Raw genomic sequence first — 115,581 nt, 5'->3', positions numbered from 1 at the left:
ATATTGTCTAAGAGAAAACGAAATCATAAAATTCATCCTTAAAAATTGTGAGGCCTTAAAATTTTGGGGGGTCTAAAGCAAAAAATTTACTAACTTCACCCTTGAGTCAACCCTGTCCATATCCCCTTCCCCAAGACCCCTCTCCTAATTTTTCAAGAAAAAAGAAAGTGTGTATCAAATTTTGACATATAATTTCGTTCTTTCCATATAGGTCTTGGATTTTAATATAGTTGGTCTTTTAAAACATATTACTAGTTGTTCTATGTTGTCAACAAAACAAAAATAAAAATAAAAATCAAGTAACTAAGTAAAGGTCGACTATATTAATTTGTTAACATTAAAATCAACCTATCAAACACAACCTTTGAATTAGCTAAACAAAATTGTTACAACTACAATTAATAGAACCATGCAATAAACAACCAACTATATAAATTACTAGACAAGGATCAATATGGGTAGCTACTTCCATAATAGTAGATCATCATAGGGAACATGCAAAAATAATGGAGCAAAGCTAGACATACATGCTTAGTTATTATTGGAATAATAGACTAAAGTTAGTCTAACAATTTCAGTAGTTATTAAAACATTTTTAATAGTTTTAATAGCTGGAATAATCTAAACAACTACTAAAGTTGTTGGGATCAATTTAGTTGGTGTTCCGACAACTTTAAATCTTGCTCAGTTATTGTACAATTTCAATAGTTGTTAGAATAACTTTACTAGTTGTTCTAACAACTCTGTAGCTTTGTAACTCTAACAGTCTGCAAGACCACATTTTTCTTCTTGTGGAAGGTTATAGTGCGATCTTCCTTTTCTTCTTCTTCTTCTTGAATCATTTCTCAATTTGAGCGTGTCATCAATGCACAGGGACATGCTAATCTTCTCTATGTCGTTCCAATTTTATCGTTTCGGAGGGAACGGTTATGGGTGATCTAAAATCTCCCAAAATCACCTTCAATAATTTCAGAATTTGGTATTTAGCTTTCCTAATGTGTTTCTAATGATTTTGAACAATGTCTGCCTAATAACAAGAAGTAAGTTTTTATATTACAAATAATCAACTCTAATACAACTAACAATGACGTTTCAAATATCTTCCATCAATTTCATTTCAAATACTAGCATTTAGCAACTGATTAAATACTAATGAGTAAAACTTACTCAATTTTACAAAAAATCACCAACAAATTAAACTTTGGTTGCATTCACAAATTTGGAACCAAGAACTTCTGAACTCAACAATGGAAGAAAATGGACATTGGAGGGTGAGTTTTTTCTTTTTAAGGTAAAGTTTTAAATTTTTATGTAAGTGCGAAAATATAAGCCAAAAAAAGCTTGGGATTGCCAGAAAATATCTCTTACCTAAGATCTTAAAACTTGAATCATTCCAAAATCATCTGTCCTTTTCTCATTTACATAGAGAAATGAAATTCACCAGTTTTGTTTGTTTTCCATGGAAATGAGATCCGTCAGAGGTCTCGAGTTCGAGCGCTAGATACAAAAAAAAATTCTTGGTAGGAAGCGTTTTTAAAAAATGGGCCCTATCCCATAAAAATCTAGATATAATCGGGTTCCAAATACGGATATCGAACACCGAACGAAAAAAACAAAAAGGACCTCAATTCTACACCACGAAGAGTTTCCCTAAAAATCAACTTACCGCTTCACTTTAAACAATATACATTCTCCCTCTTTTTTCCTAATTGACTTTTCTAAATGTATTTATTTTACTCTTAATGGCAACCAAAATTTGTTTATTTACATCGACAATAAAGAATATGAGAAAAATACTACTTTCTTTGTACCAATTTATATGATACACTTTTCTTTTTAGTCTGTCTAACAAATAATAATACATTTCTATAGTTAAAAATAATCTAATTTAAAACTTTCTCTTTTACCCTTTATGAAATGATCTACTGCCATATAAAATTTTAAAAGATTCATTTCTTTTTAAACTTTATACCTAATCAAATTATATGACATAAATTGAACCGAATAAAGTACTAATGAATTACCGTAATACTTTTTAAAATTTCCTAAATCCACCCTTAAATTTGAAAAAAGGACATTTTTGAAAACAGATTGGATATTACGTAACAAAATAAAGGTAAAGATATTCCTTCACTTTCTATTTGAGTAAATATTTTCTGTCTTTCAGACAAAATCCTCTGTCCTTTATTCTCATTTCCATGGAGAAATAAAATCTCAACACTACTCTCCAAAACCCTAAAACTACACTAAATTTTCCCCAACTTTTCTTCTTTACATGAACTAACAAAAAAAAAAAAAAAAAAAAAAACTCTAGTTTTCTTTGTTTTTTTTTTCTTCTATGGAAATGGGTTCAGTTATTCCATTTGAAGACCTAAATTTACCTACACCGACAAAGATTATTTACCCCAAAATTGAACCGAAACCCGAACCGGTTGATGAATTTCCAAACCCTAATTCGAATTTCAATTTCAGTAATGCGAATGCTACTAGTTCTCAAGCCTTACTAAGTACAAATATGTTGGAAAATGGCGTTGTACATTCGGAATATAATAGAATATCTAAGTTATTTACAACTGCTTTTGCTCAATCAAATGGAAATGTTGTTCAACCTTTTCATGACCCGGATTGTCGTGCAATTGTACCCGTTAGTAATGATTCTCAGGTAAGGTTTTTCAAATTTTAGCCCGTTATAATTGTGTGTAATCAATTAGGCCACATTTTAAATTGGGTCATTTTGTTAAAGAAATAGAAATTTTGGTTTGTGTTTTTAGTTGAAATTGATCTAATGCGTTTATTGCCCTAAGCAATGTTTTGGGTCGGGCCGGGTCGACCCGTTTTGAGCTGCTTTTGCTCAAAGAAATGTAGATGTTGTTGAAGCTTTTGATGACCCGGATTGTCGAGAAATTGTACCCGTTTAGCAATGATACACAGGTAGGGTTTTCAAATTTAGCCCATTATAATGTGTGTAATCAATTAGGCCACATTTTATAATTTGGGTCATTTTGTTAAAGAAATAGAAGGGAATTTCTGAGTTAGTTTGGTTTGTGTTGATTTGGGGTTATGGGTTTATTGCCCAAATCAATGTTTCGGGTCGGGTTGACCCGTTTGAGCTTTCAAATGTAGCCCATTATATGTGTAATCAATTAGGGCACATTCTAAGTTTGGGTCATTTTGTTAAAGAAATAGAAGGGAATTTCTTTGTTAGTTTGGTTTGTGTTGATTTGGGGTTATGACAGTAATTGTTTAGTTAAAATTGGTCTAATGGGTTAATTGCCCGTATCAATGTTTTGGGTCGGGTTGGGTCGACCCGTTTGGCTTTTGATGACCCGAATTGTTGAGCAATTGTACCTGTTAGCAATGATTCACAGGTAGTGTTTTCAAATTTAGCCCATTATAATATGTGTAATCTATTAGGGAACATTTTGAGTTTGGGTCATTTTGTTAAAGAAATTTTTTGTTAGTTTGGTTTGTGTTGATTTGGGGTTATGATAATTGTTTAGTTAAGATTAATCTAATGTATATATTGCTTGAATCAATGTTTTGGGTCGGTCGGGTCGGGTCGGATCGACCGGTTTAATTTGTCAACTTTGATTCGACCCACCGCCCATTTGACATGTTTACTCTCAGGTAGGGTTGTACAATTTAGCCCATATAAGTGTAATTAATTAGGGCACATTCTTGATTAACTCATTGATAAGTTCGGGTGGGTCGGTTCGGGTCGACCCGTTTAAGTTGTCAACTTCGATTCGACCCACTGCCCATTTGACATGCTTATTCTTAGTGGAATGTTTTTATACATTCAAAGTTTTGCGCAAAATTACTGGTTGCTGTGAACCTGTGAGTTTAACTTTGGATTCACCACTGCAGTTGACATGCTTATTCTCAGGTTTCTGATATCGTCGCTGCAAGAAGGAAGTATGAGAAGCGGTCATCGGAGTTGGTCCGAGTGACAGATCTTAAACCGGAGGATGATCAATTTTATCGGGACCAGTTTCGAAAAACACGGATGCTTTATGATTCTCTACGAGTTCTTGCATTTTTAGAAGATGAAAACAACCAACAACATTTGGGTGGTCCAAGCAGACAGACGAGAGCAAGAGGGGACTTAAAGGCAGCACAAATGATGAGGGAACATGGACTATGGCTGCATCGTGATAAGCGCACTGTTGGTGCAATCCCCGGAGTGATTGTTGGTGACTTGTTCATATATCGAATGGAGCTTTGTGTGGTAGGATTACATGGGACCCCTCAAGCTGGGATCGATTATCTTCCTGCTAATCAGAGCTCAAATGGGGAGCCAATTGCCACAAGTGTAATTGCTTCGGGAGGTTACGAGGATGATGAAGATGCAGGGGATGTGATTATATATACAGGGCAAGGTGGACAGGATAAGAACTCACGGCAAGTCATGCATCAAAAATTGGAAGGTGGGAATTTGGCATTGGAGAGGAGCATGCACTATGGAATTGAGGTGAGGGTAATCCGTGGCTTTAAATATGCAGGTAGTTCTAGTGGTAAAGTGTACGTGTATGACGGACTCTATAGAATTACGGAATCTTGGTTTGATGTGGGTAAGTCTGGGTTTGGAGTGTACAAGTATAAGCTTGTTAGGATTGAGAATCAGCCAGATATGGGAAGTGCTGTTCTTAGATTTGCAGAGAGTCTTAGGACCAGACCGCTAGAGGTAAGGCCTATGGGATATATTAGTCTTGATATATCAAGGAGAAAGGAAAATTTGCCTGTATTTTTGTTCAATGATATTGATAATGATCGTGATCCTGCTTGTTTTGACTATCTGTTGAAGACTGTATTTCCTCCACACGTCTATCAGCATGCGAATGGTTCAGGTTGTGAGTGCACTGATGGGTGTGGGAATAATTGCTTTTGCGCAATGAAAAATGGTGGACACTTAGCATATGATATGAATGGGATCTTGTTGAGAGGAAAGCCAGTTATATTTGAATGTGGACCCCATTGTTCATGTCCTTCAACTTGTCGGAATCGAGTTAGCCAGAAAGGCGTGAGGAACAGGTTTGAAGTGTTTCGGTCTAGGGAGACTGGCTGGGGGGTTAGGTCGTTGGACCTCGTAGTAGCAGGGTCTTTTATTTGTGAATATACTGGTGTTGTGCTCACGCAAGAGCAAGCTCAAATATTTACAATGAATGGTGATAGTTTAATCTATCCAAGTAATTTTGCTGAGAGATGGGTGGAATGGGGAGATTTGTCTCAAATAGATTCTAATTACGTCCGACCGGCATACCCTTCCATTCCTCCTTTGGATTTTGCGATGGATGTATCTAGAATGAGGAATTTAGCTTGTTACATGAGTCACAGTTCAAGCCCCAATGTTCTAGTACAACCTGTGCTGTATGATCATAATAATGTATCTTTCCCTCACCTCATGCTCTTTGCAATGGAGAATATCCCTCCCCTAAGGGAGCTCAGCATTGATTATGGAATGCCTGATGATTCAACAGCGAAGCTTGCCATCTGCAATTGACTACATCATAGGAATTCATGTAGTTTTGAATGTCATACGCAGCATAGCCATTTTTGCCACATCAGGTAAGCAATCATCAGTTAATCCTGTAAATTATCACAGTCGTCATAACGTTTTCTCGAATTGCTCTTTTTGCGATTAGATTCTGTAAATTCTTACTGTAGCTGCATTTGGTCTTTCTTCTTTGCATCCCTCTTCATATGCTGATTGAAGTCCTTTGCACTTTGACTACCTCTTGGGCATATTAGAGTCCTTGCTTTGCAATTGTAGAATCCATGCAAACTATTGAGTCTGCATACAATAGATTAGTAATAAAGGCATTTGACTGTGCTTCTGTCTGAATGATTTTGAATCGGATGTCCTTTAATGATTCAGAACCAGATTACAGTTCTGTTGGCTCTAATTTTTTATAGTATTACATTTTACTCTTTGCTTTCTATGTCTAAAAAAGCTTCCAATTTTGCCGTGAAGAATTATATACAGTAAAAAAGTTGAACTTTTGAAATATTGACATGCACCAAACTGGACAGAAGAAGAGTGTGGCTATACCATATTGCATTAGTTTCTTTGTGCTTTAGTATCAAATAGCATTATCTGCTATGTATTTAGGAGTACTTGCATACTATGAATACTATTAATGTTCTCATTTTAGGAGTGTTTCAGTTGAAGTACCTTAAACAGATTGAAACTCGTCTCCGCCAGTACCTTTTCTGATACGTAACAGTAATGTACTCACCTTGCTTATGTATGCTTTCTTGATGATTGTGGATCTTGTTTAGTGCTACTTTTCCTATACATTGTTCTGTTCTTCCTCGTGGATCTATTCACTTGCATGTATGATGGAGGACCTATGAAAATTATAATTTATTTGAGTGAAGTGAACTTCATAGAGGATAGACCGAAGAAAACAATAAATTCTTAGAATATTTTTTAACCTCTGTTTACATGTTCTATATCCTGGTTTTGGATACCAGTGTACTCGATGCTGGTACCTTTTTTATGTTGGAGAAATTTAGTAAGCTACTGACTCGTGGTGGTCACTAACAGCAATTTTAACTTAACTTTCATCCGATGTTGGATTATTTCTCGTGCAGATGGAGGGCGGTTGTTGCCAAATCTTTTCCCTGTTTCCTTTGTTCGATAATACTCACAATGTTGATGATAGAATCTAGTCCACATATCGAAGATAGAAGATATCAAGGTGTAGTTAATGACTAACTGAGAAGATAGAAGAAAGCTTCGTGAAGCAAGATCCTGCAGTATGAACCTCTTTCACCAACGTATCTCATTAGTAAAACTAACCTCGGAGTAATAATCTTCGCCATAGTAAGAACTTTTGTGTTGTAGTATTAGCTACTTCTTGTTTGTGTCTTACAGTGCTAAAAAAGGAAAAATGTATTAGCTTGTAAATATGAAGACCGATCTTCGTATGATTGTGTACAGAAATTTGTATCAATCCTCTGTCACAGATTGTTGTAATCCAGATCATATGCTTTTTTTGTTGTTCGTCAAGTTAACGGAGGAGGTAGAGCTAGATGGTGTCAAATTTGGAGTGCATGGATTTACAAGGATTGAAGAGGTAGACTAAATTTTGATGATTCTATATTCAATTTTCCCCTTCTGAATATGGTAAATGCAAGCTATCACAAAGGATGAGTACTTGATACTGAAGTTCTATTCATTGTTTACCTGAACAAACTTACTGTCAAGATGCTGTCAACTTTCTAATTTTTGTTATACAAGAAATATTATTGTTATCTGATGCATTGGATATCATATTATATTTATAGTTACCAGGGGAAGCACAAGTTGATAATTGGAATGGTGTTTACTCTTTTATTTCTGTAAATTTGTTTCTATTGGATAACTTGTCTTAGGTACAAGATTAACAATCACCAAAAGGGAAAATTTTGTTTTAGAATTAGTGGTGTTTGGATTTGGTTTGTTCAAAAATCAGTCTTGTTGAAGAAATATCACTAAACGCTTAAAAGAAGTTTTAATATGATTAGAACTGCGAGGAAATTTCACTGAACATTATTATTTCCTAATTAGTCGGAGAAAGTGACACTTTTTTTTTTTTTTTTCATCTAGCAATAAGACCAAATAAAGGGGAAAGATGCCTAAACGTAACTATATAATTCCTAATTCTAATTGTCACAATTAGGAAAGTTATAAGGTAGCATTTGGATTGAGATTATTTAGAAAATCAAAACTTGTTTTTATTTTGTTTGAAATCGAATTTGTTTTGTTCAAATAATCCAAAAAGTAATCCGACAGAAACGCAATAAAAGAACACGTTAAATTGTTCGGCAAAACCGACTACTTGTCCGAAAACAATCTAATATGTAATAATTATTTAATTTTCGTGTTCAACAAGTTCTTTTAACCAAGCTTTAAATTAAAGGGAACTGTCAACTCGCTAAATAAACTCATAAAATTATGTTAATATGCTTAGATGTAGTATCAAATATAAATCATGTGCTAAATTTTTTGGAAAATAATTAACCAAAAACTTTTGAATAAGAAAAAATGTACTACTCTTAAAACTTCCGCAATAGAATCGGTAAACTTTTAAGTCAAAATACCAAGTGATCAATTCTACTCAAAGAAAAAGAGTGATAAAAACAAAATTTTGAAACAACAGTGATGTTGTGCTACCCATTAACAGAGAAATGATCTGTGAAATTAAACCATGGTGTGAAAAGTTGGCCAATACAGATAAATGTCCCTTTTAAGGTCTTAGTTTAAATTTTATCCTTATTTCTAAAACTTGTGCAAATATAACCCATAGGAAATTATCCTTCCGAACAACGTTAGACTCATGTCTAGTGTTTGATCATATATTTCTCATGAACTTAACAACCAAACTGTCTTCTAACATTTGCAATAACTTACATAGTTTTAGATCATGACCTAATATTTTTCTCATAAGATTTTCAGTTTCCCCAAAAAAAAAAAAAAAAAGATATTTAGTCATGCCCGGCAAAAATTTCTGGTGAAAAAATTATGCATGGCAAAAAGACGTGGTCGGCAGGATTCGAACCTGCGCGGGCAGAGCCCACATGATTTCTAGTCATGCCCGATAACCACTCCGGCACGACCACTTGATGTTACGTAAGTTACTTAAACAACTCATACCCCTAATTGTGGATATACTCATTTCCTAATTAAGGTAGACTTAATGTTACAAACTTCATGCACTTTAAACTTCAATGAACTCTTGAAAATATACTTTAAAGTTGTTAAATTCTCAAAATATGTATTTACTGATTTGTCGTCCCAATTTTTCATTGTTTGAGTGCAGTAACTCATTCGATGAAGTTATCACGAATGTTAATTATAAGTTCTATCAAGCTTTATACAATGTCAAAAGGTCCATATTAGAAATGGAATCTTGTTATATATCTTTTCGGCTTGATCTTCTACACTAACGGTATTTATTACTTAATGCATTTTTCTTTTTCCACTTACTGCATTTCCATATTTTCATTATGAGACAAAGGGGTCGAGCAAACATTTGTATCAACTATAACGGGTTATAAGAACTAACTTCAATGAGGCTTACATTAGACAGAAAAAATGATTGCGAAACAAAACTATTAAAAAGCACTCCCTAAATGTGTACTCTTTGCTTTCTCTACTTGTACTGTTTTCCGATATGGTCTTTCCAAGCTATGGTTTCATTTCATTTGCTAAGTGCACTAGATCGATTTTCTTTGTGTCTCTCCATGTTCTACATACCAAGTCCTTTGGCCTCAGCAGTCCTCATGATTCTTAGCCTTTTCACAGTGCTCAGAAACATCCTACAAGACAATAAAAACAATGTAAGCAGAGACGATAAAAAATTTGAAGTTTATGAGTTCCTCCACAAACGTCGATGATATATATATAATAATAAATGACTTTCCGGTTAAATATTTATAGATATTTAGTAGATTGTTAATATATATATACAGAGTTACGCGAAAGCCACTGAGTTCTAGATGAACCCGTACTTACAATATATCCTAGATCCACCACGGCATGTAAGAACCGATTAAGGAGACTGAAATTGCAAAAGTGCTTGTTTCACTTATGTGATGGAAGAGTTTATCTTTTGTCCTATTTCTTCTTTTCTTTTTTTCCCACATTTTTAACGGCTAGGCGCAACGCGGAAAAATGAAGTTTCATCTTAGGTTTTTTAAAAAGTAGAATGATAGAGCTTCATTTAATTAAGGTCAATCTAGACTAGAGACATAACTACGTTAAGATAATGCATTGTCGTTTTGCATAACAAATTTGATTGACCAAAAGAGTTCGAATTTCCATATACATTGATTATGCATAATTTCATTTGTATGACAAGATTTTAACTATAGAGCACTAAATTAAGAGAAATATTTCTTACCCCCATGGAACGTCTCCAACAAGCATCCAGTCTCCATCTTTATCCTCATATGTGAGAACAAACCCTGATGATCCATCCAAGAGCTTACATGACTTTTTTACTTGTTCATTTTCTCCACCTATTTCAAACAATGACAAATGCAATTGAGCATTATACAATTACCAACAAGAATAATCACAATAACATATACTATCAACTTACTAGTCAATTCTTCCTTTTTACATCTAGCCAAGTTATTACACTGGAAACATAATCAGGGTCAGATCCAGAGTTTATGTTAGGTAGGTTCAGTCTATATGTTTTACTATTGAATGTACTGTACTTATGAAATTATGGGCTCGAAACTTATGTATTTATGTTTCGTGGCAAATTACTGTACTTATGAATGCACTGTACATATTTATGTTTCGTGGCAAATTACTGCCAACAAAGGAGGTTGCATTGTCTCTAAGCTATGTTATTCGGACTTCTCAAAAATGTTATCACAATCGTGTCGGATCGTGTTGGATCTTCCAAATATGCACTACTTTTGGAGGATTGAGGACATGCACCGATCATTATTTTTGAAGAGTTCGAACAACATAGTGTTTGAGTGCTAACATCATAAGACTTCAATCAAATTTAATAACTATATATGGTAGATATCTTAACTTACAATTAGTAGAATTTGTAGTTTTGTTCGATTTAAAGAACATCTCCTCCAGGGTTTTGCCTAAGGTTTCATAGCAAGTATGAGAACCCAAATCCACTTTTCTTCCAATTGGCAATCCATCCATATTCACCTTCACAAAATCTGCCTCGTTCTTGGTATTTCCATGATTAAATTTCTTCTTTGAATCCTCCATCTCTTTGTTCCCACTAGCTCCATTTTCTTCTTGATCAGCATTTGTAATCTTTGATTGATTAAAACTATTCATCCTGTAAGTCCTTATTGGTGGCCATCCCACAACCTGACTGCTTGAAAAAATGCAAATGAATCAATTATACTCTATCCATCAAGTCAAATATAAATACTTATATCAATGATTAATCTAACCCAACATGTCAAAAGTGAAAAAGAGAGTTCAAGATCAACCTATATAAGCTATTTAACCGAATTAATTTACATAGAAAAACATCTCACAATGTATTTAACCAAAAATTAAATTACGTTAATACGGTGGTAACTAGTGTATATCTGCTCGTTAATCATTTTATTTTGTTCTAAAAGACAATGGTATTTCTTTTTTAGTTTTGGATTTTCATTTTACTTCTTTAATTAAGGCGACAAGTTCTGTCGTCTATTCTTGGTAGGTGCCAAAATTTATCCTTCTTTTGTAAATTCCGAGTTCAATCACATTGCCAGATAGTAAATAATAAGATAAACAACACTAAAGTAAAGAACATAATCACTTTTCATGTACTCATAGTATATTCAAAATTCACTCGTCTGACTAATTTAAATTTTAGCCACATAAAGTCCATCAAATGGAAGTGATTCCTGTCACAAGTTTTTCTATTTCCAAATTTCGAACCAAAAGTCTTTTTTAAGAGTTGAGGAATCATATTCATGCCACTACACCTTTGACGGCGAGAAATACTAATCAATTCAGAAGCACAACTCAAGGAAAAAGTCCTAAAATAATCACCTAAATTCACCAAAGAACTCTATATAATTTGTATTAGCAGAATATATAAATTCTAACCTGGAACTTGTGGAAGCATTTCCAGTATTCTCAGTACTAGAATCAACACACATATTATTAACTGTCCCCGTAATAAATCCATTAGGAAAGTCTTTAGCAGTCAAGATTCTACCATACTCACACCATGTTCTTGATGATTTCTTAACCTTTGTTAGACTTGGGCCCAGGCCCAAACCCAACTCAAGCCCAGTTTCATCAGTGTAAGATGAATAATCATGCTCCATTTTTGATACACTTGAACTTGTGTCATCACCACCTAGTAAACCAAGTGTTGTTTCCATGAGAAGGGGTTCAAGTTTTTTTCTATATGAGAAAAAAATGAAGTTCAATAGACTGATGAGAATGAAGTGATGATATATATATTAGGAGATGTCAATTATAAATAAAAATATAGAAGTGATGGAATGATGTTATATATGGGACCCATATGTTCGCCATTGAGCCAAGCACATTAAAAAAAAAATGTATAGTAGATGAATTCTTCCTCTTCAAGTTTCATTTGCATTCATTTTATTTTTTCACTCATTTGCTTTTGCCATAATGTACTTGAATGTGTTATTTCCATGCCTCCATATAGCTTTTAAGAACTTTCTCCTTTCTAGTTCGTTTTTTGTCCAAATGTTGGGACTAAACTTGCAATGAATATAATATCCTTAGTACCAACGCCGAAATGATAAGTTTATATTACTTCATTCTCAATTAAAGATTTTGAGTTTGAGATTGTTTTTTTATAGAGAGCGTTTTACTCTTGAATTGAAAATTTTGATGTGAATGCGAATTAGCCGTGCTTCAAAACGAATATCAAACACCGAATGAGAAAAAGAAAAAAGAAGACCATTTGTTCAACTCTGGGAAAATTCGATAATTTATTGTTTTTATCCTTTGAAGACTAATAATTACAAAAATTAACTTCTCCTATGAATTATGATGGTTTTGGTTCACATATTAACTATACGTAAATTATAATGCAAAGATTGGTATGGAATAATTAACAATAATAAAATTATTATTCATGAACTACTTGTTTTAAAAGATATTTGTCTTTAAATAGTTTAATTTTCGCATTATTAATATAAATTAATACATAAATTCTTGCATAATTTAATGTGAATCTTATAATATTTTCTTATTTAGAAATTGTTTAATTCTACATTTTTTTTTTGTTTTGCTTTAATGATATAATTTATAGATACACCCACATAAATATCTATTGGTTATTTGTATTATATTTTGATTTTTTTTTAAAAATAAATTATATTATAAAGGAACGATCGAAGCTAGTGATGTTTGTGGACCCATATATGTCTGCCATTGAGAGCAAACTCTCTTTTCAAACAGATCAATTCTTCTTCTTCAAGTTTCATTTGCATTCATTTCAATTTCTCATTCATCATTTTCCATTTCCCTTTTTAGTCTCTGATTCATTTTGCCATGTTTTTGCCTTTATTACTTGCAAGTGTTTTTCCATGTCCCCTGCCTTTCTCTACTCAACTTGTGTCTGAAATTAAGCTACATACTAACATGTTTCCTATCTTTAGATGCATTATTTTATGTAGATATTGAGGTTTAGGCCCCGTTTGGACATGGTTCAAACCATGTTTGGACACACAATTTAAATATTTTAAGTTATATTTTCTTTTATAGACATAAAAATTCACAAATTGTGAAAACTATCAAAACATTCGCAATTCTTATACAATCTTACTAAATGAGCAAATTATAGTTTATAACAAAATTAGTACACTACTAGAAATTAGTTACTAAATGCGCCCCCTAAACTTGTTTCCTTTTTTTCATTTTGGCACCTCAACTAAGTGTTGTTCCTATTAGACCCCTGAACTTGGCCTCAAGTGTGTCTATCAAACACAATCCAACTTACATAATATATGGTGAGTTTCAATTTTATTAGTTTTGCGTGTGAATGTCAATCGGATCTTACGTGAAAAATTCAACCAATTAAATGTCCCACCCATTTTAATTATACACAAAAAGACTGCACATATATATGAGGAATTAGATATGCAAGATTTTAGCTTGCATATCTAATTTTAATCGGCAAAGATGTTCCTAATTATTCCAAGAAAACTTAGTACTCAGCTGATTGATCAGGTAAGCCATTCATGACCACTAAACTCAGTTTATATTAGGCTTCAGATATACACATTAGATGCGATTTTCCACATCAGATGTATAATTAAAATGAGTGGGATGTTTTAATTGGTTGAATTTTTCAGGTAGGATGCGATTGACATTCACGCACAAAACTAAAAAAATTGAAACTCACCATATGTATTATGTAAGTCGGATTGTGTTTGATAGACACACTTGAGGGCAAGTTCAAGGGTTCAATAGGAACAACACTTAGTTAAGGTACCAAAATAAAAAAAGGCAAATTTAGAGGGCCGCATTTGCATTAAGCCTTCTTTGATTGATTTTCAATGAACTAACACTTTTTAGACAAATTGAACAAAAGATTAGTTGGAATTAACTCTCTCTTTCATTCTTGTGGTTTGTCAGATGATTCGGTACGTGTTTGAGCTTCGACTATTTTAAATTCGCGCAATTAATGTATGTTTTATTAAAGGGAAAAACACAATTTTTCAAAATTTTTTATTTTTTGGGCACGTATTCGAGATCTCCGATTAAAGATAAAGAAATTTTATCCTTCTTACTGTAATTCTTGATAGTAACTTTCGCTTTTATGACTTTTATTTATATAAAAAATGTTGAAAGGAAAAGGGGAAAAAGATCAATAGTGTCTGATATAACTTTTGATTTTTCTACTCCCTTGTTTTCCTCATGAAAAAAGCAAAATTGATGTGAATCAAAAAATTGAAACATTGAGAGGAAAAATTCAAAAGAGGTTAGTACTGAAAGTAGAAAGCTCTCTAATCGCTGGCATTGTCTCTAGAAAACACGTTCATTTGATGGATTATTATATTACATAAAAGTTAATTTGGACAGAATGATAATATTTGGTCCGACAAAGATCATATGTAAGATACAGAACTTTAATGTGGTTAGTTATATAATTAGCTTAAGATAACAAAGAATCAATTTCGAGGCCTGCAGGATGTGGTAAGGATTTTTTACTGTCGCATAAAAAGTTATTGTTCCTTCCGTTTTCTTTTACTTATTCAACATATTAAAAATAATAATTTTTTTACTTTATCTATTTTATCAAAATCAAGAAAAAATAGTTATATTCTTCTATATTACTCTTATCGTTAATTTTTTTTAATATTTATAATACTAGTAATTGAGTTTAAATTTTCAAAGTTTAGTAAATATGAGATGAAACTTGTGTTTGTATGTGTGTGAGAGAAGTATGATGACCTAGATAATAAAAGACTAATGGAGAAAGCTCATTAAGAGCCCGTTTGGCCTTTTTTCTTTGTTTCAAAAATTTAAAATAGCTTTCATTATTATTAATGACTGACTTTTTAAATTTCTTTTGAAGATGAATTTCAAGTTTGAAAGCCTAGTTTTAATTAGTTTTTCAAGTGTTTATTTTCTTCCACTCACAAAACTTCTATCTTTTTAAAATTAACTTCAACTCCGAAATACTTTTTTTTGTTTCAAAAATCACATCTTTTATATCCAAACACCCGCTAAGACTTTTTAAATGCCTAGAAATCTTAATTAAGCATTTGTAATGACACAAAACAAACCAAAGGATTTAGAATATCTGAATTAATCAAGCTTAGGTATCTCAACTTTAGCATAAAGCATAAAAAGCATGGTTATATAATGTCTAAAGGTTGATTCTTTTCACAAGCCAAAAGCATATATATTCTACTATATTAATTTGTTTGGCTTCTCCATACTTTATTTGCTTTCTTTGTGTTGTCTGTCTATTATTTGGAAGACAACTATCACTCACACTTTTGCTTTCAAAAAGAGAGACCTAAAAAACATTTACCAATAGTCTCTGGGCCATGCACCAAGCCACCCAACTTGAATTAAATAAAACAATTTCTTTCTTTATTGTGTTAGTTTTTTTTCCTTTTTTGGAGTAATACTAAAATACTAATGTGACCCCAAAAAAGTCCAAGCAACATGTATGAAGTATTTAGTTGATTATTTGGGACTAGAGGTTAATCCAGTATTTAATTATATGTGTTCATGACTGGGGTTTCACCGTTGAACCCATCACATTGTCTAAGTTATGAGTTCATACTTCAATACTCTATTATAAATCCAAGTTTAGGTTTTATGGGTTCAAATGAATTCATAACAATATTATAGACCCACCCCTACTTAGGATAATCATTAAATAAAAAATGTATCTTTATCTAGGAGCCTCAAAGGAAAGAAAATTCTTTCTTTGCTTTGATTTTGATGAAATTTTTCCAGTTAAAATGGGTTGCTCGTACCTATTTGTTTGATAAATAGAACAAACAAAGTTTAGCATATAAAGGAATTTCACGAGTCAGGATAACGGGTAGGATAGGAGGTTTTTGATTAAAATAAGTTAGATTTAATATTTCTAATTTTTGGCTTAAGAGATAAGGTGTCACATTATTAAAAAGTACCACTGTATATCACTTTCCGCTTGAGTTACCTGAGTGAAATAAAAAAGATAAGTGATGTTTCTGTAATAATATATTCACCTATTTCCAATAATTTAATAGCGGTTTAAACAATGAACTTCATTATTTATGCTTAAGGTGAGAAGAAAAATTATTTCTGAAGGACAAATTTCACTTTTTTATCTAACTTCACTTTCAATTTATTTATTTATATTTTGGTTGAAATTACTACTCAAATATTATCCAAACAGGCAAACACCAACTATTCCAAGTAGAACTCAAAAAGGACGAAAAAAGAAAATATAAAATAGAATTCCAAATACAAACCGACAAAAGTCACGTGACTCGGAGAATGTTAGATGCCACGAAAGCAGACAGCTATCGCGGCTGACCACGTGGCTTTGGGACCCACATTACTCACCTGTCTTCAAGGATCTCTTATAGTTCCAGACAGCTAGGACTTGGTACCAATTTATACTTTTTTCTTTTTCGATATTAAAATATTTTGTTTCTTTTCTTTAATTGACCTGCAATAGGTAGATGGGGTGGGCTATGATGAATATAGTAAAAATCAATCCTTAGTCCGTACTCCCTCTCACTGACCTAAAATATATATAAATCATGTATTCTTCAAAGATTGCCGGGTATACGGGGACCATCAAAGAAGTGCCTCAACGCCCGCAACGGTTATTTTAACTCCTTTTATGCAATTATGAAATCTACGGAACTTTATTAATCCTAACACAACTTATCCTTTTTGGAGCTGACGTAACAAATTATGCGAGCCTCTCGACAAAGCTAACTCTCTAGAAAATTGAATCGAAATTATCAAAGCAAATAACGTTTTAAGAAACTAAATATTGACAATATCAAATCGAAATACTTAAAAGTCGTACCAAACGTGACCGACAAATACCCCTAATTTGAGCCATGTGCCATTTAAAAAAAAAAAGAATTTAGCAATGAACCATAAGAGAAATGAATTATAGATTGGTCAAGTTCTGCTTTAGAGCCCGTTTGGATTAGCTGGAAAAAAAGTAGCTTTTAAGCATAAGTGGTTAAAATACTTTTAAGTGCTGAAAGTTATTTTATAAATAAGCAGTTACGTATTTAGATAAAAGTGCTTAAATGATTTTTAGAAGTAAGGACAGTATTGGAATTAACAGAAAATGTAAAGAATAAAAGGGTAAAGTTGTTGGTCAAACCAAAATGACTTTTAAGCCAACAAAAAAAAAGTTGGGGTTGAACAACTTTTTGATTTTGGTTTATTTTAAGCACTTTTTAACTTAATTTTAGCTATTTTTTATTTTTGTCAAACACTCAAATAAATTAAAAATGACTTATAAGCTGGTTTGACCAACTTATTAGCCAATCCAAATGGGCTCTTAGAAACCAAAATGGAAAAAATAATAATACAAACATCTTATTAAATTAAAACAATAATACTGAATATTTTCTCTTTGTAAAGCGGCATCTTCAAGTATGGATGTTCTCTCCTTCAAAATACAATAGCAAAGAATGTGTTTTCCTTCATTTTCCTTTCCCTAATTACAGTTGGGCCTTCAAAGCTTATTTTAGGTTTGGGCTTGGGCTTTTTACACCCATGACCTGCTTGCAACTGATGGGCTTTGAAACTTTGGGTTCATACTTTTCCTTTTGGGCTTTCCACAAATACATTGGCATTCATAACCATAAAAGTTACCAAAGCAAGAAAACAAGCCACTCCCACCATCAGTGTGCCTTCTCGTGTGGCGTCCGGTCGAATGGTAGCTACTCGATGCCATCCCTCGATCGTATAGAGGCGGTAACTCGGTCCGCCACCTCTCAAGCTTTGACCGGAGCCCTTCGACGCTTTCGTCTAAACTCCAACCATCCAAAACTGAGCTCTTTTCTTCTTCTAATGGATATTTCTTTTCAGCCATAGCAGCAGCCACTTCTGAGGGTGAAGGCCCAACTTCTGAATCAGACCACATTGAATGGGCCTTAAATGGGCCTCCAAATACAAACTTCCCATTATGTCCTGGCCCAAGACCTTTTGGGCCTCCATAATCAAATCCACCATTTCTTGGCATGGGCTTTCCAATTACTGTTGTTTGTTTCTCTTTTGGCAAGTCCCCAGTAATTCCCAAGCTTTTGGGCTTTATTGTAACTGACTTTTCATCAACTGCTTTAGTGGTTGGTGAGTCAGTGCCATTAGTCTTCTTTTCATTTGTGGGCTTTTCTCTATCACCAAGTTCTAACTCTATAAGTTTGAGCTTGGGCTTTTCCTCTTTGGGCCTATTGTTATCTTTGGGCTTGGGCCTTTCATCTTTGGGCCTGTTTATAAGACTAGATGACTCTTTACTCACAATTGAATCACTTAGTACTGAACCAGACTTACCTTTTTTATCTTTTGTTTTTGGTTTTTCCCTTAGTTCTGCCCCACTTATCACAGAACTTGCTTTCCCTTTTTTCTTCATCATGTGTTTTGGTGGCTCAAATGAAATACTAAGTATTGAGCTCTCTTTTTCTACAGCCACAGCCTTCTTTTTTAGAGGAACTGCAACTAATGAACTATTAGCCATTGAAACACTATCGAACGTGACACGTTCGCTACGTTCACTCCTTGTCCGACGTAGTATAGGTTTTAACGCGGTGAAGTTGTTGTTGGTGGTGGTGTTATTATTATCACCCTTGTTGTTATTTTGAGTTTCTATATTTTTTTCGTTGTAGTTGGGAAGATCGGCATCTTCGTCCATCAAATCGCGATATCCAACCGCTGACATACTCAATTGTCTATATAATGGCATGCTTCTCATAGTTCCACCAAGTAACGTTACACCGATGTTTAATATCCCCTGAGGACGCCCTGATGGACGACGTATCTATATCCAAAAATAAAAAATGAAATCCGCTTTAGATACCAATTTCACACATATTTAATCGACAAAATATATTGAATCAGTGGTTAACAAGTCAGTTTTAACAAGTCAGTTTTTTCTTTCCCTCCTTTATATTTATATATAGATTGACATCAATATACCTAAATATAGAATGCAGCATCTACTGTTAAAGCAAATCTTTCATTTGTTTAAGAAAACAGGGAAGCAATTTTTACCTTTATACCTAACCCATTATCATCATCATATATGCAACTTTCCAAAACATTAAGCTATTTATACATACATTAAAGCATATGATAAAACTAATGAAATTTATTTCTTGTTACAAAATATGAAGTTTCAAAAAGGGTATATTGAAATAGTACTAAGAAAGGATCAACATCAAACAATGGAGATGTTCCACAATTTAATCTATAATTATATTCTGAATCATATAAAAGTTAGATAAAATAGAGGGATGATTTTAGAGTGGAAGATTAAATAGGTACATGCATGCATGCAACTTTCCGCATGCACGTAAACAAATATTCACAAGAAAACGAAATCAAAGGGATAAAATATAAGTAGAAGAAAATAGAAAGGACAAACCTGAAGTGCAACAAAACGCATGCCAATATGGTGTTGTTGTTGCAACCTAGTAGGAGGAGGGATGAGATTTCCGACAAGAACACGAACAGAGCCGACAAGCGAATCCCGGAACCAATGAACGGAAAAAATATCAATTTGAACGGCAGAAGTATCCTGCCTTAGAAATTCATCATCTACCCGAAAAACAAATTTATCATTCCACGTGGGGTTGTTGCCACCCTCGGCATCAACCCCAGTGGTGAGTTTTCGGGTAGGGTGGACCCACGCGGACGCGTAGGTTTTCATTTTCTTGGACACGGGTTCCAAATCTTGGGCGGAGATGATGTTTACCTCCAATAATTGGAACGGTTTCAAGACTCCCTTGGGAGGCATTTTGAAATGCTGATGGTGGTGGTTGATGATTGTGGAATGAAAAATTATATTTCCACTCGCCGCCCGTCGTTGATGGGACGACGAGGGAAAAATTTGGCATTAACGTGGAAGAAGACCCCGAGGGAAATTGGGGAAGGAGAGGAAGGCGATTTTTTGAGAGGACATTAAAGAAAAAAAGCGAATACAGAGGGAGTAGTAATTGAATTCAGAGTCTTTTTTTGACCATTAAGGTTATCAACACATTTGGATGATTTGTAATCCTTTAATTTAAATGTTGTCTAGTCAATAATCGTGGACCTTTAGTTTTACTTTAGACGAAAATCTTGTCATTATATGTGAAAATTTCACAAAAAAAAATCAGTTTGAGCAAAGGAGCACGAGTATTTTAGTTTTTTTTTTTTTTTTTTAAATGTTTAATTTGATGCCTAATTTTTTTTCTCTGCATCGGTCATCCTTCTTTTAACTCTTATTTTTATTGAGCTCAAAAAGATACTCCTAACATTATTGTATCACATATTATCCACTTTTGACCAAAATGTCCTCCAGCCCAATTTGTTTGACACATTTTTCTTTCGTGAGTCAAACTTTTTAAATTTAACTATGTGTTTGAACATATAATCTTTAAATTTTTTGAAATAAAATGTATATATTCGGAAACTTCGCAAAAATTACTATAAGTCACCAGAATTAACAGTTTAAAATATTTAAAAGACATGTGAAAAAATCAAGGTAAAAAAATAACTCGTTTGACTCGAAAAACGAAAAGTGTCAATTAAATTGGGACTGTTGGAGTTTGATTTTATAACTTATGATACCCACTCCTTCCCAATTTATATGAAGCTGTTTGATTGAGAACAAAGTTTACGGAAAAAAAAAGACTTTGGAAACTTGCAGTCTAAAATAAGTCATAAAAATTTTTGTGGCTATAAATTATTTCATTAAGAGTAATATTAAAAGTTTGAAGTTAAATTGTTATTAAATATGAAAAGATGTCATTCTTTATTGAATTGACTAAAAAGACTGAAAGAATGTCACATAAATTGACACGGTAAAAATATGTAATTTCTTTTTCTTCTAAATTTTCAATTTGTTACTTTATTCGCACGTGCAGTAATTTCTCCAGATCGAATATGTTTTAGCAGAGATTTTGGACTTTTAAGAGCTTAAACATAATAAAGTATGCAAGACCATTGTTCATGAATATATGCCTTTGAAAATCATGATGTGAACGTTGGAAACTATAGGCAGATGCGGGAATAATTGGTTGGTACTTGGTAGTGTTCAATTCAAAAAGGAACGAAAGAGTAAATTACATGGACTATTCAACATGCTTGTTATTTTTGCCAAAAGAAGAACCATCTTTTTGGACCAAAACTGTCCAAAAGTGATTAGAAATGTTTGAAAATCTACTACATTCTGTTTCCCCGGGTTGTTAAGTGAATATTTTTCACTCTGCCTAACAGGAAAATTCTTATTTTGATTTGAATTTTTTTATCTGTTTCTTCAAATTCTTAGGGTTTATCCGAAACAATCTCTCCACCTCATAAATGTATACCTACATCACTGAAATCAAACAACCCAGTAGTATAAAAAATCTTTATAATATAATCTCATGATGTATATATTATAAGTTAAAACACAACACAAATTACTCAAATTCAAATCCAAAATGCCAAAATTAAACTTGGAACTCTTGAAGAATTGATAAAACTATTAAACATATGCAGTAGGATTAGCAATGAGATATGCTTCAACAACCTTGACAAGTTCAACATCTTTCTCTTTGCCTTCTTTGATTTGTTCTTCCTTCACTATAAAATCACCATTTGTGTGGTATTCACTTATAGTCTTGCAAACGCATCCTCCATTTTCAGATCCTTCAAATCTAACATCATAGGAAATGTGTTCCAAATTTTCTCCAAGAACTTCTCCTTCGATTAATGAATATTTGATTATCATGTTCTTGTCGTCAATGACATGGATCTTGTGTTTCAAGTACTTTATCGGATATCCTGCCATCATCAAAATAACAAATAGCAAATTATTTTCTATCTAATTTTATTTATCGGCAGAGCCAAGATTTGAAGCTGATTAGTTCTGAATTTTACTCTTTTTAAGTTACTGGTTACGTTCTAAAGTAATAATCTGACATATTCAATGATTTTGTTAGATAGAATATCAGAGTTTAAACCAAAATTATTGGGTTCGGCCAATCCGTAAAAGACAATCTAGTTCTGCCCCTATTTCTTAGTCATTAATTTTATAAGATAATACTTTAATTTTACACTCCTACTACATTTTGTTTAATTTTAATTAATCTATTCTCTAAATGTTTGAGAAATTATATTATTGGACTTGCATTTTTCATGTTACCAATTTACTTTTGTGCCTCCTATCATATAAAATCTAGAGAATTACGAAGCTAAACGGAACATTTACGGTGGCTAAGTCACCATAGAAAGTGGAAAAGTCGTCCCATTTCTTTGAAGATAGTAGTGAGGGAATCAGAATTTTTATTAGAGAGGCCAAAGAAGTCAAGAATATTCATCATATAGTATATATACATCAAAAAGCCGTTTTACATGTTTACATAGTGTTATTTTCAGCAAAGTATATGATCAACTGACATCCTTTGGACAAGGATTGTTCCGAACTATGAGAATGGTTTGTTCAGTCACTGAAACTTGTGGAAACTAGATGGGCCATGAGTAATTAAAATCATCGTGGAAAACATTTGTCACTTTTTTTTCCATTGATCAAATGGTATTGGTATCCTAATGAGGAAATAGTGAAACTAGAACTACTTTAGCTATTTAAGCGGAAAAAAAAACTAGCAATTAACTTTCACGTTACATAATATTTCTCTTCATTTCTATCATCTTAATTTATATCAATCACCATGAAAATCAAGATTCTTGGTTTGAAACGACTTCGTAAAAAAGCTAATTAAATTAGAAGAAAATTAGTAACCTTCAACGAAGTTCATCTTCTTGATGCATCCATCACCATCATCACCTCCAACAGTCTCAATATTTTTTACAGCTTGTGACATCAACTTTGGTAAAAGGTTGTCTGCATCAAGAACCAAAGCATTGAAAATCCAAGCTGGATCAACTAGTGTTGCAATATCTTGTGTAAAAGTAGTAACACCCATGATTAATTTTTCCTTAAAATAAATAGAAGTTTTAAGATAAAAGATAAATAATTATGAAAGGAAGGTAACTAGAACTAAATTTGCTCAATTGAGAAAGTTTTGGGCTGTATGGATAATGAAATTTGAGAAGGTATTTATAGGATAATTTGGAGTGAGACTTTTATTTAGGTCAATCAGTCAACAAGTCAACTCTCTCAATTTCAACATTCAAAGCACTCCACTGTAGACTTTTGAACAAGTTTATAGGTAGGCAACTCTAGCTAAAAATCCTTACTTTGCGGAGATTGATTTTATGGCCCATTATAGAAATCTTGTAGTTTTATGACACTTTAATTTCACATAAGATTCATAAAAGACTTTTTTTTCTTTACGTGGATTGCCCATCAAAGGCGCTGGTCTTTGATTTTTGCCTTCCCTTAAAAAAGTGAATGAAAATATTTAAAGGTTTTGGGTACGAATTTCGCTTAGTTTAAAAAAAAAAAAAATCGTAAGGTAAGATTTTCTCGAAATCTCTGCCTTAAGGCCTAATATTTGCTCAAAATTAGGTTAATTTAGGAAAAAGTTAGACCTTAAACCCTCAATTTAGGCAAAAGTTTCCCTTAAGGCAAACCTCCGCCTTAAGGCTTAATTTTTACCCGAATATGTCTAATTTTGGGCAAAAGTTTGACTTAAGGCATAACTTTTGATCGAATAGGCCTAATTTTGCTATGAAACTTTACCTTGAGATTTTTTTATTTTACTGAGCTGCGGGTTTGAACCCAAAATCTCTGAGTATTAGGCGAAGGGCAAAAATTAAAGACAAGCAATTTGAGGGGAAAAAAAATTAAATACCACCCCCAAGAAGGGCAATCTTGCAAATTGCCCCATAAAAGATAACTTCTTTAGAGCATGGTCTATCGGAAACAACCTCTTTATTTTGTATGGGAAGGTTTGCACACATCTTACCCTGGGACATATCTAGCCTATTAAGTGGGGGTTCAATTGAACCCTTGATTTTCGAGGCGGAGTATAAATTTAGGGGTAAAAAATTAGTAAAATTTTAATACATAGTAGATATGAACCCCTAACTTTTAAAATATAATGGGTTCAATACTACAAATCGTAAGATTGAACCCACAGAGTTTAAATGCTGGATCCGCCTCTGATCTTACCTCCCCATACTCCACTTATGGGAACATAATAGGCATGTCGTTGTATTTATAAAAGATAATACATACAATCGATAAATAAAACTCAGATCTTCTTAAAATTATTCTCTTTTATTCGAATTTTAACTTGGCTCGCTACAAGAAAAAATATATTTGGCAACAATTTTTTTTTTTAGTTGCCATAGATTGATTATTGTTGTAAAAAGTACTTTTAGCAACAAAAAAAATATATTTTGTTGCATGAATTTTCCCAACGGCTGTTATTGCAATAACGCGCAACAACTTTTTTTTGTTGCCAAAAGTACTTTTTGCAGCAATAATCAATACTATGACAACAAAATTAAATTCTTTGGCAACAAAAAAATCAGTTGCCAACAATAAAACTAAGTTGTTGCCAAATATAAAACTTTTTGTTGCAATTTCTATACTTTCTTGTAGTGTCTTGAGATTGTTTCCTCGCTTCTAAATATAGTTTTTTTTTTTTTTTGAAGATTTAAGATAATCCAAAGAATAGTACAAGAAAAAGAACTAGAGGGAGAAGGAGTTAGTTGATGGCTTTCACCATTCACTCTTTTTTTAATCTCAACACTTTAAAAATAGGTAGTAGCACCCATTTTAGAATGCTACGAAACTCGCTTTTTGACTAGAAGTTAAAAAATATATTCTAATATAATTTTGACTACAAAATTAGACATGAATTAATAAAAATAGCAAATATCAAATTTTAAACGCTTTAAGTTTCCTATTCTTGATTTAATTCCTACAATCTTTTTATATATACGAATGCATGGCTGGCCAAGCACGGCAAAATTTGATGAGATCCTTACTCTCAAGTTTATTTAGAACAAAATGTTGTTGACAGTTCTGAAACTATAATTAAACTAACTAAAGACAAGAACCCTACAATTTTAGTGAACAGCTAATAATTTAATGCAACTATTGTTTCAACTATTAATATAATTTTACATGCGATGGTAAGTTAGTTATTATTTTTATTAAATTATTAGTTACTTTCTCCGTCCATTTTTATTTGTCATATATTGACTCGGCATGCTTATTAAGGAGTCAAAAATAAAATGATCATTTTACCATATTACCCCTAATTTTTGCTATGTAACCTAATGATTGAATTTAATAAAACATTAGTTTAAAAGAGCAGTCACTACGAATTTCTTGAACTTTTCAGCCCCATAATTAGTAATGAGGATAAGATAGGTATGAAATGGTAAGTTATCTCTTGACTTTCTAAACTGGATAAGTAAAAATGAACAACTATTTTTAATTACATAATAAGTAAAAATGGATGGAGGGAGTAATATATTAATAAAATTTAATTGCATTATCTTGTAAGTGACTTGATTGTTGGGTAAAACTTAAACTCATATTTTATTATACGCGGTATATTAAAGCCTAGTATATGTATATTTCTACTCTGAAGAAACGAGTTTATGGGTCGTTGTATACGTATGCCTTACGGCTTTTAAAAGTAAAGATTTTTTTTCCGGACTCTTTAGGACAAAGAATCCGTTGTTGTAATGATTAATGAAAACTTTGTAATTAAATTAGTGTGTATGTATAAATATTATCTTGTTAAGCACAAAAAAAAAAAAAAGGCACATGAACAATTTTAGCATTAAGAAAAGACCTAAGGCGGTCAAAAAACGATAAAAGAAAAGCAGAATAAAAGTAAAAAATCAATTATGCCAGTCACGATAAAAAGTCACAACTTTCCCACTAAGTAAAAAACCAATTATGCCAGTCACGATAAAATGTTACAACTTTTGAAATTCCAACCGAAAAATGTTTAGGGGTTATTCTCATTGAAAGTTGGTGAAAATATTTAAATAACAGTATTTTCACAAAAAATTTAGAAAGTTTGCTAGCATTTCAGTGAAAACTTGTTTCTCACTGTGCTTTTGCCAGTAATGATCTGATTCGATAACAATGAGAGAAAAAAAAATCATATTTTATATAAAATTTTCACCTACTGTCGGTGGGAAAAACTGTTTTTCCAGCTGTGAGTGTTGTTTGAATCATGTATTAGTACTTAATTAAGTTTTTTCCAAAAAAAAAAAATAAAGAACAAAAAAAATTGACCATGACCCCAGTGACCAATTTTTCAATTTATGAGTCAAAAAAACAAGAATATAACTTTCTAAATTGGGTCCCCTTTTTCCATATATTTTCTTTTTTTCACTTTCATCTGTTTTCTCCTTCTCCACCAAAAAAAAAAAAAGTTAATTTCCTCTTCTTGTCAGCAAAATCACCCCCCCAAAAAAAAAAAAAAACTCAAATGCAACCTAAATAAAGAAACATTTTTAATCCTTGAAATGCCCATTTTTGTTCTTAATTTCAAAGTTTCTAAATTGGGTAAGAGTTAAAAAAAAAAAAAAAAGAGATATGAATGCAATAAAAGATACGGTTTCAGAGAAGCTTTCACGTCTTTTTTCTGATTCTCCTTCTAAATCTTCAGATCAACAACCTCAGGTTCCTTTTTTTTTTTTTTTTTAAAAGTCCCTGAATTTTGTATGTTATGTTGTTATGAGATTGAGATTATTATTTTTGATACGTTTTTGAGGTTGATGTTTTGGTTATTAAGCAATGTGATTGTGGTTTGATGATTAAAGTTTGAATTTTTATGATCATCCATAATGTCTCATGTTCAAATTCCAGCAAAGATAAAAATGTATGTGAACAGAGTTACCAGGTACATGTATTGGTGGGAGTTAGCAGGTACCTGTGGAATTTATCGAGGCTATGAAAAAAAGGTTTGAATTTCAGGTTTAAATTCCAGCAAAGACAAAATGTAGGTGACTTTTTTTTTCTATCTGTCCAAGCATTGGTGGACAGAGTTATCAGGTATATGTATTCGTGGGAGGTAGTATATATCCTGTGGAATTAATCGAGGTTATGAGTAAAGTTGGAATTTTGATGAGCATGCATGAGGTCTCAAGTTTAAATGTTAGCAGAGGTGAAAATAGTGGGTGATTTGTTCCCATTTGGCCAAGCTACGATGGATAGAGTTACCAGGTCTATGCTGGTGGGAGGCAGTAGGTACCCGTGGAATTAGTCAAGGTTATGCAAACACAAAATTTGGTGAGCATCCATGAGGTCTCAGGTTTAAATTCTAACGGAGGCAAAAATACTAGGTGATTTTTCCTGTTTGTCCAAGCCATATAGTTACGAGGTACCTGTGCTAGCGGAAGCTAGTGGGTAACCTGTGGAACTAGTCGAGGTGCAAGAAAGCTGGCTTAGATACCATGTTTATAAAGAAACGTTTCATAATGAGATGAGTAATTTGAAAATGCATTAAATTGGTTGACTTTGGAAAAGATATATAGAACTTTGTATTATGTGATGGACATTATCTTTCTTTCCTTATTACAAGGATTGATTGGTTGCTCATAAATTGTTTTTTCTCTTTAATAAATGCAAATATGAATACTTTCTTATTTTCTGAGAACAAAAGACAAGCTGGGCTAAGTACTAGTCATGTTGGTACACTTACATTAGGTGTTTGCGAGCACTCTTTGAAGTATGTTTAGAGATTTGTATGTTAGCACAAAATGTAGAGAACATCGAATGTCAAAGGACCTCCAAGTTATTGAGTATTGGAATGAAACATGACCAAATAGAGCAAAATGGATATTGAAGAGTTATATAACCAACACGAACAAGTTGTTCTTTTCTCTCTTTTCGTTCCGAGATCGAAAACAAATAGCAAAAACACCGAACACTTGAAATCAAATCCATTAGTAGCAAGTTTCCGCTAATTTCAGCAACATACTTTATTTTTCTTAGTTTAGTCGTTTTGAAATAGCGTTATGGTTTATTCAAGCAGAGGTTCAATCAACTTATTTAAATGGCATATGATTTGTGACACTGTGTTTCTCTGTGTTTAGGCCAGGCCGTGCACCAAAGAAGGAAGATCTTTATCATCTGTACTTTCGTTCTTTCTACCATCGACAGATTTCATTAAGTTAAAAGATCAAAATTATGTCAAGCCGTTTCAATCACATTCTTTTACGTGGAGAAGTAAAAGTTTCTCATGGCGTGATAGACCTTTGGAGAGATACGCAGAGTTTGATGATCATAATAATGATTACAAAGAAGAAGGTGAAAATGGCTTCATTAGGAGTAAAATCGGTGTGGTGAATGAATCATTTTATACACCTAGGTGTAATAATGGAGAACCTAATTCTGCAAGAAGCGTTGCCAGTGGTTTCGAAGCGTTTGAAGACAGTTTAGAACAGTCCATGCCTGATCTCATTGATGATTCTGTTTTCATTTCTCTGGATTTGTACGATTTTTTCCAGTCTTCCCTCCCTAATATAGTGAAAGGTTGTCAATGGACCTTGTTGTATAGGTAACTCCGACCTAGAACCTAGTCTCTATTTAAGATCTATTGCGACTTTCGGGCTTGAATATTCATATTTATTCTGTTTATTTTGAATGAAGGGCAGCACCGCAAAACATGGTATATCACTTCGTACACTAATTCGCAGGAGTGCTAATACTTCTGGTCCTTGCTTGCTGGTATTTTTGCCTCCACATTACTGCTTTCCCAAGATTTTATCATTTTTCATATTCTTTTTACTTATCATTAATGTGATTTTTCTTAATCATGCTTTATTTCAGATTACTGGCGATAAGAAGGTGCTGTATTTGGTGGATTACTTGATGCACCACTCAGGCCTACCTCAAAGCGGAAGTACCAAGTAACAGTTTTTTCTTCATTTAAGTGACAATAGCCCGTATTCACTTTCTTTAATCAATTCGATAATGGTAAACTAATATCCCAAGAACAAACGATCAGCTTTTTGTTTTCTAGTGTTACCCTTGGTAATTTTGCTAAGTCAAACACCCTTCGCTTAAAGAATTGTTGTATATCTTCATACAGAAATATTGTATATTCTTGTATATAAGACTGGCTGTCTGTGAATCGTATAATATTGTAGCTTATCTAATTTTGGTATATTGCTTGTATACAGGAGATTTTACCATTATTAATTAAATTATTTACCTTTTAAACAAAAAAAAAAAATTTAGTCACGTAAAAATCTTTGAAAAGCAGTAGATAATTTGTGCTTTTTCTGTTTCCATTGGTAAGGTGTTTTCATTCTATTATCATGACAGGGAACAATTCAATCATTTGTATTCACAACTGTATATGGTGAACCAAGGCTATTCAGACCTACGGGTAAGTATATCAGGTTGATAAATCCTTATTTGGTAGTGTATTTCTTGGATTGAAATTCTGTTTTGTTACATCTGAGACCATGCTACTTATCTTCAGTATAACCGAATTTACATATGACTGTCAAAGATTCGCTTCAAACTAAATTTAGGTGACAAACATCTTTATAAAGCCAACATTTTGTGATAATTATCAGCAAAGTTGCTGGCTCTTTATTCAAACCCTGCAACAGCCAATAAATGTGTCACTTGATGAGATTCTTAGTTAGTCTTTTCAAGTTGGTAGTGAAAAAAAGAAGTTTTTCAAGTAAAACAAAAAAAAATTCCTCACAAAATTCCATATTTTTTCAAGTGAAATGCATATCCAAACACTACTTCAACTTACCTTTTTAAACTTAAACTTCAAATACTTTTTTTTTTTTCTCAAATATCACTCAGTTCATCTCCTTGAAATTAATCTTTAATGTAGTTGAGGAATTCTAACATGCTATGTATTTCGTGTACATTCTCCATAATATGCTAAAGCCGAAAGAGAGATTATATTCGTCTAATATGTGTACAGATAAAAGATTTTCTTCAACCATCACATATACTGAATACTGATCGTATAACTGTAGGCTTTTGTATGATACTACTTGAGCTTGCTGTGTAACTTTCCGTATGGTTCTTAATATAAAGGTGAATCTTTTGTACCTATTTGATACATGTAATCCATAGTACCCAAAAAACAAATTTCAGGAGCGAATAATCCATGAGAGGGTGCAGACGTAAGCTAATTTTTATTTTCTTTTTTTGTGCTAGGTGCCAACAGGTATTTTTACTTATGCATGAATGAATTCCTGGCACTTGGAGGAGGCGGACATTTCGCTTTATGCTTGGATGGAGATCTGTAAGTTTCTCTGCCTAGCGTTCAATACTCAATTATTTATTCTCTTTTTTTTTTTCTTACAATTTTCTGAAGTGCCATTTTTGTGATAAAATAATGCTTGATGAAGGTTATCTGGCAATAGTGGACCTTGTGATACATTTGGGAACTCATGCTTGGCACATGATGAAGAGTTTGAGTTGAAAAATGTTGAGGTAATGTTTTCCTTAAACAAATTTAAATCCTAGATCCGCCTTTGATATCAAACTCACTAAAACGGGGACACTTTATATTAGCAGACTTGAGAAAAATTTTATTTGGACAATTTCCTCAACATAGTAGCACCAATCTTGTTCAAAAACCTATACTATTCCATTACCAATGTTTGACACTAACTTTTCCTTGATGCAGCTGTGGGGTTTTACACATGCATCTCGATACCTTACCTCGTAGCAAGCCCGAGATGTTATTCTTTTTTTTATTTGTCTGATAAAAATTAGAAATATGGTTATTTATTCTTTCATTTCCAAGAAGCAGTCGTCTCCATTTTAATCTTGGAGAGTTCTTGCTGTTCATGGACAAGTTGTATCAAGACATGAGATGGTAGTTAGTGTAGATTTATGCTTGTAGGTACTCATTCTTCTTGTTTATGACATACACAATTCAGGTCTTGGCACTCTATAGTGTTATTGTACGAACATTTAATCAAAACAGTTAGTGTTATAATATAAACCACAATAGTTAAATTTTCTGCACACAGTTTGTAGTTCAGCTATTTGTGTATTGCCTTTGCTTATTGAGTGTCCTGGCAATGACTTCTTTTATGAATGTCAATATATTTTTCTTAAATCTACCCACCACGGCTGGTAATCCTAAGTACGTGTGGATCATCAAAATAAGATTTGGATTAATCTATGAATCTGTACTTTATGTTTAAAAAATGTAAACAGACTCAGATGGGATGTGTGCTAACATTCATTCTAATAGTTTTTTTTTTTTTTTTAAATTGTGCCAAATCTTATTATCTTCCAAAAATTGAGACATCGCCACCCAATGGTTAGTACACTTCCTGTCTGATTAGTATGACCTATTCTATGGGTAAGCCCGCCCAAATTTATATTGATGAGATCATGCGCCTACACGAGATACCACTATTCATAGACAAAAAATTACGGTTCATTTCAGTTTTGTGGCAGAGCTTATAGAAGTCTTCCATCCTCAGATCGATAGCCAGTTTAAGAGAACCATCCAAACATTGAAGGCGACATGAAAGTAAAAGGATGGAAAAAAAAATAATTTTTCGCAACTAGATGAACATTTTAGGAAAAATATATTTTAAAATAAAATTCTTCATTCTTGAGAAGAGGAAAAAGCAGATAGGACAAAGGTCTTTTCTTTCCGTCCACTCTTTCCCCAAGTGAGCACGTAGGGATCCAAGTGAACTAGATACAGTGCCAATATCGTTAGGATGTTGGACAGTTAGCTGGCTCAGGTCCATTTTACTACCCTCACGGCCTCACCAATAAACTTACTGAAAGCAAGTTATTTTATTTTTATTTTTTATAACCGTGATATCTGGGCCAGCTTGTGTACACCTCGACTAATTCCATAGGTTACTGGCAACTCTACCGATCTAACGTTTGGACATATGAGAAGAAAACACCGAATGAAAGCAAGTTGTAATTGTTGAGCACATCCAGGTTTTTGATCTAAAGGATCAGTTCATCCCGACAGCTACTTTCCCAAATGAACAATGGATACGCATTTGAATATGTATGAATGATACATCACTAACCAAGAATTGTACTATACATTACTTCCACATTATCCCATGTTGGTGTACATATTTTTCCGTAATAGAAAGGAACTATATTGAACAGAAAACTACTGAAGTTACACTTGAAAGAACAACAAATCTCTATCAACCTCTCTCTTCAGCCTCCCAATATAATGCGCCGACCCTGCAGCAGGGTTTGTGCGACTAGTATTTTGCTTTAACACCCGCAAGTGAGCCTAACTCTCTGACTGATCCTCTCCAGGCAGCCCGAATATTCTTAAATTTCGATCCATCGATCCAACAGCTATGTACTTTGCATCTGGACCGAACTTCAGACATGTTGCTTTACCTACCAGAGACAAATAGCAGACTCGATAATGATCTAATTAAACATACACTGGAACATCAAAAGCACATATAGGCAAAAAGAGCAGAACAAAGACAAATTACCTGTGCCTGACAAGTCAGGTAGGATTTTGACGGAATGCCAATCGGACTTTACACTTGCAACTTGATAAACTCTGATTCAGCGCAAGATTATATTGGTGTTAATTCTAACGGACCAATAGAAAACTCTAAAACAGAATTCAGCATTTAAATACATAATGTGATAGAAAATAGTCGATAATCAAAGTAACAATGACAATGGCAACCACACTTTAATCCCATGCGAGTTGGGTCATAAACAAAGTACAATGACCAAAAATGCTCATTGATGTTTTTCATTTTGGAGGGGTTAAAGGTCCTCAGAAACCAGTAAGGGGCTAAGGTGATGCTAAAGACAAGTTAAAAAAAAATCAGGACACTTGAACGACATATGTTCTAATCTAAGACCCAGCATGGGAAGTTGTGTAGAAGTCTTACCTTATATCTGAGCCTCCTAATGCAAGATAACTTCCACTGTGGTCAAATTCCACTGCAAGTACAGGAGAAGCAGCAGGTAATTTTTAAAGGCATAAAAATTCCCATAGAAGATAAATTTACCTCAGGAAATGATTAAAACTGCAGTAATGAAAGAAAAATTTAAGATATAGTTGGTACAATAATTATTTTTAGAAGGAAGTTTGACAGGTAAACCATACATTTATGCAGCATCAGAAAGGATAAAGATTGAGGTCTACACAATGGGAAATGACCCATATATACATGCGGCTCCTAAAGATAGCATATTCATAAACATTATAGTTCAGCTACAACACAAGAAACTTGGCCTTGAAACTGCTCAATGATGACTACACAGTAAAATTTTGCTAAAACGCTTAACCCTTCTGACTAACACAAGTCTTCTAAGATGTCTTTTGTGTCAAGCTCCAGTCGAATGCAGTTAAGTCTTTTTTCTGAGAGTGAGAATGCAGTTAGTCTTATACCTGATTGAGTAGATGTATCTTCATCATAAGGAGAAAAGGTTCTGAAGTTTCTTAATTTCCGTAAATCCCAAAGTTTAACACCGTCTTGAGCTGCAGTCTGACCCAAAAAAAAAAACCAAAAAAAAAAGGGAAACCCACCAGTTAAAAATGTAATCATAAAACTCACTTAATGCTCGTAAAAGAATGGTTATCAAAGGTTCATTCAATAATAGAATACTCACTGCTAAGAAATAACCATTTTCTGAGAAGGAAATTGCAGTTACTGCTCCAACATGCCCATCAAATCTTGCAACATTTGCCTATATAGCAAGCACCAAAGGGGAAAAAAAAAGGACAAAGAACACTAAGAACACAAAGATAAAAGAAGCGCAATTACATCATTAACTAATGCAGCTCTTCAGGAACACACACCTGAGTTTTTACATCCCATATCTTGACCTGAGCCCCTGAAGTCCCTGCTCCAAGGATCAAACCATCAGGATGAAAAGCTGCAGATGTGTAGCCCTCAGATTCTGAAGCATCTGCTACCTGAATTAGAACTTTAGAGTTGATGACTCCAGAAATCTGAAAATTGTTTCTGGAAACGAGAGATAAAAGGAGGAAAATACCTGAGCAAGGCACAAGCCAGAAGCAAGATCATAAAAACACCATGTGCCATCAAGAGAAGCAGACACAAAGTACTTATTGGTTGCATGGACGGTGACAGCCTGCACCTGAATTTATTGGAGATGCATTACAGTTAAAATTCACTATAGTTAATAGAGATGAAATTTCAGACATGGTACTATTCTTATGAAGTACTTAAGTAGTATTCATGCCTCTGAATAACTCGTATAATAAAAGAAGGGAGGGAAAAAGGTATCACCAATTTCCATGGAAAATAAATCTTTTATTTTTCCTACAAGCATGTGGAATTGCGTTAAAGAGCTTTTCTTCCTTTTGACCCACCCAAGTTTGTCTTCTAGAGGTGGAAAATTGCAATTTGGCTACTTCCCCAGACCCCACTTGTGGGATCACACTGAGTATGATGTTGTTGTTGGCTACTTCTGGTAAAAAAATAATGGCATCTACAGCCAGATAAGGGCAACTGCCAAAACAAACAGAAATACCCTCTAAGTGATCATGAATCTTTTTTTCTATAAACTAATAGCAACTATTTTGATGTTATGATGAATTCAATGGTATACAATAACACTATGCCTCAATCCTAAGCAAGTTGGGGTTAGATACATGACTACTCACTGAACATGTTACTCCATTTAAGCTCATCAGAAAAATAAAATAAAAATTGAATGGGAAGCTTTCTATATTTCTACCAGGACTAAAAGACTCCTTGAAACAATATGACCTATATAATTTTTTTATTTCATTGTAGCTATTTTTCGCTAAGTCAGCATGAATTTCAAGAGATTGTAGGTCAGTCGAAACAATTTCCTCCCCTGTGATTTTCGGTCCATCTCGTGTGACCTCTACAAATTACACAAATATGTCTACACTATCGGGGACCTCGCTGGAGCAGCAAATATGTACCAATAACAACAAATAAGGCCTCAATTCTACCACTTCAAATGCTCTCATATTTCTCTATTTCCAATATATGCACTGGAGGGCCAAAGATATGTTGGTGGTCTGCCTTACTAAAGATATGTTGGTGGTCTGCCTTACTCCCACAAACCCCACACCACAACCCTGGTCGGTTGCTGACCACTTATCAAGCCAGAGGAACTCCCCTCCAATCCACCTCCCTCATTGCCGCCTTCAAACGGAAATGGGATCATAGACACTGAATTTCCCATCACTAAGACTTCCAATCCTGACTCACCATCCATATGCTTCAATGGCCCACAAAGTTATAACATCTTGATCCCATTTTTCTTCCAAGAACGCGCACCAGACAGTTTCCGCAGAACAAATTTTCCCTTATTTATGTTCCATCGACAACCTGAACCTGGGCTTGCATCCATCATCTACTTTATATAATCCACTATCCATTACCAACGCAGGCCAAGCAGCCATATCATTCTACGACTTCACATTTTTTCGCGCTGAGAAACAGTCCTCTATAGAAGAAGAAATTGTTGTCCACTAGACTCAAATATTACCAAAAGATCGGAAAAAAAATGGAATCAGAACGCTAATATCGCCTAGTCCCTTCAACCTTCAATGGTAACAGAGTGAAGGAAATGTCTTCAAACACAGAAAAATCCCGAACAACACTTGTACCCGACTGGACAGAGTCGGGCCAAGGAGTCCACTCCCCTTAGATTAGCTTCCTCATCAAAAGCTCGTTGCCATGTGAGGATCTACTTGTGGATAATACCACATTCTGACTTGCATGTTTGGGTGCGTCTTGACTCCAGCAGTGACTAGGCTCCTTGGGTTTTACTCGCTTGGATGTTCCAATTTCGAAGATGCAGTAGGCATTCAAAAAAGACCGTCTGAAGTAACTACCTTCTCTCTTTCTCTCACCTCTCTATCTAGCTATAGACATGCCCTGCTCAAATTTTTTTCATATTGCTTCCTCACAATTATTGATGGCAAATTATAGACAACCATTATGTCCAACTACAACTAAGCACCAGTCCATTCGAATGACTTCCATCCAAATCTTTCACGACTTAGGCATGGATTTCTTCCAAATGATGTTCCTCCCTAGGTAAGAAACATTCAAAGGGAAAACATGCGGCGGTCGAATATCAAAACTACCAACCGAAAGGTGCATTCTAAGTTTGAGAGACCAAAAAAAATGTCTTCCATTTTTTTAACGAAGGCAAAAAGAATGTTTTCCATTTTTTTGTAAAGGCAAAAGAATATTTTCCATAATCCACCTTAATTAGTACAAATCCACCAGGATAACTTGTAGCAATTTGTTCCTAAAGTATTTAAGAGGCCAAACAACATCAGAACTTTCAGTATTAATAAATGAGATATTAAGATGAAGTACCTCTGCACTGTGATCCTTCAAAGTAAGCCTACTGTCATAATTTCCATTTTCAGAGCTTTGCCACACACGAACTGTCTGCAATAGTCAACTGCAGAAGTTTAATAGAATATGGAAGGCAGGAACAACCTTTCCAGCTTTTGAACTTTTGAACAGCTGGAAAGGAATTGGAAAAAGAAGATCTAAGGGGAACTGGTGGGAGAATATACCAGCATGCATCTGGTGGACACTATGGAAAGAAAGGAATGCAAGATGTTTTCATGATAATGGCAGCAGCACTCAAAAGATCAAGATGAAGTGCCTTAGTTTACTTTATTTTTGGTGTAAACAGGATATGGTGGGGGAAGTAGAATCTTTAGTTGATTTTATAGGACATCTGTAAGCTCTAGTTTTTTTTGTTGTTTCAGGGTAGTTTCAGCCTACCAAGGGATGTAAGATTATACCTCATCACCATATGATGAGTTTTTTGTGTGAATACAAAGTAACCTTTTACTCAGAAAAAAAAAATATGGAAGGCAGGAATAAAATATTGACCAGTTATGCAATTGAAATTCAAGCTATCAGAGCCCTCTTTTTTGCAGTTTGTTTTACTTGGTTGGGCTTACAAACCCATCTGAATTGATAACTTACATCTGACACTAAGTTGTTCTCACGTTTCATATATACCACTTTCCAACCCTAACTCAACCAGATCTTAACCTCAAAATGAAGGGACAAAGGAATCATTAAGAGCCTGTTTAAAAAGCCATATGAGAATCATTAAGAGCCTATTTCGAAAGCTACCAGATCTTGGATACCATGTATTTCTATATCCTTTGCAAGCAAACCCACCTTTCATTAATTCCAAACAATTATTACCACTCCGTACCACCAAATTGTAGGAAGCATTGAAAGGAGTAAATGTTCTCCCAGACAAACAAGAAGGTGAAGTTGACTTTTCAATGAGAACAAGATCATGACAATTGAATCCAGAAAACAACACACAGGAAATATACAAGTCTAGTGCAACTTCTGATCAAAGAGAATCAATCAGGTTTACCTTATCTGAAGAGCCAGTAACTAGTAGTTCACCCTCAGCAGCAAATCTGACATTGGTAACCTGCAAAGAAAGAATATGAGCCACATTTTCTTTCTCAGGTAGGTTATGAATAAATAAGCATTTACCAGGATATGAGAAAAGGAGAATATCATGAATCAGAAATTCTTTCTAGGAAAAAAGATAATGAAGTATGTAAAGAGATAACAGACCCTCTTTGAGTGACCACTTAGTGTTGATACAATCTGTCCTGAAGGCCGATCAAAGACCACAGCATTTGAATCAACTCCACCAGTAGCAATGATGTCCTGATATAAAGTAAAAAAAAGAAATTTGAGCCACCAATATTAAGTTTGGTGATAAATCCTCTATATGAAAAGAAGACATAACCTCTAACCCAGATAACAAGGTCCACATTGAATGTCTGATAAAGTGACAGCATTTGACACCAATCAAGTGTCGGTGTATTTTTTGGCAAAGTACAATATGTATATTTATATTTGATCACGATAAATATTTAACGTGAAGATTCAACAACAGGAAACATCCTCGAAAAATATGCATAAGTTCTAGCACTAGACTTAACCCAGCCACTGAAAATGATATAGTACTGTTTACCAGTAAAATACTTTGCTCATTCAACACAATGGTTTTAGCTTGAGGGAATCCTAGGAGTAATCCTAAGATCTACATGTTTGGTCCTAATGAAAAGGTTAGTGACCTGTGATTAAGCAGGAATACAACAATAATATTGGCTTTCAAGATATCATTAGCTTTTCTACATCAGACTTACTACTTACATCCCTCTAAGAGGGATATACGGAGTCTATCAGATGGTGCACCTCTACAAAAAAGTAGCCATGGTTGAGAATGTATGGAAGAGTAATAGCTTTGCAAGTTGGACAATAAACGTAAGTATTTTCCTGTTTAGTACATTTCCACTTTTGTAGTTCAGAGATGCAATCATAATCAAATCAATCAGTAGCTTGGTCTCGTGTATGAACAAGGATGTTAAAGTAATCGCCATATGAACAAGAATGGAAAAGGAATTAAAAATAGTCCAGATAAAGATGGAGCCCATACCTTAGGATAATGGATATCCAGAGACAAAATGCCTGGTTTGTTGGTTTTGTGAAGAGGATAACTATTCAGTTGGGTATATCTCTGAATATCATCCACAGGAGCCAAAGTTGCAGGTATCTAGGTGGCAAATGCAAGTTGTATAATCATTATGCATTCAGACTGGGGTAAGGCTAAATAGCTCATGTAACAGCGACTTTGAAAATGTTCATATTTTATTTAAACTAGGAAAGCATACAAGCTAGAAGATGAAGTATGAACAAGAAAAGAATATCACAGAAACATCCTTCCTATTTATAGAATTTTTGTCATCGCAGATACCTGTCGCCTTTTCCTTTGTTGTGAAAGAGCAGCATTACAATCCTGAAGCTCTTTAATAACATCACCAGCTATTCCTGGGCGAATTTTCTTACCGCTAGGAACCATCTCCTCTTCTTCCGCAGCTATTGGTACAAGTTGATAACACATATCAGAAAGTATGGAAAGAAAAGATGGCGTATTACAGACCTAAAAGTTTAAAAAAACAAGGACCTCTTTTCCCATTGCTTAGAGCAGCACCATTAGGTTCTATTGTAGTTGCTGCCATGGGTACTTGTCTTTCAGCCTGTGCAAGCAATGCTCTTGCCTCATCCCTTTCCTTTTTCAGCCTAGCAATTACACGGCATGCAGCATCATGCTGCAAAGACAGGACAGATATCTCCAGCAAAGAATGCAAGACATTTTTTTTTATAAAGAGCCAAGAAAACAAGAGATAAGACATGCATGTCCAGCAGTGTTGTCAAAGGCGCGCTTAAGCCCTGAGGCGACGCTCAAAACATGTTGAGCGCTTCGCCTTGCTTTATTTGCGCTTCAGTGTCATCAACAAGGCTCTAAGACATACTTTTCCTTGACAATGAGCCTCTCTTGAAGAGGTGACACTATATAATTGATATTTCACTTTATCGTAATGTTTTTACAATTTCTTTGTCCATTTATTTGTTGTTCATGCTTATTATTATTAGTCTTGGACTAATATATATATATATATATATATATATTTGTATTTTTTCACCATTGCGCCTTTTTTCATTAAAGCCAACACTCTATTTGCGTTTTGCGCTTAAAGCCCCAGCTGATCTAAGAGCTTTTTTGCGCTTTTCGCTTTTAATAACAATGATGTCCAGATAAAAGGCAAACAAGTAGGCAACAGAGGAAAATGAAAGAAAGGGAAAGGAAAGCTTGGATCAATCATCCCCTATTACAATCATATAATACGAGAAAGAAAAAATTTGAACTAAAAAAATGAAAAATATGATTCAGCTTTTTTTTTTTTTTTTTTGTGCTAATAAAATATTCACCATTCTCAAAAAAAATCATTTAATTCATTCATGATGACAGTGTTCAAAGATATGCTATCCATGAATTCCAATCAAGCCCAATAACCTATCTAAGCAAACAGGACTTTATTTACAAAAATAATATATATGAAAAAAAGGAGTCCTATAAATTCCTTAAACTTATCTCGATGCTTTGAAAGATGCTCTATATTACCTGATATAGAGCATGACTCAGCTCTTGCCTTGCCGTATGTAATTGCTGTTCCAAAGCAAAATTGGATAGCATCAGACCATCCCACTCCTACAAGACAAATATAAACCTAAGACTTTAGACCCATCAATCTAAAATATAAAGAGTTTTATATAACTAATCTAGCAACTAAAAGGAATCTAAAATTACAGGTACACGTCAAAGTCTAACTTAACACCGGGTAATCTGAACAGAGAATTGTGTATAGAATACATGAAACCAAATGTGTAGGCTTTACAATTTTTATCTGATACTACATAGGTGCTAACAGAAGTCAAAATAATAAGAAGAAAAAGACATGAATCAAACTCTCTCTCTCTCTCTCTCTCTATAGGATCTCTTCCCAAGGCTGCTTAGTTTCTCCTCTAAACAATTGCAGATTCTAGAGATGAACATGGCTGGAACATCACCTTTAGAAGAAACATTAATGAACTGGAACTTGACAACTATCTTAAGCTTAGTGCAATAGATTAACTGCTGTCCTCCTCTCATATCAAACCCGGATACCTCGTCATATGGAAAAACTTCCAAGGGTATCTTTACAGTTAAAAACTATTATGAATTGTTTGCAAAACCAGCCACCATCCTTCAGCAGCTGTGGAAGAATAAGACCCATACATAGTGAAATGTCTCTCCAGGTTAGTAGCTATTGATGCTTGTCTTACCCTAAACAAGCTACACATAGGGAATCTCAATTGTGCAACAAATGCTGCCTTTGCAAGGACAAAGAGGAGGACATTAATCATTTGTTTCTTCACTGCAAGTACACAAGCAATTTTGGCATTTGCTTTCAATTTATATCATGGGTCTAAAGTGGTGCATGCCTGTTCCTACCTTTCAGTTTCTTCAAAGTTAACCTGGAAAGGATCTACATAATGCCTCGTATCCTTACAGGAGCACAGTTCCAGCTGCTACTCGGTGAGCTATTTGGAAGGAAAGGAACACCAGATTTAGATTTTCTGAGCTCATTAGACAATTAGTAATGGCACCACTATTTTGGTTAACATTCCCTTTTTGCTGGTATATCTCGCTTTGAGCCGGGGGTTTATCGGAAACAGCCTCCCCGCCCGTTATAAGGTAGGGGTGAGGTCTGCGTACACTCTACCCTCCCCAGACCCCACATGATGGAATGATACTGGGTATGTTGTTGTTGTTGTATTCCCTTTTTGCTGGTAGTTCCTATAAGTTACACATTACCTAGCAAAAATAGATTGATTACAGGGCCTCTCCTCAATGCTTTTTATTTACTTATGTTGCAAATAATGCATGGAAAATAAATGCAGCAAATCTAGGATCAGAAATACATACTATCTGAAACATTCCCAACATCCCAGGAATACTGGCAGCCTGCACAGGTCGGGGCTTCACTATCTGCAAAAGGTTCCAATTAAAGGAAGCTGTGAAAGTCCATCTGACATCATATGGAGAAGAACTTCAGAACTGATGTAAAATACTACAAGAAAATCATGCTCATAAATTTCAAAACGATTTGTACCTTGCCAGTTTTAACTGGAACAATGTCATCCATTGTCAGTGGCTCTCCAGTGACTGGACATTTACCATAATCCTATACAAACAAAAAAAACGATACAAGGAACAACACCACACAAACATGAGAAACTGCATAATATTTTCTCATAAATCAGATGTACTTATTAATGTTACCCCAAGTTGGCATTGTTATTCAAAATTACATCATACAAACACAACTTAAACCTCCCGACAATATAAAAAATCATCTAAACATATCAGAATTTCATGCATGCACCAAAAATAAAGTAGGCAAAAGAGAATTCTTAACATGCAACAATGAACTCTTGACCCCTTCAAAGGTTTTTAATTTCTTTCTACATAACCCCAGAAACAAAAACACGAAAGGGTGGAATTTTTTTTTTTTTTTTTTTTGGAAACTGGTAACTTAAAAGGGTGCAATATTTTTTTGATAAGGTAAATAATTTTAACAATTGGGGGAAACCCCGTATACAAGCCGTATACCAGAAGAAGAGAACTTACACCAAAATATGGTTCTCAACAAAAGAGACACAATTCTTTATACAAATTGGGACCTCGTGAGTACACCAAAAAGAGACTAGAGACAAAACACTACTCTGCATTTTTACGTAATCAAGCTCCAACCCTTCAAAAGCCCTCCTATTCCTCTCGTTCCAAATAACCCACATGATTGCTAAGGGATCAACGCTCCAAGCCCTCGGGCTTTTCTTCCCCCGTCTATGAGTCCAACTTTGCAGAGCCCCCCTTACTGTACCTGGCATGACCCAATACACCCCAAACAAATTGAGAACCGCCCTCCATAACCGGCTAGCCACCTTGCAATGCAAAAGAAGATGGTCTACACTTTCACCTGCACTTTTACACATGAAACACCAACTAACATAGGTGATTCTCTTCTTTCTCAGGTTCTCAGTTGTTAAAATCACACCCCTTGCCGCCAACCATACAAAGAAACAAACCCTTCTTGGTGCTCTAGGGATCCAAGTGAATCCATGGGGCAAAGAACATTCCTCTCTCACTAGCAACCTCTTATAATAAGAGCTAAAAGAGAATAGACCATCTCCGCTCTCTCGCCATCTCCAAACATTTGTTAGATTGTTTGGTGTGTCTATCCCATAAAATAACTCTTATCAAATTGTGAAACTCTCCCATCTCCCGATCATGCAATCTTAGATCCCAGTGAATAACACCTTCATGAGATCTACAAATTTGTTTGACTGTCATCTCTCTTTGACAAGAAATGCGGTATAAATTAGGAAAGGCTTCTTTCAACTCGATCTCCTTGCACCACTTATGTGCCCAAAAACTGATCGTACTTTCGTCCTCCACCTTAAAATATATATGTCCACAAAAATCTAGAAATCATAAGACGCCACATTAAATTCTTAACTAAAAAATTATGATATTCTTTACTACGAAAATTTCCAACGATCAAATTGAAAATTAAGCATGTAAAGACATTAAATTCTCTGTTCAGATTTTCCTGTGGAAAGAAGCTGACTTGACACAAATCAATGATAGGGAACATCACATCAAGCCAGCTATCAAGATATCCCCAGGTCAGTACTATTAGTTCAGGAGGAGGGAAAAGATGGATGTTCGAGGAGATAGAGACCACCAATTCCAAACTGTGCTGATGGATAGAAATGTAGAATCATCCAAGCTAATAACATTCTTTAACGTTACATAATCACAATGTTGGAGTCTAATATCTAATACAATCAATCAACCATATTAGACTTTAAGAAATGGGCAGCCTGGTGCACAAAGCATCCCGCGTTAGCAGGGCCCGTGGAAGGGTCACACCCCAAGGGGTGTGATGTAGACAGTCTATCCTAATGCAAGCAGTAGTGGCTGTTTCCACGGCTCGAACCCGTGACGTATAGGTCACACTGAGACAGCTTTACCATTGCTCCAAGGCTCCCCTTCAATCATATTAGACTTTATGGACCAATATTACACTCGTTGAGGTCGGCTATATGAGTCCTCTATTATCCATTCCTCACTACTCATGACCATTTCATTCGTATATTAAACCATTCTCCTTACCAAGCACTTATAAAACCATCCATTCATATGTATTCACAAAGTCAGAACCATTTTACTTCAAAATTTTACTTTAATGACTAAGATAATAAGCAAAATAAGCTTAGAGATGGAGAAAATGAATGGTGTGTTCTTAGTGCAAAAAAAAAAAGGGCCTTACATTACCTTGAATTGTGTAAAAGGTAAAACAATTACCATAAAAACAAGGGAAATTTTTAAAAATTATTACGCCACATAGCCCAATATACAATATTATACCTGGGGGGAAGCATTATACATAACGCATCAACCTTGTATAAAGTGTATAAAACTATACTTTTACACAAATATGAGCTAAACCGGGTAACAAACTCAAAGTATGGGCTACGTGACATAAATATTTTCAAAAATAGACATAGAGAATAATTTTCCAGGAAAATTACAATCCAACATAAAATATTACATCCATGTAGCCATATTTTTAATTTACATCCGCATAGCCAACTTTCTTTTTGCAATGGCATTTATACACACGTTATACAACATTTTACACTTACCGTAGACAATGTATCAACCTTGTATAAAAGTGTCTAATAATAATGTACAAAAAGGGCCATTTCGGGTAAATTAAAAAATACAGGCCATTTCGAGTAAATATTTTCAAAAAAATAAACATAGAGCGTAATTTTCCCTTTTTTAACAATATGTTCAATTGAAAAAAAAAAAAAAAAACTTGCACAGTAAAGGAGAGTATACAACAAACTAACTAACCGAAATGTGTCTTTCAATTAATCGCTTCTCAAATAGAAGTCCTGATTTCCTTGACACTACCGGCTCTTCCGGTACCTCACCTGAAACTGCAAACAATTGAAAAACAATATATCAGTTACAAACAACAAAATTATATATATATATATATATATGAAGATTATACATTAATGAAAATACATATAAACAAGATTGAAAGTATACTTGAACAGTTCATTGTTGAAACAGAGTGCTAGGGTTTAGAGCTAAATGTTACAATTACAACCCTCTATAATATATTCGTAACTAAATATATTAAAATATGATTATGAAAAGACAAACTAAAACTATAAAGAAGAAGTTTTTTCCAAGTTACTTTTATGAAAATTTAAAATGAATATTTTATTCATGCCTTTGATTAAAAAAATAATAAATATTTTGAAACATAAAAAAAAAAATACGAATTAAAAGGATTGAAAGTTTACTTGAACAGTTCATTATGAGTGAAACAAAGGAAGAGGAGGAAAAGAAAAATAAATTTTTGAGGGTTTTTGTATGATTCTATTGAAACCCGACCCGACATAAAACGAATGGATAATGACCCGCTTCCTCTTTTGGTTTTCCTTTTTTCTTTTTTTAATAACAAGAGAAATTACGTGGACGTGACAAATAATTAGACTGTATTTACGATACATAGTTATAGTTTCAAAACAATTATGAAACGTAGTTACATTTTAAATTTTGTAGCAAATATATAGTATGCGCCGGCACAGCTCTTTCGCGTGATTTTCAGTTGATACCCGGCTGATACAAGTCTGTAAAAATTTAGTTGGTACAATATGCGCTATACAACTGATACGTGCTATTTCAGCGCAACTGTAAGCGCCGATATAGCTCTAAATTATAGCTAATGTATGCGCAATTATAGCTACGTTTCATAAATATGCATAAACTGTAACTATGTTTCTTAATTATTGCTCTAAATTATTCGCCCCAGTTTGTTTTGAAATATAAGATGCTCATTGAAGGATAAAAAAAATTTGAGATAATTTCAGAAACCTTTGTCCAAATTTGTCTCTATAACACTAACCTTTCTTGTGGTTTGAAATATTAGATACACCTCCCCTGTTTACATTTTTTGGTAACAAAACTTGGTTTAAATGACAAAACTTTGTAAGATTCCTGTATTGTGCTTTTGTATTGCTATTTTTGATACGACCTTTTTAACACAAATACTTTTTCAAGTATTATCTACATTACATAATTAGTTGTAAGGATATTGATATCCCTACCACAATTTAGGCAAAATGAAAAAATTCCTCTTCTATATATTTGGATTTTGGATAAAAGAAAATGAAAATATCAGTTGGTTGTGATAAACTTGAAAGTGTTTTATATGTAATAGTATTACATTAGCTTCAGTTTAATCAATGAATACAGATATTTGTTTTCATGAAGTGCTAGCCTAACAATTGCACATACATGCTTATACTTACATTATAACCACAAAGATTCAAGAAAAATCTAAAACTTGATTCGTGCATAATAAAGAGAACAATGCATCAGAAAAGTAAATTAATATCCACATAACAGAAAAAGACGAAAAAAAAAGTAAAATATATCATCAGGAGAAAAAAATTTAATTAAAGAAATACATTAGCAAACATTCATTACACTTTAGAAGTGTCAATGAGAATTGTTTAGGGTAAATCAATATTATGAGAATTGTTCAAGGCAAATCAATATTTTTCTAATGATAAATATGGCATTACCCTTGATTTTTTAAAAATCCAAATATAAGAAATATATTTTTTTTCTTCAATTATTATCACTTGTAAAGATTGCTATAACGTTAGACTTATTCTATCTCGTAAGAGCAATTTTTATTTTATAAAACTTCAGATATACTAAGTAAAGCTTGAACAAGGTTACTTTTGGAAAATAAAACAAATTTAGCATTTAAACCAAGTTTTGTTACCAAAAAATGTAAATAGGAGAGGTATATGTAATATTTCAACCCACGAGGGAGGTCAGTATTATAGAGGCAAATCTAAAGGGAAGTCTCTGAAATTATGCTAAAAACGTTTTTTCACTTAGACAATTTTAGATATTCAAGGGTTGCACATCGCAATGCCTATTGTGTCGGCTTGGTCTTTCATAAGTGGAGACAGAATAAAGACGTTTATTGTCTGTTCTTAATTCAACACACTTTCACTGTACTGTCAGAGTAGATACTGTTACTTTTTTTGTTATTTATGAAATTTTCTCTTCTTCTTTTTTTTTTTTTTTTTTTTTTTTACAACTTTATTAAAGCTTGGGATTTAGCTTTATACTCCACGGTGTATGCTAAAGTTTGCAATTGGTGTATTCAAACAGATTATTTATGTTATTTTTTTAGGTTATCTATTGATATTTATTATATACTAAAGTTAGGTATATGTAATTAACTTTAAAGTGATTTAACTTTGCAGATATTTTTTATATTATATGATATTATCCATAACTATTAGGCAGTAATACGTAATAAGCATTTGAGCAATATGATTGTGCAAACATAGTTTACGTTGTCCACATTTGTAGCAAGCTTAGGTTGTTAGTAAATTAGAGTAGCCAACTATTGCAATTTTCAAGTAAGATGATCACATACTTCAACATTCACGTGAAATGTCATATTACAAATCTATAATAACTTACTCCATAAACAAGGATGATGCACGTTAGTCGAACCAAAAACTTCAATTTGCTACCGAATTTAGGGGTAATGGTACTCCTCCTTCTCTATAACTTGCAAGTTCAACGTAATTAGATTTGCACGTAGTGTTTCTCATTTCTCATGTCGTTATAGTGGTTTGTTCATTTTTTTTTTCATGTGATATCACTTGCAAAAAAAATTGCGTACACCCCTGTCCATAAATAATTTTTTTTCCTAACAGTTTAAACTTTTAGATGAGATGATCACACATTTCAATATATCAAAAAACATGAATGTGATCCATGATCCAAAATTTTGATTTTTCCGGCACAAAAATAGCTAATAAATGAAGAGAACTAAAAAAGAAAGAAAAAGAAAAAACTAAAGCATGCACCAAATAGAAGAAACATATACAACCAAAGTCCAACAAAAGCAACGAATGACAAGGCATTCTATATATTTAAAGTCAAAGTTGGCTTAATCTAGAATGAATCTGTAGTCATTTCATATTAGAATTTCAGTGTCTTGTTTGCTCAATGTAAGCTGATGCTGAATACTCATTGGAATATATTTTCCAAACTTTAAAACAGAACATATATATCTTCTACTATCCTTAAATTTGGAGTTCTTGCCAGAAAAAGTAGAAAGCTAGATGTACCTAGACAGAGGTGTACTTGCTAATTACAGTTTAATCATGAATTACACAAAGTGCATTTCACTACATTTGCTTAAACATTTTACCCAACATCAGCCAGCCAGAAGAATACTTTTTGAGCCATTTTTTGTTTATACAAGGTCATGAGTACTACTTCTTGGTTCTATCTTGTTTTACTTCTGATGATGTTTAATTGGAGAAGATGGGAAAAGGAGGGGTATGGTGTATAGTATTTGTTTTTTCCCCGTTTAGTTTAGGCATTGGTATTTTGAAATATGTACTAATATGACTAATTCAAATCGCGTCAGGTAGACTCATTAACGGGTAAAATGCATCTTATCAAGACACATTTTTCATTTTTTTTTTCTTTAGGCAACTGTTTTGAAAATACGGAAAAGGGCCAAATATATCCCTGAACTATGAGACAGGGGCCAAATATACCCCTCGTTATACGTTGGAGCCAAATATATCCCTGCCGTTATACTTTGCGGTCAAATATACTCTTCATTCGTTAAAATTGTCCAAGATGAACATCCAATCCTACGTGGTTGCCACACATTTGATGTCACGTGACATGCCACCTCAACACCCCCTAACCCATCTTATTCCTCCCCTCTATTTATTTTTACACCATTAAAAGTTCATTCTCGTCCATCACCATTGCCACCATCACCGCCACCACGATCAACTCTCTGTTTGTCGCTTTATCTATTCTCAACGAAAGACAATACCCAACAAAGTAACATTGAATTTCAAACTTTAAAAACTCAACGAAAATCAAAAACTACTTCAGAGCCAACCAGGCATGTCAATAAAAATTAAAAAAAGCATCAAATTTTAATCTTAAAATAGAAATCCAGATCAAAATGAATAAAGGAAGAAGGGATTGCCGGCTGATTTTAGCAATTGAATTACATCGGATAGATGCTCCGGGGGAGAACTAATTGTTTAATGGAAGGTCCAAGTTCAATTTTTTAATACCTAATAAGTTTTTTCCCATTGTCGACATCGTTTTCCCATGACATAAACAAAAGAGAGATATGGAATGGGAAATGTGTCTTTTTTTAGAAGAAGAGAAAACAAAAATGGACAAATATACCCGGATCATGTGCAAACCCCGATTAGATATAAAGATGGTCGTGGTGGCGGTGATGGCGGCAATGGTGGTAGAGAAGAAGAAAATCTTAGTGGTGGAAGAACAAATAGAGGGGAGGAGTAAGATAGGTTAGGAGGTGTTGAAGTGACGTATCACGTGACATTTATCTCATCAAATGTGTGGCAGCAACATAGGATCGGATGTCCACTTTAGATAACTTTAATAGATGAAGGATATATTTGGCCCCAAAGTATAATGACAGGGGTATATTTGACCCTAAAGTATAACGAGGGGTATATTTAGTTTTTTTCGTTGAAAATATATACTAATTGGACTAATTTAATTCGAATCGTGCCAGGTAGGCTCATTAAGAGGTAAAATGCTACTTATGAAAACACTTTTAATTTCAAAACTCAAATTTGAGACCTCTGATTTATAAAATTGATGAAGAGGTTTCGATCATATATCCCACTATACAACCAGAAATTTCACTCTTGTTGTTTATGGTTCACAAAGGTTGTTTTGATACAAGGTTACCTAGTTGCATAATATAACTTGTTGTAAATATAAGTAGTTGAATCTCGCTTCCGTAAGAGAAACTTCTAGTTTAATAGCTAAGGTGATGTTAGCTAACTGTATTCGAAAATATATTCTAGAAACAGAAATGGAGAAGAAGCAGAATTAACGATGAACAATCTGAGCCCACTAAATTCACAATGTATCTTAAGGAACTTAATCCCCCCAGGTAATCGTGGTTATGAATTATTTCCTCCTAGGATAGAACGGATTACTGTCACCGGTGTAGCGGTACCTCAAATGCCGATGTGCAGCGAACACAAAAGAACAGCCAAATCACACTTAGAAGTTTTATGTTTTGTGCAGAAAGTATTATGTCTAAAAATTAAAGGGAAAATTAAAATGAAGCTGACCCAAGCGACGACAGCACGAGGGGAGAATCTCTTCTCAACTCTTTATGAGCTAAAAGAAGTGATTCTACGTATAAGCACAATATTCTTACTTTCCCCTACCAATGAGGGACGAAGTTCCTTTGTAGAAAAGAAATTTTTCATTTTCCTCCGTTTTGAGCTTTTTCATTTCCCATTCACACCTTTATTCAAAAAAACCTAACAGCTGACTCAAATTATTTTAGGTCTGCATGTTCCAGTATAAAGTGTGTAATTTACATTTCTTCAAATCCTTTTATTAGAATTCCTAACTTTTGTACTAGAACCTGCTACCTAAATGTTTGATAATTGTTAATATAGGAAAGAGATACGTGTAATTTTCAAATAGGGATATTTGTTTGATACCAATAAGTAAAGGGGCCAAAAAATTTCAACGAATAAAGAAACTTATGCTACTCTTAAACGTATATTACCGAAAACGATTTTGATTAAAGTAAATGTCAAATATTTTACTTTCTACTTAATTGCTACCATTCGATGAGAAAATGACATTGATAATCCCTAATGTTTGCCACTGCAACTTAATCCTTGCCGGTACAAAATTAATTTAGATAGAACTCCTGTTGGTCCTAATTTACATGGAAGCATTTGAGGCACTAAGGACAAAATAGCTAACTGGAAACCCTTGTCCAAAGGAAATAGGACAATAATACAAAAAATTCACCAAAGGTACACCTAGAGATCGAGAGTTTAACTAACATTTGGGAAGAGTCATTCATCATTGGAAAGGACCAGGAATGTCCTTTCATCATAATTAGAGGTCTCTGATTCCAGTCATAGGAATGAAAAAAATCCTGATCGGGAGTGTTTTTTCTTTTAATGAATCTCACACGACGTGAATCCGAATGACTTAGGGCTCCAAAACAGATATGGGACATGAGATAAAATAGAAACTTTCTTTTAATAGTCATATAATGATTCAACTTCATGTTAAAACATGAATACTGATGTTGTTTTCTTAATCACAATATACGAAATTTACTAGTCCGAATAGTTTAAATTTGTGCTGGATGGGTCTATTAAGTGAGTAAAACAATCGCTATCGAAATTCTTTCTACCAAAACTTCTGCATTCTTGCGGCTCGAACATGAAGCCATTGATTAACCATTTCATTTTAACACTCAGTCACTGTAATATTGTTATGTTGATCCTAGAGAACCTTTTAAAAAAACCAAAGTAGGTCAACTTAAATTTGAGCAAAGTACAATTACTTGACATAAAAGTCATCAAATTACATGCTTCCACGTGTCACAGAACCATGAAATGCTCCACAAACTGACTGGCCCAGCGTCAACCTAGTTGTAACTCCATTGTACGGTCAGACATGTACCTATATAACTAACTTCTATTTCTAGTTATTTCCCACATATGACATACCCCACCCCCTCCAACACCCCACCCCCCCTCCCAATAAAAAAATTCTTCATATTATCCCCCTTCTCCTCAAACCAAATCTCTCTATTTTTCTAACTTCTCTCTCTTTCTTTCTCTCCTATTTTCTTGCATGGAATTCTCTCTTCCATTGGTTCACAACTTGCATTTTGTTAAGGTAAGATGAAAAATGGCAATCACAGTTTCATAAAAACAATGTTTTTCATTGTTCTTTGCCTAGTCCTTTGATCAGTTCATGGGGTTGATTTATAATCCAAAAAATACAACTTTTTCAAAACATAAAAATATAAAAATTGATTCTTTCCACAAGAACAAGAAGAACAATATTCCAGAACATGGTTAATCTTCAAGAACATCAGCTTTCCATTGTACATATCTTATTTTAATTAGCTCTAATATTTTTTGTTTATCGATGAGTTTATTTGAGATCTTAAATTAGATTATTAAATTCTTTTCTTGTTCCTTTTTCAATTTTTCATTAATTAATTCAACCTAACAATTGTTTATCTGAGATAAGATTCTATTTTTTCTTTTCTTTCAAGTTACTTAAAATTAGTATTATGATTTACCAATGTTAGTCCTCTTTCTAAATTGATTTCCATTTTGGATTACATAAGAATATTTAGCTTTTCAAGAATATTGCTTAAAATGATTCCTGAACTTTAATGCAGAGAGTAATGGATAGTAGTGCTACTAAAGTTCCCATTGCTTGTCTAAATTTGGAGTATCAAAATGCCATGACCTTCCATATTCTTTGCCTTTTTGCTATTCAATTCTTGTTTTCATTTGCATACTTTGTTTTTTTGGATTCGACAGGTCATAAGGAGCACAAATACATGTATTTTTTCATGTTTGATAATTTATGTCTTTTAGATCGACTTTAGAAGGGGAAGGTGTTAGGCATCTCTGGTGTTCTATTATATCGGAAATAGCACCACATTCATGCACTTTAGACGGGAAAAGACAATCGATTACTAGCTAAAATACGTAAGAGTTTGATTCTATTCTGTCATGAAAAAAAAGATAGAAGAGAGATGCTGCAAAAGTTCTTTTGTAGCTAAAGAAAATGAGATGTAAGATTGTGACAGAAGCTAAATTGTGTTTTTTTTTTTTTTTTTTTTGCAGGAAGAGATGTCAAGCCCCCTTAGTGATCAAATTCTAAATTTCTGTGAGTCTGAATTCTTTCCAAATGTACAGAATTCAGATGTTGCTTCTAGCTCAAATTGTTGCAGCTATGAGGAACAAAGTTCATATTCAAACAATCTTGAAATGAACAAGTTCAATAACACTATTGAGAAGAATGAAGAAACCAATAATATTAGCCCTTCAAGAACCAACAACAACAACAACGACGACAACAACAATATTAGCAACAACAACAATGATTTCTCGATAATATTTGATACTCAAGAAGATCAAATTAACAATGATATTTCTGCTTCAATAGAGTTCACACAAGATGCAAACTTCTCAATCCCACACCATTTACTTCAACCTCAACAGGACTTATTCGACATTAATTCTCTCAACAATCAACAAATAAAAATGAACGATATTTCGGATGGATCCTTGCAGCCTCATCATCAGTATCATCCTGATCAACCTCCTATAATTCCATTTATGGGGCCTCCATTAGGACATATCTACGACGAAGAACCTTTGTCATCTGTACCTTCTTACATGCGTGTTCCTACATCTTCTTCTCCTTCTTGTCCCCTTCTTGATCCTACACTTTCAAATTACTTACCTTTAAACTCAAATACCACCATGCCTAATGTTGAATCTTCAGCAATACTTGCTGCTGCTGCCAATGCTGGAGGTGGCTTGTTTTTCGGAACAGAGTTTCCACCAGTACAAGAATTGGATTTTCAAGGAGATAGTGGTAGATTATTCTGCCCTGATGCCTTGCCAAGAGTTTTTAACTGTTCCAACGAGCTTCAGGTAAGTTCAGTTACTTTAATGTGGCAAAAAATAGTTCTAATTCTTAAAGGCCGTAACGTCATTATGATCATGTTTTTGATTTAAAATTTCAATTGTGAAGGCACTGAGCAATGAGAGTCAACATTTGGTTAGTGCTACTGGATGTTCTAACCCTTTGGTATCAGACATAACAAGTTTGGAAGATACTACCTACAACAAACCTGTCAAGTGCACACCGGAGCAGAGGAGGGAGAAGATTCATAGATACATGAAGAAACGAAATGAAAGGAATTTCAGCAAGAAAATCAAGGTCCGTTGGTTAAAATTTCCTTCTTGGCGATAGCGCTACATTTAAGTTCTGTGCACTGATAATGCAAATCAGTTCTAATAGTGTAACGTGGAAAAAAGAGCGGGAACTTGCTATAATCTGTCAAATTTGACTGATAGTGTAGTGTATACATTATTTACACTGTCAGCATATGTGACGTGACTTTCAACCTTCTTGAAATGTTTTGGCGATCTGCAATTTCTATCTAGTCTGATTATGGGAGCCAAATTTTGCAGTATGCATGCAGGAAAACACTAGCAGACAGTAGGCCAAGGGTGAGGGGAAGATTTGCAAAGAATGATGAATTTGGAGAGGCTAGTACTAAGACAAATTCTTGTGGTACACATGAAGAGGTCACAAATGAAGATGTAAAACTCAATTTTACATATCATCAAGATCCTAATATGATTGCTTCTTCAGGACATGATAATAATGTTAATGTCACTCATAATGGTCGGATTTTCACTTCCAATTGCCACTCATCTAGCAGTCCCTATGATATTTGCCCGCCTCTGTACTGTACAGATGGCCAGTTGCACTAAAGAATTCCGCGGCTGAACAAGTACTTTTCAAGAACTTACTATAATCTGTTTTCTTTTTATTCAAAATTGCTTTATAAGCTTTTGCTAATAAGTTTTTTTTTTTTTTTTGGTTGAAGTTTGATCAGCACTGCATGTGGTGGTGAAAAAACAAGATGAACTGGTGAAGTTATATAGGGTATCTTTGCATATGCCTATTGGTGTAAATAACTTCAATAGCAACTGCTTCATCCACCAATCTTGGATTTCATCAGGCAGCTTTTTACACTTGCTTAGTTTTCCAGTAGCAAGATCCTGTTTCAAATTGAGTGTCCCAATAAAGGGAATAATGGGGTCATTTCAACATTGAAGTTTATTAATAATTCAATGGAACTTCACAGTGAGGACATGTATATATATTTTGTAAATCTGTACTAACACAAAGTTGGCAGTAATTATTCAATGAACTTCACAGTGAGGACATGTAAATTTTGTAAATCTGTACTAACATAAGTTGACACTTTGTCAAATCTCTTGCATTTTTATTATAGCTTTGATAAGTCTGTCAACTTGAAGAAAAGTTGTGTTTGTATCTGTTCTAGTCATGTTAATTATATATGAACTTCTTTTTACAACATTTGCGTTCTTGACTACAACAATAAACAAACTTTTTTAAAGGGAGACTCAAAAGAATTGCAGAACTCATCTCGTCTCGAACGTATCACTTGAATCAATTTTAAATCGCTCTATAATAAAAATAACCGCCCCATGATGGCTAGTAAAATTATTATTTATAGTGAGACGAATTAATTTAAGTTATTAAATTGTTAGCCATCTTTTTGCAATACATTATCTAAAAGAATGTTATAAAAAATTTAAAGTACTAATACAAAGACTTGAGCAATTTAATTAAAAGTTCTAATATATTTCTACCGTTAAAAGTGGATAATCTTCCATCTTCTTCATTTTTATAAAGATTTTGTACTTTTAACTTTCTACAATCTTCAATATGTCTAAGAAGAATATAAAATTATAAAATTCACTATAAGGAATTTTTTTTTTTTGGGTGGTTGGGGGCTCAACATTTAGAAATTTCCAACAAGCAAATTATTCTCTGTTGTTTAGAATTTTCTACAAAAAGGTTCAATTAGAACCCTTCTTTACACTGTAATTTCCAACTAATAGGTTTAGGTAGCGAACTATTCCAACTAAGAGGTTTAGGTAGCGAACTAAACAACATACTCAGTATACTCACTATAATCACGAGTGTAGAGTGCATGCAGACCTTACAAGGTAAATGAAAAAGGGCGAGGCGTTGGTTTTTCCAAATATATGCAGTGTACGTAGACCTACCCCACCCCAACCTTGGGAAGTAGGTAAAGATGCTGTTTCCTCCGATAAATTCTCAGCTCAAAATAAAACAAATAATTTATCAAACTGAACTATTAATGCTATCTGCCTCAAGAATAAAGGCAACACAACTCTCTGCTAGTTGCTATTTGGGATACATACCATAGATCACTTGTCATGGACCAAAAGACCAAATCTACCGTCAATAGGAACTGAGCCACATGCCATAACAAACTTCAGTAACCAAAGAAGTAAACACAATACTAATCAAGTACTTAAACTTGTGGATTCATTTTATAGATAAGCTTTACAAAGCTCAGACACTACACAAGCCTAATTTTTCTAGTACAAAGACTTAAAAAGACATGGCAAAACACAAGTTCAATTCCAGGCTATTGCCCTGCTTATTACAATGCTTTATATACTCTAAATAGTCTTGCCAATTTACTTTTCATATGTTGGACTTACTCTTCCTTCAACCATCCTTCAGCTTCCATTTGTATTTTGGCACAATACTCGAACAAACTTCCATCGAAACATCGCCTTATTGCTTCTTTAGATAGAAAACCATCCTGATCTCTTGCAAGAACATACAGAACTCCCCACTCCATTTTGCTCGCGATCCTGCAAAAATTACACACCAAACATAAGATTGAGAGAATTATACACACGACACCTTCAATTTATTAACACAAAATCAGTTAGAATGAGAGTATTGGAACTTCGATAGTTACCAGCCAAAGAGGTCGAATGCCTCTCTGTTGCCTTCAGTCATATCCCAGAGTTCACCGAGAGTGAGTTTATCAGGAAGCGTGCGGGCATACTTGCTAAAAGTGTTTTCGAAATGCACAGGTAAGAACCTATTGGAGGAAACCAGAGAAGGAAAAATCATCAACTCGACTTCCAGAGGCATTTGAAAATAATGTGACTTGAGAAGGATTATAGTATACCAACCTGCCCTCTCTGTCATATGTGTGAGTATCACTTCCATGCTTGCACTTGTGTATATTATGGATATATATTGGGAGAAAAGGTGAGGGAAACCACCCCTGCCAATTCGCATCGGATCACTTTAATGAAGAGAGAATATATATATATATACAATAAGAATTACCTCTGTCCCAAATTAGTTGGGGTTAGTGAAGAAAGAATATATAACCTCTGGAAATCCATGCATACAGATTTGAAAGAAAACATTTGAACAACATTAACATAGTGTAGGCCAAAAAAATAGAAAGATGCATTTTAAGGAAACAAAAGGATCAAAGTCCTATTTCAATGGATCTTTAAGTCGATATATAAGAGGATATTCTTCTGGTGATTGATCTTTTACGATAACGTGTCTCAGAAAAGATCAACTTACTGGCAGAGTAGGATAACTCAAAGCAGCATTGATGACAATGGCAATTATCAGAGATGCTATCATATTGAACCCAATTTGACGAAGTCCTGTTCAAAATGAGAAGGAAGGAGCAGGAAGGCCTCAGTTCAAATTTTCATCAGATACCACAAAATATACACATCTTGGATAGTTAATGAATGAAATAATCGCGGATATTTAATAAATGAACTGAATTCTTGAATTGAACATAATCCAATGTCTTAAAGACTGAATCCTATGGCACATTTCTCTCTAGAGATGTTCTGTTAAACACAATTTAACAGATAGTAATACCGCCCAACATTGCAAATAACCCTGAAATTTGACAACTGAGACAGGGTTTGAAAGACTAAACAGATCACCTAGTGAATAACAACAGAATGTTATCCAATGGGACATACAATGTGTGTACAACATTTCTATGAGTATCATTTAATTACCTATCCACGTTAAAGATAAATCTGCATTTAATACGAACTGCGAAATGAATATTATGATTACCAGAGTAAGTTTCCCATGGATAAATAATGCCATTCTCATCCTGGTCAAAGAAGGCAACGTGTTGTTGAAGAACGCTCAAGCCGTGGTGCCTGTGGCCAGGAGTTCCATGAGGGTGCTCCATATCAGGAGCCACCAATCCCCTTGCCAGATCTGAATATCCATAACACATATATTTAAGCATTATTATGTTATAATTGTATTAAGCAAGAATGCCATACCTACACAAACTACCAACAAATTAAAAAATAACAATGACTAAAATGTACATCTCCTATAAGGCTCAGCTGCTCAATTAAGATGAGAGATGTTAAGTAGATACAAATAACTATTCAAGTAAACTTCGATTGAAATCAATAATTCTGCTAATCAGAAGTTCTACTCTAATGAGGCAACATTTTGACACACAAGTACCTCAGTATGAAAGGCTACATTTTTGAAGCACTATCAATGCATAATAACAGTAAGAAGTATCAAACAATTGCTGCGTGGCCGGTCTACACGTCCATGTCCATGTTTCTAAATGGTCCGGGGCCTAATCAACGCAAGAATCGCTTTACAGGTTAATTACACCACCTATGGCCACTCTGTTTCGTCAAAATTTTGAAACTTCACTCACTTTCTATATTTAGTACTCCCTCCACAATTTCTATGGCACCTTTCGGATTATTTCTAGATTTTGAGGGTCGGTGGCACTTCCGAATTTTGAGAGTTTTCGGACCGCAAACTTTTCAAATGCCTTTTAAAATATTTAAAATTATCAATTAAAGATTTCATATCCGTGTTCACGGTCAAGGTCAATGGTGCCACATAAATAGAAACTAAATAAAACTAAATAAGTAACTCTCTAATTCTACTGCCTGACATGCTTAAAATCAAACAAATTCAAAGGGCATTTTGATATCATTATATATTGCTTTAATACCGTAAAATTCAATTTGTTTTCTTAGTGTTTCCGTCCCAAAAGATCGGGATTTTTTTTCTTTTTGAGGGTCAAATTTGACCGTACTTTTTTCATATGTTTTTATATATTTTAAATTATTAATTATGGTGACTTATCATACTTTTTACGTAATTTCCAAAAATGTTAATTTTATTTTAAAAAAGTTGAAGATGCTGTGTCCTAACAATGGACAAAATTAAAAAGTTTGACTCTCGAAAAGCGAAAAGTGTTAATCTGGATAGAGGGAGTATTATCTTTAATTCGGTGCCCGACTAAACTAAAGTACATCAAATACACAATGGAGGGTTGCTTAGATGGTAAGTACTTTGAGCCTCTAACTCAGAGATTGCGTGTTCGAGTCTCAAACACGAAGGGAGTAAAAGAGGGGAGCTCTGGCGAGGGGTAAAAAAAAAAAAGAAGTTACATCAAATAAACGGAAGGAGTAAGAAGAAGAAAAAAAGAACTTACAAGGCTTTGGAATAGAAGTTTCCAAATCAGTCCTAACTTTCCTTTCAATAGTCACCGGTGCAAGCGGAGCCTCCGGTGTTAACGCCGCATTCCGATCAATCCCTGCAACTGCCATCGTCGATATTAATTACTCTCCAGAATTATTCTCAAATTTCCCCTACTTTAACACTCACAAGAAAATACCAATAACGTGACAAAATAATAAACATAGAAGTATAAATGTGAGTAAATATTAATAAAAAGAGATAGAGCTCAAGAACTTCGTGGCAACATGCATGCGTTAGAGCATGTGTTAGTACAAGTGGAATTTGCATGCATGAATCTTTACACCTAGCAAGTGATGTACAGTTGTTTGCTTCTTTTTGACACGTACTTTCATACGTGTCATTGCTTTTCTGACTAACATCTTAAAATTAGAAAGAAGAGTGAAAATTTTGGATTAATTCTCATCTTCTTTTGAAGAACTTGTAACGTCTAGCCCGTGATGTAAGGATTCTTGGATTTACATGAAATAATAATGGTGAACTTTTGTACAAGCAAAAACAATTTTTTTTTTTTTGGTTGTTGTTGTTGTTACGATGTCGTAAGTGGTAACTAACTTTGGACTTAGGTGTCTTTTGACATTTGGAACTAACACAATTTTTAGTTGAGTTAATACCTCAAAAATCTTATTAAATTATCTATGTTTTGTCAGTTTAGAAATTTGGCCATAACTTTCGAGACATTTTTGTTATTTAAAAGTGATGAATTAAGAAAACATAAAAGACAAGCCATCCTTCACACTATTCTGCAAAAGTGTGGAATAAAGTAAGCAAATATGAAAAGCCTATACATCACACGAGTGGAATGTATTAATCAAGATGTGACTTAACAAACCACAAACCGAGCCTACTAAAATTAAATATCTAATAAACAAATTAAAATCTAAATCATACAAGAGGAAAGAGGAAAGATATTCGATACTTTGTATCTCGCTGCCTAAAATCTGGAGTAATTTGTGATTTGCTACTCGAAATTTTGAATACCTTGTGTCTTGATATTCAAGATGCAAGTATTAGAATAGGCTTGGGAGTTTCAACATTAGTTGTTGATTACTTGTTGGCTTGTAGCAGTTTCTATCATCTAGGCCCAAGATAAAAAATAAAATAAAATTAATGATTTATTATTTATTATTTATTATTTTTAACTTAATATATAACATACATTTTACACATAAATTTATTTGGTATGATTAATTACTTTTTAATTTTTTTTTATAAAATTAAAATTCTTCCCTAATTTCTCAATACGGCTATATATAGATTTATGTATAAACCTACAATGTTATTAGAAGAAAAGCCTCTGTTCGGCCAGTTCAATCGGCTTTTAAAGAATCTTTGACACCCTACTAATTACTATATATTTGTTATAAAATAAAACTATGAAGTAAATACATAGAAGAAATATGTAGAGAGAATATGTAGAGAGATATCAGACTATCTTACTTCTGCTCTTTCAACATTGCATCTGTGCATCCTATTTATAGGAGCAACAAGACATGGGATATTTTGGGATATTTATGGGATATTTATGGGATATTTCCAAATAATGGATATCCACTAAGATGGGATATTTACAACACTCCCCCTTGGATGTCCATTAATAGATGATGTACCTCGTTAAAACCTTATTAAAAAAAACCTTGTGGGAAAAAGTCCTAATGAAGGAAAAAGAGTGTACATATCTAGAAATACGCTTTGAGAGCTGTCTCATTAAAAACCTTACCAAGAAAACCCAATGGGACAAAACTTGGTTAAGGAAAAAAGAGTACAACGCGTATTTCACTCCCCCTGACGAAGATCAAGATTCAGATGTCGGAGTCTTCGCATTCCAATCTTGAATATCATCTTCTCAAGAGTTGAAGTTGGCAAAGATTTAGTGAACAAATCTGCAGGATTGTCACTTGAACGGATTTGTTGCACATCAATATCACCATTCTTCTGGAGATCATGTGTGAAAAATAACTTTGGTGAAATGTGCTTTGTTCTATCTCCTTTTATGAAACCTCCTTTTAATTGAGCTATGCATGCATCATTATCTTCATATAATACTGTGGGTATTTTTGTATCACACTTCAAGCCACATCTTTCTCTGATGAAATGTATCACTGATCTCAACCACACATATTCTCTACTTGCTTCATGAATAGTGATTATCTCAGCATGATTTGAAGAAGTAGCAACAATGGACTGCTTGGTCGATCGCCATGATATAGCAGTACCTCCGCATGTAAACAGATAGCCCGTTTGAGATCGAGCTTTATGTGGATCAGATAAATAACCTGCATCTGCATAACCAACAAGATCTGTACTACCTTTGTTAGTATAAAACAGACCCATATCGCTAGTTCCCTTCAGATATCGCAATATATGCTTAATCTCGTTCCTATGCCTCCGTGTAGGAGAAGAGCTATATCTTGCTAGCAAATTAACAGAAAATGCTATGTCAGGTTTTGTAGCGTTAGCAAGATACATAAGTGCACCTATTGCACTAAGATATGGTACTTCAGGACCAAGTAGCTCTTCGTTTTCTTCCTGAGGTCGGAACGGATCTTTGCTCACTTCACGTGAGCGAACAACCATAGGAGTACTTAAAGGATGCGCATTGTCCATGTAAAACCGATTTAAAACTTTCTCAATATAGGCAGATTGATGGATAAAGATCCCTTTTGCGAAATGTTCAATTTGCAGACCAAGACAGAGTTTTGTCTTTCCGAGATCTTTCATCTCAAATTCTTTCTTCAAATATTCAATCGCCTTTTGGAGCTCTTCTGGAGTTCCAATGAGGTTTATGTCATCGACATAAACAGCAAGTATTATGAACCCTGATTTTGTTTTCTTAATAAAAACACATGGACAAATGTCATCATTTATATATCCTTCATTTATCACGTACTCACTTAGGCGATTATACCACATGCGCCCCGATTGTTTTAAACCATATAATGATCTTTGTAATCTAATTGAATACATTTTTAAACCAAATGCTTCAGGCATTTTATATCCTTCAGGAATTTTCATATAAATTTCATCAAGTAAGCCACATAGGCCGTGACAGCATCCATCAGTATAAATAATGTGACATCTTCTGTTGTTTGGACTGCTGGCCCAATAAACATTACGTCTACCAAGATGCATCATTTTACTTGGTAATTATTCTACGTCAACATGCTTTAAGAGACGTAGAAATCAAATCCTCACAACCTTATACAATATTGCGCGCTATATTGTATATTGTCGAGAAGATATCATGTTGTATCAGTTCGCAATTCGACATAACTTACTGAGATCTCATCACTTCATTATTTTCAGGTACCTGAACCTCCAAATATAATAATCCATGCACGTTGTAGACTTTGTCCTTCAGGGACATTAAGAGCATATTTTGCAGATGAAATATGAAATAGTTGGGTCAGGAGGCATCCAATGCCAAACCAACTTAGATATAAACCAGCATTATCAAGATGATTGTCTTGATTACATATTCTGAAAGTTGTGCTTCCAACTCAATTATTTTGAGCAAGCAACTTTGTAAATGTCAAACTGCCAGTTGACAATAAACATACATGTGACCGTCTCATAGATGCATCTATTTAAGACATCACATTGCAGGTGAAGGGGCCCATACTCACCTTTTATATTTTTCAGAATTTTGGGGATTCAGTCCCAACATTAGCTGGTGTAATCAACTTATCATGAGAACAAGCAACACAAACAAATTCTTGAAGAATCTTCTAGTTCTTCAATATGTTTTTAATACTCAATTAGCACATCAGATTTAAATCAGGACGATCAAAATGGTCTTGTCAACTGATAAAATTATCTGTACCCGTAAACTTCAAGTTTACTATGACGAGTGCTATTTCTTTTAATAAACTTCTGGTTTACTATTGCATGAAATTTTATGTCAAAACTTCTAGTTTATTGTGACATGCGATCTCATCATGCTCGGGTAACGCTTTACACACGCGACCCTACCCGTAATAAGTTGGAGATATTCAATCGTCCAATCATCTGTAGTCTCAATATGATGACCATTTTTCTCGCTAGTAAACTTCAGGTTTACTATAATTTATTTTCCGATCGAAATAATTATGATCTGAGATGAATGATACTATCATATATAAGCTCTTCGAGAGACATTAATTTGTTCACCATAATCATATATTATTTGGACACTGCTAGTGTCATGATACTTGTAAATAAATAATTAGCTCTTCTGGAGCCTTTGATCATTAATTTCTATTACCAAAAATTGTATTAATATTTCTCCTTTTTCTACGCAAGTAAGAAAAGTATTTCTCATCTTTGAATATAGCATGCGTTGTTCCACTATCAATTACACAAATATCTTCATGATTGGTCATTGATCCAAATAATATTTGAGGATTTTCCATATATTCTTCAAAACGAAAGAATAGGCAAAGTAAACACTGAAGTAGATATTTTGATTAGACAAAGTATTACACACAGTTTATTACATATATATGGAAACATAACCACAATAGCTAATACAAACGACATGTATGAAATATCTAAGTTAATACAGATCCATCACCGATCAGAGGATCTATTTTTCCTTCAGGGAATTCAAAGAAATCTGCCACATCTAGATGCATAGGCTCAACATTATCTTCAGAAATAAAATTTGCTTCGGCATCCTTTTCTGCCCTTTTGAGGGAGGCTTGATATAGCTCAACAAGGTGCTTTGGCGTACGACAGGTACGTGGCCAGTGCCCTTTTCCTCCACATCGGAAGCAATTATTTTCTGAATTTTTCTTTTGCACAACTTCAGGTTTATCATCCTTCCTTTTACACTGCTGGTGGTGAAGGGTATTATATGGTGCAAAACGAGAATCATGATTAAAATTCCTTCCTCGACCACGACCATGACCACGACTGGGGCCACGACCTCTTCCACGCCTAGAATGGCGAAAATTTGCCTCATTCACTTCAGGGAATGGGGCAGTACCAGTGGGTCGGCTTTCATGATTTTCATCAGTAATTCATTATGTTGTTCAGCCACTAGAAGATGTGAGATTAGATCAGAATATTTTTTGAACTTCATCTCTCGGTATTGCTGCTGCAGGAGCATACTCGAGGCAGGAAAAGTGGAGAATGTTTTCTCCAGCATATCAAGATCAGTAATATTTTCACCACATAATTTCAATTGAGAAATAATTTTAAACATAGTAGAATTGTATGCCTTAACAGATTTAAAATCCTGGAACCTTAAATGGAGCCAATCAAAACGTGCTTGTGGAAGTATGACCATCTTCAGATGATCATATCTATCTTTCAGATCATTCCACAGCGTAAGAGGATCTTTAACCGTGAGATATTCCATTTTTAAATTCTCATCAAGATGGTGGCGGAGGAATATCATTGCCTTAGCACGGTTTTGGTTTGATGCCTCATTTTTATCTTTGATGGTGTCTTCCAGACCCATCGCATTAAGGTGAATCTCGGCATCAAGAATCCAAGACATATAGCTATTGCCGGATATATCTAAGGCTACAAATTCACGTCTAGAAAGATTTGCCATTAGTAATGGAAAACAAAGAAATCAATACCTTCGAGGCTTGTAAAGTATTTGCTCGAGATGACAGAGTCTCGTGCTGATAACGTGTTATAAAATAAAACTATGAAGTAAATACATAGAAGAAATATGTAGAGAGAATATGTAGAGAGATATCAGATTATCTTACTTCTGCTCTTTCAACATTGCATCTGTGCATCCTATTTATAGGAGCAACAAGACATGGGATATTTTGGGATATTTATGGGATATTTATGGGATATTTCCAAATAATGGATATCCACTAAGATGGGATATTTACAACATCCATGTTGTGAACTTGAAGTTCCCACATCGCTCGCACACGGAATTGTGTGCGTGCTTATAAGCTGGGCCTGAAGCCTTTACTTGTAGACGCGATTAAAACCGTGAGGAGCCTGAAGTCTCCAAAGCGGACAATGTCTACAAGTAGGCTATGGGTCTGGTGGCCCTCCCTTCATTGCTAGACGCGCATAAAACCGTGAGGAGCCTGAAGTCTCCAAAGCGGACAGTCTCTACAGGTTGGTTTCCCATGGGTGGCCCATGCTGGTCCCTACCTGCTAAACGCGTTTTAAAGCCGTGAGGTGCGCCAAAGCGGATAATATCTACAAGCAGTTTATAACACGTTATCAGCACGATGCTCGCGATGAGGGGGTGTGTTGTGAACTTGAAGTTCCCACATCGCTCGCACACGGAATTGTGTGCGTGCTTATAAGCTGGGCCTGAAGCCTTTACTTGTAGACGCGATTAAAACCGTGAGGAGCCTGAAGTCTCCAAAGCGGACAATGTCTACAAGTAGGCTATGGGTCTGGTGGCCCTCCCTTCATTGCTAGACGCGCATAAAACCGTGAGGAGCCTGAAGTCTCCAAAGCGGACAGTCTCTACAGGTTGGCTTCCCATGGGTGGCCCATGCTGGTCCCTACCTGCTAAACGCGTTTTAAAGCCGTGAGGTGCGCCAAAGCGGATAATATCTACAAGCAGTTTATAACAATATTTACTTTTTGGTCAATACTTACCCCCGGGCGTTTATGTCAAATCAACTTAACTTATCATCATTAAGTCATTTTAATAAAGTGCAATGATAAGTTAATGGCTGAGTGAGAGAAGATAATACACAAATACACAAATATATACATGTCGAGCATTTATTGGGTTGGTGTGAATATCAGTGTGTGTAAGTTTTTACGTGTCCATGTCACATATTTATACCAAACCAATTTAACTTAATTACTACTCCGTTTGTCCCAATTTATGACGCATTATTTGATTATGCACGAAGTTTACGAAAGAAAAAAAGGAAGATTTTTGAAATTTGTAATCCAAAAAAAGTATTTTTGATAATTGTGGCCGTAAATCATCTCATAAGTTAAATTATTTCTAAATATAGAAAGGTGACATTCTTTTTGCACAGATTAAAAAGAAAAGTGTGCTACATAAACTGAAACAAAGAAAGTATGATTAAATAATTTAATAAAGTAAAATATAAATTAATTAACGATGATTAAATGAGAGAACTCTATATACAAATACACGACAAGCGTTTATCAGGCCCTTGAGAAATAAAGGTTGTAAATAGTCTTCTCACTTACATGCAATTCATACTGATCTGTAATTGCTTGGACATACAAATAAGTTAAACAGTATAATTAGGTCTAATTCAATTACGAAATGACCTTTAAAATATCTAAGGGGTTGTTTGGAAAGTCATCTCGTAATTGCACTACAAGAAAAAGTATATCTGGCAACAATTTTTTTTTTGTTGCCATAAATTGATTATTGTTGAAAAAAGTACTTTTGACAACAAACAAAAAAAAATTGTTGCATAAACTTTTCCCAACGGCTGTTATTGCAACACCGTGCAACAACTTCTTTTTTTTGTTGTCAAAAGTACTTTTTGCAACAATAATCAATACTATGGCAACAAAAATAAATTCTTTGGCAACAAAAAAAAGCATTTGCCAACAATAAAATTAAGTTGTTGCCAAATGTAAAAAAATTTATTGCGATTTCTATACTTTCTTGTAGTGTTGAATTTGGTGTATTTACTAGGATAGTTATTACACAAAATAGTAATTGCACAATGGAATAATTACAAAGATTGTTTTTTGTTACAGCAGAGCTTTAAATTTTGAAATAAAAAATTAATTATAAAAAACTAAACATTATTGTTAGACAAATATGTGTCTATATAAGAAATAGTTTTGTAAAAAATATGATATTAAATAATTATAGATTTTTAACTAATATTATAAAAGATAATTGGAATATAGTTTTCAAATAAATTAATTTGTAAAATTCTAAATAAGCACACATATTGCAAGAACACCATGGACGGCATGTTTGACGAAAGATCAATATTTACAATGAGAAAATAGTCAGATGCCCCCTCAACGTTTGACCGGTTTAATTATGACACACCCAATCTTTACGGGCGACCTATCACCCCCTGGCCTTATTTTTTCTATATTTTGTACCCTTTTTCGACCATTTCTTACATGGGCGTGTCAACACGAAGCAGTAACGCGTGAGGGCATTTTTTAACATGGCCACGTCAGTGCCATGTCAGAATTTTTTTAAATTTTAGTCTTTTCCTTATTATTCATTTGATTTTTCGTTTATTAATTATTTTTACACTAATTAAACTCTAATTAACCATTAAAATCATCCAATAATTTTATCTTCTTCATCACTAAAAAATTCCACCACCACATCTCACCGGAAAGACCATATCTGCTACCACCTCCGTTATCTTCCTCAATTAACGGAAGATATTTTTTCAATTTTGTCTTCTTCCCTTTATCTTCCTCAATTAAAACTCATTTTCGTCCTCCAATAATACCCACATTCCATTTCATCATCAAACATACATATATTTTCAAGAAATCAACCTATTTGGGTTCATGAATCATGATTTTTTTTCTTTTTCTTTCCTTTATCTTCCTCAATTAAAACTCATTTTCTTCCTCCATTAACACACCATATTCAATTTCATCATCAATCATACATATATTTTCAAGAAATCAACCTATTTGGGTTCAAGAATCATGAAATTTTTAAAATTTTAAAGTGCAATTGAACAAAAATTAAGTGGGTGACTGGGTGGTGGTGTTGCAGTGGGGGCGTTGAAATTAAGTGACTAAATTTTTATTCTAACAGTTGAAATTTTATTTAGTAAGTGGTTCGATTTTCACTTTGGTTCAATTTCAACTAGGGTTTGGTGATGTAAAGAAGAAAAATTGAAGAGACAATAGATTTAAATCAGTTGGAAAGAAAGAATTGAGAAAACTAAAAAGAAAAAAATGACGAAGAAGAAGACATGGGCACGTGTATCTCACCTAACACTAAAAAAGAAGGGGTCGTGTAAAAGATGGCCGAAAAAGGGTACAAAAATATAGAAAAAATAAGGTCAGGGGGTAATAGGACGCCCGCAAAGGTTGAGCGCGTCATAAATAAACCGGTCAAACGTTGAGGGGGTATCTGCCTATTTTCTCTACTTACAATCATAAATTTATAACATTGTTCAAATATTTGATAAAAAGTAATTTATAAATTCTGACATCACTCGGTATAAATAGTTTGTCAATAAACTCATTAAACAAGAAAATTCAACTTTCATGACATCACCTATTATAAACCAAGTTTGAGAATGACACATTCTTCTATGATTAAGAGATATATTTTAAAAAAATTAGAATAATAACACAGCTAAGAGAAATGACGAAACAAAATGAAAAAAATGTCTTTTGATTTTTGAAAACCATGGCAATAATGAAGTAAAGGTTGAAAAAATATCTTTTGATTTTGAAAACCATGGCAATAACACATGAAGTAAAGTTTGGAAAATGAGACGTAAATAAACACAAGATAAACAATGTAAAAAGAATAATATATTTGATTCAATAAATTGTAAATTAATCGCAATAAAAATAAATTTAAAAGTATAGAATCTAAAATTAAAACAAAGGAAAGAAATGAAACATAACCTTGTAATTACACAGGGCCGTCCGTAAGGCTAGGCCACTAAGGCATATGCCTTCGGCCCCCAAATTTTGTGGAGCATAGATTATGTGTTAATTTCTTTTTTTAAGAAAATTGATTATTTATCATAAAAAGTATAATATATTTTTGTATAAATTTATATTATTTTATTCTCTTTAAGATTTTTTAAATAAAAAAATCAAGAAAATGTTGTTTTTGCTTCTTATGTACCGTCCACTAACACTTACATTATTTTATTCTCTTTAACTCCTTTTGTGCTCTTTCTTCAAATCTCGGATAAGTTAGGGTAATACTCGGTCGATAGTCAAAAGGTGTTGAACAAAAATGAATTGCAAATTCGTTTTGTTTCTTCTTGGGTTTCAAAGCATTGCAACAAGCATATTATACAAATTATCAACTTCTTGAATCAGATTCTATGATTCTAAATCATTTTTTTTTAACCTAAAATTTGTTAACTTATTGCTTATAGAGTTGTGTTAACAGATCCTGTAATGATTGCCTCCGTGGAAGGATGCTTTTCAAATTGAATTTGATAAAATCTTATCTAAAATTAACAATTCAAAATTAAAATTATTCGAAAAAATCGATTACAAAAAAATTATTAAGTAATAATTTTGCATCTAAAATAAGTTAGAAAAAATAGATTTCAAATACAATATATATGGAGTTTTAGGTGTTAGGCCCCTCTAATTACACCATGTAAGTACAGTCAGACCACTGTATAACGACACCCGCATAACAACACCTCTCTATAATAACCAACTTTTTTCGGAACTGATTTTTTATGTTATATTTTACTTCTCTATAATAGCATTTCACCTATAACAACAACAACCAAATTTATAACAATATGCTCTTAGTAAAATTACCCCCCATATAACAACTATCTTCTTTTTTTGGTAATATAATAATTAACCATCTTTAAAAAATAGAATATGTATGATTACCAATAATAAGTGTAGAGATTTTGACAAAATATTTGATCATTTAATACGATGTTAAAAAAAATTATATGAATATATATATATTTTCATCATTAAATGATTTTCCTTCGTTATACAAAGTGTGATTAAGCTTAGAATTTGGTAATTAAAAATTAAAATTAGATTTTATGCATCTTTTTTGCCTATAACAACGAAATATTATTTAAATGTCAATGCTATTATCGGTGTATAACAGTCCACTACAAGAAAATGCTCACTTTGTGACGGTTTATTTATGGGGGTCATAAAAAAACCCCAACTATACATTTAATTTGTGGCGTTTGTGCCAACCCCCACAAAATAGTTCGTTTTGTGGTGATTTTTTTGGGGAGGTTTTTGATAACCTCCACCAATACACCAAATTTCAGCTGTTTGAGAAATTGTCTAATTCGATTAATTGACGCGTACTTACTATTGAATCTAATTACATACTGTAGTTAGCTAATTAATGCAATTTACCTTAAATTCTATCACTTACAGTTTGTCTTTCTTTTTTCCTCACATTCTTCTGTTGCAAAAAGAAGATCCAAAGACAGAGGTCTTCCATAGCAATAGACAACTCAATTCTACAAATGTTCACTAAAATTTCGAATCAGTTGAGTCCAAGAGCATGGGATATGAGAAAAACAGTTGAGAAAGAGAGACAACATTGTATTGGTTGAAGCAATTTCAAGATGGATTTGTCATATAGCTTCGAGGAAATGATTTTACACTTTTACATTTACCCATAGTGTTTGTTCCCATTTTTATTTTAGATTTAGACCTCTAAATCATGGAATTGAATGTAGAAACCGGGAATTATGGGTCTAAGCCCTGAAAACACCAGATTAATGATTTAAGCATTGTAACAGAGTCGAATTAAACCTAATTATAGATTTGAATTCATAGCGTTATAGTAACCGGGATGTAATTTATTTTTAGTTTGGTCACGTGTCTAGGGTTGACTTTGATTTTTACTGAGACTTTAATTATGAAATTGAGTTCAATAGCTTTGTATAATATCTGTAAACCCTCGTCACTGCCCTTTTTGGGATCGTTGATAATACTTACTGACTAGTGAGTACTTGTTGGTGTACTTATACTGAACTTTTGCACCCAGGGTTCAGCTATGGATACGAGATGTTGTGGAGTTCGAGAGAGAGCTATAAGGATCGACCAACGTTTCGATGTTGAGTTGTCAGTAGGCGGGATAACGAGCCAAGCCAACTCGCATGTATTTAGCTAGGCTCGACTAAGCTAACAGTCTAAGTTTGACTTGGCCAATTTTATTGAAGCCTGGTTCGGTTAAGCTTGGTTAGCTCGCTTTAGTCATGTAATGACTACTTTATAAATAAAACTCATCCATTAAACTTAATTAAGTTAGCAATATTAAGTTTAAGATTTTCTATTTTAAAAAAAACTAATTCGATGTAGTTAAATTTGTTACACATCCTTATTTTAGATTATTTTATGGGTGATACAAAATGTAATTAAAATTTAAATTTAGGATTAAAAGTTTAATTAAATTTAATATTATAATTTTTTTACATTTTCTGTTGCTCTATTTTTTATTTCGTTTGCCTAAAAATTACTATTTTATGTTCAATATTAATTGAACCTCATTTGAATTTGATTTTCAATTTAAACTATTAATGTATATAATTCATTCATACTTGAACGCAATTACTGATAATAGCTTTTTGTTCATATATTTTATAAAAAAGCGTCTTATTTTTCGTTTGGAGGAAAATCCAAAATCTTTTTACCCCAAAAAAATAGAAATCCAAATATCAAATCTTCCCTCCAAAGTTTTAAAATCCCCAAATAACAATCCCACCATCCCACGACCTAAAACACCCCAATCCCATATTCCCTTCCCAATCTAGTTCCTTTCCTATTAATGACTTCATGGGTAGTTTGCTCGTTGGTCTCCCCTCTCCCTTTCTTATCTTACTCTCACATTTCATTTGGAATATCAGGAGTGTCATATGTCTATACTGATTTTTCGGGTTGACGTTTTCTTTTGTAGGCTTTAAGTGGATTCGGAATTCCAAGACAGATGCTATTGATTTAGATGCTTCTTGGTCGGTAAATTGAATTTGGTATTTTTTATCAATAAACATATCAGTATGTATTTATTTGACTAATCACATTTTTTCCCACTATTTCAGACTAGTTGTGCGGAAAGTGAGCTTAAGTGCTTCACCTTGAATTAAAGAAGATCATTGCGTGGCATCAACTCGAATCAATGAGCAAATGCTTAGCATTAGTACTTTTTTTTATTTGATGTGGGACTGTTTTAGATTCTTACGAATTTAAGGTTGTAATGTACAACTCATTATACATGAATTTGTACTCTACTATTTTAGTTTGACATGAGTTTAAATTTGCAATATTGTTATTGTGAATATGTTTATTGAATTTTTTTCACATCAAATGTTTTTTTAAGTAAAATTATTATATGTGCGATTATACTGGCCCAATGTAATTTGAATCCTATTTTTTTAAAAAAAGAAAAATTAACAATTTGTGGGGGTTCTAAGCCACCAAAATTTAATTCTCTATAAATATTGGCATAATGCTGTGACATTTATGAATCTCCACTAATTTAATATTTTAAAACATTGAGATTATATTGTAGAGGTTACAAACCATTGCTATTTGTCATTAAAAACCACCACAAATTAAAGTTTTATTTTGTGGCGGTCGTCGTGGAGGTTTGAAAAAATTGCCCCAAATAAGCTTGTGGCGAAGGTAACTGTGGCGTTTTTTGAAACCACCGCAATTCAATTTGTGGCAGTCGAAAAAGGCCACAAATTGACAAAATAACCCCCACAAATTAAGTCTTTTCTTGTAGTGGTCATTCTCTATAACAATTGAAAAATTTCTGACCCAACAATGCTGTTATAGAGAGCTTTGACTGTACCAACAATTCTCAACCCCCTCAAAATTGAAGTTACTCCACTTCATTACGCTCAATTACATCTTGACCAAATAATTAGTTGATCAGAGATATGTAATTACATCTAATTTCAATTGCAGAGTGGTTTTCCAAAGGGAAAAGGACATATATGGCCGGTTGGCCATAAATAATCCCACCATCTAATTCAATTTTTCCCAAACCCAAATTATACCCACTAAACTAATCTCATTCATTAGCCAAAACTTAAATAAGACAATTTTCAAACAAAAACCCAAACACAAAAATGTTTGAGGCGATATTTATATATAATATGTGTCATTTATGTATAAAATATGTATCAGTACCTATCTGTAATGTATAGAAACTGTATAAAATATGAATCACTAAGGTATGTATCATTTTTGTATATAATATGTATCATTTGTGTATATAATGTGTATCAGCACAGTGCAATTGCCCTGTATAGAATAGAAAATTGTATCATTTTTGTATATAATATGTATCATTTTGTGTATAGAAAGTGTATATATAATTCCAGCATGTGTATATAAACTGTATCAGTCTTGTATAGAAAGTGTATCATACGTATAAAAACTGTATAATAGAAACCGTATCATTGTGGTATGTAATACTTTGTATGTATGTATATGTAAAAAACATCATATTATTATTGCTTAATATGTTTATAATAAATGTATAATTAACGTATAACTTATGTAAAATAAATGTATGATTAATTCTAGCATATGTATATAAAATGTATAATTCTTGTATATAAAGTGTATATATAATCCAACATCTGTATATATGTTGTAGTAGCCTGGGCTGTTGGGCTGGCCAGCCTTAGCATTATTTTGGGCCAACCGGTCATTTTTTGAGATTATTTTGGACTGAGCGGACTCCTGGAGATATTAAACCTAAATATTAACTAAATATGACATTACTTTGGATCATTGGACACATAGTTTCCTTTTCCCTTTTCCAAATAGACCTAAGTATTAGAGTTCCGTTACTAGCGCACAGCTCACTTCCCTTTTCTTGGAAAAAACGCTAAATCCTTTGTAACCTCGAAGAACATAATAACCATTACTATATAATAAACCGTTCACTTGTTCCTATATATAGACATCTATATATGTTAAGTCTTTTGTCCAATTCTCCTCTTTGCCGCCTCCCCACAAAGAAATTCATGGCAGATCTTCCCAACGAAATTACATTGATTATTCTTTCAAAATTACAGTGAAATCTCTTTTACGATTCAAGTGTGTTTGTAAACCATGGCATTCTTGGATTTCAAATCCTAAATTCGAGCTCTCTAGTCGTCAACAAGCAGGAGCATTTGTGCTTCCACGGCGCAGCGCTTAATTGATTTCCACCTCATAAACCCGCAATTTATAAGTTCCGAAATAAAAAACCCTATTATACAACAAATACAACAACTACGTCTTGAGACACATCGAATGTATAACTATAGTGTGTTGGGTTCTTGTGATGGTCTTCTACTGCTAAATTTACAGGAGCATATTTTCTTGTGGAATCCTGCCAGCAGAATTTGTACCAAGGTGCTTGAGCTCAAAAAAACCTTGCGATTTCGTGATTGGCTTGCTGTTGGGGGACTTTTTTTCGACTCCTCTGAGAATGATTACAAGGTACTTCTGTTTATATTCAGCAATTCCCCCGGTTAAGGTCGTGAATATGCTATAATTACAAGTCTTAAAGGCAATGATTGGAAGGAGATCGAGTTCCCCTATGATATTCGTTCTCTCTCGTGTGACGATATGATCTCAATGCATGGACGACTTCACTCCAGGGTTGGGGCTAAAAAAAGTGAGAATTCTTGCTCAAATTGGGGATCATTTTATGGATCTTATGGCAAAGTAATTTATTTTGATGTTGTCTCTGAAAAGTTTCTCTGTTTCCGGTTCCTGAGTTTAAGAATGAAACAGAGAATGTTTTAACTGGATTAGGAGTTTTAGATGAATGTTTGTGTATGACTTACTTGGACGATGATAAGGATCTTGAGATATGGACAGGGTGTTCATGATTCGGTTTGGATCGGTTATTGATTAAAACTATAACCAAACCAATTTTGTCGATTTTTAAATGTCTAAAATCATAATCAAACCAAATAAAATAATAACCACCGGTTTGGCTATTGTCAGTTTGGTTGGATTTTTCGGTTTATGACTAACAACCATGAGACTTATCAATAAAATATTAAAAAGTTGAAAAAGACATGTTTTTTTTTTTGTTCAAACGATAACTTTTATTTATCGTTTAAGGTGGAACATACATCATAGAAACATTTTCACTATTAGTGATAGTGTCGTATTCAAGTTACCCAAAGTTGCTAAACTATTACATATAGAGTTAAAAACTAACTAAGTAGTGGCTTCACCATTTTTGTCATCTTAATACACATACCTGGAAATAAAGTAGAGCATAGGAGCTTTTAGTTGTTGTTATAAACATACATATTAATTAAACATAAAGACTACTTAAAATTAAAACGAAAATATATGAAATAAAAAAAATTTGTGTAATGATCTCAAACTTTAGGGCAGTACTTGCATTTTGCCCTTAATTCTCTCATTTTATTAAAAAAAATTGCCTTAATTCTCTCATTTTATTAAAAAAACTTTGTATAATAATCCAAAACTTCAGATGTTTTTCTATCATTATCCCAAAGGCTAGGGTCTCAACTACAAGGAGTTGTTCTTTTATGCTTTTTAGGAGGATTACCCACGGAAGAAGTATTAGGGCATTACCATGTGCTTGAGTTGCAGGAAATGCTGATGTTATTGAAGTATCTTTTATAGGAACCTCTAAATCTACAACCTCTGTCCTTTTCATATGAAAAATATTAGAAATTTAGGACTCATTCAGACAAAAAAAAGAAGGTATAAATTCGAAAAAAAGAAGAAGAAACAACCTAAAATCAAATGGCTGACAAAGAAAGGCTAAAAATTTAAGTTAAAGACATTAGACTCTAACGTGAGCTTCTGTTAGTAGGTTTACACTTAACACTTAAAAGAGGTAAAAGACTTTAAAGACATGGGCTTGGACATATTCTTAAAAACATGGGCCTTAAATAATTATGTGAAATACGTAGATCAAAAATAAAATTAATGATTAAAAGGTATAAAATATTTATAATTATTTATGAAAAACTAATATTATACATATAAATAATTATAAAATTTATGTATATTATTGGTTTGGCTCGGTTATTTATTCGGTTATTTTTTAATATAATCATAACCAAACCAAATATTATCGGTTTTTAAAATTTAAAACTAAATCAAATCAAACCAAACCAAATATCGATTTTTTTATTCGATTTGGTTAAATTTTCGGTTTGGTTTTGATTTTAACCAAAACCGTGAACAGTCCTAGATATGGATAATGAAAGAGTACGGAATAAAGGAATCATGGAGATCCTTATATGTCATAAAAAATTCCTTATTTGTCATGAGTAATTTTGAAATAAACACTCGTTACGAAACAGTAAAACCCCTTTTCGTGGCAGAGAATGCAGAATTAGTGTTCGTAATAGGTTGTTGTATAACAAGTAAAGTTATTGCATACAATCCTAGGAGCGATAGCATGCGGGACATTTTTGTTGAGTCAAAAAGGGAATATATGGATATTATTACGTATGTGGAAAGCTTAATGTCACCCAAAGGATACTACTAGAATGATGATCTCCACAAATAAGTTGTAGCCTCATGTCAGGCAAGTCCAAAATATAGGTTCGTCTAATTTGCTTTTTATTTTTATTTTTTTCCAACGATATGTATAATTAGGTTCACAATCATATAGTTGTAACTTGAGCTCCTTTTTTTAATAAATGGTTTTCGTTCTTATTTGCTCTAAGCATAAAAAAGGAAGTATGAGAAAATTTCTGTTCCAATTTGAATCAAAATGCCATTATTTCGTGTACATGTATATGCAAAGTCAATCATGCTCTTATAAGGTATTGGATGTCATTATTTTGTGTCCACAATGAATGTGCAAATTAAAAAACTGTGTTTTTCCGTACGTATTTATGTAGGAATATATTAAAATTGAAAAGATATTGAATGCCCATCCCTATAAAATTGATAGAGACGTCCATGTGTACCAGAGGCTATACATAATAGCACTAGTGTTTTGTAAAACTTAAGACACTAAGTGGTCGTTTGGTTTAAGGTATAACATGGATTATACCGGTACTAATTTTTATACCACGTTTGGTATAAGGTATAGATTTATCCCGGGATTATTTTATACCTTGTACCAAACGTGGTATAAAAATTAGTGCTGGAATAACTCAACTTATACCTTCTTAACCCACTTATACTGGTATTATTTTATACCATCTTTCAGATGGTATAAAATAATACCAACAGATGGTATAAATTAGTCCCGGGATTGTAATCCCGGGACTATTTTGACCTCAAACCAAACGACCACTATGGTCAAACGACCACTAATGGGATAAGACACTTATTATAAAACTTATTTGAGATAATTTGGTTATTTAAGTCATGATTACTATAAATTAAAACCCTGACTAGTTGACGGTTGCTTAATTGGTAAAGCACCTCCACTCAGGACTGATAGATTCAATATTCGAGCTCCACTGAAGGGAAAGTGCGGAAACACTATAAATCCCTCCAAAATAATTAATTTAAGTCATGATTACTATAAATTAAAACACTCTGAAATCATAGAATTATCATAGAGTATTACATGAGGGACCATGGTCCATTGGTGGCCATGAATGCTATTGAGCTTGAGGTACTATTTTAGAATCACCTCTAGCCCCTTACCTAGTATTTATTGGTTAGCATAAATAACATTTATTGGAGAAGTAAGAAAGAAAGAAAAAAAGGAATTAATTTGTTCTTCAGAGTAGCGTACCAGAATTTTTTGTAAGAAAAAAATTATTAATCATCACATTAAAAAGTATGAGATAGCTTTGAGCTATGATAGTTGAGTTTTAAGCTAGGAGAGCTCTGGTCTAGGTAAATACTTAACTGCAATTTTAAGCGATAGAGAGGTTATATTGCCAAATATATGTTTAAAAAATTTGAGGTTCAAACCTCCGATTTCTAAGAGAAAAATCAGGTACTTAATGCACCCAGAGACGCCTGTCATTAAGTGGCATCAATTCCTTTATTATACATTAATTTATGGATGGTATACATATATATGCTTAGTAAAAATTCCTTACTATGTGTCAGTGTGAGTGTGTGACACCGCTTCACTCAACATGGGTCCACCGCCTCAACTCTTCAACTTTATTTATGTGACATGAAACTACGAAAACAAAAAAGAAAAAAAGGTGAAGATATCTAAAAACACATGCACTAACATACATGACATCAAAACTAAAGCTATGGTTTATCTACTCCACACAATTATTTAACAATATTAATATTAATTATCATTAATCAGTAGCTACGCCACTCTTACACAATACAGTCAACCGGTGAAGCTCACATAGCGTACGCCTCACTTTTATTCATGCTACGTACTTTTACATGCACAACGTAAGTACGTAACCACTAGTTTATTCTTATTATAACTTACACCATATCACAAGTAAACGTAGGACACCACATCTAGCGTATCATACTACAAGCTTTTAATAATATGGTCGTAATCTGGCAGTGTTCGTCGATCAGTTAAAGTTACCATCCAAGTGTTCGCCATTATTGTTGAAGGTTTCATTGGCGAACATGGCGGTGGCACAACCTTTGTGACAGTTGCTCTGGCAGCCAGATCCACAATAGTCACAACTAGTGCCACACCATCCAAACTTGCTACAACACAACTTGTTGGGACACTTACGTTTATGGTTTTGTTTACCACATTGTTCAGCATAAGTTGTAGTTAGGACCAAGGCCAAAATCACAAAGACAAGAACTGAAGAAAATTTCATCCTTTTGGTTCTTACTTTTTTCTCTACGGAATATTGGGTAATTTCTTATAGATGATATTTGAATCTAAGCATATTTACTCTTATATATAGGGTGTGATCATGCTCACTAGTGAAAATTTTACTCGAGATTTTCTACCTAGATGATTAATCAGCTTGACTTTAAGTTCAGTATTAGTGCGGGTGGATGACTTGACTTAATGGATGAATTCTCGTACGTTTCGAATTAATTACTTAGGGGTTGTTTGGTAGCGGGTTAGCAGCTAAGTTATTTATGTATTGAGTCGTGCACAAGTATACCATGTTTGTAGCATTATTTTTTAATGTACAAATTCAACACTTTTAATACGATGTTTGGTGTCCAATTTAGAAACCCGTATAACTAATACATGTATAAGTTATGAGGAAATTTAATCTATGTGGAGTATTATTTTATGCAAGAGAGCAGATGGAATAATTAATACATAAATAACTAAATCTTTCATAAAATAATATATAAATTCCTTCAGAACTAAACTCTGTTTATTAATACCTGCATAACTCTAATCAGCTACCAAACAACCTCTAAATGATCATCCAAATTATGAAAATAACGCAACAAAGTCACTTTTGAATTTGTTGTGACAATAAAATTATTCAACTTTACACAAACTTCTAAGGAAGGCATTTTAGCTGGAAAATCAAATTTACGGTATCACTAATGCTTTCTCGATAAATAATTTTCCTACCAAATAAAAGGTACATTGATTTGCGGAACAAAGGGATGAAAAATGGTATAATACTTATTAAATATTTTTAATCACAAATTTATTACAAAAATATCAAGTTAATTAATCCATAATTAATTGATTTAGAGTAAAATTACGGATAACCTTTATAATATTCTATTTCAATCGATAATGGGAGTAGGTGTAAAACAGTATGGATTACCGGATAAGCTATTATATTCCAGTAGAGATAACTATAGTGGAGAGTTTTGACTAAATGCCTAGTTATCAACAAGAATTTAAGCACTAAGAAAAGATTAGGGGATGACTTCTTCATTTAATTAATAAGTCATGATAATTTTCCGTTCTTGGCAGGCGATATCTACCCAATTTCAAGATATATGTACTGTTAATGTAATTATTTCATTACACTATGAGTGTTGTTTCATCTGTAATATTCGACGCATTATTCTTATCGATTTAACAATTAATGCTTAATATGAGAATTATTTGCCTAAAATTATCTTATACTCCCTCCGGATCAAAAAGAGTGTTCACTTAGCCATTTGCACACGCCTTAAGAGCATACTAACTCCTATACAAAAAAAAGTAATTTGACTAAACTGCCGCTAATTAAATAGACGTCGGGATTTGATCACATAACACTAATAAGAGCAAATATGAAAAAATCAAATAAATTCTTTCTCAATTTGATAAGTAGATACTCTTTTTGACCCAACAAAAAAAAGGCTTAAAAAAAGGCTAAATGAACACTCTTTTTTATTTGGAGGAAGTAATTGATATGCTTGTACATGTGTGCATAAAATATATTACGTTGGTTCTTATATTAATTTAAAACTTGAGAAAAAGCCCAAACTAGTCCATCATCTTTAATTTTGGATTCAAAATCATTCATATTCTTTTTACTTGAAGCGTTAATAGCTCTAATATTTCCTAAAGTTGTGTGCTTTTTAGTCACTCTTAAAAGTTTAGATGTAGCTTCTTCATTACAAAAAATGGAAAAGGCCAAAAATATACCTTTACTAATTTTTATTGCTTAAATTTTCCCTCGTTATACTTTTTGGCCCAATTTAACTTGGCGGTTTGCCAAAGTTCTAAAATTATCCTTAATTTGACGGACGTGACACATGAAGCTTTCAGATGAAAGACCCAACTCAGAATTAAAAAATCCAGTCCCATTCGGATGGCTAATGACTCGTCGGATTACACAAAGCTCCGATCCACGTTATACAAAATTATTTGTATAACGTAGATCAGTCCACGTTATACTTTTAATTTTTTAATATTTTTTAATGATTCTCTGAATGAGTATATCATGACCTATCAACAAAGACAAACATTACAATCTTAATTTGGTGATAGGCATGATGGAACCTTATGCAGTGACTCCACTAAGGAGTTGAGATGGGGCTCATTCACGGACGAATTTCGTGCGTGAAACCTATTAATGTGTTTTTTTTTTCTAGTTTGGTTAAACTTTTTTTTTTGTGCTAGAAAAGTCGCGGATTCATTCCATATCGATTATTTAGTTAATGCATGTCGGAATTGAATGTTTGTCCTGTAAAGCTTTTCTCATTGTCATTTTTTTTGTTCTTGATTACATTGTGAGAGAAGCGGTGGGATATTTTTATCAAGTTGCATTTTTTGTCTGAGATGGTTGTGATTTATCTTTCTCCTTGAACTAACAACTTTGATATTTTTTCTTGAGGTTACCGTAGGGTAAGATAAGAAGTATAATGCCGAAAGACCTTTTGATGACAAATGTTAGTTTGTAAGTGATTTTATCATATTCATAATAGTGACCCACTTATACTTTTCAGTTATGAATATTTTTTACCAATCATATTCCTCAGAGTCGATCTTGCTTGGATGTTCAAGTTCATATAATAGCTATATGGCAAACATTTACAAGCATATCCTTTTTTGGTTGTCTCATAATCGTCTTGTCACAATATATAGCCGCAAGAATTCTTTTAGAAGAAATCAAGGTTGTCAGTTATATACTAGAAATTATTGGGGAAAAAATTGATCGTAAGTTTTACATATAAAATTGCCGGCATATGGGAGGTCCATGATTTTCTCTGATGTTTGTGTATCTCTTCCATCTAAATTTTTGCTTAGAGTTTATTAAAAGAAGTCGCACAATTTACCGAGAAAGTAGTGTTGCGCGGAGATTATTTTCTTCTTATGGTATCAACTATACTTGGGTAGTGCATAGCGGAATGTTTGTCCTATAAATTTCTTATTTAAGATCTTACAAAATAATTGTTATTGGTTATACTGCGAGAGGAACAAATTGAACATTTTGTTTGTCTCACATAGCGATGTGGACAAACATTTACAGATATATCCTTCTTTGTTTATCTCACAGTCGTTTAGTCACAATAGTTGTAGTTGCAAGAGTTTTTTTTGAAGAAATCAAGGTTGTTATTTATATACTTGAAATTGTTGGAAAAAGAATCAAGATTGTAAGTTCTATGATTAAAATTACAAGTATGTAGGCTCACCATGATTTACTCTGATGTTTGTGTGTATCCCTTTCATATAAATTCTTGCTTAGAGTTTATTAACAGGAGGCACACAATTTATCGAGGAAGTAAAGTTGCAGATTTTCTCCTTAAGGTTTCAAGTATACTTTGGGACACATTTGTCATGGATCAAATAAAGCAAAAAATGATCGTCACAGGTGAGTGTTTCTTACTTCCTGATACTTGATTGAGTTATATCATTGGTTAAATAATTTTTTTTATTTGTTATTCTTTTATAGGGAAAGGACCAACAATATTTGAAATTTGCAAGGAGAGAAAAATAAAATGATGATGGAAAGTTATATGTTATTTGGTAAATAGGTATGATCAATTACTTTAGCATAGCTTATGTGTAGAAATGCATAAATATTATTAACAAAATTAGTATAACTTATTTAAGCACGTGTTTACTTTTTTTTTTAAGAGCTTGAGAAATGTAAATTTTAATTTTCTATAGTTTTAGGTTAATTCCTCAAAAATATTTATATTCTTAACTTAAAAGATTGCAATATTTATTTTATTTAATGTGTAGGATATTACTACAAATTAACTTATAAAGAGGCTATGCAAAAAAGACAGTTTAAATATTGAAGAAATTTGATTTGATGTGAGAAATGAATACTAATATGCTATTGTTAGTTTCGTAAGATATGGAGCAATTTCTTTTTCAAATATATTAATATATAGAGTGGTGATTATCAGAAATATTATTTGTATAAGGAATTTACTTTATAAATTAGATTTCAAAGTATTTTTTAACATAAAAGCATGTTCTTTATTACACTACTAAATGATCTACAACAGGCCGGGGATAGAGATAATAATATAATCTCTATATTTAAATTAATTTAAAAACTAAAAAAAGTAACGAAGTAATACTCAAAAGTATTGTTGATAAATTTAGACAATTGAAAAATTGGAACAATAAAATATAAGTTTAAAAATACAAAAATGTCTATATATATATATATATATGTATCTATCAACTAAGTCATCCTGTACCTTGCCAGGGTACGAGACGTGAACATGGCATGAATGGATCCAAAGTCATCAATGGGGAAAATATGAAGGTATCATCCTAAACATGGGCGGAGCGATTCTTATCCTATGTTGGCATACATAGTTTCAGGTATAAAACCTTCTCGGTAATCTCTACAACTCCCAAATTACATGAACATGGATATTGGCTAAGTAGCCCATGAATTAAATAACTTGCTTGTAAACATGATTCTTGCTTGTATTGTAACATGAAGGTGATATATATAATATAACTTGTATGAAAACATTGAGACTCGTAGGGTTTTTATGAAAATAAACATAATATTTCATAACTTGAATGTAAGAACACATGGAATACAATGTATAGGTTTTCATGGATTACGGACAGATTCTCAATAACTAAAGGGGACTATTAAGAACACAATAACGAAGTAATCATACAAATATAGTATATCATGGTACATGTACTTAGGGTTATCATGAACATGGCTAAATTCCTAGTTTGATATAATCTCATGCTTTCATGGAAGAACGTGGTATGGGGAAGAACAAAGATGTTCCCACACATAGATAAAAACTCTACATACCTGGTAATGCTCCAATTTTGTAGTAAAGGTCTAAACTTGAAGAGGAACTCCTAAAGCCTTAGTCTTGAATCCCTTTAATTGGGTTTTCTTGATGAATTTCTACTTAATAATCATGAACGTATGTTGGAATTGACTTGGAATGCATGGAACAGGCTTACCTTAAAGTAACTTGAGGGTTGGGAGAGAATAGCTTCCTCCTTAGGGCTTGAGAGACTTTTTTAGGGTTCTTTTCCTTAGAAAAATTGGTTTAAAACAAAGTGGGAATAAATATAATGAAGTTAAGCTTTTAAAATGTCTTGTTCGGTACGCGGTCGCGCAGGTGGAGTCTTACTTCACAAAGATGATCGCATAGCGAATGCAGTAACACTGCCTTTGGTGCGTGATCGTGCACCTGAAGGGCACTTCGCTCAGACTTCATAGCGTCCAGTTGAACTGTCATAACTAATAGTACAGAGATCCCTTTGGGCTCCATAATATATGGTTGGAAAGGTATTTGAAAGAATTACCACTTTCATGTTTTGAGTCTTCTCAAATTCCTATCTCACATAACCGAAACCAGGACATAAGTACAGACTGTCTCAAACTTAGACGGATTTAGAAGGCCTTAAGAACTTCATTTTTTGTTTGACTTCAAAACGACTGTTTATCACCAGAATTCATCCCGAATGGATTCATATAGCTAAAATATCATCTTTATACTAGTTTTATACATTCATACCCAACTCGGATTTACGGGATGTTACACATCAATAATGGAGTTTCACCACAAATTAATGAATGCAGCAAATCTAAGTGCAGGGATACAGATAATAACATTTATACAGATATATTACAAGAAATTCACACGACCAGAGGGGGTAACATACAAGGACAACAACAAACATGGAAAAATCAACAGTAAAATCGGATTTTCACGCTCACAACAGTGGCAGGTAGCTAGAAGAAAATAGTGTACCTGAACATCTACAAGAAGATTCACTTCAAAGATGGTGTACATAAAGCTAGAAGCTCATAAAACTTCAGCATCGATCTAATACCTAAAATAAACAACATCTTTAGAAGATATGGTATGATTTGGACACAAAGGAGCTCAAAAAAGAGACGGAGTACTCACCGGAGGTTCAACAACAATCAAAAGATCTTCGTTTACCCATAGCGATGGTATAAATCAGAAGATTTCAAGCTCAACATCATCTTCGAACCATCGATGGAGGATAAGACTCGCGCAAACCGGCAACTACGCTGACATTTTAGGGTTAGAGACAACAAGATTCAAGATGTTTCCAAATTCAGACATATAGAAATAGTTTTTTGTATTTTTTTATTTTAATGAACCCGGTTTTGGGTCAATTTTTTCCATTTCTTTTCTTGGACTTATTTTTTGGATTACTTTCAAAATATGAATAAAGGGCCCACCCGGCCAATCATAATTTAATTAAAAAAACTCTCTCAATTCGGCCGATGTCATCCTATACGGAAAAATGGAAATAGGATGAGTACCCGGCTCTAGATCAATGCAGAAGTCAATATCACGATCGGGTGGCATACCCGGAATATTTGTAGGGAACACCTCCGCGAACTCGCTCACAACCAGCACAAACTCAAGTGAAAGGGTGTCAACACTGGTATCACGAATATGGGCCAAGTAGGCCAAACATCCTTTATCAACTAACTTCTTGGCTCGGAGGAAGGAAATATTCTTCTTCGGTGCTTGACTAGGAGTACCCCTCCACTCAAGTCTAGGAATACCCGGCATGGCGAGTGTAACTATCTTGGTGTAATAGTCCAAGATCGCATGATAATGAGACAACCAACTCATGCCCAATATGATGTCGAAATCTTCCATATCAAAATCACTAAGTAAACCCACGTATCATAGCCTATGAAGGTAACTAAACAGTATCGATAGACTATATCAACCACTATCGAATCTCCAACCTGGGTAGACATGTGAATTGGTACGTCAAGTCAGTAACAAACCAAATTCCAACCCCAGAAAATTAAGTAGACACATAAGAGAAAGTAGACCCTGGTTTATACGTTGTTCACTATGCTTACATATCGATGTTGATCATGTTTTACATACTCAGTACATTTGTCGTACTGACGTCCTTTTGTTTGTGGACGCTGCACCATGCCCGCAGGTGCACAAGGAGATAGACTTGATCCATAGCTGCTTATTCAGAGATTTCAGAGTAAAGCTCCATTTCCTTCGGAGCCATAGCTTTTGGGTACTTATTCTTTTGTGTATATAATTATGGGCATAGCGGGGTCCTGTCCCGCTCATGTGTTATATCATACTCTTCTTAGAGGCTCGTAGTCACGCGTATGTGGTTATATATGTCTGGCCTTGTCGGCCTATATTTTTGTATATCATTTTGTTGGCCTCGTCGGCCCATATACATTGTTATGGCATAGATGCCTATGATGATCAAAGATGTTGCTGTCCAATGGAACTAGTAACATTGATGCTTAGAAATGTATGATTGATGATTTGTCTCATCTAGATGCAAGTATGAGTGTAAGCTAAGGGGTGTCCGGGTGGGCTAGCACCGGGTGCTCGTCGCGGCCCCCTAGGCGGGTCGTGACAATAATGTTGGGTGTATTGTAAATAACCCAAAACTCTTTTCATTGCTATCCAATGAGTTTGGTCAGGATTACTTGTGTAACGACTCAGTTTACTTATTGCACAAGCTATATCTGGTCGTGTACAATTCATAATGCACATCAAACTTCCCAACACTCGAGCATAGTCTAACTGAGACTTGCTTTGACCTTGGTTCTTTGTAAGAGCAAGGTTCACGTCAATTGGAGTATTTGCAATGTTAAACTCCAGATACTTGAATTTTTCAAGTACCATCTTAACATAGTGAGTTTGTGACAATGCTAGACCTTGTAAAGTTCTATGGATCTTAATTCCTAGAATTAAATCAGCAACTCCTAAGTCTTTCATATCGAACTTGCTAGCAAGCATACGCTTAGTAGCATTGTCTTTACTCGTTATCAACATATCATCAACATATAAGCAAACAATAACTAAGTGATTTGGAACGTTCTTAACATAAATACATTTATCACATTCATTAATTTTAAATCTATTTGCCAACATTGTTTGGTCAAATTTTGCATATCATTATTTGAGTGGTTGCTTAAGTCCATAAAGTGACTTAACAAGTTGACACACCTTCTTCTCTTTTCCGGGAGTTATGAATCCTTCAGGTTGATCCATATAGATTTCTTCCTCTAACTCTCCATTCAAGAAGGTTGTTTTCACGTCCATTTGATGGATATGGAGTCCTTATACTGCAACCAACGCTATCAACACCCGAATGGATGTTATCCTTGTTATCGATGAATATATATCAAAATAATCAAGACCTTCTCATTGTTCGAATCCTTTGACAATGAGTCTTGCCTTATATTTATCAATAGTGCCATCATCTTTCATTTTCTTCTTGAAAATCCATTCGGAGCCTAAAGGTTTTTTCCCGGAGGAAGATCAACCAATTCCCAAGTATGATTGTTTAATATGGATTCTATTTTACTATTGATTGCCTCTTTCCAATATTGTGCTTTGGTGGAAGACATTTCTTATTTGAAAGTTTGAATCTCATTCTCTACTAAGAATGTCAAAAAGTCTGGACCAAAAGAAGTCGATGTTCTTTGACGTTTGCTACGTCTTGGATTCTCTTCGTTAGGCATATTTTCCTTTGTTTCTTCCTGAGGTTGTTTAAGTCTTTCACCAGACGACTCACATTCTATTTTATACGGATAAATATTCTCAAAAAAATTCAGCATTATCAGATTCCATTACCGTATTAACATGAATGTCGGGATTTTCTGACTTATGAACCAGAAAACGATATGCTTTACTATTGGTGGCGTATCCTATAAAAACACAATCAATGGTTTTTGGTCCAATTTTTACCCTTTTGGGTTTAGGGATTTGTACCTTGGCTAAACACCCCCACACTTTGTAATATTTTAAGCTAGGATTTCTACCTTTCCATTGTTCATATAGAATGGACTTTGTTTTGCTATGGGGCACTCGGTTGAGTATTCGGCTTGCTATAAGGATAGCTTCGCCCCACAAATTTTGCGGTAAACCAGAACTTATTAATAAGGCATTCATCATTTCCTTCAATGTTCGATTCTTTCTTTCCGCAATTCCATTGGATTGTGGGGTGTATAGGGCAGTAGTTTGATGAATAATTCCATATTCTAAGTGTCACACCCCATTTTAACCGGGTTCGATTTAGGGAGTATGACGTATTGGTGATTCCTATTTATTTTGTTTTAAGGAGTCGCCACCTAATTAATTTAATGGTGAATTAGGACACCTAAATATTAACTAAGGTAAAGTTAAAACTAAACCTCCGTTAATGGTCTGCTAACCAGTGTGATTCTAGGTAAGGGCTCTATATTATCCTAAAGGGAAGGGATTAGGCATCCTTTAGGATCCGTTAACTTACGGTTATCCGACCAAATTTAGGTTAATTAATTTAGATTTAAATATAATGCTTAAATCGTAAGAAAAACAGGTCGTTAATGTTATTAAGGTTTTAAAGAAAGAAAAGAAAACATAATGATGTTATTTAAACTAACTTGAAGAAATATATAGTAATCCACCAAAAATGAGACTCATAAATGTTTTGTTAAGCTTTAAATAATAATTTTTATTTTAAAGTGAAACTTGCAAAATATAATGATTTGTATATAAATAGACTTTTAAGAGAAAATCTAGCCAATTTAACTTAGAATAAAATGACAGTATATGAGTATAGTGATATAGAAAATCTAGACTTGTTATGAATGGAATGCAAAAAGATTTCAAAATAATGTAAATAAAGCTTTAAAATTCAATTGATTAGATATGCTTACTTAATCAAAACTATTTTATATATAGAATTGCAAAAGGTCATGGGTTTTCTCTCTCTCTTATGGACTTTATTTCACTATGTTCAGCTCAAGATATGCATAATCAAATTAATCTAAAATGTTTATAAAATATACTTGGATTAATATTTATATATCGACGACGTTTTGAAATGTTTAGGTAATAAGAATAAAATGATTCTCTTTACTTGATATACATACATACATATATACATATATATATATATATATATATATATATATATATATATATATATATATATATATATATATATATATATATATAACCATCCTATTTTGTAAATTGATTTTTTAAATATAATAAATATTAGACATTGTAAGGGATTTTACGTGAAAAGGAAGGAGTGGTACTTATGAAACTAATGTTAATACCTCACTTAAATTTAACTACCCGCGACTAAAACTAAACCTACTAATTAATCACGATTTATCCAAACTAATAAAAAAAAAAAGGGGAGTTAGTTACATGATATAAATTAAGTGCACAAGAAAAAATAGAAGAAGAGATAATTTAAATGGGGCTCAGCCCATTTTTAAGACAGGCTGTTGTGATCCGTTCACGCTATTGGGCTTTGGCCCAAAATTCATTTATTTCTTTTGAATATATGCTGCTGAATATTCTGTCCTTTGGGCCTTGGCCCATCATCGAATGCGGAAGAGGAACGAGTCCTCGGACTCGTACACGAGTTTCATGCATAAAAGAAAATGAAGGAAAAGGATTAGCATATGATCAATAAGGTTAAACATGTAGAAATATAAATTCAAACACCTCTATAGATCATATGTATATATTACATATACTCAAGTATAATCCATGCATACGCAAAATAGCCACTACATACATATAAACAAGCAATACTCAAACATGGGCAAAATCAAATGGTGTGGCATTCATTGTTCTTAGACGTTTATAGAATTTGGACATCTGCAAAGGGTGATATACACTTAATATTCAGAGTACACTTGATATACCTGAAAGGTATACACTAATGTACAACCCTTGTATACACTCGATGTATACTAAGGCTCACATACTATGTATACTTCGAGGTATATCATACCATAAACGAAACTAGATGAGGAACAGATGAAGATAAGTCAACGAGTGTCGGGAGCATCAATATAACCAATCAGACAACGGGCATGAAAGATTAAATTCCGCTAACTAAATGAGTAGCCATTTATCAGGAATGCATATGAGATTTTAAACCAATTTTCAGACAAAAGAGTTAAAAGCTGCAGACAAAACAAAACAGAAACCAAACGGGACTCAAAACACCCTTTCGCATAAGTTTTAAAGAATACAGCTATAGTAAGGAATTAACTGGAGACTACTCTTTCCCTTTTGACTTCTAACTTCTATATCAAATTCCAAAAAAACAGTTATCCTTGGTGAGAGTATAAGATTAACCCTCTGAAGTCCTATTCTCTGCCTAATCAGTTAATAAAGATAGTTTCTGATCTTAAGCTTTGCAATCATTCAGTTCTATTGATTGGATGTCATACTTTACTAATTACTGATACCACAAGCCAGATCTAGATTATAGGAAATGAGTTATAGGAATCATATATTTACACAGACCATATCAGCTTGCTCAGGTAACCCCCTTTTTTGACTAGTTTAATACTTAACCAAGTCATATTAATCATTTAGGATTTTACCAACGTTATGAACCATCAAGCATCCAGCCCTAAGGTTTTATATATCTTGTCTATCTTAGGAATTAAGCTCAACATCAAAATCACATAGCACAACTTTAGCTAAAACAGGCGACTTAATAAGCCAAATACAAGTCTAAAATCGAGTAAACTCAACTAATCACAAGCAAGACATCATACAATAATGTTGGACTAGAGGGTGACCTAATACAGAACAAACGACAATATATAGCAGTGTGGGATCAAGACCTAAGCTACTCCAATATTAACACAACTGTGTCAGAGGGAAATCAAAACGAGCAGAAAATACAAGATAGCATAAATTTAGACAGACTTTAAACAGATTGATTACAATGACACTAAACTAGACTATATAAGACATTAAAATAGACACACTTAATCTGAATATCAATAATGCCTTCAATTAAAAATTTACCAAGCAAAAGACTGCATAATTAAACAAACTATACTAAGCATACACAAACACCAAACATGAATATGAACTAAACTACACTAACACCAAACTACCAATATCAATCACATAACAGTGAAATAAAATACAGAAAACTAAAAGGAGGAAAGGATGAAAGATTACCTTCTTCGGGTGCAGCGAAGTGAGGCTCGAGCTTCCGATATACCTCGAAACACTTCAAAATTCGAACTCGCGTGTATTCAGATTTAAACGAACACCCAAAGTAAAACAGAACAAGATTTAATATTTTGTGATGATATCGAGAAAATTGAAAGCCGATGTTTTAAAAGAGAACTGGAGCAATTAAAGACTTGTATTTTCAAGGGAAATTTAGCGATTCAGGAACATTGATTCTTGGAGGGATTTCTGCGATTCCAAGGGTTTCAAACTTGGGGAATTTCATGAATTGAAAAAAAAGTCTCCTCTCGGTTCTTGGGGGGGTTTCACCGATCCAAAATCCCTCCTCTTCCAGCGATTCAACCTCCATTTTTATAGGTTTTTGGGGTTGAAGGAACTGATAAAGGGAACAGAGGGGAGTGGAGAGTAGCAGGGGTAACGTGGTGTAATGGGAATGTCATATCAGTGGAGGCGTGGTGGAGTTAGTGGAGGTGTCGGGCGTGATAGTGGGAGTGAGGGATGGTAGTCGTAGTGGGGTGTCAGTGTATGGGTGTGTCAGGTGGTGGAGTTGGCAGAGGTGGGGGTGTGCGGGTAACGTGGGAACAAAAGAGGATGGGGTGGCGGCTAGGGTTTAGGGGTAAAGGGGAGGAAGATGAGAGGATGGCGAAAAGGAGGTGGTGGAGAGGTGAGCGCGGCGGAGATGGAGGTGGAGAAGCGACGATGTGAAGAAGAGAGGAAATGGGGCGGAAGGTGAAAAATGAGAGGAAACCCTAAAGGGTTTCCCTTATTTTGTATGAAACGGGTCAGACCCGCTCCATTTATGGACTGGGTCAATTTTTAGATCGGGTATTAAAAGAATGGGCTAGCAAATAAAAACACGAACTGATCTAAAAATTAGGGTAAAAAATATAGGCTGGTCAAAAAATATTTATGAGTTGATTGGACTTTGATTTGGAATCCGATAACATCAAAAATACGGACTGAGTGCAAGAAATAGTTTGGCTTCTGAACTTGAATAAAAGACCCATTTTAGTTAATGATATACCAAGGGTGACAGAATATTGCTTAATACAAAAATGTGTGATTATTAGACTCGGGTAATAAAGTCATATGGTGTTATAATAGCCGTGTAATAATATTTCGAAAATCCACACTGAAATAAATACTATTATTTAATTATGCAAAGATAAATGCGATGTGGTAAATGCCGAAATGATAAGAATTGTGAATTACAATAATATTAATAAATAATAATAATTATAATTATAATTATAATAGAATAATAAAGTGTCGGTATTGATAAGAGGCTAATAATTATAGTAAACATAACGTATATTTTTTATTTTTTCCAAAAATATTAGAAGCTTAAAATAGGTATTTTGGCAGAGAGGCGGGACAAAATTGGGTGTCAACACTAAGCATATTTCTTCAAAGGGAGATTCATACTCTCCACCCCTATCACTTCTAATCATTTTTATTTTCTTGTTCAGTTGTGTTACGACTTCATTTTTGTATTGTTTAAATGCATTAATAGCTTCATCTTTGCTATTAAGTAAATACACATAGCAATATCGAGTGCTATCGTCAATGAAAGTTATAAAGTACTTTTTCCCACTGCGTGATGGTGTTGACTTCATATCACAAATGTCGGTATGAATTAAGTCTAAGGGATTGGAATTCCTTTCAATAGACTTATAAGGATGCTTAGCATACTTGGATTCAACACATACTTGACATTTTGACTTATTGCATTCAAACTTAGGAAGTATTTCCAAGTTAATCATTTTTCGCAATGTTTTATAATTAACATGTCCCAAACGTGCATGCCATAAACTATTTGACTCAAGTAAATAAGATGAAGGAGAAATTTTATTCATATCAACTGAGATTACATTGAGTTTGAAAAGGCTCTCTGTGAGGTAGCCCTTTCCAACATACATATCGTTTTTACTAAGAACAACCTTATCAGAAACAAAAACACATTTAAATCCATTCTTGACTAGCAGTGAAGTTGAGACTAAGTTCTTCCGCATTTCTGGAACATGAAGGACATTCTTGAGCGTCACAATCTTTCCAGATGCCATCTTCAAGGCAATGTTACCTATTCCCTCGATTTTGGCAGTAGCAGAATTGGCCATGAAGATCGTCTCATTAGAGCCAACTGCATCATAAGAAGAAAATAGTTCCTTGTTTGAACACATGTGGCGAGTAGCACCCGAGTCTATCCACCATTCTCGCGGGTTACCTACCAAGTTGCATTCGGACAACATGGCACATAGATTATCCACTTCATGATTCATTTCAGCCATATTGGCTTGACCTTTCTTATTCTCCTTATCCTTTTTCGGAGCACGACGGTCTGAATCCATGTGTCCAATTTTGCCGCAATTGTACAACTTCCTTTGAATTTCTTCTTGCTTAGAACATTCTTCCCTCCAGAAGCCCACTTCCTTTTCTTTGAACCTGTAGAGGCAGTTTCAATGATGTTTGCCCCCATTATCGCTTGTTTGCCATTGGCCTTCTTCTCAGCAGACCTGTTGTCTTCCTCAATTCTAAGACGGACGATTAGATCTTCTAATGTCATTTCCTTACGTTTGTGCTTTAAGTATTTTTTAAATCCTTCCACGAAGGCGGCAATTTCTCAATAAAGGCCGCAACCTGGAAAGCTCCATTGACTACTATTCCTTCCGCAAGCAGATCATGTGTAGTCACTTGAAGTTCCTGGACCTGCAACATGACAGATTTATGATTTACCATTTTAAAGTCCAAGAACTTTGCAACAACAAAATTTTTCAACCCAGTATCCTCGGTCTTATATTTCTTGTCCAAAGTACTCCATAATTCCTTAGACGTCTTACAACCGCTATAGACATTATATAGACCATCATCCAGCCCATTGAGAATATAGTTTTTATATAAAAAATCAGAATGATTCCATGCCTCCGTCACGATGAAACGTTCGTTGTCCGGAGTCGCTTCTGGTAGAACATGAACTTCCTCAGTAATAAATTTTTGTAGACCGAGGGTTGTAAAATAGAAGAACATTTTTTGTTGCCAGCGTTTAAACTCTAGCCCAGAAAACTTTCCGGGCTTCTCTGCCTCAGCTATCGCAGGGACAGTTGTGGTGCGACTGGAAGAGGCGACAATCTTTGCACCAGAAGCAGTAGCATTCTCGACATTGATATCCGCCATTTTTCTGTTTGACAACAAAATAGAAGCAGAATCAATAAATAGAACGCACAAAGTAATAGCGTCGATGAAGTTTTTATATTCTTCTAATCGAACACACAAAGTAATAATCTCGATGAAGTTTTTATATCTTCGAATCGAGTAGATTACTGGAGTAGAAAATCCGAGGATTTTAGCCCTCACAGTTGCCAAAGGTTTGGATTAATTCTTTCCAGGATAGAACGAAATTCTATTCTGCAATACCGGCAATGGAAATTGCAGGATTTCAGAGAACTCAACGAATGGTAGTAATCACACGACACTTACTGATTTTTGGTTTTGAAAAGAATGCAGTATGAGGGGAAAGGAATCCGTTGGAAAAATAAATCCGTTGGAAAAAATAATTTCGCGAATTTAATAAATTAAGTTAAATTTTGCGTGAATTAATTAATATCCGGATTGGAAATATTAAGTAACGAAAATGGAAATAAAATAAATTGGTCCAAAAAGATTATCAATCAATCAGATAACAAATCTGAAGCCGAGCCGAGCGACGACGACGGCGACGGCGCGAGGGGTGGTCCTCTTCTCAATCCTTTATGAGCTAGAGAATGTGTTGCTTAATATAAGCACATACGCAACATTTTCAACCACCAATGTGGGAGAAGTGTTCACTTGAAAGGTTGTTTTTTTCAAACTTTCATTTCCCTCCACTTTTGATTCCCTCCATTTCCCAATTCATACTTCACCTTTAAAGTCCCTCACTTAATGCATTTGTGGACTTTAAACTTAACACAACATTGTATACAAGTTTCATATAGTATTAATACAAATTTAATACAATATTGAATCTCGCTAATCTCAATTTTGAGAATTTCATATCCCTTCTCCTGGTGTTATTCCCAGTATGATCAGGACAGAGGCGGACCTACGTACTAATTTCCGGTGCTCGAGCACCCATTGACCCGGACAGGAACTATATATATTTACATAGAAACTTCTTGAAAAATTAATATATAAATTGAGCAGCACCCATAAACCAAAAATTGCAGTGGGTGCTTTGGTTGAGAGCTTGAATTGGAAGGGCACGATGGGTTCTGCAGTGGATTGATTCCCAAGTGAGTGAATATTTAAGAGTTTTTGGTCTTTTCTTTTTACTCGATTTTTCCTTCTTTTTCTCCCATCCAACTTGTCCTTTCTTTATTGGTTTTTAGTTTGCTGAGTTTTTCTTTTACTTTGTTTTAACTTAGAAATCCATAAGTTTCTTAGCAGTAACCCCTGACTTATCCTTTTTCTCCAATAGATCCTTCTTGTTTTACCCTTTTTTTTTTACTTTCTTTGTTCACTTTTCATCCATCTCTTTTTTAACGTTTTTCATTATTGTATTCAAATAATTCTATGTTTATACTTTACCATCGATAGCAACTTACACTTTACTTAAAAGGGAGGTCAGCACCCACGACCTTAAAATCCTGTGTTTGCCACTGGATCAGGAAGATGAAGAATGGTGATGGAGTGCCTTACTCTGAAAAATCATTTGGTACTCCTAAGTCCTAACATAAAGTGTCTCGTTTTCACACACAGAGAGATGGAGATAGATTGAGTAATATCATCAAGAAATCCTATTAGTCCTTATGAATATATATTCACAAACTACTTTTTCCGAATCTGATGGAAGTGTGGAGCAAATACCTGGATTGAATAGCTCACGGTAGGCACAAAGTTCCGGTGGGGTTTCCCCAGCAAGCATGAATGAAACAGGGCATCGGCGAGCGACTTATTTTTTTTCAGATCTGGGCAGATTGTGATAGAGAAGGGGAAGGGAAGGTCAGTTGTTTTTTTTTCCTTCCTAGATCTGTACAGATCGTGATAGAAAGGAAGAAGGAAAGGGTGGGTTTTAAATTTTTTCAGATCCGTTATGTTTTATAACTAAGTTGGCATGTTTTGTAAATAAAGAAAAATATACATATTTTTTGTAATATAAAGTCTTAAATAGTATTATTAGGTCATTTTCTCTTTAATATTTTGTCAGTGAGGTTGAGCAATATATGAGCATATATTAGACCCAAATCTAATGTTGTCTAAACATATTTGCACAAATTTAAAATGGAAACAAAATCTAAATGATGAAGTAAAAAGGGGATATTTGAGTAAATCAGTCGTAGTCATCTTGGGCATTCCCTTCCTCCATATTTCTATGAATCACCTTGCGAATTTCCCTTTTTACCCCTAGCCTTTCCTAATATTTTCACATCAAATTTTTTTATAAACAACTTATGTATTAAACAGGATCAAAATATAGCCTTGCCCTCAACTTGTCGCAATTACCTCAAAATATCCAAATGTGCAAAATACGGGATATAACAATATTCTAGTATATTCTCGGTCGAAATTAGAGCATGCGGATCATCTATGTACTATCCTTGAAATTCTTCGGACTCGTAAGCTATATGTCAAATTTTCAAAATGTAAGTTCTGGCTGAATTCTATGACTTTTCTGGGCCATATTATTTCAGCTGATGGTATTCGAGTTGATATTAAAAAGATTGAGGCTGTAAAGACTTGGTCGAGGCCTACGACTCCTACCTACGACACCTACAGAGGTCCGTAGCTCCTTGGGATTAGTAGGTTATTATAGAATATTTATGGAAGGATTCTCTTCTATTTCCGCACCATTGACGAACCTAGCGCAGAAATCAGCAAAATTTTAATGGACAAATGCTTATGAGTGCAGCTTCTAGGAATTAAAAGATAGATTTACTTCAGTACCAGTCTTGACACTTGGGGAAAGATCAGAAGGCTATGTTGTTTATTGTGAAACCACCGGTGTTGGGTTAGGTTGTGTATTGATGCAGCATGATAGAGTTAATGTGTACGCTTCAAGGCAATTACGAAAACATGAGAAGAATTACCGACCCATGATCTTGAATTGGCTACGATTATTCATGTGCTAAATATATGGAGACATTACTTGTACGGTGTACAAGTTGATATTAATACAGATCACAAGAGTCTCCAATATATTTTCAAACAGAAGGAGTTGAATCTTCGACAGAGGTGGTGGTTAAACTACTAAAAGATTATGATGTGAGTATTTTATACCACTCTGGAAAGGCGAATGTAGTAGCTGATGCACTTAACCGCAAATCAATGGATAGTCTATGTGAGGTCCTTCCGGAAAAGAAAGAATTAATCCGTGAGCTTCACCAACTAGCTAGCCTTAGAGTTCGTCTAATTGATTTAGTCAATGCAAGAATTGGTATTCACAACCCAGTTATTTCGTCCTTAGATATAGAGGTGAGAGTGCACCAATATGAAGATCCGCAGTTGATTCACGATAGAGATACATTTCCTGAGAAAGAGAAGTCACCATTCGAAGTTTCTGCAGATGGAGTTCTTAGGTACCGAGACAGATTATGTGTTCCCGATGTTTCAGGACTATGTCATAGGATTCTAGAAAAAGCTCATCACTTATTCCATTCACACAGGAACGATAAAAATGTATCACGATCTTAAGTTAATATAATGGTGGAATGGAATGAAGAAGGACATAGCAGAATTTCTAGCTCGATGTCCAAATTGTAAACATGTGAAAATTGAGCACCAAAAGCCAAGAGGATTGTTACAAGCCATGGAAATTCTAGCCTGGAAATGGGAAGTGATCAACATGGATTTCATTGTGGGTTTGCCTCGTTCCCGGCGTAAGTATGACTCCATATGGGTGATTGTTGACAGACTCACAAAATCAGCCCATTTTCTTTTGGTCAAAACCATATATTCAACAAAAGATTATGCAAGGTTGTATCTTAAGGAGATAGTTCGACTTCATGGTGTCCCAGTTTTGTATTATCACAGACCGAGGAGGACAATTTACTACTAAATTCTGGAAGTCTTTCTAAGAAGGTTTGGGTACTCAAGTGAGACTTAGCACAGCATTTCACCCACAAACTGATGGGCAAGCTGAACGCATTATTCAGACCTTCGAGGACATGTTACGAGCATGTATGTTAGACTTCGGAGAAAATTGGGATGAACATTTTCCACTTATCGAGTTCGCTTATAACAACAGTTTTCATTCTAGCATCCATATGGCCTCGCATGAAGCTTTGTATAGAAGGAAGTGGGGGTCCCAGTTGGATGGTTCGAAGTTGGAGAGACATAATTAATAGGTCCAGAATTGATTCAGCAAGCGGTGGAAAAGATCAAGCTGTTAATAATCAGTCTCTGATGAGCTTGATCTTTTCCACCGCTTGCTGAATCAATTCTGGACCTATTAATTATGTCTCTCCAACTTCGAACCATCCAACTGGGGACCCCCACTTCCTTCCATACAAAGCTTTATGCGAGGCCATCTGGATGCTAGAATGAAAACTATTGTTATAAGCGAACTCGATAAGTGGAAAATGTTCATCCCAATTTTCTCCGAAGTCTAACATACATGCTCGTAACATGTCCTCAAAGGTCTGAATAATGCATTCAGCTTGCCCATCAGTTTGTGGGTGAAATGCTGTGCTAAGTCTCACTTTAGTACCCAAACCTTCTTAGAAAGACTTCAAGAATTTAGTAGTAAATTGTCCTCCTCGGTCTGTGATAATACAAAACTGGGACACCATTAAGTCGCACTATCTCCTTAAGATACAACCTTACATAATCTTTTGTTGAATATATGGTTTTGACCAAAAGAAAATGGGCTGATTTTGTGAGTCTGTCAACAATCACCCATATGGAGTCATACTTACGCCGGGAACGAGGCAAACCCACAATGAAATCCATGTTGATCACTTCCCATTTCCAGGCTAGAATTTCCATGGCTTGTAACAATCCTCTTGGCTTTTGGTGCTCAATTTTCACATGTTTACAATTTGGACATCGAGCTAGAAATTCTGCTATGTCCTTCTTCATTCCATTCCACCATTATATTAACTTAAGATCGTGATACATTTTTATCGTTCCTGTGTGAATGGAATAAGTAGGTTACCTATTCTGCTACTCTGGAGTGCTCCCTTGTTCTGGAGCCCATCTTTTGGTACATACTTCTTTGCCATGTATATGTATGCGTATATTCAGGGGTACGGCGGGGCCCTGTCCCGTCATATGATTCTGTTACATTTGTTAGAGGCCTGTAGACATATATGTGGGTCGTGGGCCACTGATGCTCGATTACGTTTGTGGTTTGCTATGACAGCCTCAACGGCTTGTATGTATTTATGCTTTGGTCTGATATGTATGATACACGCGACCATTTCAGAAAGAAAAAAAATAAAAAAATCTGTGTCAATTGTTATATGCTGAATGCGAATAAGATATGGTTATGTCGATTTGGTAAACAGGTACGTACGGGTGCCCAGCTCGGGCACCAGTCACGGCCCACGAGGTTGGGTCGTGACAATCCAACAGGTAGAGGCCGTGGAAGAGGAGGATTTCGTGGTCGTGGTCATGGTAATAAAAGAGGCAATGGACGAGGCAGAGGTCACTTTGACAGGCAATGGCCGTCCGGTGAACAGAGAAGCAACAAGAGTTATATTCAATGCCACTATTGCTGTAGATATGGGCATATAAAAGCTGATTGTTGGTATAAAGACCAGCAAGTTAATTTTACTACAGAAAATGGAGATAAAAGTAATCTTTTTATGTCTCATTCTAATACTAATTATAAGTCAAGCGATTTATGGTTTATAGATAGTTGATGTTCAAATCATATGACGGGCACCAGAGCTATTTTTACTGAACTTGATGAGACACACAAGATGAAAGTGCAGCTGTGCGATGGCAAAGAAATTCAAGTTGAAGGGCACAGTAAGCATTGAAAAAACCCATGGTAAGGTAAAACTTCTGCATAATGTTTAGTTTGTACCTGATTTAGGGTATAATTTGCTAAGTGTTGGACAATTAATGGCTAGTGGATATTTGATATTATTTGATAATTATTCATGTGTTATCAAAGATAAGAATTCATGCCATACATTTATTAGTATCAACATGACTCACAACAAAATGTTCCCGCTGGAAGTTTCAACCATGGGGAATATTGTTCTTGCTGCTAAAGGAAAGGATGAATCAAAGCTATGGAATTTACGATATGGACACCTAAATGTCAAGGGTCTGAAATTGCTAAGTAAGAAAGGTATGGTTCTTGGACTGCTTAAAATTGATTCTATTGAATTGTGTGAAGGGTGTATTTATGGGAAACAAACCAGAAAGTCCTTTCATGTTGGAAAGGCTTGGAGGGCTTCAAATTGTCTTGAATTAATACATGCTGATTTATGTGGACCTACACATACTACATCTTTTGGTGGGAGTGGTTATTTTCTACTCTTTACTGACGATTGTAGTCGCATGAGCTGGGTATATTTTTTGGAAAGCAAGTCAGAGACATTTCAAAAATTCAAGCACTTTAAAGCCAAGGTTGAGAAGCAAAGTGGTCTGTGCATCAAAACTCTTCGCACCGATAGAGTCGGTGAATTTCTGTCCAAGGAATTTAATATTTTTTGTGAAGAAAATGCCATTCACAGGGAGTTGACAACACCTTATACTACAGAGCAAAATGGCGTCGCTGAGCGAAAAAATTGCACTGTTGTGGAGATGGCAAGAAGCATGTTACAAGCGAAGGGACTTCCGAATGAATTTTTGGCTGAAGCTGTGGCAACGTCAATCTATTTATTGAATATCTCTCCCACAAAGGCTGTCATGAATCAAACTCCATTTGAAGCTTGGCATGGTAGAAAACCTTCGGTAAGCTACTTAAGAATTTTTGGGTGTATTGCTTAGGCTTGGGTAAATTCTCAATTTCGTCATAAGTTGGATGAAAAATCTGAAAAATGCATTTTTATTGGTTATTGTCTGCAATCCAAAGCATACAGATTGTATAAACCTCTTAGTAGCAAGATTTTAATTAGAAGGGATGTAATAGTTGATGAAAATGCAAGATGGAAATGGAGTGGCAGCGAGGAGAAGATGCAAGAACAAATTCATATGCCCATCAGAATCACTTTTGATGGAATTCAACAACCAACTCCTACAGCTGCACCAATTGGTTCTTCTTCAACTTCTCTAGATTCATCTGCTTCAACTTTACCAAGCAGAAACTCTTCATCTACTACTCTTGAAGAGTTTCAAGATGAGCCAATTACATTAAGAAGATCAACAAGGCTTAAGAAAATCAACAAGGCTTACAAAGTCGAATCCCAAGTATGTTAATGACATGTATGCGACTTGTCAATTTTCATTTGCTGTTTCAGATCCTACATATTATGAAGAAGCAGCTGAAATGGAAGAGTGGCGGAGAGCAATGTTAGAAGAGATGAAATCTATCGAAAAGAATGGCACGTGGGAGATGGTAAAATTACCAGAAGGCAAAAATGCAATTGGCTTGAAGTGAGTGTTCAAGACAAAGTTTGCAGCAGATGGGAGCCTACAAAAGCATAAAGCTCATCTTGTGGCAAAAGGATATGCACAACAATATGGTGTAGATTTTGAAGAAACTTTTTATCTAGTAGCTCAGTTTGAAACTGTGAGACTTATTCTAGCATTGGCTGCACAGTCGCAATGGCTAGTTTATCAATTTCACGTCAAGTCAGCATTTCTCAATGGAGATTTACAAGAAGAGGTGTATGTAGCTCAACCAGAAGGTTTCATAAAGGAGGGCGATGAAACAAAGGTGTACAAGGTAAAAAAGGCATTGTATGGTTTGAAGCAAGCTCCTCTAGCGTGGTATTGTTACACCTTGAGACTTTCCGTGTCGATTACGTCGTAAGCAAACTAATGTAAGTCCAGAGATGCTATAATACCCCTATCAGGCTAAAGAAAGACTTTTGACAATCATTAAGCATGTACCCTAAAGGTTTCGAGGCTAAGATAATTGAAGAAAGTACTTTTCGTGAAAGTTTGTTGACTGGGCAGAGATACGGCCCAATATACGGACCGTCTGTTATGTCTGAGAGGTGTAAAACAACCTCAGAGAGTTGTGCAGAATTTTGGCCAACATACGGTCAGACATACGAACCGTATGTCCACAGTAAGTTGCTGTCGGTGGAAAAAGTTCCAACTTACATATATTTGGCCCACTTCATTTTTTTTCCAATTTTTCTTCACCAACAGACCCCAAACACTCCCAAAAACCCTCTTCACATCTCTAGAGCCTTCTCCACACTAGTTTAACATAAATCCAAGGGAAATCAAGAGTAAAACATCAAGAATTGGAGGAATCAAGAATATGAATGCTTACTAGGGTTGTACAATTCAAGAAAATATGTTTGGATTGAAGCTAGGGTTATGGTTAAGTGAAGTATTTTCATCCAAAAGTCACTCTCATACCATCAAAGGTAGGTTTTATGATCAATTCATGTTATTTAGAGTATTGAGAGGTTGAAAGACTTGAATTATGGAAGGAAATAGAATATGGGTTACAAATATGAGAATAGTGACATTGTTGAGTAGTATCTTAATATGAATCATGATTCTTGCTAAGTTGTGATTATAATTATGTTATAACTGATATTAAGAACATGGGAGGAACATTCTATGAGGATGAATGTAATGTTGTATTGTGACTATGGTTATGGATGCCCTTGAAATTAGGGGTGGGCGTTCGGTTTTTCGGTTCGGTTTTATCAAACTTCGATTTGGCTATTTCGGGTTCGGTTTTTCGAAGGTGGACACCAAACACCGAACCAAACTAGTTCGGTTCGGTTTCATTTTTTTAAAGTTCGGTTCTGTTCGGTTTCGGTTTTTTCTATTCGGTTTCGGTTTTTTCTATTCGGTTTTTTTGATATGATATTAGAAGCGATTCCCTTGACACTAATTCTTATTCTCAAAAGCAATAAAATATAAAATTGATAAATTGAAATCAAAATCAAACAAACAGGATATACAAGAATAGAAAATTATAACCATGATATAGGATTACTACGTGTTATATACATACCGTAAAAATAATTAAGAAAACACATAAAGGACATACATTAATCCTAAAGACACATCCTAGTTGCCTTCCTTAACATATTTGATTTTCTCAACTGAAGTAGAAAATTAGGGATACAAATGCAAAAGAGGGCTTGTTACAATTGGGTTTTTTTTGCTTTAAACTTAATGGGTCTGGACTATTTTAATCTTTTTTGGGTAATGTATTAAATTTCGGTGTGTGTTCGGTTTTTCGGTTCGGTTTTATCAAACTTCGGTTCGGCTATTTTGGTTTCGATTTTTTGAAGGTGGACACCAAACACCGAACCAAACTAGTTCGGTTCGGTTCGGTTTGTTGAAGTTTCAGTTCGGTTTTTCGGTTTTCGGTATTTATGCCCAGCCCTACTTGAAATGGAATTGGGAGGATTGAATAATGTCTAGCTTAATGAAGTTTTTTTATTACGATATTGCGGCATTATTATTAGTGTTGGGAGTTGTTTAGCATATGGAGAAAGTTATAGAAACAAAGGAAATGCTGCCCAATTTTCATTAGCCCTTAATCGCTTTAGCTTAAGCTTAAGAGTATTATCGACTATCTAATCTTAGTACAATCCTCTTGAATGTAGAATCGTAAGCTTGGAAGAAGAGCGGTTAGCGTTAAGGAGACGCGAAGGTATGTAAGGCTTTCCCCCTTCTTTCAAAGGCATGATTCTGATATCGAAATTCTTCGTAAATTTCCATAATCCTCTCATGTCCCAACATGTCAAAAGCTAATAAGTCTTAGTAGTTTATTACAAGAAGAAGATGATATATGTTTATGATGATGATGATCCCATTGTAGAATCTCATTGACGTTATTCATTGTTTGTTATCTCAACTTATGACTCCAGTTCCACCAAGGTGAGACTTAGTGATGGAAAGTGTCCCATAACATAATTGGAGGATACAACTTTATGTCACTCCGATGTAACTATAACAATTGTTTAAGTTCTTCTATATGTTTCTATGGTGTATGATATATATATATATATATATATATATATATATATATATATATATATATATATATATATATTAATGAATATATAGATATGCATGTATGGGATATGGGGAAAAGGAAGAGGCGTTATATACGCATAACCACCTAATCAGTTGGCACATTATGATATCGTCCCGGATGCGGGATATATGGATAAATGGATGGGGCCGTTCGTTCCGCGGCAATGTATAGACATATCTATGATGTTGATATGACATATGGATCGGGCCGTACGTTCCACGACAACATATATATGTATAAGAAGATAAATAAGTATAATGAGAATATGATATATATATATATATCGATCGGGCTGCACGTTCCGCAGCAATAGTATAAAAGCATATATGTATGTATGAAAGTGTTAAAGGAAATTACATGTGTGTTTCTTCTAAAAAGGCAACTAGTACAGGTCATCTATCTACTTTCTATTTCATTATTTCCTATTCCTATCATTGGTATTACTTATGCCTTACATACTCAATACTTTGCTCGTACTGACGTCCTTTTCTTTATGGACGCTGTGTTCATGCCCACAGGTAGACAGGGAGACGGTGCAGATCCGTAGGTGCTTATCAGCAGACACATAGAAGCACTCCACTACTCCGGAGGTGCTATTTTTGTTATATTCCTTTGTGTACATACATGGATATGACGGGGTCCTGTCCCGTCCTTATGTCTCAGCATTCTAGTAGAGGCTCGTAGATACATATGTGTGGGTAGTAGATGTCTTATGGTCCCTTCAGTGTATATTTGCATATCATTTCGGTAGCCTCGCGAGCTCATGTTATTGTATATATGTGTGCATGTATGGAAGCGATGATGATTTTCCTATGATGAGTGTGGTGTTGAGCATGATGTATACATAGGATGAGTTTGATGTTAAGTATGATAAGTGGTGCTCGAGAGGGTAGCTCCGGGTACCCGTCATGGCCCTAGCTGGGTCGTGACAGGTATAGTAAAATCGATGGGTATTTTCAGAAAAAGGGATACATGAGAAGTAAGAATGAACCCGCATTGTATGTGAAAAAGGAAGGTAATGATTTCATCATTGTTTGTCTTTATGTTGATGCTATCATTTACACTAGATCTTCTACTTATCTTGTGGATGAATTTAAGTCTCAAATGATGAATGAGTTTGAGATGTCGGATATGGGTTTATTACATTATTTCCTTGGCCTTGAAGTCCATCAAGCTGAAGATGGAATATTTATTTCACAAAGGAAATATGGCAGGGACCTTCTCGTTAAATTTGGTATGCTTGATTGCAAGCCTGCAGCTACTCCTATGAATGTTAGCAAAAAATTGCAGCTTAATGATGGAGCAGACATAGCTGATCCTAAAGCTTTCAGAAGCCTGGTTGGAGGTTTAATTTATCTAACCCACACTGACCCCAATATTGCATTCTCTGTTGGTGTTATTTCCAGGTTTATGCAACAACCTTCAAAGGTTCATTTTGGAGCAGCAAAAAGAGTTTTGCGTTATATTGCTGGAACTATGGACTATGGGATTTGGTACTCAAAAGTTTTTAATTTCGGATTATATGGGTTCACTGATAGTGACTATGTTGGTTCGTTGGATGATAGGCGGAGCGTTGCAGCTCATGTTTTTACTCTTGGATCGGGAGTAATAAATTGGAGCTCAAAGAAGCAAGCGACAACAACCTTGTCCACCTCTGAAGCTGAGTACATTGCAGCTACTTCAGCCGCTTGCCAAGCCATCTGGCTAAGAAGGATGTTAGCAGAACTTCAACAAAAGCAAGAAAATGCAACAAAGATATATTGTGACAACAAAGCATCGATCTCCATGACAAATAATCCAACTTTTCACAGCAGAACAAAGCACATTGATGTTCGCTTCCATTTCATCCGTGATTTGGTTGTGAAGGAGGAGATAATACTGAAGCATTGCAGCACTCAAAAGCAATTAGCTGATATACTGACGAAGTCTTTGGCGGCAGACAAGTTTATCTATTTAAGGGCTTTGCTTGGTGTCTGTAACTTTGAATCAAGGGGGAGTATTGAAGACTGATTCAAAGTATGACTTAGTCAAATTGAATCTGTTAGTAGTGTCCTATATTCGTGGAGAGTTAGCAGTAATGGTGCACTTTTCTAGTTTACTGATAGTGGATAGTTATTGCTTAGTTAGTGGTAGTAGCGATCAACTTAGTGGATTAGTGGTTAGTTTATTTGTAAGCCTATATAAAGGCTGTACTTTGCTCTAATTTAAGAAATAGAAAAACAAGCTTCTAGCACATATTCAGTATTCTTAACTTTGAGCATTTGTTTTTTAAGTTTGCTGTCTATTTTTTTCGACATAGTTCTCTATAGCTCTTATATTTTCATGCTTGTTAATTAGTAGAGTTTTGTTATCTCATTAGTTTTGGTAATGTAAGACCCAACCCCCCTTGCTTGTACTTATCCTTCATAAGAATTTTTAAATTTTTTACAAAAAAAATCTCTATTGCAGAGGAAAGGACGATTTTAGGAAATACCAATTAAGAGATACACGTAATTTAGAAGCAGCAAGGCAAGTTTCAAGCCACGATGCTAATATTGTGTTGAGATGAAGAGTACCCTCAAAAATTAAATATTTACAAGATTATAATTATTTTTATATATACATAATTAAAAGAAGAGACTGATTTTAATGATTTTTTCCTTGTTTTCATTAATCTGTTCATTCCTATATATACATGTTATTGTAAATAAAATAGGCTCAGAAAAAATACTAAAAATTAAAATCCTATACACTTGTCTACTTATGATTTGTACAATGTTGAACTGGATTGTCATTTTGTAAGACAACAGTTCGTCTCCGGTCTCATTACTTTGTCCTTCGTCCCTTCAAAGCAGCAGATTGCGGATCTATTCACAAAACCCCTATCTGGGGCATCTCACCGATTTTTGCTAGACAAATTGGGGGTTGTTTCACTACCCTCCAATTTGAGGGGGGATAATGAAGATTCGGCCATATCGAGTTTGAATGATGCGTCCATGGTTACAAATGGAAATAATCAAACAAAGAAGAAGAAGAAGCATGGAAAAGAAAGAGAAAAGGAAAGAGAAAGAATTTCAGACAATGACTACATGTCTTCCACTTGAGAAAGGAAAAGAAAAAGATGCCCAGACAAAAGTAGCATGCCTTGCCTTCCACTTCAACGTGTTCTACAACTTTAGACAAAAGTAACATTTCTCCCACTTTAATGTGTTTTATGTTAACTAAAGCATTGGATGCCACATGAAGCAACCACATCATGCCTTCCTTCACGTGCTAGTCATGTGAAGGAATATTTTTTATTCTACCATTGTACAAATCATAAGTAGACAAGTGTGTATAGGATTTTAATTTTTAGTATTTTTTCTGAGCCTATTTTATTTACAATAACATGTATATATAGGAATGAACAGATTAATGAATACAAGGAAAAAATCATTAAAATCAGTCTCTTCTTTTATGGTATCAGAGCAGACTTAAGCTCGATCCGAAGCCTTCATCAAAATCACCTTCAATCTCTCAATAAATCAAAATGGCTGATGCAACACCAAATGTACAGTCAAGTAATGTAAACAAAACTATCACCTATGATAACAGTCATCCTTATCATCTGAATAATTCTGATTCACCTGGAATGACTTTAATCAACCATGTGTTTGATGGCAAAGGATATCTAGGTTGGAGGAGATCTATTCTCCTAGCCTTATCAGCCAAGAGAAAACTTGGATTCTTCAATGGAGCTTGTAAGGCTCCAGATCTGAAATCTGAAGAATATGAACAATGAAGTTGTGTTAATGATATGATTATTTGTTGGATCTTCATTAATAATAGATGTTGAATCCTCTCGGGTCTTCTTGTATTTACTCCACTGCCTACTGGATATGATTGGTGAATATAGTGTTGGCGTCTTGGCGATGTGTTTTCAAGACACGGATAAAGTGAATTATTTATCAAAATCGTTTAACATATATTTTATATTGTAAATTTGTTTAAAATATTTAGCAGGTAAAGTAAAAAATATATGACCCCGTCTGGTCTGTAGTGCAAAACCACAAATACTTAGCCAAAGCTACTACTTTACTTCTTGGATTATATGCATAATTCTTCTTATTATATCTCAATTCTACTTTTATTATGCCGTTACTATGTGCTCTGTTATTACAAAGCAGAGCGTTTTTGTAGTTTCAGTGTTGATATATATCTACCAAATTACTAGTATTACAATCCGGTACAAGGCGTTCCCAAAAATGTCTGATCATGCATTCATACTGCGTAATTTACAAACATTGGAGGAGCTACCAAAAATCTAATACGTTAAAGAAAAAGTTCCTAGTTCTTTCCTTAACGAGGAGAGCTGCAATAATTTGTTTTGCTTCTAATAGCTACGGTTTATCTCCGGGCTTCCGAGCCTTATGGATATTTTTATTCGTTCATCCTTCAAGAAGAAAAAAAAAACATTTTCCTTTTAAATACGAGTACCGTAATGAGATAAGAATATTGCTCTTTGTAACAATTTTACATGCGAAACGTCTCATTGGAACATTATTTTGACCTTAATCAACCAATCATGCCCAGTTATTTTCATTGAATAAAGTCGTTGCGTCTTTAAAATTTTCTCATACATCGAAATTGTTATGTGACAAATAACTTGCCATTATCTCTAGGGGGTAAATTGGGACTGATTAGGGGTCGTTTGGTTCAAAGACAAGTTATACATGGATTAATAGTAGGGATTAGTAATGTAGGGATTAGTAATAGAAGGATTATTTTTGTTGGGTGTTTGATTCATTGCACTAAAATTGGACACAAAAGATACCATTTGAATATTTATTTATTTTTAAAATTTAAGAAATAATTTGTTATGATTATACCCTTGGATGCTTGGCCTTTATATGTTTCTTGGAACAAAACAAGATTAATTTTGTCATTTTAGTTTTTTATCCATGGATAAGTTATCCATGATGGTGGTGGGATAAGATAATACACCCTTTGGTGTATTAAATAATCTATGTATTAGTTATATATGTCCTAAAATGTCAACCGAACACGGTATAAAATAATACCACATCTAATACCATAACTATTTAAGCTAAGACCTCCTACCAAACGAGCTCATGCCAATATGTTCAATAACAAAAAAATAGAGTTCCCCTGGCCTGGAATGGAGAACAAAAAGCATTTCACTTAATTAATGGGATCAAGTGACACAAAGAGGATCAGGAAATAAGAATCTCAAGTTTCACGATAAACGTCCACTGCATAAGTGGCAATTTGTCTTGCTTTGGATTCTCTAAAAATATTGTTATATCGTGTGTCGGGTCCTAAAAAAAAATAAGTTTGTAGCAACATTCATCAACAAAATTGAGTAGTAACTAGTAAATCATGGATATTTAATTACTTAATAATAATATGGAAAAGACCATTCCACCTAACGACTTAAATATATTCTAAAAAAATATAAAATAAAATAAAAACAAAAATAACTTGCATACTATCATTCTCAGGATATTCTGCAACTACTTCTGTCGTAGTGTATATATTTTATCATATAGTGTACTATCAAATGCTAATTCTCCCCATTATCCGTAATGAAAAGAGACCGATATCAAAAGAATTTATAGAGATTCTTTTTGTGTTGCTTCTAACTCCAGTAATATTCTTTAAGTGAGATCAAGCTTTCCACATAAGTATTGGCTGGTAAATCTTCGTGGTATCCGAAGTGAAGAAATATCTTCGTACTGTCATTCTTAGGATTGTATGCAACAACTTTATCATAATTACAATCTTGGTGTCCCACCAATGCTAATTCTCCATCATCCGTCATGAAAAGACACTGATCAAACCTGTCGGGACGAGTTATTTCTGAATTCCTTATGACAAATAGGGATGTCCATGAATCATCCCTTCCATACTCTGTCATGACCAATATCTCAAGACTCATATCGAATCCCTCACAAGTCACACAAAGACAATCATTTTAAACTCCTAAACCAACTATATAGCATTCTTTTCGTTTGTGTAACGAATGAAACTTCTCTGAGATGGGATCAAAACAAATTACCTCGTTACGAGGACCTAAACGCCGGTACGTTTCCCACTTCATCTCTGCATCTTCATCCTCATCATCTGACCCATTGAAAGAACCCCTTTTTGGTGTTCCTCACGGTAGAATTCGTCATGCTGTTGAAAATAGTCGTCCCGGCCACTGAGATTTGCCCTAGAGTGAAGGCGTCCATGCATTGCGATCCCATCATGGGCCGAGAACTCATCATAGGAGCTGCTGAGCCGCCTCCACTGTTTGTCTTTAAGACTCGCAACCAAAGGATATGCGCCATCAGAAACCCAGGGGGATTTATTGGACATGTAGAGCGGTACCTTGTATTCATTCTTGGAGGAGTCGAAACAAAGTCCCCCAGCACTTATAACATGTTCAGGGTGTGGGTCCAGTCCCCTATCCCATATTTTAAGGAAGGAAGATGGTAGCAATTGTGGAATTGGTCAACAAGCCAATTCTTTTGTTCACATTTTCGTGATGTAAGCGCTTACTTCGTCATAGTCGTGATGTAAGCGCTTACCTCATCATAGGAAATTCATTCCTATAAATAGGCAGCTTATGGTTCATTTGTAATATACCAAAATCATTTGCTAGACACACCAAAAAAATCTTAGACAATACATCTGAGTGAGAGCAAAGTGAGGTATTCCATAGACTGTAAGAAAATAGTCTGTGAAGAAAAAAAAAGAGTGTGAGTGATATTGTAGTGAGATGGGAAAATCAAAAGAGTGTTATTTCTTTTGAGGGTGTAGTGGTCTTAGGAGTATTTGTACTCGTTACTACACAGTGTAAAATTCCTCTATAGTGATATCAGCTGCTCCTCTTGGCCATGGTTTTTCCCTTATTCAGAAGGGTTTCCACGTAAAATCTTGGTGTCATTATTGCTGCATTTTATTCTTGCTTATTTAACCATAAGTTAGTGTTCCGCGTTTATCACTAATACCGTGAATATTATTTTTGCGGGTCTATTTTATTCCCAACAAGTGGTATCAGAGCCAAGGTTCTGTCTGAGTATGCTCTGTGGTTGCAGCACAGTCTAAACTTCCACATCAGAAAAGAATTACTTTGGTCTTCGAATAAAATAGTATTTGTATTTGTGATAAACGATGGAAGTCAACACTAGTAGAATGGTTGCTTTGAGTGGCGTAAATTATGCCATTTGGAAGGGCAAAATGGAAGATTTGCTCTATGCCAAGAATTTTCATCAACCTGTCTTTGGAAATAAAAAGCCTGATAATAAATCAGATGAAGAGTGAAATTTGTTGCATCGGCAGGTTTGCGGCTTTATTAGACAGTGGGTTGACGATAATGTGTTGAACCATATTTCTGGAGAGACACACACTCGGACCCTATGGGAGCATCTTGAAAGTTTGTATGCTCGAAAAACTTGTAACAACAAGATGTTTCTGATAAAGCAAATGTTGGGTTTAAAATACCACGATGGTTCCGCAATGACAAATCATCTGAATATTTTTCAGGGGATCATGAACCAGTTATCTGCTATGGGCATTAATTTTGATAAAGAAATTCAAGGCTTGTTTCTACTTGGTTCCCTACCAGATTCTTGGGAAATTATTAGAACTTCATTATCAAATTCTGCTCCGGATGGTGTGATCTCTATGGATCTTGCCAAGAGCAGTCTTTTAAATGAAGATATGAGAAGAAAATCTCAAGGTTCCTCCTCATCAGATGTCTTGGTGACTGACACTAGGGGGAGAGGCAAGAATCGTGGTTCTCAAAATAGAGAACATCATAGAAGCAGACTTAAAGATATTGAGTGCTATCATTGCAGGAAGAAAGGACACACAAAGAAGTTCTGCAGGATTTTGAAAAAAAGAGAATAGAGAAAAGGAGGAAAAGAAAGAAGATGGCAATCATGTTGCCGCTGTCACTACAGAAAATCTTGTTACTGTCCTTGATGCGGATCTGATAAATATTGCTTGTGATGAGTCAAGCTAGGTTGTGGACAGTGGTGCCGCATCTCATGTGACATCAAGGAAGGAACTTTTCTCATCCTATACTCCGGGTGACTTTGGAACTTTGAGTATAGGTAATGAGACTGTATCTAGGGTGGCTGGTGTTGGAACGATTTGTTTGAAAACTAGTATTGGAACTAAACTTGTTTTAAACAATGTAAAGCATGCACCTGATGTTCGTTTGCACTTGATCTCTGTTGGTGTTTTGGATGATGAGGGACATGTCAGTACCAATGGTGCTGGAAAGTGGAAGCTTACTAAAGGTTCCATGATTGTGGCTCGTGGCGAAAAGCGTCGTGGTCTATACTGGACTACGGCCTCTACCTATGTTGATATGGTGAATGCAGTTGAGAGCAATAACTCTTCAACGTTATGACATAAGAGGCTTAGCCACATTAGCGAGAAAGGACTAAATGTTCTGGCCAAAAAGAAATTATTGTCAAATTTTGAAAGTGCTAAATTAGAAAAGTGTGAGCACTGCTTGGCTGGAAAACAAAATAGAGTTTCTTTCAAGTCTCATCCTCCTTCAAGAAAGACAGAGTTGCTTGAGTTGGTGCATTCAGATTTATATGGTCCAATGAAGACAAGGACTTTGGGTGGTGCACTTTACTTCGCTACCTTTATTGATGATTGCTCAAGGAAACTTTGGGTGTACGTCTTAAAGACTAAAGACCAAGTGTTGGGTGTCTTTAAGCAGTTTCAGGCCTCAGTTGAAAGAGAAACTGGAAAGAAACTGAAGTGTATTCGTACTGATAACGGTGGTGAATATTGTGGACCGTTTGACGAATACTGCAAGCAACAGGGTATCAGACACCAGAAGACTCCTCCTAAGACTCCTCAGCTTAATGGTTTAGCAGAGAGGATGAACAAGACCTTGATAGAAAGAGTCAGATGTTTGCTTTCTGAAGCAAAGTTGCCGAATTCCTTTTAGGGTGAGGCTTTATTGATCGCCGCACATGTTATTAATCTATCCCCTGCGGTTGCTTTGCAAAGTGATGTTCCAAACAGAGTTTGGTATGGCAAGGATGTTTCCTATGACCACTTGAAAGTGTTTGGTTGCAAAGCTTTTGTACATGTGCCTAAAGATGAGAGGTCAAAATTAATTGTCAAGACAAGGTAGTGCATCTTCATTGGTTATGGCCTTGATGAGTTTGGTTGCAGGCTATATGATCCAATTGAGAAGAAGGTCATGAGAAGCCGTGATGTTATCTTCGTGGAGGATCAAACCATTGAAGATATTGACAAAGCAGAGAAGATAATATCTTCAAGTTCTGAAGGTTTAGTTAATCTTGATCAAGTCCCTCATACAAATGTTGATGAAGTTGGTGGGCTCGATAACGATAGTGATGCCCAGAATCATGTTCCAGATCAGCATGTTGATGATGATAATGATGTTGCTATTGATGAGGTAGATGCTCCTACTCATGAAGTTATGGATGAGTAAGATATTCCACTTAGAAGGTCTACTAGACAGCATGTTCCTTCTTCCCGTTATTCACCTAATGAGTATGTATTACTCACTGATGGGGGAGAACCTGAATGTTATGAGGAGGCCATGGAAGATGAGCACAAGGATCAATGGATTGAAGCCAGTGTACCCTCCTTCAGGTGAATGGGACTGGAGGAGGAGATTTGTGGGGTCCAGTCCCCTATCCCATATTTTAAGGAAGGAAGATTTTTCTTCCTTTGACAAAATCACATTGGTAGCAATTGTGGAATTGGTCAACAAGCCAATTCTTTTGTTCACATTTTCGTGATGTAAGCGCTTACCTCATCATAGTCGTGATGTAAGCGTTTACCTCATCATAGTCGTGATGTAAGCGCTTACCTCATCATAGTGGTGATGTAAGCGCTTACCTCATCATAGGAAATTCATTCCTATAAATAGGCAGCTTATGGTTCATTTATAATATACCAAAATCATTTGCTAGACACACCAAAAAAATCTCAGACAATACATCTGAGTGAGAGCATAGTGAGGTATTCCATATACTGTAAGAAAATAGTCTGTGAAGAAAAAAAGAGTGTGAGTGATATTGTAGTGAGGTGGGAAAATCAAAAGAGTGTTATTTCTTTTGAGGGTGTAGTGGTCTTAGGAGTATTTGTACTCGTTACTACACAGTGTAAAATTCTTCTATAGTGATATCAGCTGCCCCTCTTGGCCGTGGGTTTTTTCCATATTCAGAAGGGTTTCCACGTAAAATCTTGGTGTCATTATTGCTGCATTTTATTCTTGCTGATTTAACCATAAGTTAGTATTCCGCGTTTATCACTAATACCGTGAATATTATTTTTGCGGGTCTGTTTTATTCCCAACACAGGGCTCGTCAAGAGGTCGAGTTCAATCATTTTGGTGCAAAATCACGTGGCAGGATTCCACAAGTAAATATCTTTGTCCGCGCTTATGAGTAGGATACCGTCACAAGAACCTAACAATCTTATAGAACTAACATGTCTTTCGCGTAAAGGATTCTCAATATTTTGGACGTTGAGTTGTTGATTTATCAACCCGAAGGAGCTGCCGCCTATCAAAATCGCTCCGGCAGATCTCCGTTGTTTCGAGAGGTCGGATTCAGGATTTGAAATCCAAGAATACCATTGTTTTGAAACCCAAGAATACCATTGCTTTGAAACAATCTTGAATCTTAAGAGGGATGTTACTGGTAGTTTTGTGAGAATATTGATAGTGATTTCGTCGGGTAGATATTTTGGGGATTGTTTTCTTCTTTGACATTGTTTCATCATGACAACCCTAGGGTTCATCTATTTTTGGAGACCAGAGAAGGATTTATTTTATAGTGATATCTTTCTAGGTTCGAAAGGGTTTAGGTTTTGAAAGAAAAGGGAAGAATTATTTTCCATCTTTACCGGATTTTTACTTATAATGAATGCTTATCAGGATTCGAGAAATTTACCTATTTTTACCTTATAAATGACAAATATTATTTACACCGTTTGTACAATAATTTACGATGGTTAAGTTATTATTATAAACTAATAAAGTGTCAATTCGTATTAATTAATTATAATTTATAGGAGTATGAAATAGGTATTATTATCATAGGTATTTTTGGTTAATTGGTGTAGAAATTAGTACAAATTCTTCTTTGGTATTGTTTTGGGTTTTTGCTTTTGAAGGGAAAGGTTTATTTTTTAGTGAGGGTTATATATTTTTCTAAGGTTCGAAAGGGTTTAGGGTTTTGAAAGAAAAAGGGGGAATGAGTTGTGCCCTACTAGTTAGGGGTGTCAATGGTTTTCAAAAAATCGACTTAACCAACCGAACCGTACCAAACCGATTTTTAGGTTTTTTTTTAATAAAACCGACGGTTTTTGTATAAATCATAACCGTACCGAATAATTAGGTATGTTTTTAATTTTATAAAAATAAATCGAAAAAATACCGAATCGAACCGCATAAGTTTATATGTGCAAATATATTCTACATATTAAATTTAAATATAATAAAATATTAAAATATTCGCCTTGGGTTTGCGATGATGAAAATGACTACAAGCCGACAGCATAATTAACACCTAAAGTTCCAACTCTAAAACCTATTATATTATTCCTACTGAAATTAAATTAGTTCTAGCATCTCGAGTAATAACTAATAAGCTACAAGGTATTACAACGATCTTGGATAGAAAGCTACAAAGTATTAGATATCTTTCCTCTCATATGATTTTAGCTTCTCTTGTTGGATACTCAATCTTAGTAGTCTTAGTTTTTGAGTATCATCTCGGTTGATTTTTCCCCCCTCGTGCGATCTAAAATATATTTTTTGTTTTTGCTTAACATTATTTTACGCAACCATAGAATAGTAGGATCAATCTGTATTCTTGTCGTCTTTCATGTTTTCTTGATTCATAACCTTTTAATCAGTAAAAATATCTAGAGAGTGTTTATCAAAGTCCTATAGAGGTATGTATGATATTGTGTCTTTAACTTTTACTAGTGACTATAACATGATGTTCTTTTAAAAAGAAATCGAAAATTAACCGAACCGTACCGATACCAAAGAGAAACCGATATGATGGGACGGTTTTGAAAAGTCAAAAAGTCTATTTTTGGTTCTACAAAATGAAATAACCGAAAATTTGGTACAGTATAAAGTTTATAAAATAACCGCCCAAACTGTACGATTGACACCCCTACTACTAGTAATCGAAAATCTACGAGACCCTTTTAGTTTGAAAACCAACTTCAATTATATATGTATATGTAAAAAGAAAGTTCTTTTTTTTTTTCATAAAAAGTTACTAATTGTGATAGCACGTTACTTACCATCTTAATGAATTTTAACGTGTGATAGCAATTAGCAGGTTACTTACCATCTTTACCAAAATTTCTAAATTTTGTTACTTAATTTTACTTAATAAACAACCTGATTGTGTTTGTCACACCCCCATTTTAACCCGGTGTCAAAATTAGGAGTAATGACGTATTGGTGATTCCTATTTTGTTTTGATT

The 115,581-nt window shown here is 34.3% G+C and overlaps 8 protein-coding genes, 1 long non-coding RNA gene and 2 other non-coding genes across 17 annotated transcripts; 4 read left to right on the top strand and 7 right to left on the bottom strand.

Annotated features, from left to right (window-relative positions):
- Nucleotides 1–827: 827 nt before the first annotated feature.
- On the bottom strand, nt 828–926 carry LOC132604709 (U6 spliceosomal RNA). The gene has a single exon (XR_009568815.1). It is a non-coding gene; the product is annotated as a U6 spliceosomal RNA (small nuclear RNA).
- A 1,205-nt stretch (nt 927–2,131) lies between these two features.
- LOC132604338 (histone-lysine N-methyltransferase family member SUVH9-like) lies at nt 2,132–7,264 on the top strand. Its single transcript, XM_060317795.1, has 3 exons — nt 2,132–2,662; nt 3,887–5,565; nt 6,595–7,264. Exons 1-2 carry the CDS (start codon nt 2,339–2,341, stop codon nt 5,498–5,500), a joined length of 1,938 nt encoding a protein of 645 aa, XP_060173778.1. The 5' UTR covers nt 2,132–2,338; the 3' UTR covers nt 5,501–5,565; nt 6,595–7,264.
- Nucleotides 7,265–8,522: 1,258 nt separating this feature from the next.
- On the bottom strand, nt 8,523–8,604 carry TRNAS-AGA (transfer RNA serine (anticodon AGA)). The gene has a single exon. It is a non-coding gene; the product is annotated as a tRNA-Ser (tRNA).
- Nucleotides 8,605–9,005: 401 nt separating this feature from the next.
- On the bottom strand, nt 9,006–11,928 carry LOC132604337 (auxin-responsive protein IAA13-like). Its single transcript, XM_060317794.1, has 4 exons — nt 11,573–11,928; nt 10,543–10,841; nt 9,888–10,005; nt 9,006–9,303 (listed from the first exon to the last, which is right to left on the bottom strand). Exons 1-4 carry the CDS (start codon nt 11,851–11,853, stop codon nt 9,234–9,236), a joined length of 768 nt encoding a protein of 255 aa, XP_060173777.1. The 5' UTR covers nt 11,854–11,928; the 3' UTR covers nt 9,006–9,233.
- A 5,495-nt stretch (nt 11,929–17,423) lies between these two features.
- LOC132602630 (uncharacterized) lies at nt 17,424–20,475 on the bottom strand. Its single transcript, XM_060315437.1, has 2 exons — nt 19,575–20,475; nt 17,424–18,968 (listed from the first exon to the last, which is right to left on the bottom strand). The coding sequence occupies exons 1-2, from the start codon at nt 19,944–19,946 to the stop codon at nt 17,700–17,702; spliced, it is 1,641 nt and encodes a 546-aa protein (XP_060171420.1). The 5' UTR covers nt 19,947–20,475; the 3' UTR covers nt 17,424–17,699.
- A 1,053-nt stretch (nt 20,476–21,528) lies between these two features.
- Nucleotides 21,529–23,194, bottom strand: LOC132602629 (pathogenesis-related protein STH-2-like). The gene is made up of 2 exons (XM_060315436.1): nt 22,917–23,194; nt 21,529–21,958 (listed from the first exon to the last, which is right to left on the bottom strand). The coding sequence occupies exons 1-2, from the start codon at nt 23,098–23,100 to the stop codon at nt 21,660–21,662; spliced, it is 483 nt and encodes a 160-aa protein (XP_060171419.1). The 5' UTR covers nt 23,101–23,194; the 3' UTR covers nt 21,529–21,659.
- A 2,999-nt stretch (nt 23,195–26,193) lies between these two features.
- On the top strand, nt 26,194–31,064 carry LOC132604336 (uncharacterized). Its single transcript, XM_060317793.1, is given in 9 exon segments — nt 26,194–26,735; nt 28,151–28,614; nt 28,712–28,784; nt 28,887–28,899; nt 28,902–28,966; nt 29,385–29,448; nt 30,246–30,333; nt 30,440–30,524; nt 30,721–31,064. Coding segments are annotated over 9 exon segments (981 nt in total). The 5' UTR covers nt 26,194–26,648; the 3' UTR covers nt 30,763–31,064.
- A 1,036-nt stretch (nt 31,065–32,100) lies between these two features.
- On the bottom strand, nt 32,101–44,912 carry LOC132604335 (pre-mRNA-processing factor 19 homolog 1-like). 5 transcript variants are annotated; one of them, XM_060317788.1, is made up of 18 exons: nt 44,846–44,912; nt 44,385–44,470; nt 41,572–41,643; nt 41,385–41,447; nt 40,041–40,127; nt 39,042–39,186; nt 38,832–38,953; nt 38,514–38,630; nt 37,643–37,738; nt 37,434–37,493; nt 36,398–36,472; nt 34,062–34,166; nt 33,865–33,981; nt 33,675–33,752; nt 33,454–33,550; nt 32,951–33,002; nt 32,537–32,607; nt 32,101–32,435 (listed from the first exon to the last, which is right to left on the bottom strand). In XM_060317788.1, exons 1-18 carry the CDS (start codon nt 44,856–44,858, stop codon nt 32,323–32,325), a joined length of 1,569 nt encoding a protein of 522 aa, XP_060173771.1. In that variant the 5' UTR covers nt 44,859–44,912; the 3' UTR covers nt 32,101–32,322. The 5 variants fall into 5 exon arrangements, with proteins under 5 accessions (XP_060173771.1, XP_060173770.1, XP_060173772.1 ...); XM_060317787.1 differs by lacking the exon at nt 44,846–44,912 and adding an exon at nt 44,586–44,739; XM_060317789.1 differs by lacking the exon at nt 44,846–44,912 and adding an exon at nt 44,586–44,655 and having other exon boundaries at nt 41,385–41,487.
- A 6,266-nt stretch (nt 44,913–51,178) lies between these two features.
- LOC132602628 (uncharacterized) lies at nt 51,179–54,550 on the top strand. 3 transcript variants are annotated; one of them, XM_060315435.1, is made up of 6 exons: nt 51,196–51,317; nt 51,977–52,147; nt 52,286–53,101; nt 53,202–53,390; nt 53,645–53,970; nt 54,067–54,550. In XM_060315435.1, exons 3-5 carry the CDS (start codon nt 52,292–52,294, stop codon nt 53,948–53,950), a joined length of 1,305 nt encoding a protein of 434 aa, XP_060171418.1. In that variant the 5' UTR covers nt 51,196–51,317; nt 51,977–52,147; nt 52,286–52,291; the 3' UTR covers nt 53,951–53,970; nt 54,067–54,550. The 3 variants fall into 3 exon arrangements, with proteins under 3 accessions (XP_060171416.1, XP_060171418.1, XP_060171417.1); XM_060315433.1 differs by lacking the exon at nt 51,977–52,147 and having other exon boundaries at nt 51,179–51,317; XM_060315434.1 differs by lacking the exon at nt 51,196–51,317 and having other exon boundaries at nt 51,338–52,147.
- Nucleotides 54,551–55,548: 998 nt separating this feature from the next.
- Nucleotides 55,549–58,781, bottom strand: LOC132604333 (peroxygenase-like). Its single transcript, XM_060317786.1, has 6 exons — nt 58,567–58,781; nt 57,159–57,308; nt 56,640–56,725; nt 56,231–56,325; nt 56,011–56,136; nt 55,549–55,900 (listed from the first exon to the last, which is right to left on the bottom strand). Exons 1-6 carry the CDS (start codon nt 58,679–58,681, stop codon nt 55,741–55,743), a joined length of 732 nt encoding a protein of 243 aa, XP_060173769.1. The 5' UTR covers nt 58,682–58,781; the 3' UTR covers nt 55,549–55,740.
- A 12,296-nt stretch (nt 58,782–71,077) lies between these two features.
- On the top strand, nt 71,078–71,530 carry LOC132602627 (uncharacterized). The gene is made up of 2 exons (XR_009567842.1): nt 71,078–71,206; nt 71,294–71,530. It is a non-coding gene; the product is annotated as an uncharacterized LOC132602627 (long non-coding RNA).
- Nucleotides 71,531–115,581: the final 44,051 nt, after the last annotated feature.

This window comes from Lycium barbarum, chromosome 7, assembly GCF_019175385.1.
Source record: "Lycium barbarum isolate Lr01 chromosome 7, ASM1917538v2, whole genome shotgun sequence".
In the NCBI taxonomy this organism is placed as follows: domain Eukaryota; kingdom Viridiplantae; phylum Streptophyta; class Magnoliopsida; order Solanales; family Solanaceae; genus Lycium; species Lycium barbarum.
Note: the sequence above shows the minus strand (reverse complement) of the source record. Positions and strands in the feature narration are given on the sequence as shown.

Excerpts from the sequence above, each read along its gene's own strand:
- LOC132604333 (XM_060317786.1), bottom strand. The coding sequence starts at position 58,681 with ATGGCAGTTGCAGGGATTGATCGGAATGCGGCGTTAACACCGGAGGCT. Across the intron at positions 57,309-58,566 it reads AACTTCTATTCCAAAGCCTT|ATCTGGCAAGGGGATTGGTG; the intron begins GTAAGTTCTTTT and ends ATGGATATTCAG. Across the intron at positions 56,137-56,230 it reads ACATATGACAGAGAGGGCAG|GTTCTTACCTGTGCATTTCG; the intron begins GTTGGTATACTA and ends TTCCTCCAATAG.
- LOC132604338 (XM_060317795.1), top strand. The coding sequence starts at position 2,339 with ATGGAAATGGGTTCAGTTATTCCATTTGAAGACCTAAATTTACCTACA. Across the intron at positions 2,663-3,886 it reads CCGTTAGTAATGATTCTCAG|GTTTCTGATATCGTCGCTGC; the intron begins GTAAGGTTTTTC and ends GCTTATTCTCAG.
- LOC132604337 (XM_060317794.1), bottom strand. The coding sequence starts at position 11,853 with ATGGAAACAACACTTGGTTTACTAGGTGGTGATGACACAAGTTCAAGT. Across the intron at positions 10,842-11,572 it reads AATGCTTCCACAAGTTCCAG|TCAGGTTGTGGGATGGCCAC; the intron begins GTTAGAATTTAT and ends TTTTTCAAGCAG. Across the intron at positions 10,006-10,542 it reads AACTACAAATTCTACTAATT|GTGGAGAAAATGAACAAGTA; the intron begins GTAAGTTAAGAT and ends TGTTTGAAATAG.
- LOC132602628 (XM_060315433.1), top strand. The coding sequence starts at position 51,273 with ATGGAATTCTCTCTTCCATTGGTTCACAACTTGCATTTTGTTAAG. Across the intron at positions 51,318-52,285 it reads ACAACTTGCATTTTGTTAAG|GAAGAGATGTCAAGCCCCCT; the intron begins GTAAGATGAAAA and ends TTTTTTTTGCAG. Across the intron at positions 53,391-53,644 it reads ATTTCAGCAAGAAAATCAAG|TATGCATGCAGGAAAACACT; the intron begins GTCCGTTGGTTA and ends CAAATTTTGCAG.
- LOC132602629 (XM_060315436.1), bottom strand. The coding sequence starts at position 23,100 with ATGGGTGTTACTACTTTTACACAAGATATTGCAACACTAGTTGATCCA. Across the intron at positions 21,959-22,916 it reads GAAGATGAACTTCGTTGAAG|GATATCCGATAAAGTACTTG; the intron begins GTTACTAATTTT and ends TGATGATGGCAG.
- LOC132602630 (XM_060315437.1), bottom strand. The coding sequence starts at position 19,946 with ATGCCTCCCAAGGGAGTCTTGAAACCGTTCCAATTATTGGAGGTAAAC. Across the intron at positions 18,969-19,574 it reads TGCGTTTTGTTGCACTTCAG|ATACGTCGTCCATCAGGGCG; the intron begins GTTTGTCCTTTC and ends TTTTGGATATAG.
- LOC132604335 (XM_060317788.1), bottom strand. Across the intron at positions 38,631-38,831 it reads AACAAAGGAAAAGGCGACAG|ATACCTGCAACTTTGGCTCC; the intron begins GTATCTGCGATG and ends TTTGCCACCTAG. Across the intron at positions 32,436-32,536 it reads ACCTGACTTGTCAGGCACAG|GTAAAGCAACATGTCTGAAG; the intron begins GTAATTTGTCTT and ends TGTCTCTGGTAG.